Raw genomic sequence first — 144179 nt, 5'->3', positions numbered from 1 at the left:
TCAGATAGTCCCACTAACCTAACCTAACCTAGCCTAGCCTAGCCTAACCTAACCTAACCTAAACTACTCCGGCTGAGGATTTACATGGTTCCCTCATGCTGTTAAACAAATGTTGGAGTAATGGATAGCCCATGTCAGATAGTCCCACTAACCTAACCTAACCTAGCCTAGCCTAGCCTAACCTAACCTAACCTAAACTACTCCGGCTGAGGTTTTACATGGTTCCCTCATGCTGTCAAACAAATGTTGGAGTAATGGATAGCCCATGTCAGATAGTCCCACTAACCTAACCTAACCTAGCCTAGCCTAGCCTAACCTAACCTAACCTAAACTACTCCGGCTGAGGTTTTACATGGTTCCCTCATGCTGTCAAACAAATGTAGGAGTAATGGATAGCCCATGTCAGATAGTCCCACTAACCTAACCTAACCTAACCTAAACTACTCCGGCTGAGGTTTTACATGGTTCCCTCATGCTGTCAAACAAATGTTGGAGTAATGGATAGCCCATGTCAGATAGTCCCACTAACCTAACCTAACCTAACCTAGCCTAGCCTAGCCTAACCTAACCTAACCTAAACTACTCCGGCTGAGGTTTTACATGGTTCCCTCATGCTGTCAAACAAATGTTGGAGTAATGGATAGCCCATGTCAGATAGTCCCACTAACCTAACCTAACCTAGCCTAGCCTAGCCTAACCTAACCTAACCTAAACTACTCCGGCTGAGGTTTTACATGGTTCCCTCATGCTGTTAAACAAATGTTGGAGTAATGGATAGCCCATGTCAGATAGTCCCACTAACCTAACCTAACCTAACCTAGCCTAGCCTAGCCTAACCTAACCTAACCTAAACTACTCCGGCTGAGGTTTTACATGGTTCCCTCATGCTGTCAAACAAATGTTGGAGTAATGGATAGCCCATGTCAGATAGTCCCACTAACCTAACCTAGCCTAGCCTAGCCTAACCTAACCTAACCTAAACTACTCCGGCTGAGGTTTTACATGGTTCCCTCATGCTGTCAAACAAATGTTGGAGTAATGGATAGCCCATGTCAGATAGTCCCACTAACCTAACCTAACCTAACCTAGCCTAGCCTAGCCTAACCTAACCTAACCTAAACTACTCCGGCTGAGGTTTTACATGGTTCCCTCATGCTGTCAAACAAATGTTGGAGTAATGGATAGCCCATGTCAGATAGTCCCACTAACCTAACCTAACCTAGCCTAGCCTAGCCTAACCTAACCTAACCTAAACTACTCCGGCTGAGGTTTTACATGGTTCCCTCATGCTGTTAAACAAATGTTGGAGTAATGGATAGCCCATGTCAGATAGTCCCACTAACCTAACCTAACCTAGCCTAGCCTAGCCTAACCTAACCTAACCTAAACTACTCCGGCTGAGGTTTTACATGGTTCCCTCATGCTGTTAAACAAATGTTGGAGTAATGGATAGCCCATGTCAGATAGTCCCACTAACCTAACCTAACCTAGCCTAGCCTAGCCTAACCTAACCTAACCTAAACTACTCCGGCTGAGGTTTTACATGGTTCCCTCATGCTGTTAAACAAATGTTGGAGTAATGGATAGCCCATGTCAGATAGTCCCACTAACCTAACCTAACCTAGCCTAGCCTAGCCTAACCTAACCTAACCTAAACTACTCCGGCTGAGGTTTTACATGGTTCCCTCATGCTTTCAAACAAATGTTGGAGTAATGGATAGCCCATGTCAGATAGTCCCACTAACCTAACCTAACCTAACCTAGCCTAGCCTAGCCTAACCTAACCTAACCTAAACTACTCCGGCTGAGGTTTTACATGGTTCCCTCATGCTGTCAAACAAATGTTGGAGTAATGGATAGCCCATGTCAGATAGTCCCACTAACCTAACCTAACCTAGCCTAGCCTAGCCTAACCTAACCTAACCTAAACTACTCCGGCTGAGGTTTTACATGGTTCCCTCATGCTTTCAAACAAATGTTGGAGTAATGGATAGCCCATGTCAGATAGTCCCACTAACCTAACCTAACCTAACCTAGCCTAGCCTAGCCTAACCTAACCTAACCTAAACTACTCCGGCTGAGGTTTTACATGGTTCCCTCATGCTTTCAAACAAATGTTGCAGTAATGGATAGCCCATGTCAGATAGTCCCACTAACCAAACCTAACCTAGCCTAGCCTAGCCTAACCTAACCTAACCTAAACTACTCCGGCTGAGGTTTTACATGGTTCCCTCATGCTTTCAAACAAATGTTGCAGTAATGGATAGCCCATGTCAGATAGTCCCACTAACCTAACCTAACCTAGCCTAGCCTAGCCTAACCTAACCTAACCTAAACTACTCCGGCTGAGGTTTTACATGGTTCCCTCATGCTTTCAAACAAATGTTGGAGTAATGGATAGCCCATGTCAGATAGTCCCACTAACCTAACCTAACCTAACCTAGCCTAGCCTAGCCTAATCTAACCTAACCTAAACTACTCCGGCTGAGGTTTTACATGGTTCCCTCATGCTTTCAAACAAATGTTGCAGTAATGGATAGCCCATGTCAGATAGTCCCACTAACCTAACCTAACCTAGCCTAGCCTAGCCTAACTAACCTAACCTAAACTACTCCGGCTGAGGTTTTACATGGTTCCCTCATGCTTTCAAACAAATGTTGGAGTAATGGATAGCCCATGTCAGATAGTCCCACTAACCTAACCTAACCTAACCTAGCCTAGCCTAGCCTAACCTAACCTAACCTAAACTACTCCGGCTGAGGTTTTACATGGTTCCCTCATGCTTTCAAACAAATGTTGCAGTAATGGATAGCCCATGTCAGATAGTCCCACTAACCTAACCTAACCTAGCCTAGCCTAGCCTAACCTAACCTAACCTAAACTACTCCGGCTGAGGTTTTACATGGTTCCCTCATGCTTTCAAACAAATGTTGCAGTAATGGAAAGCCCATGTCAGATAGTCCCACTAACCTAACCTAACCTAGCCTAGCCTAGCCTAACCTAACCTAACCTAAACTACTCCGGCTGAGGTTTTACATGGTTCCCTCATGCTTTCAAACAAATGTTGGAGTAATGGATAGCCCATGTCAGATAGTCCCACTAACCTAACCTAACCTAGCCTAGCCTAGCCTAACCTAACCTAACCTAAACTACTCCGGCTGAGGTTTTACATGGTTCCCTCATGCTTTCAAACAAATGTTGCAGTAATGGATAGCCCATGTCAGATAGTCCCACTAACCTAACCTAACCTAGCCTAGCCTAGCCTAACCTAACCTAACCTAAACTACTCCGGCTGAGGTTTTACATGGTTCCCTCATGCTTTCAAACAAATGTTGGAGTAATGGATAGCCCATGTCAGATAGTCCCACTAACCTAACCTAACCTAACCTAGCCTAGCCTAGCCTAACCTAACCTAACCTAAACTACTCCGGCTGAGGTTTTACATGGTTCCCTCATGCTTTCAAACAAATGTTGCAGTAATGGATAGCCCATGTCAGATAGTCCCACTAACCTAACCTTACCTAGCCTAGCCTAGCCTAACCTAACCTAACCTAAACTACTCCGGCTGAGGTTTTACATGGTTCCCTCATGCTTTCAAACAAATGTTGCAGTAATGGATAGCCCATGTCAGATAGTCCCACTAACCTAACCTAACCTAGCCTAGCCTAGCCTAACCTAACCTAACCTAAACTACTCCGGCTGAGGTTTTACATGGTTCCCTCATGCTTTCAAACAAATGTTGCAGTAATGGATAACCCATGTCAGATAGTCCCACTAACCTAACCTAACCTAGCCTAGCCTAGCCTAACCTAACCTAACCTAAACTACTCCGGCTGAGGTTTTACATGGTTCCCTCATGCTTTCAAACAAATGTTGCAGTAATGGAAAGCCCATGTCAGATAGTCCCACTAACCTAACCTAACCTAGCCTAGCCTAGCCTAACCTAACCTAACCTAAACTACTCCGGCTGAGGTTTTACATGGTTCCCTCATGCTTTCAAACAAATGTTGGAGTAATGGATAGCCCATGTCAGATAGTCCCACTAACCTAACCTAACCTAACCTAGCCTAGCCTAGCCTAACCTAACCTAACCTAAACTACTCCGGCTGAGGTTTTACATGGTTCCCTCATGCTGTCAAACAAATGTTGGAGTAATGGATAGCCCATGTCAGATAGTCCCACTAACCTAACCTAACCTAGCCTAGCCTAGCCTAACCTAACCTAACCTAAACTACTCCGGCTGAGGTTTTACATGGTTCCCTCATGCTTTCAAACAAATGTTGGAGTAATGGATAGCCCATGTCAGATAGTCCCACTAACCTAACCTAACCTAACCTAGCCTAGCCTAGCCTAACCTAACCTAACCTAAACTACTCCGGCTGAGGTTTTACATGGTTCCCTCATGCTTTCAAACAAATGTTGCAGTAATGGATAGCCCATGTCAGATAGTCCCACTAACCAAACCTAACCTAGCCTAGCCTAGCCTAACCTAACCTAACCTAAACTACTCCGGCTGAGGTTTTACATGGTTCCCTCATGCTTTCAAACAAATGTTGGAGTAATGGATAGCCCATGTCAGATAGTCCCACTAACCTAACCTAACCTAACCTAGCCTAGCCTAGCCTAACCTAACCTAACCTAAACTACTCCGGCTGAGGTTTTACATGGTTCCCTCATGCTGTCAAACAAATGTTGGAGTAATGGATAGCCCATGTCAGATAGTCCCACTAACCTAACCTAACCTAGCCTAGCCTAGCCTAACCTAACCTAACCTAAACTACTCCGGCTGAGGTTTTACATGGTTCCCTCATGCTGTCAAACAAATGTTGGAGTAATGGATAGCCCATGTCAGATAGTCCCACTAACCTAACCTAACCTAACCTAAACTACTCCGGCTGAGGTTTTACATGGTTCCCTCATGCTGTCAAACAAATGTTGGAGTAATGGATAGCCCATGTCAGATAGTCCCACTAACCTAACCTAACCTAGCCTAGCCTAGCCTAACCTAACCTAACCTAAACTACTCCGGCTGAGGTTTTACATGGTTCCCTCATGCTTTCAAACAAATGTTGGAGTAATGGATAGCCCATGTCAGATAGTCCCACTAACCTAACCTAACCTAACCTAGCCTAGCCTAGCCTAACCTAACCTAACCTAAACTACTCCGGCTGAGGTTTTACATGGTTCCCTCATGCTTTCAAACAAATGTTGCAGTAATGGATAGCCCATGTCAGATAGTCCCACTAACCAAACCTAACCTAGCCTAGCCTAGCCTAACCTAACCTAACCTAAACTACTCCGGCTGAGGTTTTACATGGTTCCCTCATGCTTTCAAACAAATGTTGGAGTAATGGATAGCCCATGTCAGATAGTCCCACTAACCTAACCTAACCTAACCTAGCCTAGCCTAGCCTAACCTAACCTAACCTAAACTACTCCGGCTGAGGTTTTACATGGTTCCCTCATGCTGTCAAACAAATGTTGGAGTAATGGATAGCCCATGTCAGATAGTCCCACTAACCTAACCTAACCTAGCCTAGCCTAGCCTAACCTAACCTAACCTAAACTACTCCGGCTGAGGTTTTACATGGTTCCCTCATGCTGTTAAACAAATGTTGGAGTAATGGATAGCCCATGTCAGATAGTCCCACTAACCTAACCTAACCTAACCTAGCCTAGCCTAGCCTAACCTAACCTAACCTAAACTACTCCGGCTGAGGTTTTACATGGTTCCCTCATGCTGTCAAACAAATGTTGGAGTAATGGATAGCCCATGTCAGATAGTCCCACTAACCTAACCTAGCCTAGCCTAGCCTAACCTAACCTAACCTAAACTACTCCGGCTGAGGTTTTACATGGTTCCCTCATGCTGTCAAACAAATGTTGGAGTAATGGATAGCCCATGTCAGATAGTCCCACTAACCTAACCTAACCTAACCTAGCCTAGCCTAGCCTAACCTAACCTAACCTAAACTACTCCGGCTGAGGTTTTACATGGTTCCCTCATGCTGTCAAACAAATGTTGGAGTAATGGATAGCCCATGTCAGATAGTCCCACTAACCTAACCTAGCCTAGCCTAGCCTAACCTAACCTAACCTAAACTACTCCGGCTGAGGTTTTACATGGTTCCCTCATGCTGTCAAACAAATGTTGGAGTAATGGATAGCCCATGTCAGATAGTCCCACTAACCTAACCTAACCTAGCCTAGCCTAGCCTAACCTAACCTAACCTAAACTACTCCGGATGAGGTTTTACATGGTTCCCTCATGCTGTTAAACAAATGTTGGAGTAATGGATAGCCCATGTCAGATAGTCCCACTAACCTAACCTAACCTAACCTAGCCTAGCCTAGCCTAACCTAACCTAACCTAAACTACTCCGGCTGAGGTTTTACATGGTTCCCTCATGCTGTCAAACAAATGTTGGAGTAATGGATAGCCCATGTCAGATAGTCCCACTAACCTAACCTAGCCTAGCCTAGCCTAACCTAACCTAACCTAAACTACTCCGGCTGAGGTTTTACATGGTTCCCTCATGCTGTCAAACAAATGTTGGAGTAATGGATAGCCCATGTCAGATAGTCCCACTAACCTAACCTAACCTAACCTAGCCTAGCCTAGCCTAACCTAACCTAACCTAAACTACTCCGGCTGAGGTTTTACATGGTTCCCTCATGCTGTCAAACAAATGTTGGAGTAATGGATAGCCCATGTCAGATAGTCCCACTAACCTTACCTAACCTAGCCTAGCCTAGCCTAACCTAACCTAACCTAAACTACTCCGGCTGAGGTTTTACATGGTTCCCTCATGCTTTCAAACAAATGTTGCAGTAATGGATAGCCCATGTCAGATAGTCCCACTAACCTAACCTAACCTAACCTAGCCTAGCCTAGCCTAACCTAACCTAACCTAAACTACTCCGGCTGAGGTTTTACATGGTTCCCTCATGCTTTCAAACAAATGTTGCAGTAATGGATAGCCCATGTCAGATAGTCCCACTAACCTAACCTAACCTAGCCTAGCCTAGCCTAGCCTAACCTAACCTAACCTAAACTACTCCGGCTGAGGTTTTACATGGTTCCCTCATGCTTTCAAACAAATGTTGCAGTAATGGATAGCCCATGTCAGATAGTCCCACTAACCTAACCTAACCTAGCCTAGCCTAGCCTAACCTAACCTAACCTAAACTACTCCGGCTGAGGTTTTACATGGTTCCCTCATGCTTTCAAACAAATTTTGGAGTAATGGATAGCCCATGTCAAATAGTCCCACTAACCTAACCTTACCTAACCTAGCCTAGCCTAGCCTAACCTAACCTAACCTAAACTACTCCGGCTGAGGTTTTACATGGTTCCCTCATGCTTTCAAACAAATGTTGCAGTAATGGATAGCCCATGTCAGATAGTCCCACTAACCTAACCTAACCTAGCCTAGCCTAGCCTAACCTAACCTAACCTAAACTACTCCGGCTGAGGTTTTACATGGTTCCCTCATGCTTTCAAACAAATGTTGCAGTAATGGATAGCCCATGTCAGATAGTCCCACTAACCTAACCTAACCTAACCTAGCCTAGCCTAGCCTAACCTAACCTAACCTAAACTACTCCGGCTGAGGTTTTACATGGTTCCCTCATGCTTTCAAACAAATGTTGCAGTAATGGATAGCCCATGTCAGATAGTCCCACTAACCTAACCTAACCTAGCCTAGCCTAGCCTAGCCTAACCTAACCTAACCTAAACTACTCCGGCTGAGGTTTTACATGGTTCCCTCATGCTTTCAAACAAATGTTGCAGTAATGGATAGCCCATGTCAGATAGTCCCACTAACCTAACCTAACCTAGCCTAGCCTAGCCTAACCTAACCTAACCTAAACTACTCCGGCTGAGGTTTTACATGGTTCCCTCATGCTTTCAAACAAATGTTGCAGTAATGGATAGCCCATGTCAGATAGTCCCACTAACCTAACCTAACCTAACCTAGCCTAGCCTAGCCTAACCTAACCTAACCTAAACTACTCCGGCTGAGGTTTTACATGGTTCCCTCATGCTTTCAAACAAATGTTGCAGTAATGGATAGCCCATGTCAGATAGTCCCACTAACCTAACCTAACCTAACCTAGCCTAGCCTAGCCTAACCTAACCTAACCTAAACTACTCCGGCTGAGGTTTTACATGGTTCCCTCATGCTTTCAAACAAATGTTGCAGTAATGGATAGCCCATGTCAGATAGTCCCACTAACCTAACCTAACCTAGCCTAGCCTAGCCTAACCTAACCTAACCTAAACTACTCCGGCTGAGGTTTTACATGGTTCCCTCATGCTTTCAAACAAATGTTGGAGTAATGGATAGCCCATGTCAGATAGTCCCACTAACCTAACCTAACCTAACCTAGCCTAGCCTAGCCTAACCTAACCTAACCTAAACTACTCCGGCTGAGGTTTTACATGGTTCCCTCATGCTTTCAAACAAATGTTGCAGTAATGGATAGCCCATGTCAGATAGTCCCACTAACCTAACCTAACCTAGCCTAGCCTAGCCTAACCTAACCTAACCTAAACTACTCCGGCTGAGGTTTTACATGGTTCCCTCATGCTTTCAAACAAATGTTGGAGTAATGGATAGCCCATGTCAGATAGTCCCACTAACCTAACCTAACCTAACCTAGCCTAGCCTAGCCTAACCTAACCTAACCTAAACTACTCCGGCTGAGGTTTTACATGGTTCCCTCATGCTTTCAAACAAATGTTGCAGTAATGGATAGCCCATGTCAGATAGTCCCACTAACCTAACCTAACCTAGCCTAGCCTAGCCTAACCTAACCTAACCTAAACTACTCCGGCTGAGGTTTCACATGGTTCCCTCATGCTTTCAAACAAATGTTGCAGTAATGGATAGCCCATGTCAGATAGTCCCACTAACCTAACCTAACCTAGCCTAGCCTAGCCTAACCTAACCTAACCTAAACTACTCCGGCTGAGATTTTACATGGTTCCCTCATGCTTTCAAACAAATGTTGCAGTAATGGATAGCCCATGTCAGATAGTCCCACTAACCTAACCTAACCTAGCCTAGCCTGGCCTAACCTAACCTAACCTAAACTACTCCGGCTGAGGTTTTACATGGTTCCCTCATGCTTTCAAACAAATGTTGCAGTAATGGATAGCCCATGTCAGATAGTCCCACTAACCCAACTAACCTCTCTAAAAATAACATGAACCCTTACCTATCCCAACATACATGAAAAAATTAAACTCAATAGCTCATTAAAAAATCAAATAGTTTAAAGAAACCTTGATAAATAATAAATAAGGTAAAAAACAGAGAACACCCAAAAAAAAACCTAACCTAACCTACCTATTTAAAAATGACGATATTAAATGTTTGATTTAGCCCACAGGTCCGCCGTAAGCGTGCGAACAGGGCATGCACTGCACACGGGCGGCACTTTCAGGGGGCGGCAAATACACTGAACTCGGAATGTTCTAACTCGTTATCATTCATCATTCCAGCATAAAGAATGTCATTGGGTTTATTGCATGCATTGTTTAGCAAACCATTTTTCCATAATTATCATTGAAATTGGCAACAAAGAAGTTTTATTTTCGGTAGATACCGACTTTTTACCGTAATGTAGCTATATCAACGAACCTAATATTTTTTGGGTGAACACTCAATACACCCCTCCGAACTGCTTTCTCGGAGATAACTGTCTCAAAGAAACACTATTCTAGTCGCACAGAAATATGGAGGTATTTTTTGAAACAAGCTTAAAATTATTTTTATTTGGCATTTGGCATATATTTTATTAGGCTTGTATGACCGAGACAATCTAGGCATTTGATTAAAATATGCAGTGTTATTGATAAACATTCGGTCAAAAAACATGTTTATTTTGGACCGAATACAAAAATGTTTTTATTTATGCTTTTCGTGGATATGGGCCTGGTATATAACCCCGGCTTCTCGTGGATATGGGCCTGATATAAAACTTGATATGTTAGGGCTTCTCGTTGATATGGGCCTGGTGTGTAACTTTTTTTTTTTTTTTTAATGTTCTTTATTCAGTAAAGTTTATACATTACAGTAAACGGGTAAATTTTTGGCCACCACACTAGGCACATGCCCGTGTTGTAGTGGTCAATTTTATGTTAAGTATAATAATACAAATTAAAAATAAGTTGAATGAAAACAAAATAATGTAAAAATTAAATAAAATAATTTATACATCTAAAACAAGTATGAAGTATAAAGGAATTAAAAAAAATGCAAAATATCTACATAAGTTTAAGATATATGAATATAAAAAATAGGTGTGGAAAACAGAAAAATTTAAAATAATATAAAAAAGTATATCAAAGAAAATACGTATTATTGAATTAAAAATAATACAAGGAGCATGTATCAAAAAAAAGAAAAAATACAAGTACATTTGTGTAATTAAAATAGAATTAAAAGTGTAGTAAAAATACAAGTACATTAAGTACAAGATAACTTGATTTGACTGACTAAATTACTATCTCCATGATTATAATCACTTTTATATAACAGAGAACATTTATATTTCTTCGTTTTTCTCTCTCTTATTTGATACATTATGTAAGTCTATGTGGGTAATTGTCAAGTAGGTGGTGGACACTTGACCTATAAGATTAAATCTGCGAAATATTTATTTGAAGAGATTCCCTAGATTACTCTAGATATATATTTACATAATACAATGCTGATTACAGACTATTGTATACAAAACACTAGGATTTCCGTAAATTGAAATTAAATATAAAGCTGAGAATGGTTTAGTTGATCTCACAATCTAACCGAATAATTTATTTGAATTTTTCACAAACGTTATTTACTGTTGAATATTATTCCTTTATATAAATAGAGTTTTTTTGGTGTTTTAAGAATGATAACTTTTCACTTAGCTACATACAATTTCATTTCGTTATCAATACGATAAGGTGATAAGTCTTATCGTTAGAGTACACAAACTTCTTTAGATTTAATTGCAATATTAAATTTGAGGTTGAAAAATTCTACAGAAGTATGGACTTTAGTAAAAAATATAAAAGTAAGGGTCCAAGGTACGATCCTTGTGGTACGCCCTACATAACGTGTGACTAACTAGCCAGTTTTTTTTTTCAAAGAGTGATTATGACTAACTTTGTCGAAGGCTTTACTGAAATCGGTGTACACGGCATCTAATGCAACTTACATCTAATGACGGCCGGCATAGTCCAGTGGTAACGCATTGGACTGCCATTCCGAAGGTCGCGGGTTCAAACCCGGCGTGCGCAAATAAATTTTATTTGATTGATTTGTGTTATTTCACAATTAATTAATTAAAATAATATATAGTATATTTGCGGCACGTTCCAGAGTGGAAGATACTACCAGTATCGCCCTGGTGTAAGACCACCATTCAGAATTGAAACGTTGCTCCAAATGGCTTAAGCCGTGTTTAGTGACTAGATCTGAATAGCCAGGTACTTACCCACCTTACTCTTTCCCTTCCCCACTTACCTTCAGCCTCACAACATCCCCCGATCGGGGATGCCATAGTCTCACTGGCTCCAGACGGGAGCAGTTGGGACTCTTGTGAGGTATTCACTATAAAAAAAAAAAAAAAAACTTACGTTGATTGTTCACGGTTATAATATGCGATTTATTCAAGTAATTTTTGCAACTAGTTCCTCTGAATCATAAATGTAATCAGTGAGTATTAGATTATTAATTATTTACGGTGAAAACTCTTAAAGTTGGTAAGTAAAGTACGGATGAGGGGTGGGGGCGGCATTGACGGATATGTACACGGGCGTTCGAGCGGCTAGCGGCGGCCCTGATTGTAAGTAAAGTACGGATGGGGGGTGGGGGCGGCATTGACGGATATGTACACGGGCGTTTGAGCGGCTAGTGGCGGCCCTGATTGTAAGTAAAGTACGGATGGGGGGTGGGGGGCGGCATTGACGGATATGTACACGGGCGTTCGAGCGGCTAGCGGCGGCCCTGATTGTAAGTAAAGTACGGATGGGGGGTGGGGGCGGCATTGACGGATATGTACACGGGCGTTTGAGCGGCTAGTGGCGGCCCTGATTGTAAGTAAAGTACGGATGGGGGGTGGGGGGCGGCATTGACGGATATGTACACGGGCGTTCGAGCGGCTAGCGGCGGCCCTGATTGTAAGTAAAGTACGGATGGGGGGTGGGGGCGGCATTGACGGATATGTACACGGGCGTTTGAGCGGCTAGTGGCGGCCCTGATTGTAAGTAAAGTACGGATGGGGGGTGGGGGGCGGCATTGACGGATATGTACACGGGCGTTCGAGCGGCTAGCGGCGGCCCTGATTGTAAGTAAAGTACGGATGGGGGGTGGGGGCGGCATTGACGGATATGTACACGGGCGTTCGAGCGGCTAGCGGCGGCCCTGATTGTAAGTAAAGTACGGATGGGGGGTGGGGGCGGCATTGACGGATATGTACACGGGCGTTTGAGCGGCTAGCGGCGGCCCTGATTGTAAGTAAAGTACGGATGGGGGGTGGGGGCGGCATTGACGGATATGTACACGGGCGTTTGAGCGGCTAGTGGCGGCCCTGATTGTAAGTAAAGTACGGATGGGGGGTGGGGGGCGGCATTGACGGATATGTACACGGGCGTTCGAGCGGCTAGCGGCGGCCCTGATTGTAAGTAAAGTACGGATGGGGGGTGGGGGCGGCATTGACGGATATGTACACGGGCGTTCGAGCGGCTAGCGGCGGCCCTGATTGTAAGTAAAGTACGGATGGGGGGTGGGGGCGGCATTGACGGATATGTACACGGGCGTTCGAGCGGCTAGCGGCGGCCCTGATTGTAAGTAAAGTACGGATGGGGGGTGGGGGCGGCATTGACGGATATGTACACGGGCGTTCGAGCGGCTAGCGGCGGCCCTGATTGTAAGTAAAGTACGGATGGGGGGTGGGGGCGGCATTGACGGATATGTACACGGGCGTTCGAGCGGCTAGCGGCGGCCCTGATTGTAAGTAAAGTACGGATGGGGGGTGGGGGTGGCATTGACGGATATGTACACGGGCGTTCGAGCGGCTAGCGGCGGCCCTGATTGTAAGTAAAGTACGGATGGGGGGTGGGGGCGGCATTGACGGATATGTACACGGGCGTTCGAGCGGCTAGCGGCGGCCCTGATTGTAAGTAAAGTACGGATGGGGGGTGGGGGCGGCATTGACGGATATGTACACGGGCGTTCGAGCGGCTAGCGGCGGCCCTGATTGTAAGTAAAGTACGGATGGGGGGTGGGGGGCGGCATTGACGGATATGTACACGGGCGTTCGAGCGGCTAGCGGCGGCCCTGATTGCCCAGCATTATTCATAATTATAATTAAATTTAGTAAAATCATGTTAACAGTATAATAACTGGACAAATTACAATAACAGGAAGTCAATGCGATAAAAACAGACATTCTATTTTTAAACACATTTATTTGAATTTCACATTTGCTTTCGAGAGTGAATCAAATTCATCGAATTTGGAGCAAATATTGGAAACACACATAAACCCACTTCCTGACATCCAATCGAGCTGAAACTCGTCAGACGACTCGTTGTCGATGACAATGCACTCAATGCAACTTTTGGTGGCAAACACTTCCACAAAAGCATTTCTCTGAAATTAGATGACATTACAGCAGTAAATACACGAAGTAAATATCGGTCCTACCCGATCGGCATTTGGCAAGGTTGTTAGCGCGGCTGACTCCAGTCCCTGGGAAATAAAATACAGTCCTCAGACAAACCAAAATACCGTTTTTTTTTTAAATTTTATTAGGTATATAAAAAAAACTTTCTTTTGAACGGGTTGATTTTTAGTATTTGTGGCGTTCAACAACCCTGTTGATGTTTGAGGTAAGTACGTACATAACTAATTAAATGTATTCTGAAAATTGCAACAATGATTTGGCTGGTAAGGCCGGCATTTGTGCGAGACGTACACCAATACAAGCGCACTCTTCCCACTCATACACGCACATTCCCCACGACTAGACTTCAACAATAAATCTTTGGTATAGCAAATTTTTTGAATTTACTTTAATTATTTCATAATATGTATAGATCTTTGTTTATAATACAGGTGGCAGATACGACCGAATCTTTTTATGATTTTTCTATTTTACATTTTCGTTTAGGAGTCACTAATCTTACCTTCAAAGGTTAAAAAATAAACAATTATTTGTTAACTGATAACAAACAGGACTGAAAATATAATTGTTGGGTTTTTTGGTAAAACTGCTGTCGGTCAGCATTTGCCTTTGGGTCGGAAGACAATATGTTTGATTCTTTCCCAACGATATAATACTTGCGCAGAGCCGTCATAGCCATATAGGCGCTATTGCGTGCTAATATCTCGTTGAAACGTGCTCCATTATTATCGCGCGAGTAGCAGTGCGCGAGGACCGGATGCGGCACTTTCTGGTCATTAAGGATAATAAATATAATTGAATACACGATATTCAGTCGGAATTCAAGACATATCAGTTCCGATTTTTAAATAGCCTCTTAAACAATTTTCTGTTATACACACACTTTACACGGCAACACGATAAAATACATAAAAAAAAAAATAAAAAAATTATAGGTAGGTACTTTATCGCTATTCCGAAGTCGACAACAAACATTTCAGATGTTTAAAATGAAGATCTAATTCAAAGAAAAAGTTCTTGAGTTCATTGAACTGGATTTACAGGCTGGAAGAAAACTTAAATTAGTATTTATTATTTTATTACCTAGCACAGACCAGAGAAGAATCCCGGGCTATTATAATTTCAATTTTGAAAAGAGAACAAATTAAAATAATTTTCTGTTCAAATATTATGTTTTCAGTAGGTACCTACTTTATCGCTTGTAAGAATTTTTTGTCAAAATCAGTACAAAGTTTTAAAATAAGGCCTTAATTCAATGCGAAATTTCTAGAGTTCATTGAACCGTAGTAACAGACAAAAAAAATAGTGTTTGTAAAAAAAATTTCAGTTCAGAAAGCAAATATATTAGAGATTGGCTAAGAAATCAAGGTAAAGTGAAAAAAGCAAATTCATTAGGGATAGGCTGATGAATGAAGGTGAACATCAGATAAAATAAGAACAGGCTAAGTAATCAAGGTAAAGTGAAGAAAGCAGGTAAATTAGGGATGGGCTAAGTAATCAAGGTAAAGTGAAGAAAGCAGGTAAATTAGGGATAGGCTAAGTAATCAAGGTAAAGTGAAGAAAGCAGGTAAATTAGGGATAGGCTAAGTAATCAAGGTAAAGTGAAGAAAGCAGGTAAATTAGGGATGGGCTAAGTAATCAAGGTAAAGTGAAGAAAGCAGGTAAATTAGGGATAGGCTAAGTAATCAAGGTAAAGTGAAGAAAGCAGGTAAATTAGGGATAGGCTAAGTAATCAAGGTAAAGTGAAGAAAGCAGGTAAATTAGGGATAGGCTAAGTAATCAAGGTAAAGTGAAGAAAGCAGGTAAATTAGGGATGGGCTAAGTAATCAAGGTAAAGTGAAGAAAGCAGGTAAATTAGGGATAGGCTAAGTAATCAAGGTAAAGTGAAGAAAGCAGGTAAATTAGGGATAGGCACTGTAAAATATGAGTTTGGTGTAGATGATTATGTAGCTCCAACTTTTCTTCGTTATAAATACTTGTACATTTATTTTAATGAATACAGAGATTATAGAGTCTTTACAAGATGACAGTTGGGTAGCGAGGAAGTTACACTAGGAATTTTAGATGTCAAGGAAATTGGTTATGGGTTCCGCGGGTTTATTTATCACATTATTTATGGGCTGCAAATTGAATTTATTTAGTATTTGTTGGCGGTGTTTTGCGATTTCTAATTTGTATTTTGACAATTATGTTTAAAAAAATTAAAATTAAAAAAAAAAGTGAGGTTGTTTTCCCTCCTATGTGTATTTTTTCAAGATGTCAAAAAATGTCGACAGATTAGTAGTAACACATTAAATATTCTCGATTACTCAAAACGTGGATTGAACCATAAAAATTTAATGGTTAATTCGGCAAAACTGTTTTAATTCCATGTAGCATTCTGTGTTCAAGTTGATGTTATAAATCATCGTCATCTTGATGTTCAAAACATTGTTTTAAGTGACACCTCACAAGAGCTCCCCTGTCTGTACACTGTAAAGGTAGGGGAGGTATGTCACTACCCGGTTGGGCAGCCTCGTGAGGCGGGTTAAGTCGGGGCTGTAGGAAAGGATTTATTAATGCTGGTCTCGGAGAGGCTCGGATTATACGAAGGAGGAAAAACCGAATTTTAAAAACAGTTTCAGACAAAATATCGTATGTGGCATATTTATTTAAAAAAAATTATGTCTATAATTATTTAATGTAAAATAAAAAAAAATAGTTTCACATTAAATTCATAAAAAAATGCAAGAGAGAAAACCAAGGCGCACAACTCATGCCGCTAGAAGGCGCTAGTGTCGCAGGTTGCCACCAGAATATATGGGAAACGTCCGAAGTTGGAGGCATTATTAATATTATAGGATATTTTGCGATATTCACTTTAAAAAAAAAAACCATTTTAGGTATAAAATTTTAATCGTTCGTATGGAAAAAATAATATTCCTCTATGGAAAAATATTTTAGTATGGGAAAAAACAACGGAATTAAAAAGAAAGTTGTTCATATTTTTTACTTTAATCAACATGTAGAATCACCTCCTAAAGTTAGTGCACTTTACCTCCAGACATCCTGTATTTGTCAATTCACTAAATCAGTTAACGACACCGGCGAGGAAGGGTTAAAACGTACGGGGCTAAACAATAAAGAATTGTTAACATTATTAATTTCATATAACGAAATGTGCTTTGTGCATGACAAGCAAGAAAAATATTCTTCCAACGTTGCCATGTTCACGGTTAATACACAAAATGCCAACATTTTGGGCAGGATAAATATGAACAAACATTTCAACGCTGGAAGAATGTTTTCTTGCTTGTCATGCACAAAGCAGGATATTCGTTTTCGACTATAACTATGTCAAAGGACTAGTTTTCGACATAGTTATACTCAAAAACTAGTCCTTCAAGGTTAAAATCGCCAAAAAAATGAAGAAAGATAGTAAATGTCGAGGTTTGTTGGATTTTTGATAATGTTGCGTTTGACGCTCGAAGTCGGAAACTTGGATTATTCATTGGACCAACATCATAAACAGTTCCGGATCTGTCTGATGTACATGGTTACTGGACTGTAAGTGCTTACCGATAATCAAATAATACAATCCTGTTTTAACTCGACCGTCTGTCTGTAACTTTGTTTGTACAGTACGTTTTCGTTTCGTAGTACAGTTTTGTAAAGCTCTCTGACCTCTCTGACCTCTGGGCCTGAGATAATAGTCACGAGCTTATAGTCATATTTAAATAACAAACAATCAAATATTTATATTCTAAAAGTAGACGATCAGGAAAAATAATATGTTTATTTCGTAACTGCTGCCTTTATCAGTAATGTGTTTGTACAGAGCAAGTTGCGGGAAAACCAAAGATATATAATATCTTTGGGGAAAACCAACGCTTTGTTATTTACGTAACCGCTGCCTTTATCAGTAATGTGTTTGTACAGAGCAAGTTGCGCGAAAACCAACGCTTTTTTATTTACGATATGAGTAAACAAGATAAATTAAAATACGTGGAAATATCCGTAAATAAATGAATTGCTGACGATGTATTGGCACTCTGTAGTGCAGGGGTGAGGAAACTGCGGCCAGCGAGCACTTTTGGTGCGACCCGCGAGCACTTTTGGTGCGTGCATCGGGTCGTGCTGAAACAAACCGCGAAGCAAACACAAAAAACATTCCCATTCCCTGTAATGTATGGAGTATTGTATCGGGTGAAAGTCGTACACAATAATGATACGTCATCTATGTACTGGTATTTATTAGGGAGCTGTTTGTAACAAAAGAGGACAATCCTTGTATGAATCGCCTTATATAGCATCTCGTATCTCGCTCGCACTTTCACACATTCATACAGACATCACACCCCCACACTTAAACAATGACTACATAATAACACTGTTTTTTGTTATACACTTTCACTTTGGGTAGCGTGGACGTATCTGGAACGCAATCTCCCTTCCCATGGTTTCGGAGATCTGCAAAGAACAGGGGAATTAGCATTGGTTCTGTCCACGTCTGCCAAAGTCCAACAAATGGGAAGGGAGATTGCGTTCCAGTCTCCCTTCCCATTTGTTGGACTTTGGCTGAGGTCTGGAACGCAATCTCCCTTCCCATGGTTTTGGATATCTGCAAAGAACAGGGGAATTATCACTGGTTCTGTCCACGTCTGCCAAAGTCCAACAAGAGTTGTCACTCTCCCCCACCTAACCTTTCTATCAGAAAGCTGATCCTATCATCCTAGTATCCTTACCATGTAAGTCCTACTCCCTAATTTTTTAATAATTGTTCCTAAAATACAGTTTTTCTTTTTATTCCTAAAATCTTTAGTTAAAACTTTTGATCCTATGTCAAAGAATTTTAAAATTTTTCTACCCCGGTAATATTTCTTTTGGCAAGGTATTTTGACTAGCTAACATTTTGTTTTTAATTGCTCAGATAATTAACGATGTTAGATAAAATTAAATCCTTCTCCGAACAAAGTTTAAATATTTCCGGATTTATTTCCGTCTCAACAGAAATAATGTTTAAATGTTCTATTTCCATACTATCAATATTCGTATCGTTAATTATATCCAAGAAATAATTGTTACCCACTTTATCGTCAATAGATTTATTGCATTCCATAGGTAACCTGGATAAGAAATCTGCTTTATTGTCTTCCGACTTAATATGCTCTATACTATATATTCAAACCTTTGTAAAATTAAAGCATAACTGATTAGCGGCAAGGTTAGCGGTACTTGCTTATTCGTAAAATGGTTTATTATCAAATGCTAAAGTAAATTTGTTTCCATACAAAAATTGAAAAAATCTTTTAAAACCAAAAATAATTGCACACGCCTCTTTATCCAGAATTGAATATTTCCGCTCTGTATCCGATAAAGTTCTGCTTGCAAATGCAATCGAGCGTTCTATCCCGTTGTCATAAACATGGCATAGAATGGCTGAAATACCAATGTCGCTTGCGTCCGTAATGAGTTTAATCGGTATACTAGGATTAAAATGAACTAGAATTCTTTCTGACATCAGTTGTTTCTTTACCAATTTTCAATCAGTTTCCTCACACAGTCTTCGGGAAAGGGTGGGTCCCCTCCAATGTTTCTTTACCATATCAAAAGCACTATTACATTCTTCCGACCACAAAAATACGGTTCCCTTTTTGAGTAAATTAATATTCCGTAAAAACATTCTATAATAGGATACGACTCCCAGCAAACTCCTAAGTTCTGTCACATTTTTCGGAATCGCCATATATTCTTAATTGCTTCAATTTTACTTTCCAGCGGCATAATTCCTTCCTGAGAAATTTGAAAGCCAAGGTATTCGATTTCCGATACGTGAAAATAACATTTTTGATCGTTTACGGTCAAACCATAATCTTATAATTTTTTAACTTCCGCCTCACATGCTAAATTTAACTCCGCTTCCGAATTTCCGAATAAAATTATATCATCTAAAAATACCCGCACATTTTTCAAGCTACCGACAATAAATGTTATTGCTTGCATAAAAATAGCTGGACTGGAAATAGCCCAAACGGTAAAACGCAAACAAACCAATGTGAGTTGAAATGACACATAATTTTTTTGAACTTTCGTTCAATTCAATCTGACTAAATGCGTTTTTTAAATCTATCTTAGCAAAATGTTTCGCTCCATTTAAAGATGAGATTAAATCTTCTACTCTAGGTAAAGGGTATTTTAAAGGTACGAGCATTGCATTCAAAGTATTTTTGAAATCCGTACAAATTCTAATCGCACCGTCCTTTTTCTTCACAACAACAATCGGACTCCCCATTTCGTATTTTCAACTTTCTCGATAATATCATCTTTTACCATTTTTAATAATTCAACTTCTACTTTGTCCCGCAAACAATAAGGAATTGGTCTAGGATTGACGAACTTCGGTTTGAAGACCGACTTAACCTCAATATTAGCCTTGTAGTTTTTCAACCGTCCCGGTTTATCCGAAAAAACCCTAAGATATTATATAACACACTAGTCCTAAGTGTACTTGAATCAAACTCGATCATCTGGGCTCCACACGAATTAACATACACTTTACGCATTGAAAGAGTCCATAATTTTTTTTTATGGTTTTTATTCTCGCGGCTCTATGGACGTTACCCTTGGCTTTACCCATCGATTTATATATATTAGGCATGACCAATTACCACTCCCTATAGACACGTAGAGGTATTGCTTTGCTTACATATTTTTTCCAACTAATAAACGGTCACTTATCTAATACTTAATGAGATACTGGTCGAATAAAATTTTTTTGTACCAGAGTCTCACTCTCGAGGACGTCATCACAATCTTCTATATAGTAGAGCGAGCCGCACTAATTTATTAATGAACTCACCTGTGGGGAGAGCTACGTGCTTTTTGAATGCGGTAGATAAAAAAATAGATTTATTTTTTGTGTCCTATAGCGCATTTGCGAGATTTTTGGCATTGCAAATACACTGCATAAATGGTACAATTATAACGTCTTAGGCTATATTACCTGTAATTGTTATAAATAAATGTACAAATTATATATAAATAAATTTTAATACATCACGAATATTTTCATCCGTAACACGATTGTTCAATAGATTAATTCCGTTTAACGTAATATCAAAACACTTTAGAAAATTTCTACCCACGACAGTAGAGCTACCGTTTTCAATTATAATAAATTTAGTTGGGACACATTTATTTTTGAATTCTACGTTACACATAATTTTTCCCAAAACATTTAAGACCCGAAATATTTTTTATCGCATACGAGTAATTCCTTTTGCTTAAAGTAATAATTAAACACATCGAATGGGATTGCATTCACACTGGTACCCTTATCTACTAATACTTTCAGCACGATATCGTCTACACGTAAATTTAAATATTATACAATCTTTGAACTCATAAACTGCGCGAAAAGAACTAATACGTTCCTTATTAGGAGAACGATCCGTTTTGTGATAATACTTATTTTTACAAGTCGAGCTGATATGGCCTACCTTCTTACATATTTTACATTGTTGGTTTTTACGCCAACAATCCTTCTGTAGATGATTATTTTTTCCACAAATAAAACATGATTTATAATTATTTATCTTATGGGGTGACTTACTACACTCTTTACTGTGATTCATACGGCTACTCTTTTATTTATTTATTTATTTATACATTTTAGGAAAAGTTGACAGCAAATCTTTAATTATACAATGATACAATAATAATATAGTTAATTATGCCAATTATGAACTTTCCACTGATGAATAGTTAATGGTAAGGTGTACAATGTCATAGAGATGCTCTCTTAAATTAATTTCTTCTTTAGTTAGAAAATATTAAAATAAAGGAGGGTGAGGGGTGAGGAGGAGGAAATATAGGATAAGGATTAAGGACGGGAATATATAGGAATTGAACTTCTAGTTTGAGTTTTGTTGATTATTGAGTTTTTGTTTTATGTCGCGTAAAGTAGAGTTAAAAATGTCAATATGGTAATAATTTAAGTTGAATGAATGTGTGGATCTGTAGATAAATGAGTTTTGTTTGGAATTGGTCTTACAGTGAGGGAGATTAAAAGTAAGCGACTGTCTGCTGTTGCGATTGGGAACATGGAATAATATGCGTTGAAGAAGATCAGGACTATCGATTAAATTGTGTGTAATTTTAAATAACATTACCGAATCTGCTATATTTCTTCGGAAAGTTAACGTCTGCATATTGAAGAACTTTGCAGAGTCTTCATTACTAATATGAGATCGAAAAGAGCGGAAATTAAGGTATCTTAGAAATCTATTTTGAACACTTTCAATTCTATTTTTATGTATTGCATAGCCTGGGTTCCACACTTGTGATGCGTATTCAAGGATACTACGAACGTATGAGAAATACAGTGTTTTGAAGGTAGTTATATCTTTGAATTGTTTACAGGAACGGATTATGAAACCCAGCATAGAAGATGCGTTAGTGACTACGTGGTCAATATGTTTATTGAAATTCAGTTTACTATCAAGTACAACCCCAAGGTCCTTAATTTCTGATTTGGTAGATAAAGGTTGATGATTAATTGAGTATTCGTGTATAAATATGTTTTTGTTTCTAGTAAAGCGTACGATGAAGCATTTGGATATATTTAATTCCAGAGAATGGGCATTAACATACGCGTTTAAACGTTGTAAGTCCTTTTGCAGCTTGTGACAGTCTTCGATTGAGTTTATAGGTGAGAAGATTTTCATGTCATCTGCATATAGAATGGTCTGCGAGTATAAAAAGCAATGGCCTATATCATTGATATAGATATTAAATAGTAATGGTCCTAACAGGCTGCCTTGAGGAACTCCCGATGTAACAGCAACAGAGTCGGATTTAAATCCAGCAACCACTACTATTTGACTACGGTTGGAGATATAAGAAGAGAGCCAACGATAAAGATTACCGTGAATACCAATCTTTAAAAGCTTGTTCAACAAGGTTGAGTGATCGACCTTGTCAAACGCCTTACTATAGTCGGTATAGACAGTGTCCACTTGTATTCTGTTATCCAAATTATCCTGCAGGTACTCTGTGAAGGTTAAAAGATTTGTGGTTGTGGATTTACCACTAATGAAACCGTGTTGGGTCGTATTCAGGCTGGGCTTAAGAGCAGAATATAGTTGGTCATAGACTATTTTTTCAAAAATTTTGTTAAATATACAAAGTTTGGAGATTGGCCTGTAGTTTTTAACGTCTGTTTTTTTACCATTTTTGAAGATAGGAGACACATAAGCAGATTTCCATATAACAGGGACAGTGCAATCGGTTAGGGAACGATTGAAAATTAATGAAAGGGGTAAGGCTAGATTGTGTGCACATTGTTTGATAAATATTGAAGGTATTTCGTCAGGACCGGCACCTTTGCGAGTATCAATTTCCTTAAGGTATTTTAAGACAATTAAGGTTAGCCTAGGTTTAGCAAAATTATTAACTACATTTAAATTCGAACTGGAACTTTCTATACCTAAAACGTGTTCCCAAGTGGATGCTAAATTTACGCATTCCCCAAATGACATGCTTAAACCTTTGTGTTTTATTTTCTCGTTAAAAATACCAATGATATCTGACGGCCGGCATAGTCCAGTGGTAACGCATTGGACTGCCATTCCGAAGGTCGCGGGTTCGAACCCGGCGTGCGCAAATAAATTTTATTTGATTAATTTGTGTTATTTCACAATTAATTAATTAAAATAATATATAGTATATTTGCGGCACGTTCCAGAGTGGAAGATACTACCAGTATCGCCCTGGTGTAAGACCACCATTCAGAATTGAAACGTTGCTCCAAATGGCTTTAGCCGTGTTTAGTGACTAGATCTGAATAGCCAGGTACTTCCCCACCTTCCTCTTTCCCTTCCCCACTTACCTTCAGCCTCACAACATCCCCCAATTGGGGATGCCATAGTCTCACTGGCTCCAGACGGGAGCAGTTGGGACTCTTGTGAGGTATTCACTATAAAAAAAATATAAAAAAATATCCTTCAAACATGATTCCAATTTCTCTTCAAAGTTACACGACAAACTAATATTTTTCAACCGAGCGGCGAATTCCTTGACGGATTTAACCGCCGATTGTTTGCATTAATAAAATATTTCTCTGTATTCAAATACATTATGGACAGGTCTACAATGGGAATCTAATAATTTACACAAATCCTCAATGAGGTTCCCGACACTTTGTTTGGAAAACATAGATCATTAGTAAAGAAAAGGTTTTTTCAGTGAGGTTACTTAATAAGAACGCTCTTTTACGTTCAGGTGACAATATCATATAAAATGAGTGCCTGGTCCAGTCTCTCTTTGAAAAGAGACCAGCTTTCTGTCTTATGACAGAATGCCCCCAGAGCTTATCTCAGCGCTTCGTCTCCAGCCGCCCCTTTCGACTGCTGATCCTGATCGAGTCCGTGTTCCTGCAGCTACAGAATCCAGCCCTTTGTCCGCTTCTCTTCTCGTCACCTACTTCCTCTTCTTTCCTCTTCCTGAGGCGTGCATGTGCTCGCGTGCCTACGCCAATGTCTTCGGATTAAAGACGTGGCGCTTCCTTCCATGCAACAATTTGTAACATTAAGTTAAGTTACGCCTTCACTGCTCCGTGGCTGTGCGTAAAAGTATTGCGTTACTCCAAATGTGGTTCTTCACTTCTTTCCGTAGCTGCGCCAAATGTAATGTATGGAGTATTGTATCGGGTGAAAGTCGTACACAATAATGATACTTGATCTATGTACTGGTATTTATTAGGGAGCTGCTTGTAACAAAATAGGACAATCCTTGTATGCATCGCCTTATATAGCATCTCGCAAGCATGCTATCTCGCTCGCACTTACACACATTCATACAGACATCACATTCCCACCATAGGAAGGCATTCCCACTATACTAAGGCATTCCCACTATAGTAAGGCATTCCCACTATACTAAGGCATTCCCACTATAGAACGGCATTCCAACTATAGTAAGGCATTCCCACTATAGTAAAGCATTTCCACTATAGTAAGGCATTCCCACTATACTAAGGCATTCCCATTATAGAACGGCATTCCAACTATAGTAAGGCATTCCCACTATAGTAAGGCATTTCCACTATACTAAGGGATTCCCACTATAGTAAGGCATTCCCACTATAGAACGGCATTCCAACTATAGTAAGGCATTCCCACTATAGTAAGGCATTCCCACTATAGTAAGGCATTCCCACTATAGTAAGGCATTCCCACTATACTAAGGGATTCCCACTATAGTAAGGCATTCCCACTATAGAACGGCATTCCAACTATAGTAAGGCATTCCCACTATAGTAAGGCATTCCCACTATACTAAGGGATTCCCACTATAGTAAGGCATTCCCACTATAGAACGGCATTCCAACTATAGTAAGGCATTCCCACTATAGTAAGGCATTCCCACTATAGTAAGGCATTCCCACTATACTAAGGGATTCCCACTATAGTAAGGCATTCCCACTATAGAACGGCATTCCAACTATAGTAAGGCGTGCCCACTATAGTAAGGAATTCCCACTATAGTAAGGCATTCCCACTATAGTAAGGCATTCCCACTATAGTAAGGCATTCCCACTATAGTAAGGCATTCCCACTATAGTAAGGCATTCCCACTATAGTAAGGCATTCCCACTATAGTAAGGCATTCCCACTATAGTAAGGCATTCCCACTATAGTAAGGCATTCCCTAAATAAATGTATAAAACACCATGCCTTAATGCTGCCAGTAACCAAATAATTGGAAAATCAGCTGTGAAACACCACATAGCAAGGTAGTTCGGAAAATCCATTTAATTGTTACAAAACCAATGTTTACCATTCCTTTGAACCCCAAAGAAATAATTGTACCAGTCTAAAGATGGCTATAATAAGTTTAAGCCGGTAACGGTCAGAAATAGTCATTATAATGGAATTCCACCACGAATTGTCAGTATTTGAAATAGAAAAATGGAAAAGCACATATTATCGAATTGCAAATGCGCAGATTCCAAAATATTACAAGGCCGTATTAAGGATGTATTCTTTTTTATTTATTTTCAGTTTTAACATGTGGACACACAAAATAAAAGCAATTATGGATTTCCTCCTTGTCAGTGTAAAATATTGGTCGTGAAAAGTAATAAAAATCTTTATTTAATGGAGCTTATTCTGGTGTAATTGAAGTTGCTATATACTAGCTATATTACCCGGTGTACTACATGTAGACAGTGATCTACCTCTTGTTTTGATAGTCAAGTGTACATAATTTCATCAATCTCGAAATAAAACTGTTGATTTGTATAAAAAACGAATCCACTTCCTTACATAAATAATAGCTAGATTATCTACAATCTAATGAATCTACACTAAGTAAAGCGATAAGGGAACGTTTGCAATATGACGTGTGTCAAAATGTAACTTCTCTTTTGAAATTATTAATACTTTACCTCTTCTTAGATAATTATATTTTAGAAATTACCATTCTAAATTTAAAAACATTAGACAATCAATTCAAACAGTGCTCGACACATGTAACTTTGCAGGCTGTTGTAGAAATGAGATCCCTGAGGCGTATGTGTCAAAAAAAATCAAAAATCCACACTCCGTCACTGTCATTGGAATTGTTTCTCGCGTTCAACAGCTGTTATTAGCAAGTGTGTCAAAAAGTGTCCTCCGTCTTTCGTACACACTAAATCATAATAGTTAAAAATGAGACGAATGGTGCCATGCCATTTCGTTGTGATTGCGAAAGCGCGCCAACGTAGGTACGTACGTACATTATTCAACGAAACTCGAACAAAATATTGCCAGATGGGTTTTATATATTATTATATAAATATTCCCGGATAAAACATTGGTGACATGTGGTGAAAATATGAATAGTAAATTTTTTATTAAAAAAAAATGTTACCGGACAGCGAAGTGCCATAACATTTTTTACTCCAAATGTGCTAATGCGAATAGCTGGTTAAAGTTTGTCGGGTACGTGCCGATACATCCTGTATTATTTATTTTCATGTTTCACGGAGGTAGAAAGCTCTAATTTTCGTTTTGATTTTTGAATAATATGTCTCATTTTTAATGTCTTCAGGTAATGCGTTAAATAATTCCGGAATTTTATGACTTTTTGTTCTATCTTCGTATACATTTTGCGTTATTTTAATAATAAACATTTGTGCTTCTCTATGCCTAGTAGGGTAGTTATGGTATACAGATTTTTTGAATTCTGTGTTCCAGAATTCATCTAGCGTTAGTTGGTAATCTATCCTACTATGTATAGAGAGCACATTACACAAAGAAAACATTTTTTTATAATCGCCTTCACATAATTGTATTTTTTTTTCCTGATATCAATTTTAGGAAACGGATTTGTAATTAATTGTTCTATTTTATTTAAGTACGTTTTATACGTTAATCCGTAACTATTTACTCCGTATCCTATAATTGATTCCGCTAATGCATTATATATAATATGTTATAATATATTTTTACTAACAAAGTTTTTTAGGTGATAAAATTTCCCTAATATGGATCTTAATCTATTACATACATTTGCAATGTGATTTGACCAGTTAAAATTAACATCTATTGTAAAACCAAGGTATGTATATTGGTAAACTTTTTCTATGTTTGGGCATTTACATGGCAGAGATTGTTTTTTTGTGTGTAAACAATCGTATGAATGACTTTTTATATGCAGTTCTTTATCCTGACAACTTGCATATGGAGATTGTATAAGCATATATTTTGTTTTTTTGCGTTAATAATAATTCCATTGTCGTGGGACCATTTAATTATGTTATTTAGGTCTGTTTGTAAAAATTCTTCATTTTTCTGTAGATTTCTGTCAGCACATATGATGCAAGTATCATCTGCAAACATGTAACATTTACAACGTTTTATTACGTTAGGTAAACTGTTTACTTGCATTATATAACACGTAGGTCCCGATATCGACCCTGTTGCTACTCCAGTGTTTGTTAACATTTCATCACTGAAAATTCCGTCAATTTTAAATTTAATTTTTCTATTTAACAGATAATTTTTAAACATATTATTTAAAGGACCTCTAATACCACATTCTTCCATTGCCTTTAGTAATGTTTGATGGTGCAATGTGTCAAAAGCCTTTTTAAAGTCTATAAAAATTATACCAACGTAATATTTTTCATTTAAATGACAATTTATATGGTCAGTGAAATTAGAAAGTAATTGTGTAGTACTTTTTTCTTTTTAAAATCCGTACTGTATGGGATTTATGATTCTGTTTTTTTCTATAAAAAATTGTATTTGGTTAAAGATAGCTCTTTCAATAATTTTATCAATACACGAGAGAATCGCAATTGGTCGATAATTTGTGAAATCTTTGTGATTTCCTGATTTATAAATAGGTCTGATGATGGATGTTTTAAGTTCGTCAGGCATGATGCTTTTATTTACACAAAGGTTAATTAATTTAGTAAGGACTGGAATTATATTATCAGCAATTAACTTCAGGTCTTTAATTCTTATTTGGCGTTGCCTTCTGACTTTTTAACATCCATATCATTAATTATTTTTTTATATCTTTTTCTGTTACAGGTCTAAATTTCATTGACATAATAGCAGGAGTTGTATACATGTTACGATCTAAGAATTTTGTAGTACAATTGTGTCTTATGTCTTTTATTTCATTGACGAATGTTGTAGCAAATTTATCGCATAAAAACTTTGTGTCTCCTTGATTTCCCATATGTTGAAGGATTATTTTATCTAGATTTTGTTTAGGTTTTCCTATTAGGTTGTTTATTTCGTCCCAGAGTTTCCTCGGGTTTCCGTTTAAGCTATTTACCAAGTAATTTGAATCAGATGAGGTCATTTGTAATATTTGCTTTAGTTCCTTCAGATATATATTCTTGTTGCTGCTCGGCGGACGATATACTGCAAGTATTATTAATATTATTTATTGGATAATTTGTATAGCGCCGCTTTTGTGAGATATCACCTCAGGGGCGATTTACAGTTGATGCAGGTATTACAAAAAATATAAATATTACAAAAATTGAGTGAAGTTAAGTTAAGTAAAATGAAGTATAGTAACAGGTGACACGAAGATAGAAGATGGAGACTCTGCAGCAAGAATCCTAGGTGGTGAAGAAACTGGTCCAGCTGCTGCAGCGAAAGAGTCCACCAACAGTGCCAGCACGAGGTTCGTCATCCGTTCAGGCATGTGTCTGCTGCTAATAAAGCGCTGACACACTATCCTCTCACAGATACCAGACCTTGGCAGCACCGCTGTGACGTTCTACGAAGATAAAAGATGGAGACTTTGCAGCAAGAATCCCAGGTGGTGAAGGAACTGGACCAGCTGCTGCAGCAAGATAGTCCACCGCGTCCAACAACAGCGTCCAGGTATGTATCTGCTGCTAATAATAAAGCGCTGACACCTCACATGGATAAGAGACCCTGGCAGCACCGCTGTGAAGTTCGGCAAGTCCATCATTTATCTCCATGTAATCCTGTTCCTGGTAATTGTTGAAGTGGTGCATTCTGCCCGCAATAAAAATCGACAGTTAATAAATTAACCTGGGCTTAGAAAAAAAAAAAAAAAACTTGCCACGGTCCAAACTTCCCCAGTTTCCGAGAATTACATTGAAAACATCTGGAGTGCATTTACCGATCGCCGTTCGTTTCGAATGTCCAATATTTTTGAGCAAATGTCCGATTATTCACTTTTACAACACTGCACTCAAATCACATATTATAAAGTTCTAATAAGTTCAAATGTTGATTGATTGATTTTACAAATAATTTCAAAGGGATGTTGCCTCATTTCCCATGAAAATACTAAAAAAATACAAAGCGGTTGTAGGACGCGTTAGGACGCGTCCTGCTGCCACGGAGGGCGCTATACTACTAAGTATGTTTATGATATCTTGACAAACGGTGGTTATTTCTCCGCAGATTGTCTCGCAGTTTTTAAAAGAAATGTTTGTTTCCTTAAAAGTATGATGGTTTTTTAAGTACATGATAAGTCCTCCTCCTCTTCTTTTTCTCGAGTATTTGTAATCGCGATGAAGTTTGGAATATTGAACATAGATATTGTTTCGTTTTTAGTATTTATTTCCGTTAGAAAGATTACGTCAATAAACTGCAGTACGTCATTAATTTGTGCAATAAATTAATAAAAATTCTGTTTTAGTGATCTTATATTTAGGTGAATAGCCACAAACCTCATTTTGATCTTTGTATCATTTATCCAGTTATCCAAATTGTAGCATTTGATAAATTTGTGAGTTAAATAGTGTTGAATCTTCCATGACGTGAATTCATAACTGATAAAATAAGTGTTCCGAGTCAAAAGGTGTTTTTATTTTATTGTTAAATATATCTGTTTATATCACTCTCATTTTTGATGTGGATGATTTTGCCTTCACCTTCACTTCTTACTAATATTTTTGCATTTTGAACCCATATATATTTAAATTTTGTTTTCATTTTTTGTTTTGTGATGTACAGGAGGTCTTTTTTTTCTTTAGTGAGATTTTCGTTGACGTAAATTCGGCCATTATTTCCATTTTCGTATATATTATTGTTTGTCAGTATGATTTTCTTTTTTTGTAACCGCTCGTCTCGGTATTTTTGACGTACAAACTTCACTATTACATTAGCCGGTTTGGAGTCTGTTCTATTTGGAAGTCTCCAAATTTTTTCAATGTTGTCGCAATTGGTGTTTAGTTTTTCCGCAATTTTTTTGATGGGAATTTCGATGTTTTCATTTTTTTTCATTTCCAGACAAAACAATTCAATATTACAGTTTTTTTCTGCTTGTTCAATCTCTTGAATCCTATATTCCAGTGCTTTGTTACATTTTTTTAGGTATATATTTTTGTAAATAACTTCATTAAGTTTGTTCTCGTTTTTTTTTAGTTTTTTACCCAATTCCAAGTGCAGCGATATTAGCTCGTCATATTTTTTGGATAGAAATTCAGAAGACTGTGTGAAGGTCTCCATATCTTTTTTCATACTGTACATAATGCTAATTTTTTGATTTATTTCATTCAGAATATTCTTCATTTCTGGGATATTTTCTTGGTTTGAACTTTGTGACCCGCTGCCCTCGGCTCGTATGTTCACGGATGCGTTATAACCTGCGTTCACGTTTATCGCTCGTTGTGTTTCACAGATTTCGCAAATAAATTCCTTACCGAAACTGGCGTTGTTTGAATTTGTACATAATTTATGGAATGTTCCACTACAGAGGTTGCACTTGATTGATTCACTGTCTTTAGCGAGATATTTTTTGCATTTTTTGAATAGCATCATTTTTTGAAATGCATCATTTTTGATTACTTTGAGCGCTACCCGTTTATTTATTTTACTTTTACAAGTTTTATTGTTCGGACTAACATTTTTTCAGGCTCTATGGTGTCAATCGTGCTAAAATTTTGGAAACATGATGAAATGCACGGTCTCAAGCGAAATCAGTTATGAATTCTGGAAAAAGTTGCATTTGAGAAAAAATCATCACAAAAATACACTATTTCCATACTTGGGTTCGATCATTAGGAGGCATTTTTTTAGGCTCTATGGTGTCAATCGTGCTGAAATTTTGGGCTTTTGATGAAAATCACGGTCTTAAGCGAAATCAGTTGTGAATTCTGGAAAAAGATGCATTTGAGAACAAATCATCACAAAAATACACTATTTTTGTAATTGGGTTCGATCGTTAAGGCCCATTTTTTCAGGTTCTATGACGCCAATGGTGCTGAAATTTTTCAAACATGATGAAAATAACGGTCTTAAGCGAAATCAATTATTTTATCTAGGAAAAGTTGCATTTTTGAAAAAATCATCACAAAAATACACTATTTCGATACATGGGTTGGATCATAAAGAGTCGTTTTTTCAGGTTTTATGGTGTCAATCGTGCTGAAATTTTGGACACTCTATGAAAATCACTGTCTCTTGCGAAATCAGTTATGAATTCTAAAAAAAAGTTGCATTTGAGAACAAATCATCACAAAAATACACTATTTCGGTACTTGGGTTCGATCATTAAAAGTAATTTTTTCAGGCTCTATGGTGTCAATCGTGCTAAGATTTTGGACACATGATGAAAATAATGGTCTGAAGCGAAATAAAATATTTTAACTGGATAAAATTGCATTTAAGAAAAAATTATCACAAAAATACACTATTTTGGTAATTGGGTTCGATTGTTAAGGGCCATTTTTTCAGGTTCTATGAGGCCAACCGTGTTGAAATTTTTGACACATGATGAAAATAACGGTCTTAAGCGAAATCAATTATTTTATCTAGAAAAAGTTGCATTTTTGAAAAAATCATCACAAAAATACACTATTTCGATACATGGGTTGGATCATTAAGGGTCGTTTGTTCAGGTTCTATGGTTTCAATCGTGCTGAAATTTTGGACACTCTAAGAAAATCTCGGTCTTAGCGAAATCAGTTATGAATTCTGGAGAACGTAGCATTTGAGAAAAAATCATCACAAAAATACACTATTTCGATACTTGGGTTCGATCATTAAGAGTCGTTTTTTAAGGTTCTATGGTGTCAATCGTGCTGAAATTTTGGACAATGAAAATCACGGTCTAAGCGAAATCAGTTATGAATTCTGGAGAACGTAGCATTTGAGAAAAAATCATCACAAAAATACACTATTTTGGTAATTGGGTTCGATCGTTAAGGCCCATTTTTTAAGGTTCTATGGGGCCAATCGTGCTGAAATTTTGAACACTCTATGAAAATCACGGTCTCAAGCGAAATCAGTTATGAATTCTGAAAAAAATTTGCATTTGAGAAAAAATCATCACAAAAATACTTTATTTCGGGACTTGGGTTCGATCTTTAAGGGCAATTTTTTCAGGTTTTATGACGCCAATTTTTTCAGGTTCAATGCGGCCAATCGTGCTGAAATTTTTGACACATGATGAAAATAACGGTTTTAAGCGAAATAAAATATTTTAACTGAATAAAATGCATTTTTGAAAAAATCATCACAAAAATACAGTATTTCGGGACTTGGGTTCGATCTTAAAGGTACATTTTTTCAGGTTCTATGACGCCAATCGTGCTGAAATTTTTGACACATGATGAAAATAAAGTCTTAAGTGAAATCAATTATTTTATCTAGGAAAAGTTGCATTTTTGAAAAAATCATCACAAAAATACACTATTTCGATACATGGGTTGGATCATTAAGAGTCGTTTTTTTCAGGTGGTGTTAATCGTGCTGAAATTTTGAACACTCTATGAAAATCACGGACTTAAGCAAAATCAGTTATGAATTCTGGAATAAGTTCCATTTGAGAAAAAATCATCACAAAAATACACTATTTCGGTACTTGGGTTCGATCATTAAAAGTAGATTTTTCAGGCTCTATGGTGTCAATCGTGCTGAAATTTTAGACTTTTGATGAAAATCACGGTCTTAAGAGAAATCAGTTATGAATTCTGAAAAAAGATGCATTTGAGAAAAAATCATCACAAAAACACACTATTTTGGAACTTGGGTTCGATGGTTAAGGCCCATTTTTTTTGGTTCTATGGGGCCAATCATGCTGAAATTTTGGAAACTCTATGAAAATCACGGTCTTAGCGAAATCAGTTATGAATTCTGAAAAAAAGTTGCATTTGAGAAAAAATCATCACAAAAATACACTATTTTGGTAATTGGGTTCGATCGTTAAGGCCCATTTTTTCAGGTTCTATGGGGCCAATCGTGCAAAAATTTTGGAAACATGATGAAATGCACGGTCTTAAGCGAAATCAGTTGAAAATTCTGGAAAAAGTTGTATTTGAAGAAATCATCACAAAAATACACTATTTCGATACTTGGGTTCGATCTTTAAGGGCCATTTTTTCAGGTTCTATGGTGCTAATCGTGCTGAAATTTTGGACATTGAAAATCACGGTCTTAAGCGAAATCAGTTATGAATTCTGGAGAAAGTTGCATTTGAGAAAAAATCATCACAAAAATACACTATTTTTGTAATTGGGTTCGATCGTTAAGGCCCATTTTTTTAGGTTCTATGGTATCAATCGTGCTGAAATTTTGAAGACTCTATGAAAATCACGATCTCAAGCGAAATCAGTTATGAATTCTGAAAAAAATTTGCAATTGAGAAAAAATCATCACAAAAATACACTATTTCGGTACTTGGTTTCGATCATTAAAAGTATTTTTTTCAGGCTCTATGGTGTCAATCGTGCTGAAATCTTCGACACTTGATGAAAATAACGGTCTCAAGCGGAATAAATTATTTTATCTAGAAAAAGTTGCATTTTTGAAAAAATCACACAAAAATACACTATTTCGATACATGGGTTGGATCATTAAGAGTCGTTTATTCAGGTTCTATGGTGTCAATCGTGCTGAAATTTTGGAAACTCTATGAAAATCACGGTCTTAGCGAAATCAGTTATGTATTCTGAAAAAAAGTTACATTTGAGAAAAAAAGATCACAAAAATACACTATTTTGGTAATTGGGTTCGATCGTTAAGGGCCATTTTTTCAGGTTCTATGGGGCCAACCGTGCTGAAATTTTGGACACTCTATGAAAATCACGGTCTTAGCGAAATCAGTTATGAATTCTGAAAGAAAAATGCATTTGAGAACAAATCATCACAAAAATACACTATTTTGGTAATTGGGTTCGATCGTTAAGGGCCATTTTTTTAGGTTCTATGGGGCCAACCGTGCTGAAATTTTTGACACATGATGAAAATAACGGTCTTAAGCGAAATCAATTATTTTATCTAGAAAAAGTTGCATTTTTGAAAAAATCATCACAAAAATACACTATTTCGATACATGGGTTGGATCATTAAAAGTCGTTTATTCAGGTTCTATGGTGTCAATCGTGCTGAAATTTTGGACACTCTATGAAAATCACGGTCTTAGCGAAATCAGTTATGAATTCTGAAAGAAAAATGCATTTGAGAACAAATCATCACAAAAATACACTATTTCGATACATGGGTTAGATCATTAAGAGTCGTTTATTCAGGTTCTATGGTGTCAATCGTGCTGAAATTTTGGACACTCTATGAAAATCACGGTCTTAAGCGAAATCAGTTTTGAATTCTGAAAAAAAGTTGCATTTGAGAACAAATCATCACAAAACCACACTATTTCGGTACTTGGGTTCGATCATTAAAAGTAATTTTTTCAGGCTCTATGGTGTCAATCGTGCTAAGATTTTCTACACATGATGAAAATAAAGGTCTTAAGCGAAATAAAACATTTTTACTGGATAAATCTGCATTTTTGAAAAAATCATCACAAAAATACACTATTTCGGTACTTGGGTTCGATCTTTAAGGGCCATTTTTTCAGGTTCTATGACGCCAATCGTGCTGAAATTTTGGACACCCTATGAAAATCACGGTCTTAACCGAAATCATTTATGAATTCTGGAGAAAGTTGCATTTGAGAAAAAATCATCACAAGAATACACTATTTCGGGACTTGGGTTCGATCATTAAAAGTAATTTTTTCAGGCTCTATGGTGTCAATCGTTCTTAGATTTTCTACACATGATGAAAATAATGGTCTTAAGCGAAATAAAATATTTTAACTGGATAAAATTGCATTTTTGAAAAAATCATCACAAAAATACACTATTTCGGGACTTGGGTTCGATCTTTAAGGGCCATTTTTTTAAGGTTCTATGACGTCAATCGTGCTGAAGTTTTTGAAACATGATGAAAATAACGGTCTTAAGCCAAATCAATTATTTTTTGTAGAAAAAATTGCATTTTTGAAAAAATCACACAAAAATACACTATTTCGATACATTAAGAGTCGTTTATTCAGGTTCTATGGTGTCAATCGTGCTGAAATTTTGGACACTCTATGAAAATCAAGGTCTAAGCGAAATCAGTTATGAATTCTGAAAAAAAGTTGCATTTGAGAAAAAATCATCACAAAAATACAATATTTTGGTAATTGGGTTCGATCGATAAGGCCCATTTTTTCAGGTTCTATGGGGCCAATCGTGCTGAAATTTTGAACACTCTTTGAAAATCACGGTCTTAACCGAAATGAGTTATGAAATCTGGAGAAAAATGCATTTGAGAAAAAATTTTCACTTAAATACACTATTTCGATACATGGGTTGGATCATTAAGAGTCGTCTATTCAGGTTCTATGGGGCCAATCGTGCTGAAATTTTGAACACTCTATGAAAATCACGGTGTTAAGCGAAATCAGCTATGAATTCGGAAAAAAAGTTGCATTTGAGAACAAATCATCACAAAAATACACTATTTTGGTAATTGGGTTCGATCGTTAAGGGCCATTTTTTTAGGTTCTATGGGGCCAACCGTGCTGAAATTTTTGACACATGATGAAAATAACGGTCTTAAGCGAAATCAATTATTTTATCTAGAAAAAGTTGCATTTTTGAAAAAATCATCACAAAAATACACTATTTCGATACATGGGTTGGATCATTAAGAGTCGTTTATTCAGGTTCTATGGTGTCAATCGTGCTGAAATTTTGGACACTCTATGAAAATCACGGTCTTAGCGAAATCAGTTATGAATTCTGAAAGAAAAATGCATTTGAGAACAAATCATCACAAAAATACACTATTTCGATACATGGGTTAGATCATTAAGAGTCGTTTATTCAGGTTCTATGGTGTCAATCGTGCTGAAATTTTGGACACTCTATGAAAATCACGGTCTTAAGCGAAATCAGTTTTGAATTCTGAAAAAAAGTTGCATTTGAGAACAAATCATCACAAAACCACACTATTTCGGTACTTGGGTTCGATCATTAAAAGTAATTTTTTCAGGCTCTATGGTGTCAATCGTGCTAAGATTTTCTACACATGATGAAAATAAAGGTCTTAAGCGAAATAAAACATTTTTACTGGATAAATCTGCATTTTTGAAAAAATCATCACAAAAATACACTATTTCGGTACTTGGGTTCGATCTTTAAGGGCCATTTTTTCAGGTTCTATGACGCCAATCGTGCTGAAATTTTGGACACCCTATGAAAACCACGGTCTTAACCGAAATCATTTATGAATTCTGGAGAAAGTTGCATTTGAGAAAAAATCATCACAAGAATACACTATTTCGGGACTTGGGTTCGATCATTAAAAGTAATTTTTTCAGGCTCTATGGTGTCAATCGTTCTTAGATTTTCTACACATGATGAAAATAATGGTCTTAAGCGAAATAAAATATTTTAACTGGATAAAATTGCATTTTTGGAAAAATCATCACAAAAATACACTATTTCGGGACTTGGGTTCGATCTTTAAGGGCCATTTTTTTAAGGTTCTATGACGTCAATCGTGCTGAAGTTTTTGAAACATGATGAAAATAACGGTCTTAAGCCAAATCAATTATTTTTTGTAGAAAAAGTTGCATTTTTGAAAAAATCACACAAAAATACACTATTTCGATACATGGGTTGGATCATTAAGAGTCGTTTTTCAGGTTCTATGGTGTCAATCGTGCTGAAATTTTGGACACTCTATGAAAATCACGGTCTTAAGCGAAATCAGTTATGAATTTTGAAAAAAAGTTGCATTTGAGAACAAATCATCACAAAAATACACTATTTTGGTAATTGGGTTCGATCGTTAAGGCCCATTTTTTCAGGTTCTATGGGGCCAATCGTGCTGAAATTTTGAACACATGATGAAAATACCGGTCTTAAGCCAAATCAATTATTTTATGTAGAAAAAGTTGCATTTTTGAAAAAATCACACAAAAATACACTATTTCGATACATGGGTTAGATCATTAAGAGTCGTTTATTCATGTTCTATAGTGTCAATCGTGCTGAAATTTTGGAAACTCTTTGAAAATCACGGTCTTAACCGAAATCAGTTATGAATTCTGGAGAAAGTTGCATTTGAGAAAAAATCATCAAAAAAATAAACTATTTCGATACATGGGTTGGATCATCAAGAGTCGTTTTTTCAGTTTCTATGGTGTCAATCGTTCTGAAATTTTGGACACTCTATGAAAATCACGGTCTTAAGCGAAATTAGCTATGAATTCGGAAAAAAATGCATTTGAGAAAAAATCATCACAAAAATACACTATTTTGGTAATTTGGTTCGATCGTTAAGGGCCATTTTTTTAGGATCTATGGGGCAAACCGTGCTGAAATTTTTGACACATGATGAAAATAACGGTCTTAAGCGAAATCAATTATTTTATCTAGTAAAAATTGCATTTTTGAAAAAATCATCACAAAAATACACTATTTCGATACATGGGTTGGATCATTAAAAGTAGTTTTTTCAGGTTCTATGGTGTCAATCGTGCTGAAATTTTGGACACTCTATGAAAATCACGGTCTTAAGCGAAATCAGTCATGAATTCTGAAAAAAAACTCATTTGAGAACAAATCATCACAAAAATACACTATTTCGGTACTTGGGTTCGATCATTAAAAGTTATTTTTTCAGGCTCTATGGTGTCAATCGTGCTAAGATTTTGGACACATGATGAAAATAATGGTCTGATGCGAAATAAAATATTTTAACTGGATAAAATTGCAATTTTGAAAAAATCATCACAAAAATACACTATTTCGGTACTTGGGTTCGATCTTTAAGGGCCATTTTTTCAGGTTCTATGACGCCAATCGTACTGAACTTTTGGACACTCTATGAAAATCACGGTCTTAACCGAAATCAGTTGTGAATTCTGGAGAAAGTTGCATTTGAGAAAAAATCATCACAAAAATACACTATTTTGGTAAATGGGTTCGATCGTTAAGGCCCATTTTTTCAGGTTCTATGGGGCCAATCGTGCTGAAATTTTGGACACATGATGCAAATAACGGTCTAAAGAAAAATCAGTTATCAATTCTTGAAAAAGGGGTATTTAAGGAAAAATCATCACAAAAATACACTATTTCGGTACTTGGGTTCGATCGTTAAGGGCCATTTTTTCAGGTTCTATGACGCCAATCGTGCTGAAATTTTGGACACTTGATGAAAATCAAGGTCTTAAGCGAAATTCATTATGAATTCTGGAAAATGCTGCATAAGAACTCAAAAAAGAATTAACGATCGAACCCAAGTACCGAAATAGTGTATTTTTGTGATGATTTTTCCTCAAATACCCCTTTTTCAAGAATTGATAACTGATTTCGCTTTAGACCGTTATTTGCATCATGTGTCCAAAATTTCAGCAGGATTGGCCACATAGAACCTAAAAATATGGCCCTTAACGCTCGAACCCAAGTACCGAAATAGTGTATTTTTTTGACGATTTTTTCTCAAATGCATCTTTTTCCAGAATTCATAACTGATTTCGCATAAGACCGTGAATTTCATCCAAAGTCCAAAATTTCAGCACGGTTGACACCATAGAGCCTGAAAAAATGACTTTTAATGATCGAACCCAAGTACCGAAATAGTGTATTTTTTCTCAATTCCAACTTTTCCAGATTTCATTACTGATTTCGCTTAAGACTATGATTTTCATCAAGTTTCCAAAATATCAGCACGATTAACAGCATAGAGCCTGATAAAATTTCTTTTAATGATCGAACCCAAGTATCGAAAATAAATACACACCACACACGGACAAAGACACTTTCAATACTACGCCACCAAACTTTATAACAGTATGCCCATTACTTTGAAACAATTATTGACTACAAACACATCTACAAATTTTCTCAAAAAACATATCGTAGCCTGGATAAAAAATCAAGATATTCACTTTATTCAAAAGATTATAATTCCAAACCAAACATAACCAAAATATAATAAGTAAAATTAAATATTATACACGTTCTTCAAGAATTATCCAAAAATACATACACGCACATATAAATTTGTGTTTTCATGTTTCAATATATGTCTGTGGAAAAATAAATAAATAACTTTCTACTACAACACATAAATACCTGTCACACTTAATCACAAACACGTTCACGTAACATACAATATCACACACACACAGTTTTACCTAAATCAACCTATGTTCTTCATTTTTATACCTTTTTTCTCTGTACTGCAATATAAACCACTGTAATAATTTGTAAAACATGTATTCAAGAATAGACATAAATAAATAAACTATTTCCAGACTTGGGTTCGTACTTTAAGAGCCATTTTTTCGGGTTCTATTGTGCCAATCTTACCGAAATTATGAACTCATGATGAAAATCAAGGTCTTAAGCGATATCAGTGATAAAATCTGTAAAAAGTTGCATTTGTGAAAAAATCGTCAAATTAAAGGTCACCAATGTAAGACTTTGGTTCGAACTTTAAGAGCTAGTTTTTCAGGTTCTGTTGTGCCAATCGGGCTGAAATTTTGGAATCGTGATAGAAATAATTTTTTTAAGCGAAAGCAGTTATTTAATCTGGAAAAAATTGCATTTGTGAAATAATCATCACACTAATAGAAATTTTGAATTTAAGCTATTCCTGAGAATCACAAGAGGTCATTTTGTAACAAAAGAAATCATCTTCTTTCATAATTTATTTCATTATAGCTGTGGACCATGACTTTTGACTCCGCGTGCTTATTTGTTCCGTTTTGGAAATAAACAGCTATTACCCGTAGATTTAATTTGTTTGCTTTTTGGAACAGGTCATACGGTCTCTTAAAAATGGTTGTCTCTCTCCCTATCGAAATTCAGAATTAAAAATAATATTTATTGCACAAAAATATAGATTAAAAAGGGTATAGTTTATAGGTTACATCCTATTTCTTCCAGCTAACCCAACAAATACACATTATATTACATAACCCAACAATTGTTATTAATTGTTTAAAAATGTATTTAAATAAAAAATAAAATAAAACAGAGGTATTTAATTTATGTAAGGTATTCATTTAAAGTGTAGTGAGATTTGTTTAAAAGAAATGTTTTTAGTGATGATTTATATTGGAGTTTGTCGGTTATTTGTTTGATGCTACGTGGAAGGTTGTTATATACTTTAATGGCCATGTAGTGTGGTCCTTTTTGAAAAGTTTTGTTTGCTTTTGGGATTAATAAGTTTTCTGTGAACCTTGTAGCGTGTTTATGTGTTGAGTTTTTTTGTGGGAACTTTTCTGGAGATGATCGTACTAACAGGCATAACTCCATTATATATATGTCCGTCACTGTCAGAAGTTTGAGATTTTTAAAAATTGGTCTATCATGTGAGAAATATGAACTAAACAGTGTTAAAAAGAGAAAATATAAAGCTTTATTATAATCAAAGATAGAAGTTAACTATTGAAAGATTAAAATGTGTTCCTCTATGAAACCGAGGAAAGAAAAAAAAATGATTAAAATAAATTTGTGTAGTAAAATTTTTAGTTTAGACGAAAAAACGTAAGATGAGGCATTTTCAAAAAAAATTATGTTTGATTTCAAAATTTTAATACTTTATAAAATACATGTTTATTTTTATTAATAAAATTTGAAAGCGTAATTTATCACCTTTGAAAAACTGTTTTTATTTTTTGGATTAGTTCGAAAATATCGTATTTATTTCGATTTTATTGAGAATCGGAAATACACACAAATTCTTTGAGTTTCTGACAGCATCTTTAATAAATAGAAAGATCAATATTTATTTATTTATTTATTACACGCCCTAGTGGGCTTTTATTTAAAAAAAACTACAAGCATTTTGTATCAGAGTAAACACTTAAAAACTAATACAATAAAGAAGAATTTAAACATAATGGGAAAAATGAATCCTCACGCATATAATTGAATTTAAAAGATTCAACAAAACACAATAGTAGAAGCGGAGAAGTTATATGGGTACATAGGTCTATTTGTGTCTAGAAGAATAAAAGTGATAGAATATACAACATTTATACTGATTAGTTTTCAAATGAAATATATCACCCAGATCAGAATATTTGTTTCCGAGATTGTGAAGTCTCGGAATCGGAGAATTTTAGTAAGCTAGTGTCCTGGTGGTATTGAAGTAAAAAGGTAAGAAATGTCAGTATGATTTTTGGCCAGAGGCTTGAAGTATTAAAGAAATTAAGATGAATGACAAAGTATAAAAATCAATAAAAAAGATAATAACACATTTACCAGTGTACTGTAAAAGTGTACAGGAATAAAAACTACGTATGTTGCTGGTTGTGTTCTCTCGTAAAAATGTCAAAAGACATATTATTTAAAGGCAGAATTGCACTAGGGAAGACGCTGTTTTATCAAGTAGTTTTAATATTGAATTATTCAGTTATTTTCATTCTGCTTTTGGGTGGAAGTGTCCTGTTCTTTCTTCGCCTTGTGGCCGCGTCGCTTCTTGCAGTAGCAGCAGATGGCTAGGAGCACCAGCAACGGGGGCAGAAGAACTACTGCTGCAACGTCCAGCAGTAATAAGGAACACAGGCTGACTTTAGGTGGGGACAGGTGTGCTGCTCCACCAGTACGGATCACGTGCTCCACGCTGAAGGTCAGAAGGTCGCGAGGGGAGATTGGACGGTCGTGGAAAAGACGGTAGATCTCTTGAGCTTTCTTTGTGTATCTGAAATAGTAATCCATCAATATACTTCTCTGTGTTCAGTACAATCTTATTTCCCTTCTACAAATCATAAACTATGCTATTTGAGTTACTGCTACAATTTCCTAATCATCAAACTTATTCGTTCGCGGACATAAAGGGTCAGCTAAGAATGCAGAACAATAGAGTGCTTGTACCTACCCTAATGTATAGATGTGAAGCATGAGAAAGTAGACCGAATTGTTGAAATGAGATCTCTGAGACGTATGTATGGTAAAACCATGTATAATCATGTGCGAAATGTGGAGATTCCTAAAAAGTACAAGATATACTTAAATGTTTGGGGCATGTAGAGCAAATGAGCGAAGAAAGGAATGTAAGGAGAACATATGATGCGAATGCTCATGGTATCAGAAGTCGGGAACGCCCGAGGAAGAGATGAATCAGATACTCGAGCCGGGCCTTGTCAAGAGTCATAATAGAATAATTATGTAGAATAATAAGTAAGAAGAGTATGTATGAGACGATGTATGAATGAGAATGAGGCAAGGAGTGTGTGCCAAGACTGAGTTGTTTGGCGGTCCGTCCTGTCTGCCCACCTCTGCGGGGAAACCGCAGAGGTTAGTAAGTTAGTTAGTTAAAAAAGGAAGAGATCGAAAAAAAAAGGAGAATAACAAATCGTATCATGTTGTATGAGAGTGGTTTAACGGACTAGCAGAGAAAAAGAACCACACTACTAGAAGCATCTGAGCCAGCTGGAAGAAAAGCTCATATCCCAATACTGGAAGGAATAAAAGAAAGCAGCTGGAGCAAGAACATGCATAAAACTCCAAACCCTAAACCCTACTCAGGAGAATCATACAGCTGTTCGAAGTTGAAAGCAACAAAGGCTGTAGTAAATAGTAAAGAAGAGGATAAAGAATAAACCCGATTTCCGCCTTGATGGAAAGATAGCTCAGATGAAATCAAATGTTTCTTAAATGGTTCAATCCCTAAACAAACTATTCAGTTAGATAGAAATTCAGTCAAAAGGGGAGAGAGTGGAGAAATACCCGTTCTTTTAAAGTAAGAATACTTTGCCTTGGGAATAACGCAATATGGCTCAAACACATATCAGAAGTCACGGCTAAACATGCAGTGTCTACCCTCATGAACTTCATTAAAGAGACTGGGCTGCTGTTCAGAGAGCTCAATGGGCATGGCCTTAGTGCTATCGGTAGTTAACTATTTTAAATAATTTGTTTCTGTCTTTTGCTACCCACTTTTCATTGGTCAGTAATTCGTTGAGCGTGGCGGTCAAAGTAGCCTCCGTGAGATTACTGTACTGCAGCGCGAGACCATGCCCCCTCTCTTGTGTGGCCTTGGCGTTATTGTGCTGATCCCCGAAGATGGGTATGGCCAGCAAAGGTACTCCGGCACCTGCGGCCTCAATGCAGCTCAATTTGCCTGCGTGAGAGATGAACAGGCGGACGTTCTTGTGCGCTAGAATTCAAGGAAATCAGCGAGGGACTATTAATAAGGCATGCCGAGGAAGAAATTGATTGACTGCGTGGAACAGGATTGGAGCAGGACGGGGTGGAGTGAGATCTGGAGAATGGTGGCAGACCATCGTAGAGAATTTGTGGAAGAGGTTTATATAATATATGAGACTCACCTAATATGGCCGCCTGTGGCAGCCAGTCCCTGATGACCACGTTGTCAGGCTTGCCAGGAAGGTCAGACTCGAACTTCCAGAGGACGGTCTGTTTTAACTTGGACAGCGACCTGAGGATGGCTTCCCTGTTTTCTGTCGGTAGCAGTTGGCTCTTGAGGTTACTTCCCATGCTGAAGAAGATGACACCATTCTTAGCGTTATCAAGGATCTCTTGAAAGTCCTTGTGGATAAGAAAACAGGACATTAATCGACTTTGTTTAGTGAAAACTGACGTTTGAGAAATGAAATAATTTTAAAAAAGCGTCCAAAACATTTGATTAAAATTAACACAAATTTACTTCACTTGATAGAGTGTCAAAGACAGCAGTCTGTAGTATGTTATTAGACTAGCACAGCCGGAAGAATTGGAATCTGCCCTTTGATGTTGATTGTTCTTTCTGTGTCTTTTCTCCACAGCTGATCCACAGGGATCTTGGAAACCTTGACAGTTGGTAAATATTGGTACCCCAATTATTAATGTTTAAGTCAGTTTTGACATCGACCAAAAACTCACTCTAGGCAGTGTCTTAGTGGGTCCGACGTGATAGCCTCCAATCTCGATAGCATTAGGCAGCAGGGGGCGAGGTGTCCTGATGGAGGAATGCGTGTTGATGAGGACAGCGGCCACACGAGTTCTCAGTTCAGAGTACGGTAACCTGGCCGCTTCAGCAGGGAAATACTTTTTGTACAGAGGTTCTTGGTAGGGTGTGAACAGGAGCCTAAAATAAATTCACAGAATTGGATAATTCACCAAATTATCAATAAGACCATTGCATTGAGAGTTTCATATCACACATTTTTTTAAAAATCGTTTATATTACTTTTAACAGTTCGTCTATTGTAGAAGTAATTTATCTAACAAGTGGATAATTTTATTGGGTATCATCATCCATACAAAACATTGTACCTTTATTGTCATTTATTACAATAGAACACAACGCTGGTCCCAAGTGCGAGCCCTATGGAACTCCCTTGGAAAATTAAAACTAGTTTAAATATTTTTTCTTATCTTAAACAGATGATTTTAAAACCGTCTAGGATAAGTTTCAGACATTCCTAGGTTTTCTAAAAAAATATGTACAAGTCGACACACTTATCTTCACTGGAAGCTAAAGGAGAAACCAACGAACAGTTGACCTTTTTAAAAATCATAATTTTTATCAAAACAATCTTTCACTCAATGAAAAATAAGCACTTATGTCGATCTGTATAAGAGTTTTTACATGAATGCTTACAAGAAGGACAATGACGTTTAGATGGTTTCATATATGATCTTACTTGTTTATCAGCTCCATCACAACAGCCATGCCAGTGTTGGCGACACGCTGCATGAGGGTCATCTCGCCCGTGGAACTGAGGAGCACGTTGGGGATGGTGGCGGGCGAAACCGGGTTGCCCGTGTCCCTCGCCAGCTGTGTGTCATCGAACTGGGAGATAGAAGCACTAGAGGGCAGTTGAATTTAACTACGAAACTGGAAAGGTATATTAACATTATTTATTTTAATGCTCGTAATAATATGTTTGCGGTAAATAATAATACACTACTACAATTTGATGACACCATCGCGTTTTCATAGACTTGTAAAGATTTTTTTTTTTTACATTAGCCGCACACAGGAGGCCCTCAGGAAAATAATTTCTCACGGGGCCTATGTCATCTTTTGGCATGCTGTGTGTAGGGTCTTTTATAAGGAAAGGAAGGAGAGAAAGTTCTGGGAAGGAAAAAGGTATGAGGGTTGGATAGGAATCTAGTTATCAGTGTGTCCAGGAGTGACAAACATATGAATATATCCCTCCTACTAAGGCGAAAGGCGATGGGTCGAGAGGCCAGTTGGAGAGGTCAAAGATTCTCCCCAAACCAGACTCTCCCGATCGAACACACCTCACCTGATGAACCCGAGCACCCTGTCAAATCACCAAACCTAGCGAACTTCTTGGGGTGACCTATAACAGAGGTGTTGTTTATCCAATAAATGGATCCCGGGGCGGCGGTACCCAAACCCGCCACCAAAATTACACAAATATCACCTCCCACTAACATTTGTTTCTGCATTTTCTCTACCAACCTCTTGCGCCATTATCTGTGCTTTTCTGACAGGGTGGAGTACTTACATCAGCGACAGTTGCAACAATTTACTTCTTCCACTCTGTTTAAAATCCCTGTGCAGAGTACAAGTTAAGTGTACAGAGTCTGTTTATAAAATCCCTGTGCAGAGTACACGTTAAGTGTACAGAGTCTGTTTATAAAATCCCTGTGCAGAGTACACGCTAAGTGTACAGAGTCTGTTTATAAAATCCCTGTGCAGAGTACACGTTAAGTGTACAGAGTCTGTTTATAAAATCCCTGTGCAGAGTACACGCTAAGTGTACAGAGTCTGTTTATAAAATCCCTGTGCAGAGTACACGTTAAGTGTACAGAGTCTGTTTATAAAATCCCTGTGCAGAGTACACGTTTAGTGTGCAGACTCTGTTTATAAAATCCCTGTGCAGAGTACACGTTAAGTGTACAGAGTCTGTTTATAAAATCCCTGTGCAGAGTACACGTTAAGTGTATAGAGTCTGTTTGTAAAAAGTTGAAGAAGTTGATTACAGTCTTTCACAAACTGATTTAAAAACAATTTGCGAACACATCAACGAAATTGGCAAAGTTTTTTTTAATCAGTTAAAAAAATTCTTTAATGGCATATATTTTATAATTTAAAATTAAGAAAAATGAACGAGGGATCTGTAGGAATCTAGGGATCAGTCACATGTGAGTCTATCCGTCCCGCTGCTGCGCTATGCAATGGATCAAGAGAGACCCGTTGTAGAGGTCAATGGGTCTTCCCAAATCAGCCTCTCCCGATCTGGCACCTCGCTGGTGAGCAGGCGCATCCTGAACACGCCTCACTCCATGAAACCGGGCATCACTGCTAAATCACCAAGGGTAGCAAACCACTTGGGGTAACATATGGCAGATTGTTTGTTATCCAATAAATGAATTAAAATAAATACATTGTCTTACGCGTGAAACACCTCGGTCATGAAGTGATCAGTCACGACCAGGTCGAACTTCTCCGTTGGGTCCTGAAGCAACTTCTGTACTTCCTTGTTCTGCATCGTCGTTTCCACTATCAGCGGAATCATTGTGGCAAGATCTTGAATATATTGGTATTGGTTGCCTTGTCACTCTCAAAGCCCATCATGCTATCATCTGCAAATAATATTTATAACATTTTAAGAAAAACAAACATCCACGTGTTACGAATAAGTTGACAATAACAACTCTTCTTATTTATTTATTAACGGACATTGTCCAAATTACAAAATAATAACACAAATAAAGTAAAAAGATAAATACAGGAGTAGATAAAGGTACATGAAAGCAAAGACAGGTAAGGTAGATATAATATAAGAAAATAAAGTGACAAGTCAAATCAAGTCAAGACTACGTCGTGGGTCAGGACCACAGGACACTTAAATATTCCGTCACTTGTTTAGCGACCGGCAAAAATCATTCAGACTTATCGCAAAAAAGTTAAGGTTTTGACTTGAGTTGACCAGTCTACACATTCTGGACAATGGTGAATAATATCCATAATTTGTCGAATGATGGTTGAGGAAGAGAAGTTCATTATTTCTGAGTCTGTGCGAGGGGATATTGAAGGGAATGAGTTGTAGTAGAGTAGGTGAATCAATAATACCATTTATAATTTTGAAGAAGCAAATGAGGTCATTTGGTTAAATTTTTTTTTTAGTCATTTGTCATTTCATGTCATTTGTCATTTCATTTTCTTATATCGATAGTAAAGACTAGCTGTTTGTATTTGTCAACTGGGTTCATTTTAAAAGTGGAAATACCATTGTACTATTAATAAGTATTTGATTCCATATCATCTTCGGGAGTCTGTGACCTCTTCAACCGTTCACTTCCAATTGTCATCACACCTCTAACTTTGTTCATCACTTTCGCCTGGTTACCAAAAATAACTATTTGATTCGAGTTTTTTTGTATAATTTACTTCGTGTAATATCATTTAATCCGAATTTTTACTGTTAAAAAACTATATTATATCAACTTTTATTCGACCCTGTATCTCATTCCAGTGCAAGGAAAATGTGTTTAATCTTCCCCGGCTTCCCCAACTCTTATTCTATTATTAAAAAAATCGAATGGTAGATGTATACCCAAAGACATTAGTAATAGCGAAGCATTACGGGTTCCACTAGTAAGTCTATATAATTGTAGCGATGCTACGAGATTTATCTAGAACGCTCGTCAATACAAAATGCATCATAACGGGAACACTCCAGACGCAATGCGAAGCGATCGGCGTTCCTACGTTACTACCTACCGAAGTCATCTCCCATGCTGCATCCTGACTCAACAATAATAACAGTGTGACCTTTACAACCACATTCATTGTGTCTCCTAATCTAATTGTGATCTCCGACTAATTAAAAAGGCAATGTTCGTACGTGCATGACCCATAGACTCAAAATCAGTGGCGGCTCGTGACTTTTGGGTTTACTAAAGTGCTAATATTACAAATATGGGATTATTGATGTTGTTGTTACTGAAAATAATTTTTTACATGGTCAAACAGAAATATCTTGAAAATGTTCATACGATAAATTGAATTTTCGAAATAAAAAACATCTTATTCGGCTACAACAACATCTATGATGCCATTTTTGAAATATTAGCATTACCGATTTTACTGAAAATTTCAAACTTTGTTCAAATTAGAGCTAGGTATGTTCAGAGAATGATTTGAAAATTAGAAGTCAGGTACGCGAGAGAAAACCATGGCAAGATCAAGTGAATTAAATACTTATGTACGTTGAAATGTTGTGATGAACGAAAATATGGGTGTGAGAGAATGAATGACTTGGAAGTTAATGGCAGAAGAAGTTGAAAGTTCTCGAGAAAGGCATGGCACGATCAAGTGAAACAATTACATTTTCAATTCTTAACAATTATATTATTTTCATCTTTTAACTACATCCAGTTTTATTTTATTTTTAATTAATTAAAATCCAATTTAATAGTATAATTGTTAAGTTCTGCAAATTTTTTTAGTTTTTGTTATTGTTACAGCTATTTTGGCTTTCAAGGCCATTTTTAAACTGTGGTTATAACCACGTTTAGACGACTTATTTATATGATTTCATTTTACTCCCTCCCAATTTAAAATGATTTATTACCGGTTAAACCGATTTACTGATAACATGATTGTATTTGTAATTGATAAATATTACCTTGGCATAATCGTAGACAATAAATTTAAATGGGACAAAAGTGTGATCAAAATTTGTAACCAGCTCCGATGTTTGGCAAGTAATTTTTATAAATTAAAATTTGTATTGCCTCGATGTACTCTCAAACTTATATATCATTCTATGGTCGAATCAATACTTAGATATGGAATTCGAACTTGGGGACACTCGAGTAATATTAATATTAAATACATTCAAAATCTACAAACTGCTATAATTAAAAAAATTGTTAAACCTAGCATTTACAAACAAAGAAACAACTTAAAATTACTGTATGGCTCTGAGGGCCTACTCCCCATTAAAGGGCTTCTCTGGTTTATTATAATTATGGATAATGCGGGAGAAAATGCGTACAAAAAGCCATTGGTGCATAGTCACAAAACAAGATTTACTGAAAAAAAGGCCTAAAAATTCCACTAATATCAAATAAGTATGGTAGCAGAACACTTGACTATTTGATACCTGTGATTTATAACAAATTAAACGAAAACTTTAACTTGAAAAATAATGAGGAACCCTGCCCTAAACTGACAAAAAAGTGGTTAATAAATGAACAAAACGTTTATCTATCCTAAACATTATATTTGGTATTAATATTTAAACTTAAGCTAATGTGTATTATGTTATAACATTAAATGGTAGAACCTACAGACAAGCTGATTGTCACAGCTTTGTGGGACTACCCATATCTTATATTGTATTAAATGTAATTATATTAAATTTTATAAAAAAAATAAAAAAAAATAAAAATAATTGTTCAGACTTTAGCCAAGAATCAAACCAACATGCCACATGTATCTGTATTGAGTAATTGAAATATCCGACAGATGTCTCCCCTAAATAATTGGGCAATAATTGTGATTATATATACACCAATACATTCAAATGAATTAGTTTATAAATAGGTTTGCAAGCCCATTCTCTTCCTTTTCTCTCTCTAAATAACGGATCAATAACAACCATGAAATAATTAAGGAATTCGAGGGTCGTTGTTTTGTTACCAGTGATGTGTGTTTTAAAGAATAAAACTTATCAATTATATTTCTTGGCATCATTAATTTAACCAGGCCATTACTGTATCATATGGTCCAATCGAGCCGCATCGTGCACCAGAAAGCCGAAATATGAACCAGCAAAAAACCAAGAAGATGCAGATCATCATCAGATAAGTATCTCAACGCCATCCTATCAAAACTGTGACCGAATCCCGAATCCTTCCTATTTCAAATTATCCCAAATGAAATATTTAAATATGCAACAAAGATTAAAAAAAAATTATTGTTGTTTCTGATTTTTCAGTTGCATAAAATTTTAATAGCTACCTACATTGCAAATTGATACGATTATTGTTAAATGAGCATCTCAATTGTAAGAGTTTTGTCATTGGATTTATTTAATTAAAAATAATTCACGCGAATATTCAAAATTACCGGGTAAAATCTCGCTACAAAATAATTTCAGCGAATTTCTGATTTAAAAAGTTGTCAGTGGTGAGTGGTTCAGTGGTTGTTCTGATTTAAAAGGTTGTCAGCCCTGGCACTAACAAGCATTTTTTGCTAACATCGCCGTGTTTTCATTCGTAAACTGTCAGTTGTTTGAGGTTAAAAGTTAAATTGTTTATTATTTGCCATTAAAGATGGAAAAGTTAAAGCCGTTAATCAACAAGCGTGGAATTTTGAAAGCGAAATTGACAAGGTTTAATGATATTTTAAAGACACTCGATAAAACGGAACTAGAATTACGTTATCAAAAGGTCGAAAAATTGTTAGATGACTTTGAAAAAATTCAATCTCAAATCGAAGAACTTTCGGATGACGAGGCAGAACACGTAAGTCAACGTGAATCCTTTGAAAATCAATATTTCTCTGTACTTGCATTAGCAAAAGGTTTATTGAATTCAGTAAATCATGAAAAATGTGAAATTAAATTACCAACTTTGAAACTTATTGAATTTCATCGTGAAATTACTGAGTATGCTAAATTCGCTGAGACTTTTAAAGCATTGGTTCATCAAAATAATATGTTAAACAATTCTCAAAAATTCTTTTATTTACAATCGTGCCTTAAAAAAGACGCAGCTAAATTGATTGCCTCCTTGACCATATCGCACGACAATTACGAATCTGCGTGGCAGATACTGCAGGAACGTTACGCGAATAAAAAAATAATAGTTCATAGGCATGTTGCATCTTTATTTCAGTTAAAAGATATGAAACAAGAATGTCCAGTCGCGTTAAGGCATATTATTGATCAGGCTAATATAAATTTAGAAGCGTTAAAAAATCTAGGATTACATGTTGATTCCTGGGACGCGATTATGATTTATTTAATATCTAATAAATTGGATGGATCAACTCGTAGATTTTGGGAAGAGCAGCCAATAGATGGTGCACTCCCAACGTTGAAAGAATTTATTACATGTCTAACCAAACGTGTTGAGGTACTGGAGTTCACAAATTTGCAAGAAAAAGGGCCTACCTACAAGAATGTTACAACACGTGATGATCGCAAGAAAGATTTGTCTGTCTCATTGATAGCAACCAAACACGGATGCATCCTATGTAAAGAAAATCATCCAGTGTATTATTGTAAAAAATTTCTCAAATTAAATATCCAGGGAAGATTAGAATTTTTAAGAAAGGCCCGAGCCTGTTTCAAATGTTTGAGGGTAGGACATTTTACACAAGATTGCAAAAATAAATTCAAATGTAAAATCTGTGCAAGTGATCAACATAATACTTTGATACATGTTAATGAATTAAATAGTGAAAACACAAATGAAGAGGCGCACAGCTCGACATCAGTGGCAAATCATACGGTGTTAAATAAAAATGAAAAGATAATTTTATTATCTACAGCGATCGTGAATATCGTAGGTAGCGACAACCGTTTACACAAAGCGAGGGTATTATTGGATTCAGGCGCCCAATCGAATTTCATAAGAGAGAGTTTTGCAAAAAAATTAAAATTAAAAACAGAAAAAATAAATATGCCGGTGTCTGGAATACAAAATCGCATCACACATATCAATCGAAGAGTTACAATTGACATGTTAGCAGTGAATAGTGATTATAATAAGAAAATTTCTTGTTTAGTATTGCAGGCTATAACAACCGACCTACCCCAAATGACCTTCAGGAAACAAGAGTTGAAGATCCCACCTGGCTTGCAACTAGCAGATAAGGATTTCAATGTCACGTCTCCAATTGACATCCTGTTGGGTGCGGAAGTTTTTTGGGAAATAATGAATAATGATCGAATACGCTTAACGGAGGGCGGGCCAACTATTCAAAGGACTGAACTCGGTTGGATTGTTTCCGGAGCGATCGACATCATCACTAAAACAAGGCCAGTATCAATTAATTGTAATCTAGCCATTAATAAAATAGGTAACCAGATGGAAAGATTCTGGAAACTAGAAGAGGTGGATGCCATGAAACCTCAGAATTTTGAAGAAAAGGCTTGCGAAGTCAACTTTACAGAGTGTCATAGTAGAGACACGGAGGGCAGATTTACGGTAGCCTTACCAACCCGCCCTTGTATAGACCAACTAGGGAGTTCTTTGTCAATGGCTGAAAAAAGGTTTCATACATTGGAAAGAAAATTTTCCACCAATAAAGAATTGAAATGTCAATATAGCATGTTTATGAGAGAATATTTACAATTGGGTCATATGGAAGAGTGCCAAAAATCCGAATGCGATGCGAGATCATATTTTTTACCACATCATGCGGTGATGAAGGAGTCAAGCACCACTACTAAAGTTCGCGTGGTGTTCGATGGATCGGCAAAAACATCTTCTGGTATTTCCCTTAATGATGCTCTGATGGTCGGACCTAACATACAAAAGGATTTAAATATGCAAATTTTACATTTCAGAAAACATCCTGTAGTCATAACTGCGGACATAGAGAAAATGTACCGTCAGATAAACGTGCAGGAAAGCGACCGCAATCTACAGAAAATTGTTTGGCGCTTTTCACAGGATGAGGATTTGAAGCATTACAAGCTAAGGACAGTGACTTATGGATTAGGACCGTCATCTTTCCTGGCGACAAGATGCCTGAAGCAAATAGGTATTGAAAATAGACTTTCATTTCCTATAGCAAGCAATGTCATTGAAAATGACTTTTACATGGACGACCTATTAACGGGAGGAAATGACGTTGAATCGTGCCACCTTCTAAAACAACAGATAATCAGTTTACTAAAATCTGCAGGGATGAATCTAAGAAAATGGAGATCGAACGTGGCAGAATTATCTTCCGAACCACTTCAGGATATGCAAGGATTGATATCTAAAGAACCCCAAGAAGAAAAAATACTAGGATTAATCTGGAACAGTGAGTTTGATTACTTTTCATATGTAGTGAAAAAACCAGTATGTACCGTACAAAGCAAACGGCGGATATTGTCAAGTATCGCCTCAACGTTCGATCCTTTAGGACTGCTAGGACCAGTAACGGTTGTAGCAAAACTAATTATGCAGAGATTATGGATATCTAAGACTTCCTGGGACGAAGAAATACCCGAGGGAATATTAAAAGATTGGGAAAATTACATGAAAAATTTATCTCAAATAAACCTGTTGAAAATAAAGAGAAGAATCTTGTGGGGTCAAAACAGCCTACAAATCCATGGTTTTTGCGACGCATCAGAAAAGGCCTACGGAGCCTGTGCGTATCTAGTATCCAGGGACGCCGAGGGTAAGATGCACTCTCAGTTAATATCTTCCAGGTCCAGGATAGCGCCATTAAAAAACATATCCCTGCCAAAATTGGAACTTTGTGGTGCGGTGCTGTTAACGAAATTATTAAAAAACATCAAAGAAGCGCTCAACATGGTTGAGGTGGATACATACTACTGGTGTGACTCTACCATCGCACTATGCTGGATAAGAGGACAGCCAGCTAGATGGAATACCTTTGTGGCCAACAGGGTTGCCGAGATACAAGAGGCCGGCGATCCCGCCCATTGGCGACATGTTTCATCGCAGGAAAACGCCGCTGATATTTTATCAAGAGGAGTTACAGCAAACAAACTATTACAAGCAGATATTTGGTGGAAGGGTCCGGATTGGCTAATAAGAGAGGCCGATCACTGGCCGAAGCCAGAAAATTCCTGTATAAATCCTCCAGAGATAAAAACCAAGGCGGTATGCGTGTCTACTAATGTCACGGAGTGGGACATCTTTTCAAAATTTTCCTCTCTCAACAAGCTAAAGAGAGTAACTGCATATATATTGCGTTTCTTTAATAATTGTAACACAAAAAACTGTAAATTAACCGGGAGGTTAAGCGTGCCGGAGCTGGACAATACATTGCATCGTCTAATAGCAATAATTCAACGCTACCATTTTAAGGATGAGTTCAGGGCTTTGAGTAATAAATGTTCACTGGATAAACGTAGCGTTATTTTGTCGCTTAATCCATTTATAAATAATGGATTAATTTGTGTCGGGGGCAGGCTAACAAAGGCGAAACATTTATCATACCAGCAACGACACCCAATAATTTTACCAAAAAATAATAAGTTAACAGAATTAATTATTCGACATCTTCATTATGTACATTTACATGCAGGGACACAAACTTTGTTATCTCTAGTGAGATTACAGTTCTGGCCGATTGCCGGAAAAACCACTGTTAAGCAAATATTACATAAATGTATAGTATGTTTCAGAAAAAATCCAGTAACCAGTCAAGTTATCATGGGTGACTTGCCGGAAAACAGAATAACACCTAGCAGGCCGTTCGAGGTTACCGGGATTGATTACGCAGGTCCTATCATGATGAAAAGCGGTATCACCAGGAAGGCTCCATTGGTGAAATCTTATTTATGCATTTTTGTTTGTTTCTCAACGAAAGCTGTGCATTTGGAACTGGTAACGGACCTCACCACTGACAACTTTTTAAATTGTTTAAAACGTTTCATTGCGCGGAGGGGCAAACCCTTTAAAATATATTCAGATAATGCGACCAATTTTAAGGGAGCATATAATCAACTGAGAGAATTGTATGATAAGTTAAAGAAATCTGATGACAAGATTCAAAAATATTTAGCTGATTTGTCAATAGTGTGGGGATTTATTCCACCACGGTCACCGAATTTCGCTGGACTCTGGGAAGCAGCAGTGAAATCCGCCAAATATCATTTAAAAAGAATAACCGATAATTCAAGTTTAACCTTTGAACAATTATATACTTTATTGTGTCAGGTAGAATGCTGTTTAAATTCACGTCCGCTCACTCCTCTGTCCAACGATCCGACTGACCTGAATCCTTTGACTCCAAATCATTTCCTGATTGGCGGAGGGATAGCTTCTATCTCTGAGAAGGATGTTCGGGAGATACAATATAATCGATTGAATCAATATCAAAAATTAAATGCACTGATTCAAACATTTTGGTGCAGGTGGAAACTGGAATATCTTGCAGAATTACAAAGACGTACCAAATGGAAGGAAGACAAGGGCCTCAGGACTGTTGAAAGGGACGACATGGTCATACTAAAGGAGGACAACCTGCCGCCTAATATGTGGAAACTAGCCAGGATCCTAGCTACTCACCCTGGAGCTGACGGGAAAGTGCGGGTGGTTACCCTCAAAACCGCACAAGGAACATTTAAGAGACCTATCAGCAAAATATGTTTATTACCCATGGAAAGGGATTCAAGCATTGCTACAGGGACGCCCGATGTACCCCCCGGACTGAATAAATAAGTTCCTGCAGTCATAAACAGGAGAAAAATCAACAACCTACCTGAAGGATGACCTTGGACCATCAAATTTTTGCTAGCAGTCATAAAAAGGAGAAGAATTAGCAACCTACCTGAAGGATGACCTTGGACCATCAAAATTTTGCTAGCAGTCATAAGACGGAGAAGAATTAGCAACCTACCTGAAGGATGACCTAGGAACATCGAATTAACTTGTTCATATTATGATTCTCTTATTTTAGAACTTTTTGTTCATATTCATCTCATGATTGTTTTTCAAATTAATTTGTCCATATTTATATTATGTTTATTTTTCAAATTATTTTTGTTTATATTATGGTATTTTTAAAAAATTATTTTTTGTTTATGTGTAAAAAAAAATAAATTCTTCCGTCCCCTGGCAGCATGTTCAGACTTTAGCCAAGAATCAAACCAACATGCCACATGTATCTGTATTGAGTAATTGAAATATCCGACAGATGTCTCCCCTAAATAATTGGGCAATAATTGTGATTATATATACACCAATACATTCAAATGAATTAGTTTATAAATAGGTTTGCAAGCCCATTCTCTTCCTCTTCTCTCTCTAAATAACGGATCAATAACAACCATGAAATAATTAAGGAATTCGAGGGTCGTTGTTTTTTGTTACCAGTGATGTGTGTTTTTAAAGAATAAAACTTATCAATTATATTTCTTGGTATCATTAATTTAACGAGGCCATTACTGTAACAATAATTAAAAAAAAATAAAAAAAACAATCGATTTCAAATTCAGTGGGGGTATTTTGAAGTCTGTTTTCTCAATTGTTTAATAATGATGTAGCTGCTATTAATTTATTTAAATTCGTTATATTGTTTAGGTTTGGTGAACATACTTAGAAGCGGGGTATAAATAATTTTCCTTTCTTTATTAATTAATGTTATATTAGGGCCATTGGTTCTTTTATTGATTTCTAATTTTTCAAGTAAATTTAAGCAGGGGGTAAAATAGAATCATATAAATAAGTCGTCTCAAAACCACAGTTTTAAAATAGCCTTGAAAGCCAAAAAGCTGTAACAATAACAAAAACAATTATATTTTTTTTTTTGATTTTAATTAAATTTAACAAAAAAATAAATGGAGTTACACGAATTAAACGCAAACACAATAAATACCCAGTTTTCAGTTACACTACCTCCTTCTTTATCCAACGTTTCGGACACTATTGCAGTATCCATCATCAGGGCAGATGTGTAATTTACACATCAATCAAAAATGATGCAATGCTGTACGAAACGTTGGCTAAAGAAAGAGGTAGCACAACACGGCATAATACCCCAAAAACAAATCACTATAATACTTTTGGCCTTGAAAATCATCAAATCATACCATACCACCACATACTTTGAGTACATCATCATTTTAACCACTGTTGAATTTGGCGGCCGCCTCTAGTCTGAAAAAATAAACTTTTGGGAATGGAATAGTATTGCATTTGGGAAACTCATGGGACCCCTCCAATGCCCATCTCTCTTGTTTCTATTATCTGTGGTTTGTTTTCATACCTGCCTTAATTCGAGTATTATTATTAAATGTTTTACCTTTTAGTTCTAAAAGCTCTGGAAGTCCAATTTCTCTATAGGGTGTTTTGGCAGATGGATAACAACTCACGAAAGTTATCTGGAAATGATAATTATTGTTTTAGTTACAAATTATGTTCAAGCAAGATTTTCAGTCAAATCTTAAAATAAGTGAAAATTTAACTTTTTCATTTATTTGGGATTTTATTGCAAAGCGGAAATTCTTCGACCTTCTGACAGAATACGCCAGAGACACGAACATAATTGATTGGTTATACCTCTTGCCCTTTTTCGTGCAGAGTGTCAGCGACTCCTTTGCCCAAGTTGTAGTGACTCTTGGCGAATAATGGCACCAGCACCAGGATCTTGTATGAGAGGGTGCAGCCCCAACATGCCATCAGCAGTGCTGCGACCAGCAGTGCTCTGGAGGATGTCATACTTCTTGTTTATCTGAAATTAACCTCGTTGTATTTCATTTACCCATAAGAGCTACTCATTCTAAAACATGGTACATGTTCCGTCACGCCGATTGCTTTTGACAGGCCGTGTGCTAACCAATAGTATCGTCAGAATTTAAACTGTTCAGTTTAAATTTCGCACACGTCAGCTACAACCACGGAGTGCCGTGAGCCGTTCAGTCGCACTAAAACCGTTCGTCCTGTCAAAACACCATCGCCGGTTCTTTATTGGAATACTCACTTAGTACGTATTTTATCCCAATTTAATTTAAAATAACGAGTGTTAATGAACCACGATCACCGTCCCAGTGCTAACAGATGAGTCTCACCATGCAGATTCCATCCGCCACCCGGTAAGTTGATTGTGAATTAACGTTACGCATTGTGTTTTAGCATTCGCCTGTCACAAGCTATAGAATTCATTTATGATTTATCTGTGTGGAATAGCCCTTTAGTACGGCTATTTCAACCCTTGTTCGTTCCTCGAACAGTACCCATCAACAATTCCCTGGTTATTTAAATGTAAGCTCTTCATATATCACATTTTATTCAAATCATTCTCTAATCTCTTGTGCCAAAAATATGGTCTAGTGGTTTGCTTCCAGCACATCGAAATGATACCCAGATTTCATTTAAGGTAAGTCTATTAAATTAGATGACTATGGCCTTAACTTTTATCACTTATCTGCAAATTTACCTATTTTTTAAGTGAAAGCAAAGTGTCACCAGAGACCAACAACTTTTCCATCCATTTCGTAAGAATCAACACAAAAAAAATTGAAAATCGCATCGACGAATGACCTCACACGAAATTGAGAATCGCATCGACGAATGACCTTACACAAAATTGAGAACCGCCTCGATGAATGACCTTACACAAAATTGAGAACCGCCTCGATGAATGACCTTGCACAAAATTGAGAATCGCATTGACGAATGACCTTACACAAAATTGAGAACCGCCTCGATGAATGACTTTGCACAAAATTGAGAACCGCATCGACGGATGACATTGCACAAAATAAAATAAATGACAGAAATAATTATTTAGCTTGTTATAATAATAAACATGATAGATATCGCAGTGATAAAACTCGAGATTAATTACAGAATGGTAAAAGAAATATGATTATATTAAAGTTATTAATATTACGACGATTCTCGTAGATTTGACGATAATTATTTAGTAAACGTTGTTTTACCATCTACGATACGCGTGTCTGGGGGTAAAGTGCACTAACTTCGGGAGGTGATTCTTCATTTTTCGAAACAAACAATTCAACTTTTCGGCACTGAGAGAACTTACTGATAAACGTATTGGTAATTTATTAAGAATTTCTTCAAATTATTGATAATCCGGTTATAAACAGGATTTATTTATTTATTTATTTATTTATTTATTTATTTATTTAATATCAACGGTATAAATATACCATAAACAATGATAAAATGTAACAGTTAAAATATTTTTAAAAAAGAATTACAAATATATGTGGCATTTGATTGTGAAATGACATTAGAGAGTAAGTAGGTAAGTAAGTAAACAAGAGATACAAGTACATAAGTTTGTATAGTGCAAATAAGGCAGAATTAGATTAAATTAATATTGATTGAAAAGATTTGATAGCATAGCCCTCTTGTACCTACCTTGCGTGCAGTTAAATAGATCTGCCACATCTGCGTATCTATTACTAACTTCATGCAACCTAGGTACAAGCGAGTGTTTGGAATACTCAGTCCTGATATTGTTGCATTTAAACAAAATTTTAGAACGAGTAGCTCTCGTGGGTATATGAAATTCAATGAGGTTAATTAAATCAGGACTGTCTATACTACCATTTACAATTTTGAACATAAATATTAAGTCGGATATAATTCTTCGATCTGAGAGTTTTAATAAATTTAGATTTTTCATCAAGTAATTATAATTTATATTTTCAATGGGAATACCGAGTTTAAAATTAATGTGTCTTAGGAATTTATGTTGAATTTTTTCGATTGAATCTGAATGTAATTTGTAGTGGGGGGACCAGATCGAGGAGTTATATTCGACTTGACTACGAACCAGGGATGTATACAAAATTTTTAATGTTGAAATATTCTTGAAACCTCTGGAATTTCGAAGAATGAAGCCTAGCATTTTCATTCCTTTATTATTAATATTATTTATATGCGATATGAAGTTTAATTTAGAGTCGAAAGTTATCCCCAGGTCATTAATTTCTTCGACAGAGGTAAGGATTGAGTTATTGAGTTTATATGAATGAATAATTGGTTGATTTATTCTGTAAAATTTAATTGAATAACACTTATTTATGTTCAGATGAAGTTTGTTAAGAGAACACCAATTAATTAACCTGTTCAAATTATTTTGTAGACAGATACAATCTTCAGCACTTTTGATTATTTTAAATATTTTTAAATCATCTGCGAAAAGTAATGTATTAATATCTTCATCAAATATATTTACAATATCATTTATGAACAGTAAAAATAATATTGGGCCTAAATGAGACCCCTGTGGTACACCACTGGTAGCTATAAATTGATTGGAAATGAACAAATTGATTTTTACAAGTAAAACTCTATTAGTTAGATAGCTAGCAAACCATTCTAAAAGTTTTCTGCCAATACCGAGCTTACGTAGTTTGATCAGGAGAATTTTATGGCATACTTTGTCAAAGGCCTTGATAAAGTCCGTATATATGGAATCGACTTGAGTTCTGTTAGCTAATGCGTTTGATATATAGTTTTCATATAACGAGAGATTTGTCAGAGTTGATCTACCTGACAAAAATCCGTGTTGATTCGGAACAATGAGATGGTTAATACATGGTGAAATTTTATCAAGTAATAGTTTTTCAAAAAGTTTAGGAATTACAGATAGCTTACATATTGGTCTATAGTTAGTAACATCACTTTTATTACCCTTTTTAAATATAGGAGTTAGATAACAACGTTTCCAAATATCAGGGAAGCACCCTGTGTCAAGGGATTGATTAAACAATAGAAAAATCGGCTCAGCCAGTGAAGTAATGCAATTTATCAGGATATTGGGATGTACATTATCAGGTCCAGCCTTTTTGTTTTTGTCTAAGGATTTGATTTTACTTATAACATCGTTTATGTTGATGTGTATGGCAGGGATATGTATGCTCTCGCTAAGCGACGAAGGTGGTGTATAATTGTCTGGGATATCTTCGTCATAGACGCTTTTAAAATAATCAGCAAAATAGTTAACTTTTACATTCATGTCAGTACTACTCTTTTCTTTGAAGTGCATTGAAAGGGGTAAACCTTGTTTGTTTTTTCTAAGAGAGTTAACGTGAGTGAAAAAGTTTTGTATATTAGAAGGTATAGAGTTTTCGATTCCATTTATATAATTGAAATATGAAGTTCTTGATAGTTTTTTACATTGAGTTCTATAGTTGTGAAATATCTTATAGTCGATAAGAGAGTTCGATTCTTTAAAGTTTTTGTGTGCAATTTTTTTACAGATAACTAGGTTTATTAGCTCGCCACCGAACCATTTTGGGAACTTCGCTTCCTTGAAGTGTGAAAGTGGTACAAAGCTTTCAATGGCCTTATTAATAATTTTGTAAAATAATTCAAGATTATAGTTAATAGTATTATTATGGTGAAGAAATGACCAGTCTTCATTTGCAAGATATTGATTCATGTTAGAATAGTCAGCTTTGGAGAAATTATAAGTTAGGTTAGGAAGAACAGTTGTGTCATCTGGTGAGTTATTAGTAGTGATGGTTATGCTTAGGGCGGGGTGGTGGCAGTCTAGGGGGAGAAGCTCGTCAACTGATTTAGCAATATGGACTGAGGTATCACTGCAGAATACTAAATCCAGCAGTCGATTATTGGTATTGTAGACTTGATTGACTTGATGTAGAGAGAGTAAGTTCGTCATATCTATTATTTCGCGGGCATTTTCTGGTAGGCTTAAGTTGTGATAAGAGTCCTTATTCATCCAATCAATGCAAGGGGTATTATAGTCACCAAATAAAATTGTTCTGGCATCAGGGTATTTATTTTTAAAGGTTTCGAGGTCATCTATGTGGTTTCTGTAGACTGTGATATTGGATCCAGGAGGAATGTAGACACATCCCAGTAGAATTTTGCCTGATTTAGTTTTTAGTAAAACGAATACCTGTTCCACGTCCAGATGTTTACAAATTAATCGAGTGGATGGCAGTAATTTTGTAACGGATATAAGAACTCCTCCTCCTCTGGTTTTAGTACTAGTGGCTGGATTTCTGTCAAGGCGGTAGGTGTTGTAAGATGAAAATCCAAGTTCCTCGGTGTGAATATCAGGATCAAGCCAAGTTTCGGTAAGAAGAAAAACTTCAATGTGTTGGAGTAGTGGAAGAGTAGTTTGTAGCTCTATGAGTTTGGTACGGCAGCCTCGGATATTTTGGCCGTATCCGATGATGTGTTTGAGTTTTTTGAAGTTGACCTTATTATTGTGGGCTTGTTATTCATATATTTTATTGTTAACCCAACTTCTCCTCCCTTTATCCGAGTTTCCAATTCTTTGCGGAGGTCCGACAAGAATTTTCGTTGGTTCGGTGTTTGGTCGGAAAAGATTTTAACAGTGGAGTTGGTCAGATAAAAGTTCTTTCTCCTGAGGATATTTATTGCTTCAGTGGAGTTCTTTAGAATAACCTTAACGGGCCTAGGTTTATCCGGCCTCACTGCTCCAAGGCGTAATGTGTTGATAGAGTTAATTTCAATGTTACTATCAATCTTATTCAAGATATTTGTAATTTGTATTTTGTCATCTTGTATTTTTTCTATTTGGTTGAGCTTAGAGCTTTCAGGAATATTTATGATTATTAGATTATTTGCTCTTTTTTTTCTTTCTTCGAGTTCGTCGGCTGCTTCACAAGTAGATACTACTGAGTTAGGTTTATTGGATAATGCTTTAAAAGCTGACAGCTCACCCTCGAGTGCTGCCATTTTGGCAGCCATTTGAGCAATGGTTCCGAGAATAGCATTTGTTTTTGGTACCATTTTTGCAATTTGATCTTTGTTTAATTTGCTTGTTGGGTCAATTATTAATTCAGTGAGGGCCTCAACCGCGTTTCTCGCCAGATTGATGAATCCTTGGGAATCCATTTTATTAACTTAAAAAAATTTTTTTTTTTTTTGGATTGCAGACCCTTAACGAATTAATTGATAGGTTTTCTGATAAGCTTTTAGTAAAATGTTTTGTCAAGATGTAGGAACAGGTAAAACTGTTCATAAACATCCCAACGTTCTTGCATTTCGTCATAATATATTATTAAAACAAATGCAGGTGCATGAAAATATTATTAATAATTTACTAAAAGTTTATCAGAAAGCTGCCTGCAGTCCCATTTTAACCGGATTACCAATAATTTGAAGAGATTATTTATTAAATCGGCAAAAATTGAAATACACAGATAACCATGCCATTTTCCAGATAAAATAATATTATTTCATTTTTGGTAATTAGACAAGTTCAAATTAAATTTGATTTAAAGAAAATATTATAAAAATTGAGTTTATTTTCTTTGTAACTAACTAACCATCACGCCGTTTCCCCGCGGGGTAGGCAGAGAGGACGGACCGCAAAACAACTCGGTCTTGGCACACACTTCTTGCCTCAATCACATTCATACATCGTCTCGTTAATGCATTTGTTAAGGCCTGCAATCCTATTTTTACTATTTTACCTAATTACGAATAATTTGAAGAGATTCCTAACAAAATGGGAATACCCATTTTTCTACGTGCACGGAATATAAAATTGACAAAAAAAAGTAGCTTATGAGGCAACTTTTTTTACCATTACACTACCAACTGTTGCAACAACGTCAGCATAAATGCAGTTTGATTATATTACATCCTGAAAATATGAGAATATGTAATGTATTTTTGATTTTGAGATATCGTTTTAAGAGAATATATCATATCTTATATACAAGACTGAAATTATCCTAATTATCTAATAATTATTAATTATTTATTAAAAGATTACGTACTTATTTGTTTACACTTGTACCAGTCCTTATGATAAAACTTTCCAACAAGCAATAAACAACAACTAGACTCTCTTTCGCATTATAAATTATGTAATATCTCATATTTCAGGAGACCTTATCAAAATTGCGTAAAAGCAGATATGATAGCATATCCGATCCAATGTCAAAATATAGCTCCGTCATTGTTAACGCACAGAAGTGGGCATCGCAAAACGCATTAGACAAGTGCGAGCAAGTATCAGGCAATTATTGAACGTTAATCAAAAGACCTGAAACATTATGACGGTCCCAATTGATTTTGTTTGCCCTTTCGACTGCTAAAAAATATTTTTCGGTTGGCACTGCCTCAAACGATAAAAGCGGGATGTGTGAACAGGGCTAATGACATTAAGAAACAAAAAAAAACAAAAGTAGGCCTCAATGGGACCCTTGGGGTATGCCATTGAATTTGTAACTGTGAGTTATAAAAAAATGAAATATTAACAAAGGTGAATAATCAGATCTGGATACTATCGAGTCAGTAGTTGGTATCCGCTGGATGGGTGATCTTCATTTTATTTATATTTGTTTTATTTATTTAATAAGAATAATAATAATAATATTTGGATGATTAGTTTTTTGTGCAAAATCACCTCGAAGGCGCTGTATAAACACATTTCTAAAATGATCTATATTATTGCTAATGTAAGTATTATATAGAGAATACTTACCTGGTAGGTCACTTAAGATTAATACTAAATTAACATTAACTAATTGTTTATTAGCGAAATTTTCATACAGGATTTAGGACATATATGGATATAACTGGACTTTCTCTTAGGAATGGTATATTTAATTTAAGGGTATGACAGCTTAAAATGGTAAGTTCTTAGTTTAGACCTGAATTCTGTTGGACTTGTTATGGTTGTTAGTTCCAGAGGGAGTTTATTCCAAGCCTTCAGCACAGAATCACTGGTTAGTAAGTAATCAGGGACGTCTAATTAACTAACTAACTAACAATCACGCCGTTTCCCCACAGCGGTAGGCAGAGAGGACGGACAGAAAACAACTCGGTCTTGGCACACACTTCTTGCCTCATTCACAATCATAAACCGTCTCATACATACTCTTATATTATTCTGACGCTTGACATGTCTGATCGTGCCATGTCTTCCTCGGGCGTCCCCGACTTCTGCTACCATTCGCATTCGCATTATATATACTCCTTACACTCCTTTCTTCGCTCATTCGTTCTACATGCCCAAACCATCTAAGCGACCCTTTCTTAATCTTACTAATTACGCTTACATCAGCCTTACACTCTTTGCGGATCTCAAAGTTTCTCACACGATCATACATGGTTTTACCACACAAACACCTCAGGGATCTCATTACTATGTACAACATTCAGTCTAATTTCATCCTCTCTCTGCCAGTTCCATGCCTCATTTCCGTACATCAGTTTAGGTACCAGCACTTCATTGTGGACTGCTATCTTCACTTCTTTGGACAATTTTTATCTGCATTTCCCCTTGTTTCAATATCTCTGTCAGCCTTCCCATTTCTCTAGAACATACTTCCTAAACACACAAACTCATCCACCTGCTCCAAGTATTCCTCATTCATGGTCCATCGACCAAATACCGATGGGTACGTCTCTTAATATTCTGTATAAATATGATTAAATAAATAAATAAATATTACGCGACTACAAATTTGTATTCAAAATCATAACTACAAAAGAATACCTTCATGAAATACTACATTCATTTCCACTTTCCTGTACAAAACACGATGAAACCATTTTATCCCCATATTCCACACTCAACAACAACATTAACTACACGCAACATATATTTGTTTAATCTTCTGTGATAATATAATAAAAAACAACAAAAAATAAAACATTATAAAAACGCGTTTCCTTTGGTAGAAATTTTAATTTATTTGCGACAAATTTTGAATCTGTCATTTGTAATATGAATTTACGCCCATCAAAATGCATGTTTTAAATTTTTTTTATTTATTTTAAATGTCAATATATTTTTATAATAAATCCTTATATTGCTTGTATTTATATTATTGGCTGTATATATAAATATGTAATTATTCCGACTTTATGTCCGGATTAAATCTTCCCCGTAGGAAAAACTCAACCCTTCCACACACTTTTCCACAAATGATAATCTATTTGAACTCACCAGAGATCAAATGGGAAAATAATTCACCGATTCCAGATATTTTCATATCAGAGGGTTCGGCTCGGTAGAACTCCTAACAGGACCCATAAATCCTACTGATCCCTCAATATAAATATTTAAAAATTCTTTCGTAATCCTACATGTATTGAAAATAACTGAATTTCGCATTTTTATGTATAAATTATTTGACAGATCTAATACGCCTAAGATTTTTGAATATAACAGGAATTTGGAATAGCGACATCAATGATATAAGTTATTTTTTTAATTTTGTCATTTAAAACTACATCGGGTCTATTATGACTAATCATTCGGTCTGTTAGAATAGTTTTATCATAATATATTTTATAAAATTCATTTTCTTAAAATGAATTTGATTCGTATTGATAATATGGTATTATATTACGGCAGTCAATCAAGTTATGTTTAGTTACCAAACTTTACTATGCCATTATTTTTAAAACTTGATTGTGCCTAAATGTATACTCGGACGGTGCTAATATAGAACATCCCGATATAATATGTTCTATAGTTTCCGGAAAAGCCAAACATTTTCTACACAAATCATCAATTTGATTTGTATCTTTGATTATATGCTTCCTATAATTTTTAGTATTAATGACTCTATCCTGAATGGCAAGCATAGATCCTTCTATTTCTGCGCTCAACTCTCCAATACTCAACCATTTGTTTGACGAAATTTTGTCAACATACGTTTGGTTGAGATAATTGAAGTGTTTTGCGTGAATAATTTTATTTGACCATGAATCCAATAATTCCTGGTTGGAATTTATAAAAATGTTGACATTATCGTCGTATAAATTTAAAGGTGTAATGTGTCTATCTGCCTTGCAAATTATTTCGTGCATTTCTGAGCTTTCCTATGGAAAAAAAGTTCTTAGCATTTCTACCTGATTATGTTTCGAAGAAGTTATTTTGAGTGGAAATGAGCAAAATTATGTTCGTAAATAATTAAAGATATATTATTATTACATAAAATATTGAACTCTATAAAAACATATTTTAAGGAAATCATTAATAAAAAACTGCTTCCCCTAGTTTCACTTGAAAACCTCACAAATTATCCTACTATACTCTATTTATCCTCTACAATATTTTTTTCTTCTTTCCAAATACAACAATTTGTATGGATTTTAATTTCGTAATTATTTTTTACTTTGTAACCATAAACGTAACATAAATCTTTAATTTAAAAAATGTTAATTATTTCAGCAAATAATGCTTTATTTAACTATACCATTATTTTTTCGCAAATGTACACTCCTCTTCCATCCACAAGCAAATGCTATTAATTTAAGAGTAGTATAAATAGAAAACAGACGATATGTAAAACCTGAATTGTAATAATATGTTCAAAAATATAATTAATAATAAAATAATTAATAAAATAAAAAAATCATTAACTCACACATAATTGCGAAAATTACAACTAATGTTAAGAAATGAATTCATTAATTCCTATATTTTATAATCTAAAACGTAATTAATAAAGTATCACATATCCTTACTTGTTGCTATATATCTTTTGATTAAATAATTATTATGTGGTTTGGTTAGATATTTTGGGCTCAAATACAAATTTAAGTTTTGTTTTAAAAAGGCCGCGCAGCACTTAAGCGGGAATTTCAATTTTATCGCCAATGCCACATGTCGAAGTTGATCGCCTTAACAAGAAGTATTGAAGTCATCTCTCGTGAAATTGACATATGTAGATCACTCTTCTGGGATTTTCTGTTGAGGCAGTATGTAAAATATTGGAGTGAATAAAAGTCATTTTAATAAGTCATTCAATTTTAAAATTCCCCCAAATTATGTTTTATGTATTTGATGAATATCATTTTTTACAAATAACTTTATATAATACTGAGTTTTTATTTATTGTTTTTGTGTTTAATTCGTAGAACTCCATTTAATTTTTTTATAAATTTAATTTAGATTAAATTTGATAATATTATTATTAAGTTCTGCAAGTGTTTTAGTTTTTTATTATTGTGACAGCTGTTTCGGCTTACAAGGCCATTTTCAAACTGTGGTTAGTCCACATTGAGACGACGTTTTTATACTATTTCAAATGTAAATTTTGAAGGTGCATACATTGATTTATTACTGGTTACGCCGATGACATGATCTATTGTTGGTTAAACCAATCTGTCCGAAGACGTTGTCGAAACGTCCATCATCAGGGAAAATGTATTAATTGATCATATAATCGACACCGTAAGGCTGTCTGAAACGATGTTCGAAGATATTGATCAACAATTCATCAGGACAGATGCATTGAAAAACTGTGCGAAACGTTGGCAAAAAGCGGAGGAAGAGCATCACGGCAAAATACCTCTAAAATCAATCACTTTAATGCATTTGGTGGTAAATTGATCAGTTATTCTTCTTTTCATTTAGTGTGGATTTATCTTGGGTTTTCTTCGCTTTGCAGCAGCGCCTCTTCTTGCAGTAGCAGTATATGGATAAAAGCACCAGCAGCGGGGACAGAAGGACTAATGCTGCAACGTCCAGCAGTAACAGGGAATACAGACTGATTCTTGGTGGAGCCAGATGAGGGGCTCCGCCAGTACGGATCACGTGCTCCGCGTAGAAGGACACCAGCTCGCGGGGGCCCACCGGCCTGTCGTGGAAGAGGCGATAGATCTCTTGCGCCTTCTTGGTGTACCTGAAATTGTTAAATACAAAAATTAATTCCCGTCCGCTCACAAGACATTCATTTATAGCGGTCAAAAAGCTAAAACGGTAAAAAATAAAATAGGAAAGGTCCAAAGCTGGAATCTTGTGGGACTCCAAAATAAAATTTACGTTGGAAGCTGACCACTGATCAACCTGTACCTTTTGAATTTAGCTTATGGCGTCATTCATCGTACAAATTATTCTCTTCACCTCTATTTTGCAGCCTAGACGAGCAAAGTTTTTAAAAACATTTCACTCTTAGAAACCATGTTCATACTGACGTCTTTCTATTGATCACCGTGTTTTGTTTCTAGTTTGTTAAACAGCAGGACTGGATTAACCGCTTTTACTAGATAATGGTAAGAAATAAGTTCACTCACTTGTCATTTGACAGCATCTCGTCGAGTGTGGCGGTCAGGGTATCCTCAGTGAGGTTACTGTACTGCAGCGCGAGGCCATGGCCTCTCTGCTGTGTGGCCTTGGCGTTATAGTGCTGATCCCCGAAGATGGGTATGGCCAACAGTGGTACTCCAGCACCAGCAGCTTCAATGCAGCTCAGCAGACCTCCGTGAGAGATGAAGAGGCGGACGTTTTTGTGCGCTGGAATTCAGATAGTAAGGAACTTTTATGACTGTGTCGGTGCCCAGTGGAAGCGACCAAGATGAGGATTAACTACGTGGAAGGGGATTGAAAAATCACTGAGGTTTGGAGATGGCGAGAAACCGTCGTCCAGCATTTGTGGAAGATGTCAAAGACCCTGACTCACCTAGTATGGCCGTCTGAGGCAGCCAGTCCCTGATGATGACGTTGTCAGGCTTGCTGGGCAGATCAGTCTCGAACTTCCAGAGTACGGTCTGCTTCACCTTGGACAATGATCTGATGATTGCATCCCTGGTCTTCATGGGAAGATTTTTGCTCTTGAGGTTACTTCCCATGCTGAAGAAGATGACTCCATGCTTAGCATCATCGAGGATCTCTTGCAGGTCCTTATGGATTTAAAGAAGATATTTTAATTCACAAACATTTTGTATTCGCAGATGATATGGCATTGATCATATCACATAAAGATCTAATAATTGCAATTGAACTCATGCAAATTGACTTTAATCAACTTTGTAAATGGTCACATGATGCAGGACTATTAATAAATGCAAAAAAAAAACAAATTTATGCATATAAGATCACCTAATGCGAAATTTCAATTTAATCCTTATATTATTTCTCATAATTTTAATTGCATCCATAAAAACATCCCGACTAATTGTAAATGTGAAAGCTTAGAATTAGTTACGGAATATGTTTATCTTGGTGTTACAGTAGATTGCTTTTTCAAATGGGACAAACATATTTAAAAAAAACCTCTAAAAGACTCGGATCAATTGCTGGCAGAATGTACACATTACATTTTTTCCTATCAATTGAAACACTTAAAATAATTTATATATCAATGGCAGAATCTATTATAAGATTTGGATTAACCATATGGGGAAATACTACTATAACCAATCTGAAACAAGTCCAAGTTGTACAAAACGCAATTGTAAAATTACTAGTCGTCCCTAATATTTTTAAGCAGAGACATAATATACCGTTGCTGTTTCAGAGTGCCAAAATTTTACCTGTTAAAGCAATTCTATGGCAAAAAATCATAATTCAGTATGTATTTAACCCGCAGCATAAAGAAAAATTAGAACATAAATACAGTACTAGATTCACGCGCAATGACGGGTTAATAGTTCCGAAATTTAATAATAAATACGGACAGAGAAAGTTTGAATACAACAAACCGAAAATATTTAATTTATTACCTGACACTATAAAGCAATGTAAATCTATGAATAAGGTGTATAAAAATAGGTGTAGAAAAATTGGCTATCGGAATTTTTTTTTTTACTTTAATATATATAAAAAAATTGTATTAAAAAATGTTGATTCTGTAGATATAAGATGTAAATTATAACTTATAAAAATGTATATGTAAATAAACTTTAAGCACCTGTTGACAAGCCAATTCAATTGGCTTAGCAGAACTTGTTTTTTTTTATTTTATTTTTTTTTTATATTTACTCCACACAGGAGGCCCTGAAGAAAATAATTTCCCTCAGGGCCTATGTCATCTTTGGGGATGCTGTGTGGAGGGTCTTTTTGTGGAGAGGAAGGAGTGAACATGGGTCTTGAAGAGTCCCATGTTGTAGGAGGGAGGAAACACAGAGGCCGGCAGTTCGTTCCACAGCCGAGCTGTTGAACTTAAGAACGAATCATAGAAGCGACCCGTTCTCATGTGACAAGTGTCAACTGTGTACAAATGTTGGGCGCGCGTTTGGCGTGTATCCCGACTACGCACCGGTGCCGAAGGGATCAATGACGCTAGTTCCTCAGAGCATCTTCCATTGTAATACCGATAGAACAAGGACAGCATACCTACCTGACGCCTGTGCTCTAAAGATTGCAGTCCGTTTGTTAAGATTGGGGAATCTATCAAACGGACCGCCCGTTTCTGCACAGAGTCAAGGGTTTTTTTCAGGTATTTTGGGGCTCCAGACCAGAGATGGCTGCCAAATTCGACAGTAGGGCGCACTTGCGATTTGTTCAGGGTGAGCAGTTGTGTACTATTAAAGTATCTGCGGGCCCTGTACAGTACGCCCAGCTTTTGAGAGGCCAACTTTACTCTAGCTTCGATGGAGCCCCCGTACCTGAGCTGGTCACTTATAGTTACACCAAGCATATCAATGGAAGGCCTGTTCGGAAGATTGCTTCCGTTGAAGGAGACTAGATTATCATTTGGATCCCTTTTAGACGTAATCAGACAGGATTGGGCCTTTGAAACATTAAATTCGACGAGATTATTTTTACCCCAGGAGGAAATACTCTCGAGATAACCGTCCATTCTCTGCTTCAAAGCCCTCCGAGCCGTTGGAGTTTGTGTGCCCTTTGGGGGCTTGTCAAACAAAAAGCTATCATGAACTGTACTGTCATCCGCGTAACAATGAATCGGTGCACATGTCAAAAGGTCATTGATGTGCAACAAAAACAAAGTCGGAGACAGAACCGATCCCTGTGGGACGCCAGCATTTATGGAGTGCGAGGAAGAGGTGAAACCGTCAGCAACCGCCTGAATCGACCTATCCCTTAAAAAGTCAGCAATCCACGTACACAGGGATGCGGGAAGTCCGTAAGAATGCAATTTGTTGACAAGTCCTCGGTGCCAGACCCGGTCAAAGGCCTTGGATATGTCTAGTGCGACCGTTTGGGTCTCACCGTGACGTTCCAGGCACCGCCCCCAAACATGCGTCACATACGCGAGAAGATCACCGCACGAGCGGTTCCGCCGGAATCCGTATTGACGGTCGTTGATAATTTTGTTCTTCTCGAGGTATGTGAGCAGTTTGTCGTTGATCACACGTTCCATCACTTTGGACAGAACTGATGTGATCGCTATGGGGCGGTAGTTGGCCGGGTTGGAGCGGTCACCTTTCTTGAGAATAGGGTGAATTACCGCTTTTTTCCAACCAGAGGGCACAGTGCCACACTACAGGGACATTTTGAAGAGCTTTGTCAAAACTGGAACTATTTCCGCAGCACACCTCTGCAATACCAGGGCAGGTATTCCATCAGGTCCACTAGCTTTGTTAACATCGAGCCCCCGTATGACGTGGAGTACATCCCGATGCCGGATCCTCATCTTTTTCATATAGAAGCCGCAGTGAGGAACCGACGGCGGAACAGCACCCCCGTCGTCGAGGGTCGAGTTTTCCGCAAACATTTTCCCTAAAAGGTTTGCCTTTTCGGTGGCGGTGTTTGCTAGTGAGCCGTCAGGTCTGGTAAGAGGTGGCAAACTGGGTTTGCAAAAATTTCGACCTATTGAGCCCGCAAGCGACCAGAATGCTCTGCTGCCATGCGGGCAGGCAGCCAGCTTTTTGCTGATCTGCAGGTCGTGTTCGAATTTTGACCTATTGATGATTCTCTTGCATTCCTTTGCCGATTTGTTGTATGCTGATCTGCTTTCGGGCGTTCGAGATGTGTTGTAGGCTCGGTAAGCCGCGTTTTTTCGTCGAACTGCTTCGGAGCATTGTCGACTGAACCACGGCTTTGAGCCCACACCAGTTTCTTTAGTAGTCGATTGTATGAAGCCATCCATCGCCGAATTGATGACTTCACCAATTTTCTGGGCACATCTTGAAGGGTCCGAAGTCCGAAAACAAACAGCTGACCACGGAAAAGCATTGAAATGGGCCCGCATACCGAACCAATCTGCTGACCTATAGTGCCACACTTTTCTTCTCAGCCTCTCATTGGTTGGTCTGAGGCTAACGGGGATTGATGTCGTCACTAGGCAGTGGTCAGATGATCCCAGAGGCGCTGTGACGTCAATCTTATAACCGTGTGGCACAGTAGTTAAGAATAGGTCTAACAGATTGGAGCGGTGAGTCTGGACATCAGGAACCCTTGTAGGCTCCTGAACCTTACAGCTTACAGCATGCTAGGATTTGTCATCAGAAACAGCCGTGAATTTCGAAAACCTGAAACATATCTTCTTCTTTACCACACTCTGGTCCGTTCTCAACTTGAATACTGCACCTCCATATGGAATCCACTTTACGATATCTATAAAGAAAATATTGAAAGTATTCAAAAGAAATTTCTGCGTTGCCTCAATTACAGAATGAGCGCACCCAAACGCGGGTACATAAATATGCTCTCGAGTTATAAAGTCTCCACTCTATCTAACCGGCGAACATACCTTGATCTCATGACTCTGTATAAAATCTGTAACAACGTTATTGACTGTCCCGACTTACTGAAATTAATAAACTTCAAAGTACCACCCAGAGTAACAAGGCTTAACGACTTATTCCACATTAGCAGGACGCGTACAAATGCTGGTGTCAGGGATCCAATCAGAAGAATGTGCGAATCACTTAATCAGAACCAAAACCTCAAGGACTCTGACTTATTCTTTGATACACGCACTACTTTTAGTAGAAAAATGAAGACTGTTTTCCTACAAAGTTCACAGTAAAAAACTTAGACATACTTGTTTAAATATGTATATATTTTTTAATTTCTGTTTAACATTGTTTATCTATTTATATATATATATATATATTTTTTTTTTTTTGTTTTACTCTCTAAATTTTTTCAAAAATAATTTGTAAATTCTTATAAGGATATTGCGCATTTCTTTCATATCTCTATTTGTAAAATAATATTCTTATGTATATATTTTTCCCCTATTTATAAGTCAAAATATTTGTAAATGTTTTTAACTGCTGTTTAAGTTAATTCGTGAGAAATAGTTTGGATGCAGGTAAATTCTCTAGTTGATGTTTTGTATATTCTTGTCAATTGATATCTGTATCTGTTTTTTCTCCTAAATAAAAAAAAAAAAAATAAAAAACCAATTGCTCTAATCCGTAGCAAATGGCAAAGGATTCCGCCTGTCGGCCAGCCGAGTCCGTTGGGCCTGAGAACTTCAACCATGGTTCGTTATGAACGTTTGAAGTCCCCCAGAACAACAAACTCGGCCGAAGGGTAGCGGGGCAAGAGATCATCAATAGTATCGCTCAAATGTTTGAAGAGCTCGGAAGTGTCTGATTCGCTATGGTTCGGTGAGCGGTATAGACATGCGTAGAATCTTGCCGTACTGGCAAGATTGACGCGCACCCACATTACGTCGAATCTGGAGTTTTCCAGACTCAATAGTCGCACACAGTTGACGTCAGCTCGACTATAGAGGCAGACTCCTCCTTTCAGTCGGAATTTGCTTGCGAGGGTAAAGCCCGGGCAGTCCAGATAGGAGGAGTCTGGCGGCTCGGCTATCTGAGTTTCGGATAGGAAAAGAAGGTTGGGACGTTGGGACAAAAGATGGTGATGATATGTATTAACTATTTATTCAATAAATAAAAATAAGAAAATGGTGACTTTAGCCAAAAATACTCTTGAACTTTTTTTAAGGTAGCTTTTAAGAATTATCTATTTTGAACAACTTTTAAAGTTTTCAGACCAAAATCAGATCACCGTTTGTGCCTGGGGTAACGCCAACTTATTCGACCAGAGTGTTTCTAAAATTCAACGGTGCTTGATCTCAGCAAAAGGGTACAACATTGAGCCGCCCCTACATAAAATAATGAAAGAATATATGTATTGAATCTTTTTTTCACAATTGTTAAGTACTGCACGTTAGTAAAATTGCAAAAACGGACTGCGCCTTGCGAGGATAAAATAGTTTTAGCTATGCTTATGTGGTGACGGTATTTATGGTAACACAACTCACTTTAGGCAGTGGCTTGATTGCACCGATGTGGTAGCCCCCTATCTCGATGGCATTGGGTTGCAGAGGGCGAACGGCCCCGATGGAGGGATGCGTGTTGATCAGGATGGCCCCAACCTTATTCCGTAACTCCGGGAAGGGCACTTTGGCCGCCTCGGCAGGGAAATACTTTTTATATAGGGCTTCTTGTGAGGCATCAAACGAAAATCTACTAAATAAGAACATGGCTTATATAATTTATAGATTGACACAATAATAGGTGTAGTCTTCTTGCAATTACTACAACTGCATTATTATTTCACATGTAATTACTGTAATCATTTAGCAAAAATGTTACTTAATTTTTATTTATTTATCAATTTACGAACTGGCTGGCTTATGGAGCCCGCTAGTTCGTGAATAGATAATTGTATGAATTAATAAATATATACACTAGCTTTTATGTGTCGCATAGATATTATATTAATACAAATACTACCTAGTATGTACATATATATAAACTTAAGGCGATGCACTACGTCGTTTAATATTTTAAATTGAGCCGCTATCAATAACAACCCTTAAGTAGATGGCGATAAGGTTTAAATTCCCGCTTAACACCATCCGCCTGTTTTGATTTATGCAGGAAAAAAACATGGCCAAAAAGTACCTTTTATTTTATTTTCTGGATGTTCAAGCACAAATATTTAAATTTTTTTCGATCATTTTATAAATAACTTAATTTGCCACATTATACAATAAAACCATAACCGAAAATTATTTTTTTCTGGGCTTATAAAAAGACTTATCTAAAAAATACTCGATTATTTCAAAGGCCAGGATGTATTCTACTCGCAGTATTTAATTAAAGCATCTGAAACATTTCTAGGCGACCAAATTTTCAAACCAAAAACACATGATTTTAAATTACTACGTTTTGCATCGCCTTAACATTTTTATAAACAATTTTTGTCTTTATACCTTAGAAATAGGCATATTCTCATTTTCTTACAACAGGCTTATACCTACAAACTATCATGTTTACATTTGCTTTTTGCTTGGTTTTAAATGTCAAATTGTGAAGGTTTATATTATTGCTTTAAATATTTATAATCTTCACAATATTTTTATATAAACTATGTAAAGTATGTATGTAAAATGGCAGACCAAACGCCCTCGATTTAATAGGCCACGACAACCTGTCAAACGCTCTATATTTCTTAACAATACTGCCAATAATTATTTCGTTAACTTTCTAATTCAAAGGCCTCATACACTGTGTGTCGTATGGTATCATGTTACTGCTTCCAGCTCATGTTATTGCTGGGAGGGATAAATTCATATGTCCTTCACTCCTAAACAGAGATGTGCTTTATTTCAAATAAATCCATTTCAAATGGAAATGCAAAATGCAAAATGGGTATTTTCCATTTTGCATTTTAAATGCTTTTCGCAATGCATTTTCCATTTTAAATGCTTTTCGCAACATTCTTCCTACTATCTCCACTCATCTTTTTTTCATATTCGGTCAAATAGTCGGTCCTCAACCTCGCTATGAGAGATAATTTACATTTGTCAAATTGCAAAAAATTACAAAATTACAAAAAAAACTTTTTTTAAATAAAATAAACACTTTTTTTTTAACCACGAATATTTTTTATTTTACACATCGACCGGTTTCGCTTTAAGCAAGCTTCAACAGGATATAATAATAACTTATGATGAAGCTTGGTTAAAGCGAAACCGGTCGGTGTGTAAAATAATAAATATTTGTGGTTAAATACAAAGTGTTTATTTTATTTAAAAAAATATAATGTCAAACCACAAAGTAATTGCTTCTTATGAAAAAACAAAAAATAATGATTCAAATACTGAACATGGGGCCATGCCGCTGTAATATGAAATGTTAGATAGAAGTTTCTATGTTTTTACGTTGGCAACATTATTCCCGCGCAAATTTTTTGTGGTTTCATAATCTGTAGACGTGGTGCTTTTAGATTTACCATCAAGTAATATGTTTGTTCTACATTGATGATTATTAAATGAAAAAATTCTATAATTATTTTAAATGTTTGACCTGAGAAACCATTTTGCATTTTCAATGCATTTTGAAAATAGGTATTTTGCATTTTGCATTTGAAATGCTTTTCTAAAAACCATTTTGCAATTTGCATTTTCAAATGGAAAAGTTTTGACCCATTTCCATTTGCATTTCAAATGGTTTTGGGTACCCATTTTGCACATCTCTGCTCCTAAACAAACTGACCCCCAGATAAAACTCACCCATAATACATTTCATTCCTAGAACTTCCACTATTTTCTCTTATTTAAAAAGTCCTCTACACAAAATCCAATAAGCTACTGACTTAAGTACTAATAAGTCAATTAATTGGGTCATGACAATGCTATTCGAAAGGATTTTCATCTGACCTGTCCAAAAGTTCCGTGACCACCGCCACGGCTGTATTGGCCGCTCGCTGTAGCAACGTCATGTCGTCGCTGAAGCTCAGCAAGAGGTTAGGGATGTTGGCTGGCGAAACCGGGTTGCCCGTGTAGCGCGCCAGCGAGTGTGTCAGGGTCATGGGCGACAGCAGCACCACGGGACAGTTGTACTTCACACCGAGACTGCAAAGAATACAACAGATATAAACTTAGAGTATCACAAGGGACAGCTTTGGGTCCATTCTTGTTTTATTTATTAATCTATTTACAGTAATTTTAACATTAGGGAAGAAAAATAATATTTTAAACCGTTATTGAAATAGTAATTAATGGTAACGTATTAATTTATTACAGTTTTGAAGATAAATATAAAATAATGAAATAAAAATATAAAAGAGATGTATAATATTTTCTTAGTTTTCTTCACTAAGATATTCTGTGCTGATAGGAACTTGGTTTAGGATAGAGACTTTTCACAGACTTATGGTACAGCTTCATGGTTCATTCATTTCTCATATATTTATGGTAATATTTTGATGAAGCTAAATTGACACATTAACAGTATTTTGTCGGATGAAAGAACAAAATTATTTCGGATCTTTTATATCTTGTACCTACATACTTTGTGGATCAAATTCAATAATATTTTTCTTTATATTTATTTTGGTGCTTTAAACAGTCATTTCCTCCACTATTTACTAGTATAATTTTGTAAATATTGTTATATATATGTAAAAGCCTCAATAGGCGTAGAATAAATAAATAAATAAAATATTTCAATCGTTTGTGTGGGGTATTTTCCAGCAGCTTCCTTATGTGTTATGTTTTAATTTATTTAAAATACTAGTAAGTTCTTGTTTCTCGCAATTTCTCAAGCCATGATTTGATGTATTTATTTATTTTTTTAATTTGTTTAATATTGGACGGGAGTAGGATTTCATCTGCCATGTGTTAAAACTACGGTGATTGATAATTTAACCAATGAATTTATTCATTATTACTGAGACCTAATTTTGATCTGGAATGACTGAGAATGAAATTTTCTATCTAACATTACAAAATAATAACACGAATACAGTAAAATGAAAAATACAGGAGTAGACAAAGGTACATGAAAGCAAAGACATAAGGTAGATATAATATAAGAAAATAAAGTGAAAAGTCGAATCAAGTCAAGACTACGCCGTGGGTCAGGACCACAGGACACTTATAATATTCCGTCACTTGTTTAGCGACTGGCAAAAATCATTCAGACTTATCCCAAAAAAGTTAAGGTTTTGACTTGAGTTGACCAGTCTACACATTCTGGACAATGGTGAATAATATCCATAATTTGTCGAATGATGGTTGAGGAAGAGCAGTTCATTATTTTTGAGTCTGTGCGAGGGGATATTAAAGGGAATGAGTTGCAATAGAGAAGGTCGAATCAATAATACCATTCATAATTTTGAAGAAGTAAATGAGGTCATTTCTTTCCTGACGGACTTTCAAGGGAGAGAGGTTTAGAGTTAGTTCAATTTCATCATATGAGTATTTTCCTTTTTCTAATCCTAGCCTCCTAGAAATCCCTCTTAAGAACCGATGTTGAACAGATTCAATGCGTCAAATGAAGGAAATATTAATTACCCATCTTCATAAACAAGGGAGATGGGTCATTAATCATTATAATTATTGCACCGCGCAAACCGCTAGTATCACTGCTTGATTCTGCTTTTCTGTCACAACACCAAAAAATCTACAATACTATTCAATTATGAAATAGACCATATACAACTTGGGATATTAACTTAAGTAGACCCCGGTGAGTTATATTTCATAAAACACTAGAATTTGTGCACCACAAACAATTAAAATAACACAGGTTTGGTGGTCTGCACCGCCTCATATTCACACATCACTGACTCTTTAAAGCCCCACCCTTATCCTTGAGACATGTGGCTATAGTTCGTGTTCTTAAATATTAATAAACTACGACTCAATTTGGTTGGAGCGGTTTATTATAATGTATGCATCCAAAAATAAACGTAGAAACACAAGCAGAACATTTTACAAGGGAAATTTAGAGATAAAATTTCACGCGCGTAACGTAGGCAATCAACTCGGTATCGGTGTCAAGGTTGCTGGTACTGTACTAGTCGTTTTAAATAACTCGTCTGACGACGGTGGAAGGTTCGCGAGACTACCGGTAAATTGACGAACCCCCGCGTAATCCAGATTGTTCGGCGGCGTTGTAATAAAGCCTAAGCGATAGACTAGATCATTCTGGTGAACGCCGCCGAATCCAAACACACGCAAAGTACTAGCGTAGGTACTTCAAGTAGGTAAGCAGGTAGGTATTTTACGACACATTGTTATACATTGGGCAAAACACATATACGTGCCTATAGATATGGTATTAGCGGCCACCACAGACCTTATCCTATTGGTGGCGGACTAGAGTTTACGAGGCAGTGAGAATCCAGACTGTCTCTCAGTGGGGTCGTGCACGAGATGGGCAATTCTCACATCGGCCGATTGCCACTCAAGTTTCCACCCATCTTCTGGAGTGAGCGGTAATCGGAGGGGCCTCTGTCCTTCCATTCAGAAGGTTTTTCAGAACTTCTAGCTATTTTTTTTTTATATTACAGACTGTGTGTCCATTTACAATACACATGAAAGATTAACTACATATGGATGATACGAAACAAATAAAGAAAAAAGAATAGAGATAATAAGTTATAAATAGTGATTTTTGGCATTTACATGCCTCTTGAATTCTTCAAGGCTTTTTAAAAATATCGATAGTCTTGGAGGCGTTGTTTAACAGCGCCATACCTCGTGTCATACTATGCCGAGCCAGCATGTCCGTTCTGCCACGTGGGATACATAGCAGATCATGGTACCGTCCCTGGCTGTAGTTGTTCGGTACGAACAACTTATAGCATTCCAGAAGGTAGGGGCTATCTATTAAATTAGGACAAATGGCATACCACAAATCATGAACCTAAAAGACGAGTCAGGCACCGGTGCTCATCAAGTGTGCCAACTGTTCTGTAAACACTTCCAATCTACTTACGTAAGCGATGAGGGCACGGATGATCCCAGTAATATAGATAATTCCACCTGCGTTAATAATGTTAACCCGATCGGGGACGTACAAATAAACAACTCATTGGTCAATAAATACTTGAATGAATTGGATGTTACAAAGGGTGCGGGCAGTGATGGTATCTCGCCATATTTTATCTCAAAATGTGCCAAAAATCTTGCATTTCCTTTAACTAACTTATTTAACATGTCTTTAAAAAAAGGAATATTTCCTACAAAATTCAAAGAAGCCATTATAATCCCCATCCATAAAACTGGCTCAAAAAGTAACATTGCAAACTATCGCCCAATCTCAATACTCACAGTATTTAGTAAACTCTTTGAGCGCATTGTGTACGATCAAATTTATATATCTATTGTCCGCAGCATACAAAATCAACAACATGGCTTTTTACAAAAAAGGTCAGTAATAACAAACTTAGTCAACTTTACTGAATACTTAACAAGCAATATGGATAATGGACACCAAGTAGATGTTATCTACACAGATTACTCGAAAGCTTTCGATAAAGTTAACCACTCTATCCTCATTAAAAAATTACACCAATTAGGAATCCATGGCGACTTACTTCGGTGGCTAACTTCATATCTGCAGAAAAGACTACAGTGCGTATCAGTTGAGGGAACTAAGTCTAGTTTCTTAACTGTGCCCTCTGGCGTACCGCAGGGTTCCCATCTGGGACCATTACTGTTTAATGTATATATATTTGATATTTATAAATGTTTTTTACATGCTAACTACCTTGCATATGCAGATGACAAAAAAATATACTTAGTAATCAAATCTATCAATGACTGCATAAAACTTCAAGAAGACCTAAATCGTCTTTTTGCATACTGTAAATTAAACAAATTAATCATAAACATTTCTAAGTGCAACAAATTATCTTTTACGCGCAACAAAAATAAAATTTATTTTAATTATAACTTTCATGATACACATATCAATGAAATAGAATCAATCCGTGACCTTGGGGTAGTACTGGATGTAAAACTAAATTTTATCAAACACATTAACGAAGTAATCAACAAAGCCAATAAAATGTTGGGATTTATAATTCGCATATCTAAACCTTTTCGCAACATTAAAACCATGTATTCCCTTTACACCACGTATATCCGCCCCCACTTAGAATACGGCACACTAATTTGGGCACCGTTCTACCAATGCCATATTGACAGAATCGAAAGTGTGCAAAACAAATTTTTTAAACACATAAATTATAAATTTAAATTACTCTTTGCAAATAACACCGAATCCTTAAAATTTCACAACTTTACTCCACTTCAAACACGTAGATTAATATCTGATCAAATATTTTTATACAAAATTCTGAATAACGGCCTGGACTCTCCAGAACTCGTAAATTATTTAAGAATTCGCATACCAACAAGGCCAACCAGACAAAACCATTTTTTTCATTTGCCCGCGTGCAGAACCAACCTTAGAAAAAATTCTCCAATCCCCCGTATATGCGCGCAATATAACACGCAATTTAACAATATCGATATTCTTAATAATACTCTTGTGAAATACCGAAACGAAGTCAAGCGCACGACCACAAATATTAATTAAATTAATGTACAGTAATAGAAAAGGTACAACATGAGCGTCTCCTGTCCCCATCCCATCTTCCTCTGCCTCTTGCCCTTTCCTATTCCTTCTTCCTTCTAATATATTTATATGATTTTTTTGTTAATTTCATTTTCAGTTAATGGTTATAACCAATTACAATTTTGTATTATATCACATTAACCAACATTAGCATAAGAAACTATTTTGGCTTACCTCATATTTAACCTCTTGTATAAATTATCCTGTATAAAATTGCTGTTTGTTTCTTACAATAAATAAATAAATAAATAAATAAATAAATAAATTATTAAGAATTTTGTACGCCGTTACTGCAAGGGCCTCACTCCTCCTCGAGTGGAGACTTTGGTAGCGCGTTTCGGCAAGCAAATCTTCGTGATGCATGAATCGGGGGTACTCTCCGTGCATTCTCAAATACATGTATCTCAAAAACTTTTTTTGAATCTGTTCTAATTTTTCAGTGTATTTTTGTTGGTATGGGGCCCATACAGCAGAGGCGTATTCAATTTTAGACCTTATAAATGCAGTTGTACAAAGTCATCATTGCCTCGGGATTGGAAAATTGTTTGCAGATTCTTATGACAAATCCGAGAAGCTTGTAGCATGATGTCGTCAACTGCAATATATGGTCCGAAAACGTAAGTTTGGGATCAAAGACTACTCCAAGGTCCTTGATGGATTTTACTTTTGACAATATATCATTTTTGATGCAATAATCGAATTTGATAGGGTTTCTCGAACATGTACCTATACAACATAGCGACACATTTTTTTGTATTAAAAAAATAATTTATTTTCATCAGCCCATGATGAAATTGAATATAAATCAGTTTGCAATTTGACACAATCTTGACCATCACAAGTTTTCTTAAGTAATTTTAGATCGTCAGCAAAACATGTAAGGTGAGAGACGATATTATCGTTTTTGCAGCGCCTTCTTGTATTGAATAAGTATTAATACTCCATGCAGTTTGGTCGTACGGCAGCGACAGCCGTAAAAAAAGTAATTAATTAAATGAACTTTGTTGAAAATATATTTTAATTCCAAGAAAAGGTAGACTCACGCGTTGAATACCTCGTTCATGAAGTGGTCCACGACGATGAGGTCAAACTTCTCTCTATCGTCGTTGAGCAGTCTCTGCAGACTGACTCCCTTCAGCACCGTTTCGGCCATTTGCGGGATGTAGGTTCCCAACATCCAGACGAGGCTTAGCTTTGAGGTCTTGTCCAAGTCGAAGTTCAGCTTGCCACCATCTGCAGTCATAAAAACATTCTTTAACTACGTTTTTATACTACTAAAAAACACTTCTTTGTACGCCTTTAGATATATTTTTAATACTGTTTTATGTGCACCTTTTATCGATTTATTAATTTAGCTATGTCCTGTAAAACATCCAATAAGTGTAAATACCGCACAAGCGTCTTAAGTGATCCTAACCATTTGGATCCAGTGAGACTATGGCATCTCCAATTCGGGTATATTGTGAGGCTGAAGGTAGTGAAGAAGCAAAGGAGATGGACAAGACGAAGGTGGTGAATTCAAAGTGAATTGTGGTATTACACCAGTATACCATAATTCGTACAATTATTGAACTTGCTGAAAGTAAGACAAAGGTTTGCAGCGTAGTTGATTGTGGGACTTTTTTACGCAGGATCTGAATGTTCGTTTTTAAGCAAACCTCCTGGCGAAGCGACGCTAAAAAATAGCGAAATGTGTATTTTTGTAAAAGTTTCTAACTAAAAATTGAACTTAAAAATAATTAACTCGAAAATAAGCCCAAACTGTTTGTTGTACCCGATTTGGGATTTGTAGTTTTTTTACGCAGCCTGCAATTTTGCGCGCCACTGTAAAAAGAACAAGTAATTCTTAAGCAGATTATATTTTCAAGTACTGAATAGTGATATTCCAATGCGAGTTGCCTGTATCCTGCAGATTAATTTATTAATAAATCAAAGAAAGGGAGACGGCCACACCGCCTTCCCCGCTCCGCGCACTTGGCTTTTTACCCTTCTATGATTGTCTGATCTATCTGTTTAGAGTGTCTATCAAATTGTTCTATATTAATGTGAATACAATTTACTCTTATAGTGAAATATGATTTAAGATTTTCACGGCCAAAAGTATTCTTGTTATTTCTTTTTGGGGTGTTATGCCATGTTGCGCTACCTTCTTCCTTAGCCGACGTTTCGGACAGCATTGCAGTGTCCATCATCAGCGCAGATGTGTAATCTAAGGTTGTGGTGAAGTGTGTGTTTATGTATGAAGATGCGATACCGTGTTGCCAGCTCCAACCCTCTAAGAGCTGACATTAATATTTTTTTTTTTCAGTTTTCCGTTTTTTGCTCTCTTTTTATATCTTATAATCTTATATTTCTTATTTCGCACTTTCATTGCTAATTTTATAACTATATCATGTAAATACTGTCTCTCAAAGGATTGGTCAGTAAGATCTTCGGTAGGTGCAAACAATGATATGAACAATGTAGCACTAAGGATTGCGAAATTAACAAAAATGAATAAGTTTTACCTTTTAAAGCCAAAAGCTCTGGAATACCAAACTCTCTGAATCCAGATTTGGCAGATGGGAAACAACTGATGAAGGTAATCTGAAATCAAACAAAACACAATCATCTTTAATCACAAAGCAGATTGTTTTAATTTTTATAGTTCAGAACGAGCATATTCAGAAGTTGTATTTTTCTATCTAACATTATTAAATGAAGTTAATTCTTCTTCTGCATTTAATCGTATCCACTTTTGATGTTCCTCAGGGCTCGCACCTAGGGCCACTCTTTTTTTAACTATTGCGTATGTTGTTAAATGAACGATACAGATATAGAAGGATTGATAGAAACATGGAACTTATCCTGATGCACTTTTTTACAAATGGGATGCCCCAAGGTTTACACGTAGGGATACTCTTATTAACTATTTCTTCTTTTGTTTTAAAAACTTTATAGAGTAGGCAACAGATGTGATGATGTGATATGGTTCTCAAACCCTTTTCGTGCACAATATCTGCCACCTCCATTCATAGCCATGAAAGAGATTCTCCAAGCCACATCTCTAGTACCACACCTGTTTATTTTTTTTTAAATTTTATATTGTCATTGCAGAGTGGACATTGACAGGTGGGTGATCTTACCTCGTGTCCCTTTTCATGTAGGATTTCAGCAACCCCCCTGCCCAGGTTGTGGTGACTCCTGGCGAACATTGGCACCAGGATTAGGGTCCTGTATGAAAGAGCGCAACCCCAGCAGGCTGCCAGCAAGGCTGCTACCAGCAAAACTCTGGAATATGCCATGTTTTAGCTGTTATCTGAAAGGTTAAATAATTTCATTAATATATTAAATGACATCTTTTTGATGTAAATACCGCACGAGAGACCAAATAATCTGAAACCAGTGGGTCTACGGCATCCACAAGTTGGGCTGAAGGGTGAGGGAAAGAGAAGAATACACAGTATATGACTATTCAGATCTGGTCGCCAAACACGTTTAAAGCCATCTCAAGCAACGTGGTCTTTCTTTTTTTTCTTCTTTTTTTTTATGTGACACCTCACAAGAGCGTCCCTGCCTGTGCAGTGTACAGACAGGGAACTATGTCACCACCCGGTTGGGCGGCGTTGTGAGGCGGAATAAGGTAGAGGCTGTAGGAAGGGATTTGTTAATGCGTGCTTTGAAGAGGCTTGGATTATAGGAGGGAGGAAAAACAGATGCCGGTAGCTCGTTCCACATACGAGCCGACTTACACAAAAACGAGTCGTAAAAACGGCCAGTTCTCATGAAGCCAACGTCAACCGTGAACGGGTGTTCAGTTCTTGTCCGTTGAGTATCACGCACGTGCACCGGTGCATCAGGAATCAATGCTGCTAGCTCCTTGGAGCAGGCTCCATTGAAATACCTGTAGAACAGACACAGCATGCCTACATTGCGTCTATGCATTAGAGAAGGCAATCGGTCTGTTAACAACGGATTGTCAATCAGACGGATCGCTCTCCTTTGCACAGATTCAAGCAGGTTAATGATTAACTCATTAGAGCGAAAGTGGGAACACTCGAGATGGGAACAAAAATTATCATTATTTTAATTATCTATCATTCTAGCCACCATAAATAATATAGTTACCAACATATTTTAAATTTCTTTGAGTTAATTTACATTTTTAATCCTTTCTAAAGCAAGATAGAAAACAACTGCGCCTGATGTAATTATAATCCAATGACTGTTGTAAAAAAATGTATTTAATAGATAATAACAACTAAAGTAGTGTGGCATGTTAGCGTGCTGACTGTCGCTATAGTGCGACCAAACTGCACGGACCACAAAGCAGTCTTGCGAAGGCGCCGCGTGGCATAGATTGATTTGCTGAAGTGTAATTAAATTTAATAAATCGTAAATATTATACGTAACATTTTTTTAATTTATTAGCTCAATCACAATTTTTTTACAAACCACAATATTGATTATTCCGATTTGAGAGAAATAGGAACCACGATCACGCGAACTCTTATGTGGTGCTGGCCTCCGTGGTCGAAGGGTAACGCCCTCGAATAGCAAGCCGGAGGTCGCGGGTTCAAATTCCTGCATATTATTGAAGTGAAACTTCTTTAAGCGCGTTATGCATTTTCGAGGACCGGAGTAAAACTGACTCATGACCGTCACAAAAAACCGTGATCATTTCGCTATAGGAGCCTAGCTAATATTATATACCTAGTTTAGGTCACTCTCCAAACTCAGCTTCGCGGTCTAGAGGCAGAGCGCCCGACTGTCGTCGTGAAGAACCGAGGTTCGATCCCCGCTTTAACTTTTTTTTTTTCTTTTTGTGATTTTTTAAATAATTTTATGCTTTTTAAAACTATAATGTACAGCAGTCTGAATAATAATAATATGAAATGAAAAGAGAGAGAAAAGAATACTAAAATTTTCACTTCCGTCGTGCGTAGGCTTGCCACACACTGTAATTATTATAATAATCAGTGTTTTATAAAATTTAGAAAAATTCAATTTACTTTCTTACTTTGTTCAACCTGGTATCCTAAATATTTACAGCTGCCATTCCATCGGCTGAAAAGTTATGCGTGTCAATCTGCACCTAGTTTTCGTGACATTGGTGTTACAATAATTTCAGCAATACTACTGACCTACTGTCAAATTTGGCAGCCATCTCTGGTCCGGAGCCCCTAAATAAATGAAAAAAACCCTTGACTCTCGGTCCGTTTGATAGATTACCCAATCTTAACAAACGGACTGCAATCTTTAGAGCACAGGCGTCAGGTAGGTATGCTGTCCTTGTTCTATCGGTATTACAATGGAAGATGCTCTGAGGAACTAGCGTCATTGATCCCTTCGGCACCGGTGCGTAGTCGGGATACACGCCAAACGCGCGCCCAACAGTTGTACACGGTTGACATTTGTCACATGAGAACGGGTCGCTTCTACGATTCGTTCTTAAGTTCAACAGCTCGGCTGTGGAACGAACTGCCGGCCTCTGTGTTTCCTCCCTCCTACAACATGGGACTCTTCAAGACCCATGTTCACTCCTTCCTCTTCACAAAAAGACCCTCCACACAGCATCCCCAAAGATGACGTAGGCCCTGAACGAAATTATTTTCTTCAGGGCCTCCTGTGTGGAGTTAATATTTAAAAAAAAAAGCAATCAAAATCAATCATCACAACATGACAACGACACGTAAATAGTTTCCTACAGAGTTGGCTGCAGAATGCACTTGAGTCTATGTTACACTTGAACACTGAAGGGCCCGCATCTTAACACGTAAGGTGTATTGAATGGGACTAAAGTCGAATTTGCCCTATCAAATTGATCTTTCTGCAGGGAATATTTAAATAAATTCTGATAAATGTATTACTAAAATTTCGAACATTTGGCAATTAAATTTGTTGTTTTGTGACTACGAGACATGGAGCTGGCAGAGGAGGGATGAAAGTAGACTGAATGCTAAATAAATGGGATTCCTGAGGCATAGGTGTGTCAAAACCACGGAGAACCCTTAAGAATACAAATATGATGTAAGCGTAATCAACAAGATTAAGAAAGAGAATCGGATGGTTCGGTAATTTGAAGCGGGTGAATAGAGAAAGAAATTCATTAAGTGAATGTTAGGTAGAAGATGTTGGGAAACCCGAGGAGGATAAATATCTGCCTACCCCTGCGGAATGGTGTGGTGGTTGAGTTGGGTTAATTATATATGTTTAGATAACAATAAAAATCTATTAAAACCGAACGAACACCGTCGAATAAAATAATTAACAAATCTTTACGAAATATGAATTGAATAAATTTACAACAAATTCATGGCAAATCATAATATTTGTAAGGAGAACTTAAATACCCACATACTGAAACAGCAACAGACTTAAATACCCACCTACTGAAACAGCAACATAAGACTTAAATACCCACCTACTAAAACAGCAACATAAGATTTGTTAGTTGACTTCCACCTACTAAAATACCAACATAAGATTTGTAAGTAGTACCCAAATACCCAACTACTGAAACAGCAACATAAGATTTGTAAGTAGGACTTAAATACCCACCTACTGAAACAGCAACATAAGACTTAAATACCCACCTACTAAAACAGCAACATAAGAATTGTAAGTAGGACTTAAATACCCACCTACTAAAACAGCAACATAAGATTCGTAAGTAGGCTGTGATTTCTGTACGAATGTGGATAAGTGCAAGCGAGATGGAATGCTTGCAAGATCTTATAAAAGGCGATGCACGTTAGTTGTGTCCTCTCTTTTGTTTCAAGCAGCTCCCCAATAAATAACAGTACAAGATCACGTATCATTATTGAGTACCTACGACCTTCACCCGCTATAATAAAAACTCATTTTCTGCACCACATTGGCACCAGCTACATTTGGCATACATTACATAGGCTTAAATACCCACCTACTAAAACTGCAACATCTCAATGACAATTATTATTTTTTTTAACTTTCTTCACGCAGGTACGTATCATAATGCCGGGATCACACAACAACAATACAGAAGAAAATACAATAGTGTCCTATTCCTATTCCGTGAACAGCATAGATCGCGCAGGGCAGGACAATGGGACAAGGCAATAATTCTACCAAAGTTCATACGCACGACGCTGTCAAAATGAATACATGACGACGCGCGTAACGTGCGCGTTCGCGAAAAATATTATCTTTCTGTCGGTCTTGTATATCAAGATGTATTGTTTCATTAAGGCGACATAACCTTTCCCTTACTGTGCTAAAAAAACTCCACGCGTTCCGATGATGTGTAGTCAATACACATCTCAAAATAAGCAATTTAATATCGGAAAAATATAAATATTCACAGCTAATCGCTTATGTTTATTATATTTTATATCGGAAGTGATGATAATTGTAATTTAATTGCTGAAAACAAGAAAAAACCATCGGCAGATGCTAAAAAAACGTGTGAGGGGTCCACATCTAACAACGGTCCGCGACCGACTGGCTGGCGGCTGGCACACAGCTATGCGGTCGTAGGTATCGATGGTCTAAATCAAAATACAACTGCGGACGTATTGATTTCTTATGTTCCCGCATATCGAACTAAAGCGGGACATCAATAGCATGTCATTTCCTCGCACACTCTTTGCGTAACAGCGTCACACGGTTGATTGTATTGGTGTATTTGTTCCCGATTTTTAACAAAACATTAATTGAATTTGAAAACTATGTGAAATATTATTTTTTAATTCAGTGCATAAATGTATAACGGAGGAATACATAAAATCTGAACCCAGAATTTATTATATTTATAGATTTATTAAAGTTATTAGAAGCAATGTGTATTAAATATACACCACAGATAAGGAAAGGTTAAACGGAAATACGATATTTCCAATTACGTCCTAAATCCTGTATCTTAATTTCGCTAATAAACAATTAGTTATTGTGAATTGTGTTAATCTCAAGTGACCTACCAGGTAAGTATTGTACTATATAATATCTGCATATATAGTTAGTAATAACATAGATCATTGTAGAAATGTATTATATATTTTTACAGCGCCCTTGAGGTGATTTTTCACAAAAACGGCGATTTACAAATCATCCAAATATTATTATTATTATAGAAACGCCGGGAACCGAGATACGTACTAGATATTGTTCTGCTGTCTTTGTCAAAACGCGTTTACACTCGCTACTACTCGATTTTGTTCGTTGTCCTGTCTTCCAAACTATTAGTCACACTAGGACAATGGGTCCGTAGCTGCGACAAAACAATATCGTATTGTCCTCGTGTGATCGCTGCATAAATGTTTTAAAAAAATACGAATGAGAAAAGTCAAATAAACAGGATTATTCAGTATTATTTTTAAATGATAAACTAACGTTTATAAGACAAGGTTTAATGCATAGCATAAAGGATAACAAATAATTATAAGCAATAATTAGTCATCCGAAATACTAATACAAATTGAAAATATCTCCCGAGTAAAAATAAATGCCGCCAAAGGGAATTGAACCCGCGCCTTCTGATGTCCGGTCAGGTGCTCTGTAACCACTGAGCTATGTCGGTGAATAATATGAAATATTTCACCAATAAATGAAGATATAATATGTCTCGACGCCATCTAGTGGGAAATTTAGCACTAACAAAGCCTTTCCTACAAAAATAAAGTTGGTTGTTTACAGGTGAAAAAAAAATAATAAGCAGTAATTGTTGATTGAGGTACTAGTACATATTGAATCATTTGGCGGGTAGGAAATAAGCCGACATAGCTCAGTGGATACAAAGCACCTGACCAGACATCAGAAGGCGAGGGTTCAATTCCCGTTGGCGGCATTTATTTTTACTCGGGAGATATTTTCAATTTGTAATAGTATTTCGGATGACCAATTATTACTAATAATAAATATATGTTAGGATTATTCACCTTTGATAAAGTTTCTTTACTGGACCATTAAAACAACCATCATATTTAAACGGAACATTAAAGACAGACGAAATGCAAAACAATATATTAATAATATATTACATTGAAGACAAGATTACTTTATACAATGATACTGTATAATTTTATAGGTCATTAATCATTATTATTATTCGTTAAATATCGTTACTGCGTAATTTTAACCTTAGTATCAAAAAATCTATTTACGTCTTATACTAAAAACGCGACAACGATAAGCTCTGCTGACAGACAATTTTCAACGGTTATTGACTCTGTAATTTCAAGGTTAACGATATTACTTATCGCCACTGCAACATGAACTATGGAGCTTCAAAATCTCTGTTTAAAACTGGCAAAATAACACAGACAGATCTAAACTAAGAAAAAAACTAGATGAAGTCCAAATGTTCCCAACCGTCTAAAACCAGTGAGACTATTGCGTCCCCAATTGGGGTATGTTGTGTGGCTGAAGGTAGTTGGGAGGGGAAGGATATGGGAAGAGGAAGGTGGGGAAGTGTCTGGCTATTCAGATCTGGTCACCAAAGACGGCTAAAGCCGTTTCAAGCAACCTTTCAATTCTGAATAGTGGTCTTACACCAGGGCGATACTGAGAGTATATTCCACTGTGGAACATGCCGTATATACTATATATTATTTCTAATGAGTAAAATTTTGAAATAACACAAATTCTTCAAATAAAATTTACTTGCGCACGCCGCACGGAGATAAATGAGTATTGCTGATTTTTTTAAATCCCGTTAAAAATGGGATAGCATGCCATTTAATAATAAACTTTATTATCGTGATATATCGGAACACGTGTTCATGTACCCGCGTTTGTCCTGATAGTATGCGAATATGTGAAATGCGAAAATATTAGAATTTTTATGAACACGCCTCCGACATCACCATAACACATTTGAAAAACCTGTAACTTCATTCGTTAGAGCCCTGCAATCCCGCTTTTAACCGGAAAACGAACAGTTTGATGGAATTCTTAATAAATCCGCACGAGAATTTTGATAATAGGTGAAGTCACTAGTTATACACGGTGTCCGGAAACTCGTAGTACAAGCGGGAAACTGGAGAATCTACACCACATGGGGAACCCAAAAAAACATAAAGTTTTTTGATTTGAGCATTTTCAAAAAAAAAACAAAAAAACCAAAAAAAAATATTTTTCTGCTATTTTAGGGTTAAATTTTTTTCTGGTTTTTAGGGTTGAACAACAGATGTTTTAACCCTGCAGAGCAGAAATATTTTATGATTACACCGGGTTAAATGAAGGATGATTTCAAAATAATGCTACAAATCCGAGTTTCTTCATTTGTTTTACTTTCAAATAGTTTTAATTAGTTGGGTACTTTGATCTTCAGTAATAATTTATAAGAATTTGATAAAAAAAAAAAAAAAAAAAAAAAAAATCAACTTCAAACTCGATTTACTCGATAACGAAAGCTCAAATCAAAAAAATATATACTACAAAATCGACTCCAAATGTGATGTAGATTCACCAGTTTCCCGCTTGTACTACGAGTTTCCGGACACCCTGTATAGACAAAAGTCTTAGATGTAAGTCAGTTATTATAAATCCTAGTCCTAACCTAGCTGTATTTATTATTCAATACATATATTTGTACAGCGCCCTTGAGGTGATTTCACACGAAAACGGCGCTATATAAATCAGCCAAATATTATTATTACTATTATCAGTAAGCCAATGAATGTTACCTGATTTTTAAAAACATGATCGATCATCTTACTGTCAGTAAGAAATCAGTTTTTTCGATAAAGATTAAAAAATTGATTAGTTGTCCAAAAAAATAATGACTTTGCGATATGAATAAATAATAAAAACTTATTTATGAAAAATTCAATTATACAAATTGTAAAAAAAAGACAAATACTCTTTCAAGGCTGAAAATCGAATCACACTTAAATATATATTTGCATGCCATAAACCAGTGCTCCGCAACCGGTGTGCCGTGGCACACTGGTGTGCCGTAAGCTGGTTACAGGTGTGCCGTGGTCAAATTCCATGTATTTGATATTTTACAATATTTCATTATGTATTACACAATGACAAATTATTGTTCATAATTTTGTCTATTTTTCAAAATGTAGTATAGAATTTTTGTTATATTCTGTGCTGAAATGGGAGCCGAATACGAATCCCTATTGTTTTATACTGAAATTCGTTGGCTATCCCGAGGCAAAGTTTTGGCTAGATTGTTTGAGCTTCGTCATGAGATGCGTGAGTTTCTTTTAAATCAAAATATGCACGAACTATATCAGCGCCTCGATGATGATTACCGATTGATTAAACTTGCATACATGGCTGATATATTTGAACATTTGAATGAACTTAAACCAAAGGACCAACCTGTAGCAGTCTCGCCCGTTAAGTACCTACCACACCGACAGTCAGCATTCTCAAGTTGCCGTCTTGTTTGGCGATCGAGTCTGAAGTGCGCTGCGCAGCATTTGGATTTGGTTCTGTCAGTTGTGGCTCGAGTCTCGGCAGGGGCATTTAACTAAGCTTTGGCCTCGAAACTCATTTGAAACCGCCACGCCCACCTCAAAATTCTTATAGAAAACGAATAATATGGCTAAAAGCTCAGATCTCATTGGTGAGAACAGAAGGATTGGTTTGATCTCTCGCTCTCTACCATAATGATTCGTGTAACAGAAAGAGATGACGGAATTTTGACGTTAACAGTTTTAAATCATTCAAACAAAATGACAGTGGTTTATTTATACACGCGGGTTGTCATTTTCTGCCGAAATACTATCATTTCCGTCGAAAATATTGCGTGTTAAAGTTGTTCGTGATAAAAATACAATATAAGCCAGTATAGTGTTAGCGAGTTACAAACATATTATATTCAACCTACCTACGTAAGTTCAAGTTTAAAGTGAATTAACAGTTTTAGGTTATTCGTTCGGTTTTTTGAACAATGCTTCATACTTGACATTATGTCTTCCTCCACAACGTGTAAATGTTATTTATTATATCGATAAACTTATTCATGTTATTGATTAGTGTTATCCTGTATTATCTTATTGTTTTGGTGAAATTAAAGATTTTTAAACATATGTAACCATGAGTTCATGAGGCTGAAAAATGTCGGAATTCTTCGTCATACTGTCGGACAATCATGTTTTGGAAATTTTCTTCAGTGTTTTTGCAAATTTCTTGTCATTTTGGGTTTCTTCTTCTCAGATTTACAAGTTTCATCTCAAGGAAATGCACTGTAAAAGTTTATTTTCTTAGTCAGATGAACCTTGCCCTTGGAAAACATTTCGACATTTTTCTGCTTCAAGGACATTTTTATTTTTAAAATATTTTTTTTGGGCTAGTGAATGAATGGAGTAGGCCGAGAGCAATTATATTGTCTATGGTTGCATCTTACTTTTAGATGACCTTGAGTTTTTTCTATCTTGTCTACTGCCCTTTTCCGCACGGTAGGTACTGCTTGTATATCTGTGGTTAAGTACTGTATAATTCTGTTGTATACAAAAAGCCCGAAGATATCGATCTAGAGAGTGGTATATTTATGAGTCTCGGTGGCACGGAACGTTCTGAAAGACTTGCGCTGAGAATGTTATGAATGCTATATTCAGACTTTGGCGGACCCTGAATATACGTAAGAGGCCCTTTAAATTGAGATTAATATACTTTAGTTTCTAAGGGATTACACTGATAATATATAAATTTGTTCAGAATTATCTAATTCTGAGCTGGCGCCCATCTTCTTATAGCATCATTTATTCTTTCGTAAATTTTCAACTGACATGACATGCATTTTTAACTATCGAGATTTCTATCTTGACACGCCTTGAGATATAACCGTTTAAATTGAGTCTCTTGCTTCATTTATTAACTTCCTAGAGCTATGTGTTTTGTAACCGCATTTTATATAATAAATAATTTATTTGTTATAAGAATTTTTATTAATTGGGTGCAAGCATTTAATCTACCCACATGTATCCTCGAGTTCCTTTTATGGAAGTATTAAATACAGGTAAGATTATTTGTTACAAACCATAGTATAATTGAAAACAAACAATTAATTGTGGATCTGGCCCAACAACATTTTTGTGTGCTTCAGCACAAATTTTATCAGTATTTTTATTCCATTAATACGGAACAATACGATTGAATTCGAAATCCTTTTGAAACTAATGCAATAAATTTAACGGAAACACTGCCTCTATATAATTCGAGAGGAATTTACAGATTTATATAATGACATGACTTTAAAACTTCACTTCTCCAAAGTTCCATTAGATTTTTTCTAGATTTATGTTATCCTTTATTTACGTTATCCTAGACGAATATTCTCGCATTTTCGACAAAGCAATCTTAACACTACTTCCATTTTCAACGACGTATTTATGTGAGTAAAGTTTTTCAACGTTTGTATTAATTAAAAGTGATAAGCGGTCATGCTTAAAAGTCGTGCTGTCAAAAATCGAGCCGAATATAAAACTTTTGTGTTCATTGAAACAAGCGCAGTTATCATATTAATTTAATATTATTTTATAATAATTATCAGATAATTCATAAATATGTTAGTTATATGTATGTATACTTTTCAAATAAAAAAAACAAAAAAATTGTGTATCAATTTAATACCTATATATTTTAGCTTTTGTTGTGCCGCGGAATTCTAGGGAGAATTTTAGTGTGTCTTAGGTGAGAAAAGGTTGCGGAGCACTGCCATAAACTACACACTTCTTTTGCCCAGCACCATTATACCCACCAAGGAAAACATTTCTTTAAGACAATGTAGTGACGTAGTAATGCATAATCATGTGTTTTTGGTTTGAAAATTTGGTTGCCTAGAAATGTTTCAGATGCTTTAATTAAATACTGCGAGTAGAATACATCTTGGCCTTTGAAATAATCGAGTATTTTTTATATAAGTATTTTTATAAGCCCAGAAAAAAATTATGTATAAGGCCTATAAAAACTGTTTTAAAGTTCAAAATCTCCTACTGATGAACCCATTTTCGGTTATGGTTTATTGAATAATGTGTCAAATTATGTTGTTTATAAAATGATCGGAAAAAAATTAAATATTTATGCGTTTTATCCACAAAATAAAATAAAAGGCACTTTTTGGCCATATTTTTTTCTTGCATAAATCAAAACAGGCGGATGGTGTTAAGCAGGAATTTAAACCTTATCGCCATCTACGTAAGGGCTGTTATTGATAGAGGCTCGATTTAAAATGTTACACGACGTAGTGCATCGCCTTAATAAATTACCAGAAGAAATTAGAAGCATTAATGATAAAAAACAAATATTGAACCATATAAAAAAATATTTTAGTGAAATCGTTACCAAAAATCTGATCCCCCTAGTTTCACATGAAAATCTCACAAATTATCCCACTATACTCTATTATTTATCCTCCATAATATATATTTTTTCTTCATTCCAAATACAATAATTTGTATGGATTTTAATTTTGCAATTTTTTCTTACTTTGTAACTTAGTTATATTATTTGTTCGCAAATGTACACTCCTCTTCCATCCACAAGCAAATGATTTTAATTGAAGCGTAGTGTAAATTAAAACAGTATGACGTGTAAACATTGTATATTTATTGTAAAAAACACAAATAATAAACAACAACAAAAAAATATTAATAAATGGACTATTTCGTTACGGAAATCTTTACGAAATATTTTATTCTCATTACTTAGACTGGTAACTTTATATAAAGCCCTTTGAACCAAAGGTGTCCACTATGTGATAAGAGTGTGTGCTGAAGTAGAAATTTTCATAATTTATAGAGATTCAGAAAAAACAGATTGGATGTTGTGAATCAATATCTCCGAAACTCGAATTCCTTGTTGTGACACGATTTCACCGAAGCTCGAATTTCTTGCTGTGACATGATGTCACCGAAACACAGACCAATTGTTGTGACGCAATATTATTGAAACTCGAATTCTCTGTGAATGTTTGTCCCGAAAAATAAATTGGTTTGTTTAACATTGTTTTGTTAAAATTTTTCAACGAATCGCCTGATATATTTTTAACATTAAATCATATAATTAATAATGCTTGGCTTCCTTTGCAGAACTTTAACTGATTTTAAGTCCTTGGATTGTATGAGAACCCTCTATATTTCATTAGTCAGAAGTCAATTGGAGTATAATTCACCTATTTGGTTCCAATTATATAAAGTTCATTCTAACAAAATAGAATACTTAAATTTAAGTTCGAAATTACAATTGAATACATTAATTATGCCAGTTTGATGAATCAATTGCATCTAAAACACTGTCTGACAGGAGAATTATGTCAGACCTGTTTGTGTTACACAGAGTCATTAACAACTTAATTGACAGTCCTGCCATTGTTACCACTATTAAATTCCATGTGCCGAGTAGGAACACAAGACAAAATGTAACATTCTTCTGCAATAAAACTATCAGAAACACTCACTAAGCAATAGGATGCATGATCTAGGCAACAAGTTTGACGTTACTATATACATATTAACTAAGTCCATTTATAGAACTAAGCGTAATCTATACCAGCACTTCAATAAACATAATATTTTGATGATTTATATTGCGATGTTTACAAATATATAATACACTTCAACAATGATCTACTAACTATATATTGAGATAATATACAGGGTTTTCCAATAAGAGGTGTTATTTTGATATTCAATCGTTAAAGATCAATGGTTTCGTTGCTTGTGTGGCACGTAGCGCCGTCTTGTTGAAAGTAAACGTCATCCAAATTAATAAAATCCAATTCCAGCCATAAAAAATCATTAATCATCTCTCGATAGCGCAACCCTTTCACCGTAACTGTTGCTCCAGCCTCATTTTCAAAAAAGTAAGGTCCATTGACTCCGCTGGACCATAAACCGCATCAAACAGTCACACGTTGAGGATAGAGAGGCTTTTCAACAATAACTCTTGAATTTTCCGAGCCCCAGATGCGACGATTTTGCTTGTTGACGAAGCCACCGAGGTGGAAATGGGCCTCATCACTCAACATGATTTGCATTTGATTCACTCAAGTGAATTTTAATAATTTCAATGCATTTTTATCAATGGCGTAGTTTTTACTTGTCAAATGTCAAAAAATGACAGCTTCAAAAGTAACATCTACCGAAATAGCAGGCTATTCAAAATAACACCTCTTATTGGAAAACCCTTTATAGTACCATACTTACCTGGTAGATCACTTGAGATTAACACTTAATTAACATTAACTAATTATTTATTAGCGAAATTTAGATACACGATTTAGGACTTAATTGGATATAATTGGACTTCTTCTCAGGAATGGTACCTATATTTAATTTAAAGGTATGACAGCTTAAAAGGCTAAGTTTTTAGTTAAGACCTGAATTCTACAAATTATTTATCATTTTTAATATAGTTTTAGTAAAACCAAATAAAAGACAATAAAAAATAATTGATTTTAGGTACCTATTTATTTGTATGGATAAATCAGCTGGATAGAATGATGACTTCGTCACCAAGAAACAATGTAAATCTACGAGTGTTTTAAATTGGCATTTCATTTGGTACGCTATCATGACATCAGACAGATAACAGATTCGTTAAAAAATAAGTTCTTGTCCGACACATCATCAAGTCGATTAAAATGAATGCATGGTCACTGCTGATTGAAAAACAGTGGCGTATTGGATCGGAGACAAACAACTGGAACTGCAACACAATTACATAATAGTAACACAATTACATAATAGTAAAACAATCACATAATTCAAAAATCTGTTAATGAAAAAATAAGAAAATACACAGATTTAGGAAATGAAATAAAAACAATTTGGCATTTTCAGACTATAAAAATATTACCATTCGTTATTTCGGCTACTGGCATTATACCTAGCTCTCTCATTCAAAATTTAGGCGTATTAGATCTATCAAAAAAATTATATATAAAGATGCAAAAGTCGGTCATTTTGAATACATGTAGGATTACGAAAGATTTTTTAAATATTTATATTGAGGGATCAGTAGGATTTATAGTCCCTGTTAGAAGTTCTACCGAGCCGAACCCTCTGATATGAAAATATCTGGAGTCGGTGAATTATTTTCCCATTTGATCTCTGGTGAGTTGACGTGTTGTTCTTGTATTGTTTTGTTTTTATTTTGCTTATATAATGCACTTGCATAATGTTGATTGACTAGATGATCATTTGTGGAAAAGTGTGTGGAAGGGTTTAGTTTTTCCCACGGGGAAGATTTAACCCGGACATAAAATCGGAAGTTATGAAAGTAATAGTAACACAATTTCATAATAAAAACACAGTTACGTAATAGAAATACAATTACATAATAGAAACACAATTACATAATAGTAACATAATTACATAATAGTAACACAATTAAATACATAAAAAATTATTTGGCCCACTTTACTATTTAAAAAATTAATTAAAAATTAGTATCAAAAATAAAAAAAACAAAAACGCACATATTTTATCAGACAAATGTATTGAAAATATTGTTATTGACACCTCACTTTTTGACCTTATCGCATGATACAACCCCAAAAACGTTGACTCATCTCCAATTGGGGTTGTTTTGTGAGGCTGAAAGTTATGGGAAGGGGATAGAGATGGAGAAGAAGAATGTGGGTAAGTACCTGGCTATTCAGATCTTGTCACTAAACACGGCTAGAGCCATTTCAAGCAACGTTTCAATTCCAAATGGTGGTCTTACACTAGGACGATTTTGAGAGCATATTTCACTCTGTAACGTTCCGCAAATATAATATATATTATTTTTAATGAATAAATTGTGAAATAACACAACGGCAGGATTTGAACCTGCAACCTCCAGATTGCTAGTCGAGAACCTCAAGGAGAATGGTTTTACCACAAACACGCCTCAGAGATATCAATTCTAGAGCATTCTCTCTGATTCCATCTGTCAGTTGCCATGGTTTACTGGCATACGTCAGGGTTGGTATCAGCACGCCATTGTTGACTGCCAGCTCCAATTCGGGTCCGTTTTTACAAGGCAATGTAAATGTATTCAATTCTATTATAGTTTTAACAATAACGAAGATAATAAGTTGTTTGTAACGGACAATGGGGTGACCACATTTGAAATGGATGTTTTTTTATATATTTATTTTTTGTTAATCTCAAATCGACCGTTGAAGGGTTTTTTGTTTTCAAATCTAGAGATTAGAATTCAGCGAGGTAAGAGGCTCTCGACTAGTAAGCCGGAGGTCGCGGGTTCAAATCCCGGCGTGTGTAAGTAAATTATTTAATAATTTATTTATTTAGAAAAGATACATTACATTATTTGGAAGGAAGTTTTTGTCTGTCCAAATAGGAAGGTTTCCCGTTTAAGGACAGTGACATTAAAAGGTTTCAAATTATCATACATGTACACTATTACAATTACATAACAGTTACATTACAAAATACAAAGTAGTAAAACAAGTACATAAGAGTAACACAGTTACATAATAGTAACACAATTACATAAGAGTAACACAATTACATAATAGTAACACAATTACCTAATAGTAACACAATTACACATAATAGTAACACCATTACATAATAGTAGCACTATCTTGTTGAATAATTTGACAAGCAAATTGGGTAGGTAACACACTAATGGCGAATATAAGAAAAATAAAAAATTGGGTAAAATTTAAAATTTGAGAGAAAATAAGTATTTAAAAGCGGAGATGCAAATACAATAATTATCAGATTACATTTTTAGTAATATTTCAGAATCAGTGAATCAGACCGAAGGATGACAATTCACATAGTTTCAGCTGTGAAGAGATTTTGTTATATATATTAGGAGCGAGATACGAGAATAGTTTTTGATAAGCCGCTCTGTTGCTTGTTTGAACGGAAAGGTAATTTCTTCCCTTACTTCTGGTTTTATGTTTGTATTTGGCTTATTATTTGTATTTAATTATATATAATGTATAATAGTGTAACCGCGGAAAGTTCCAGAGTGAAATATACTCTCAGTATAGCCCTGGTGTTAAACCACCGTCGGCTTCGGCCGTCTTTGGTGAGCAGATCCAAACAGCCAGGTACTTTTCTATCAAACTCGCAACATACACCAATTAGGAATGCCATAGTCTCTCTGGCTCCAGACGGTTAGGAGCAGTTAGAACCCTTGTGCGGTAAAATATTTAAAAAAAAAAACTTTTTTCATGTAATAATAAAAATATAAATGTTCGTTAGTTCAAAATCTTAAATCACCAAAAGTTCTTCACCGATTGCTTTGAAATTTTGACACAACTTTGCATTTAAAAGTTGGATAAGAAACTTTTTTCTATAATTTAAGCTATCTGTTTCTAAATAACTAAAATACCACATGTCTTTCTGTAAATTAACGATTAATTTCTGTAAATCAAAGAAATATACATGCATCTATGTTTTGTGTGTGTGTGTATGTGGGTGTGTGTGTGTGTGTGTGTGTAAGGGTGTGTGTGTGTGTGTGTATATATATATTTGTAAATTAAAAAAAAAAAAATAGAAACTTCTGTAAAAAAAAACCAATCACATTGATCTCTATAGATACTTTTTACAAGTTTAAAAAATATATATATATATTAAACACCACTGTTTTATCCTTACACTATAATACCCACGCTCAGGCTTCGCCTTTGTGGGATTTTTTTGTTACTCTTTCATTCTATATTACTATGTATGTACCTGAATTGCATATGTATCAAAAAAAAATTTAATAAAAAAAAATTAAAAAAATACGCGTGTGTTTTTGTCTATACTTATAACATATAGATGTCACCTGTGACAGGTAAAAACAAGTTATTTTTTAAAACAGTGCCATCTGTTGGATGTAAAAGCAACACGCGCTAACGTTTCTCTATCTGCACAGACAATGCGTGGTGGGGTACAGTTAGTAAAAACATAAAAATTAATAAACCAAAAAATCTTCACACTTTCTTTAACTGTGTGATAATTTTTAAATTCTAGAATCGTGGTCACCCGACAATAATCGCATTATTTTAAAATTTGTTCAATCTTGATAAAAATGAATAGCAGACTTGTGTGAATTGATGTGAATTACTTTCAGTCCATTTGTTAGTCGGTTATCAAAAACATCTGCAGTGTATTTCTCGAATAGGTATGTCAAATATATAAATTAAAGGTATCGAAAATAGTACACAAACTTGTAGTCAAACTGATAAACTGAATATGAAACAATATTAGTTAAACATGTAAGAGTAACATACAATAATATAGAAACTAGAACAATACTACATACAAGACAAATCACTAAAAATACATAACTAATGCTACTCTAATTTGTAGGATTCAACAAAGTACTGGTATAGATTACGCTTAATTCTATATATGGAATAAGTAAATATACCCCAATCAATAGTACCACAAACTTGTTGCCGAAATCATGCATCCTTTTGGTTAGTGAGTATGTCTTATAGTTGGTTGTGTATTGTGTATGCATTGCAGAATAATCCAATTTAATAGTGGAAACGATGGCAGAGCTATTTATGTAGTTGTTACGTTATTAGATGCAATTGATTTAACAAACTGACATAATTAATGTAATTTTAAGTTTAAAATTTACGTACCTAAGAAATTTAAAAAGAAATAGATACAATATTTAGTAACATAAAGATATAAAGTGATGTAGTTTGTTCTCAGTCCTCCTCACTAGGTATTCCTGTTCCGAGGCGGACTGTAGTTTGTTGTGTGTGTTGATCATGACTTCCTCATCTTCTAATTTGTTGGTTCCCACAAAATATAAAATAAATTAAGCAAAAAGTATTTATGTTTGTTATCTGTAGGTTGCGTTGGGGTTACTTCATAAATTTAATGATTTCCTCATCTTCATGTTTGGTTATACCATAATTTGATGTATTTTTTAAACATTTCTATATCCATAGTGTTTATAATTTCAATAAGAAGTGCATTACACAGGGTTTTCCAATAAGAGGTGTTATTTTGAATAGCCCGCTATTTCGGTAGATGCTAATTTTGAAGCTGTCATTTTTTAACATTTGACAAGTAGAAACTAAGCCATTAATCAAAATGGAACGATACACGCTTCAACAACGCATTGAAATTATTAAAATTCACTTGAGTGAATCAAATGCAAATCATCTTGAGTGATGAGGCCTATTTCCACCTCAGTGGCTTCGTCAACAAGCAAAATTGTCGCATCTGGGGCTCGGAAAACCCAAGAGTTATTGTTGAAAAGCCTCTTTATCCTCAACGTGTGACTGTTTGGTGCGGTTTATGGTCCGGCGGAGTCATTGGACCTTACTTTTTCGAAAATGAGGCTGGAGCAACAGTTACGGTGAATGGATTGCGCTATCGAGAGATGATTAATGATTTTTTATGGCTGGAATTGGATTGTATTGATCTGGACAACGTTTACTTTCAACAAGACGGCGCTGCGTGCCACACAAGCAACGAAACCATTGTTCTTTTACGATTGAATATCAAAATAACACCTCTCTTTGGAAAACCCTGTATAATTTTATAGCATGGAAATAGTGTTTTTTCTGGCCGAAAGATGTATTTAATTTTGGAATGTTTAGTAGATTTGAGGATTTCGTCCTTGTAGTGTAGGTGTGTTGTTCAGCAAGGTACTTTTTTTTTAAATTGAGTAGTGCACTTTTTGAGTACAGTTTTATAATGCAGAACACGTTAATTTTTTTAAAATTTCTTTTGATGGAGTTCTTATGGGTACTTTCAGGATTATTTTAACTATTACTTTTTGTGTTTTTACGAGCTGCTTCATGTGAGTTAGTTATTTCATTCATTTGATCGTGCCATACTTTCCTCTAGCATCCTCGACTTTTTTTACTATTCACATTGTACATCCATCCTGAATGTCCAAAGCATCAAAACGTCAATTTCTTAATCTTATCTATTATTCTTACATCAGCCTTGCAGCTTAATGTGATATATTCGATGAATCTTTACTACGAATCGGTTTCGATTACGAATACCAAAAAAAAAACCTTTCACTTGAATAGAATTAAAATAAAATTCTTAGTAACTTTATTAAAAATTATACCGTAAACTATTGAAAAATGCATTTTTTCAATGGAAATGTATGAACGCATATTGGAAACAACTTAATTGATTAACTTTTTTCGTTCTTTTGAAATCGTTCACAAAATAAATTAAAACCACATTTTCGCTAAAATCGACCGTTTCTAAATTACATTTGCCAAGCGATTTTTATGCCTTTTACCTAGATTCGTGTTGATATATAAGGCACACTAAAAATGTACACGTTTTTGGCTTGTATATTCCTCCTAATGTCGGTGATTTATTCGGTTTTGTGACATCTATTACCTGTGGGTTCAATTTTTTTGCCTTTCAGAACTGTTCATACAATTTTCATATATCTAGAAGTTAAATACAGAAGAATTAAAACGTGCATGAGACTTTGTTACTGTAATATTTGTATTGTCTAGTAAAATTATTTGATCAGTAATTTTTGTTCTAACTAATGGACTAACATCCAATATATTACAAAGCGACACGAGATTTGGGACAATGTACAATGCAAGAGTAAAGGATGGTATGTAAAAGCAGAGACAAACAGTGAAAACATAAGAAAATAGAAATGAAATAGAAGTGTCAAGTCAAGTCAAGACCTTGCTAAAACTAAAGTGATAAATATCCTCAATTGCATAGTGAGCGACAAAAAACATTCTGACTTATACCAAAAAAATCAAGGTCTTGACGTAAGTTGACCATTCTACATAAGAAGAACGTGAAGTGAGCTATTTTTAAAACGTTTTCAAAGTTTGATTTCAAAATTAGAACGTTTAAAAAAACATGTGTTTATTTTTACTAATTAAATTTGAAAGCGTATTTAATCACCTTACTACGACAGTTTTTAGTTTTTGGATATGTTCATAAATATTCCATTTATTAGGATATTATTGTGATGAAAAAATACCTAACAGCATCTTTAAGGCGAAGCTTAATGCTTAATCACTATTTTGATTAATCTTTATAACGAATTGGTGTACATTATGAATACAAAAAAATGTGCTTTAGATAAATTGAAGGTTTTTCTATCGTTTCACTTGAGTAGAATACAAATAAATATATAAATTACTCAATAAAAAATATAAATGCAAAGTACCAAATAAAATATTTTGTCAATAGAAATATATGAACTATCTGTGACAGTTTCACTTGATAAAATTTTTTGCTTTCTTATAAAATTATTTGCAAATAAATAAAAACCAGATTTGTGCTTGAAATTGAACGTTTCTAGACTCCGTTTATCAAGCGATTATAATGCCTATTACCTACGATATAAGGTATACCAAGAATATACACATTTTCGGCTTGTAGCTTCCTCTTAACACATATAACGGTCAATATGCCAGGGGCTTGAGAGGTTAATACACACTAGCAAATAAAAACCCGCTGCAGCGAATTGAAAACTTCGACAGTTTTTTTTTTAAATAACAGATGGCGCTTCAGTTTACAACAATCCTAAACTGTACAGCCATTGATATAAAAATACTGTCATACTATAGATTTATTCAGAGATTAATGAAAGTTCGTGCACTGTCTACATCTGATTTCGAAAATCTCCGAGTAAATATGTAATAATAATAATGTATAATAATAATAATAATAATATATAACAGAGTATACATTTAGGCATTTAGGTAAAAAAGTACTGGTAATCCAGTTAAAAACAAGATTGCATGCCCTTAACAAACGCATTAATAGGTTTGCTGATAAAATACGAATTCATTATGACGATGTCACAAAACGTTTTCATAAAAATCCTATTATTTTTGCATTTCGTCGTTGTATATTATGATGACAATTGAAGTTTCATGAACACGTGTTCTGATACATTAGGAATTTACTAAAATTTTATCATAGTATTAATAAATTAGAAATTTTTTAATTTATTTAAGAGAATATTAATAAATTATAAATACTCATTTTCCTCTGTGCATATTGAATCAATGCTGCTAGCTCCTTAGAGCAGGCTCCATTGAAATACCTACAGAACAGGCTCAGTATGTTCATTCTACGACTGTGCATTAGAGATGGCAATTGGTCTGTTAATAACGGATTGTCAATCAGACGAACTTCCCTCTTTTGCACAGCCTCATGTGGGTTTTTTGGGAACCTCTTCAGATATCTGGTGGCTACCAAATGCAATTATTAGACGTAGGTACTTTTTTGCAGAGTTAGCAGTTGTTATTGAAGAATCTACTAGGACTATACAAGACTACAAGAGTATGGAGTTGACATTTCAGACACATGGCGTTTTCAAGAATCCTGCTGGTGGCAGTACTACTGGCGGTCTGCTGTGGCCAAGTTCTCTCATACAAGATACTGGTCCTCGTCACTATGCCTGCCAGGAGTCACTACAACTTGGGAAGAGGAGTTGCAGACATCCTGCATGAGAAAGGACACGAGGTAAGGATGACCTCTCCAACATGATCCTACCGACCAATCTCTAGCAACGTAGTGGGAGTGTGAATTAAAACTTCCGAAACTCCTGGTCACACTGACCCCCAGATACCTACACAAACTTTCTATCCTGTATTTCATTTAAAATAACCATCTACACAGCATCCCTAAAGATGGAAAATATTTTCCCCGCTGCCTCCCGTGTGAAACTAATGAAAAAAAAATATGAATTCAATATAAAAATTTGATTGTTTTATTTCAGATAACTTTCGTTAGTTACTTGCCCGCTACTAAGCCAATATACAGAGAGATCCATGTTCCAGAACTCGCGACGGTTCAAGGTAAGAAGAAACGAAGATATAATATTTATTATAACTCTGATTCGGCATAAAGATATTGCAGAATCCTTGGCAATTCTAGGATTATCGATCCTCATCGTTAACTTCGTAAACTACTTCATTCCCCTATTTGACATTCTTTCCATCCTCAAAGAGAGATCCTGCAATGTTTGGTTAGAGTATTGGCACATTGCTTAGCAATCCAAGGGAGACTGCTATGCATCAATCCGATACTTGCCCAGCTATTAAAAGTAGAATTAATTATTTTTTATTTATTTAACGTCCAGAGGGCTTTTACATGGTTGGTAGTATAATTTTAATTTGACAGACACTTTGAAACATAAAAAAATAAGAATAAAATTACATTTGATAAAAGCTATGCAACAAGTCATACAAACACAAGAAACAAAAACAGAAAATTACAGCTATTTGTAGGTTTACATGATGTGTTTAGGAGTATTGTTGAAATAAATATTTTAAATGATCCACAAAACTTGCCAAGTTGGTATTGAATATGTCAACATCACCCAAGTAATGATTTCCCATGGTGTGAAGTCGTTGTATCGGAGAGTGGGCAATGTAGTTACGCTTATGTGTGCTGCTGTAGAATATTGTATTTTGTCGTGTTGTTACTGTGGGTGTATGTATGTTTATAAGTTGCAGGAGTTCACAACAGTCGAATTTAGAGTTAAGTATTTTGAATAAGAACGTTAAATCGTTTATTTTACGTCTATCTTCTAATGTACCTATGTATTTTTAGAGTATTTAATAAGAAATTGTATTTCTTCGACAGGGATATTTAATTTTGAAGGTAACAATAATCTCACTACTAATTACTCTATTATAATATTGCATATATTATAAAATGCTTGGTTTCCTGCTACGTGTAAGTAAAATATTCAGAAATCCGGTACAATTGTAATGTTATATTTTGCATTAGTCAGAAGTACACTGGAATATGCATCGCCAATTTGGAATCCACAATATAACGTATAGAACGTATCCAAAACAAATATATAAAATATATTACATACAAATTCAACAATAACTTTGAGTGTACAATTGAAACTTTGCAGCGAAGACGAGCAGTAGCTGACTCAATGTTTATACAAAGAATTTTAAACAATGAGTTTGACTGTACTGAACTTCTGTCCCTTATTAACTTTAACATACCTTTGAGACGTACACGACATACAGTGCTATTCCACACGCTAAATTATAAAACAAATGCACCATCTAATTCTACAATTAACCGAGCTCTTCATACTCTAAATAATATTGGTCTTAACTCTAACATTGACATTTTTTCGGATTCACTGCCCAAATTCAAACTTGGAATCATGTCAATAATTTAAAATATTCAATGGGCATACATACAGACACACACAAACAAACATACATTACACACGTCACACACACACCTATAAACTACACAAGTCACCTGGTAATTAAGGAATAAACATACCACTTAGCAGACATTACAAGGAAACATATCATTGGTATCCAACATGAAATATCTTATTCCTGTATATTGTTTCATCTCTGTAAATCACGTACTGTTTGTTTCTATAATATAAAATAAAAATAAAATATTTTGCTAGACTACATGTTAACAAGTCACTTTTTTATATGCATATTAATATTATGTTAAAATAAAATATTTTCTGTTATTATAACATTCTATACCTTCTTAGAATTTATTTTATATTAATTACTATTCATTATCATAAACACTTCATACCTCGATTTATATCAGGTCTTATACAAACCTAGTATTCATTCAACTATTACTACACTGGTAGATATTTCTTTTAAGTGTGTATTGTTTAACTGCACATCTATTAACAACTGTATCACTTGCAATAATATGTTTGGGTACACATTACTTGTTCAGTAATTTATTACTAATGTTCTCCCGTGTACCATGTGTATGCTTATAACGATGTATCACTCTATTGTAAAAGCCATTTTATGGCGTTTAAATAAATAAATAAATACAAAGGACTATGGCACAAAAACTGTAGTTTGAACAATTCCCCAATAATTTCAAAACATAAATTATTCAAAACATATATTATGCGTCCCAGAAAACACTGGTCTGAGGCAGTCAACTCTTAGATCAGCAACATCAGCAGCTGTAGGCAGACTGATGGAACCTAAGCGCAAGCCAAATACTAAGTTTGGTGATCGCGCTTTCGGAGTATCTGGGCCGAAGGCTTGGAATAAACTCCCTCCGGAACTAAGATCCATAACAAGTCCAACAGAATTCAGGTCTAAACTAAAACTTACCTTTTTAAGCTGTTAAAAGCTCAGGCTAGCTAAGCTGCTAAGCCTTAAATTAAATATACCATTCCTGAGAGAAAGTCCAGTTATATCCAATTATGTCCTAAATCCTGTATCTAAATTTCGCTAATAAACAATTAGTTAATGTTAATTAAATGTTAATCTCAAGTGACCTACCAGGTAAGTATTGTAGTGTATATTATCTCCATAAATAGTTAGTAATAACATAGATCACTGTAGAAATGTATTATAAATTTGTACAGCGCCCTTGAGGTGATTTTGCACAAAAACGGCGCTATACAAGTCATCCAATTATTATTATTTTCATTAAAATGTATGAATATCAATAATAACAAATTAGAAGTTTGTGATCTTCGATGTATAAATGGCTAAAATAAGATAGTAAAAAACTTTTCTATTATTCTGATTCGTGGGCCCGATTCAAGTGTTGCTCTCGAATTTTGTCCCATTTTACCTGGAGATCGTAATAGAATCAACACATGAGCCATAGACTGCGTTGCGTTGTGTGTAAAATTTTACACCGTTGATTCTGACATTATAAATTAAATTATATTATCTCACATGAAATATATTATTATCATATCATATTGAAATATATTATTATCTCACATGAAATATATTATTATCTTAATATATTATTGTAAATATATTTTCTCTTTCATGAAAATTTGTGTAAATAGCGTTGAGCTTTAGCAGCGTCGAGCCTTTATTTCAACAAGCCAGATACTTGATATAGGTAGAAACTTTGGGTATCAATGTATACAAGGAACAGCTTTGGGTCCTTTCTTATTTTGAGTTCAGGATTTGCAATTACTTAATAGATTTGGATACAGTTACTGGAAAATTACATCCAACCCATGACAAAAAATGATAGCGAAAATGCAATTGATTACAACAGAAGGTAGTTACTTTAGAGAAAGACGCTAAGGTTCAATTCTGGAGGCAGGTATTGGTACCGCTGGCACGCTGCCCCGGGAATCATTAATTATGTAACCAACACATCCGTCATAAGTCACCCCAAGTAGCTTGATACGTTTGATGATTTAAGAGGGTTGTCCGGGTTCATGGGGGGTGAGATCTGTCCATCAGCTGCTTGGCAGCTCGAAAAAGGAGAGCCCAGTTGTGGGAGACCTTTTGACCTCTTCAGCCAGTCTATCTCTCGACCCATCGTCTTGCACCGAAGTGAAAGGGATGGATGCATACTCCTGTCACTCCTAGACACACTGACTCCCAGTTTCCTAACCACTCTCACATCCTTTTCCTTCCCAGAACTCCCTCCCAGGATGTTCGAGCTCAACTTCTCGGTGTTTTTTTAATGTTATTCTGTTAACTTTATTTTCATGGCTTTGTTTTGCAACAGTGATTTGCAACAGTGACAGAGTCGTCTTCTTGAGCCCTTCTCTTCTAATTCCAGATGAGCGTATGATGAACTTTGATTTGGACGCAAAGTCCAAATTTTGGATGATGCTTGAGTTGAAGCCGCACATGCAGAAGTTAATGGAGGCCACCCTCAACAGCACAAACTTCCGTGAGCTGCTAGACGATGAAACGGAGAAGTTTGACCTGGTAGTCGTGGAGTATGTCATCAACGAGGTATTCCAAGGGTAATAATAATTGCACTCACATTCTATTAATCCTCTAATCGGGGTGGGGGTCACGATCCTCAGATTACTGAGGATCGTGACCCCCACCCCGATTTCCATGGTGAACAAGGTTCCTCCGCTCCTCGCGGGGTACCTACTGCAGATACCAACCTACCGGACGCCAGTGCAGTGATGGTATATCTGGAGAAAAGTCCCCCATATCTGAGGGATTTTGAGTTTCAAAGGTAGAAAGTTAGTTTCTTTTAAAGTAAGTTATCTGGGGGATGATGATGTTGTGTTATCATGCATTTTGTTCACTGAGCGATGTGTTAAAGGCTTATAAAAATACTAGGAAATAAAACATCATTTATAACAGTAAAAAATACCCCACCCCTCACTCGTCAATAGCTATTTCACCTATTTTAAATTCAAGTTTGTATGAAATCTGGAGAGTTTTGGCGAAAAACCTGGGAGTTTTATTTTTTTCTGCATACCATCACTGCGCCAGTGTTACTCGGTCACTCCAGCTGTTGGTAACCTTCCTGCCAGTGACCACGACTTTCTCCAAGTTGGAGTCCTAAGTTTGGCTAGAAACGTGTCCAAAAAATCTTAATTTTTTGCACCAAATTTTGAAACGCGAGAATAGTTTCCCCTGAGTTGCACATGGTGGGAAAGTAAAATTTAAACTCCACTCAAAACATGCGAACGGTTTCCTTCAACTGGAAATTAAACTAAAAAAAAACGAATTGCTTTTAACTTAAATCTTTTATTGAATTGAAACGAGAATGTGCGAGTTCACGGCTTTGATTAAACTACATCCAGCACATAAAAATGGTTTCCTCTGATTTTTGCAGCACAGTCTGTGACTAGAATGTTATAACTGCACTTCAAACACGAGAAAGGTTTTCTACGCAATGCGTCCGCAGATGCATCCACAACTGTAATTTTACATTCCATGTTGGATACCTTATTTATTTAGTTGTGTCTTAACTGCTTTCTTATAACGTGGGTGCGTACCTCAGGTACCTGGCAGCTATGTTATACCTTTCTCTGGGTTTTGTATAATGTCTTAAAAATGAATCTGAAACACCGTGAAAGAAAACTGTTGTCGCGTTCTGAAAATATTTTCATTTTATGCTTCTACTGAGAGTATTTTTATAACCGTCACGTGTCAACTAACTGGCTACTAGACTCATTCTATTGCTTTTGAGACAAAAGCCTATTACTCATTATTTGAACGAATCTAAGGAAATCCATAGATGGCACTAGATGTTGGTCTATTAGGTAAGGTTAGTTTCATCTAAAGATTATTGATCACTGGTTTGGATAAGGGCCGCCAAAATTTTACATGCGTCAGTGCTGGCCCTGCATAGAAGTGTGCGTTTTAAATATTCTGTGGCTTACTTTTAGATTTGAATATAAAACTTGGTGTTTTCGCTTTTTAACACCATTTAGATCACATTTCTAATGGTGGCAGTAAGGGAAACACAACGATGTCTATTTTCTATGAGAGAAGTCAAATCTCAGGATAATGAATAGTTATTTGTCTTTCTTCCAGGCTTGGAGTGAAGTACAACTGCCCAGTGATGCTTCTATCTCCAATAACCCTGATGCATTCCTTGGCTAGGGACTCTGGCAACCCAGTTTCGCCTGCCACCATCCCCAACGTGTTGCTCAGCTTCACCGGCGAGATGTCTCTCGGAGAGAGGGTCGTCAACACGGCAATAGCCATTTTACAGGAGATTGTTGACAGGTATATATATCTCATCTTCTCTCTCCCCTGTAACCTATTTTCAGAGGCCTTTTTTCATTATTTGTCATCTTTTGCAAGGAAAGTTCTGGAGCGACAGATGTATATAGAAAGGTAGGATTAACGTTTAACGTAATCACAACCGTTGAATGAATTATTGTGAATATAATTTAATATTCATATTTCGAGTGCATCCAGAATCTGGCAAACTGGCCCCAACTGCAACTGAGTTACTTTTTATCCTATAATCCAATCTGGGTTATTCTTATGTTCCAGAAGACCAAGTTTAAACATTGAGGAATACTATCTATCAAGCATAGCGGATGCATTAAATAATAATAACAAACCATTTATATCGCGCAGTTTAATGTCATTTCATTTCAAATGCGCTTTACTATAACAAACTTAAAAACGGTTATTAAGTATTAGTGATCTTTTAAACTTATTCTCGCCTTTCCAATACAAATGTGCATTTCGCAACCTTATTTAACACCTGCATCAACAAGTGTTCAGATATATTCTGAATGATTAATATTTTATTAGAAAATCGTCATGCAGTCACATTTCACAAAGCCGTACTCCTCCGTGTAGGTTAGGTTAGATTTACAATGTTCTGTTCATTCTAGATTCGTGTTCAAGCCAATGCACGAGGAACTCTACAATAAATACTTCCCAGCCGAAGCTGCTCGTGTTCCATACTCCAGCGTCAATGCGAAGGTGGCTGTCACACTTATCAACACTCACTCGTCCATCGGAACGCCGCGTCCTCTGTTGCCTAATGCCGTGGAGATCGGAGGCTACCACGTCGGACCCACCAAACCCTTACCTAAAGTGAGAATACAACTAAATTACTAACCAACCATGACGCTGTTTCCCGCAGGAGTAGCCACACAACACAGTATTGGCACATAATAATTCAATCACATTCATACATAAAGATTTTTGTAGCTCATTTACGGGCAGATATTGTACGCTTGTTAATGTAAAGGATTCATGCAGTACAGGAAACAATATGAAGCGTACTACAGGGCTCTGTTCTTGGGCCTTTATTATTCCCAATTAACTAACAACCATGACGCTTTTTAAGCAGGTGTAGGCAGAGTTTAAGGTCCACCACACAACATAGTATTGTCACACACTCCTTGTTTCAGTTACATTCATACACCCTTTCATACATACTCATCAAATGTGATTCGGAGTGAAATTAAAAAAAACCAACATTAAGCTTTTTGTAGCTACATTACGGGCAGATATTGTACGCTTGTTACTGTAAAGGATTTAAGCAATACAGGAAACATAATATGAAGCGTACTACAGGGCTCTGTTCTTGGTCCTTTATTATTCCCAACCAACTAACAACTATGACGCCGTTTCCGCTGGGGTAGGCAGATAAGACGGACCGCCAAAAAACTTAGTATTGGCTTTGCTTCAGTCGCATTAATATATAATATTCTGTTATTCTGACTTTTTACATGACTTGACTCAAGTATTTTGGTTCTCTTGATCGTTTCATGTCTTCCTCGGGCGCCCTGACTTTTTGTATCATTCAAATTCATCGTATATATTTTTATTTATTTTATTATTATTTATTAAACTTAAAATAGAGACACTTGACGTGGTCTAACATAAACACAGGAACATTTTTACATTTTAATTTACACTTCTAATACTTATATTACATACATGTGTTTTTTTTTAAATATGCTTATGTTTTATGTTATATTGTGGGTTTGAGAATATCAGGACATAGATTTCCAAGTGATCTGAAAAATGTGAAAATTGTTATTGTTTCGTTGAAAATAGCAAAACTTGCATGTTTCATCTTATTCGGTCAAAATTATATGTAGATAAATACGTTCATGGGAAAATCAACCTTTTTATATACACCGCAATTGCAAACTGAAATTTCCTGAAAATCTTCTCACAAAAAACCGAATTTTCAAAAAAAATTGTTAAACCACATCAATAATGGCGAATTTCTCAAACTTAATTTTTTTTTGCTCCTAACAGTCCGGAGCCAGTGAGAGATGGCATCCCCAACTGGGGTATGTTATGAGGCTGAAGGGTAGTGTGGAGGGAAGGAGATGGGGAAGAAAAAGCTGGGGAAGTATCTGGCTATTCACACCTGGTCACCAAACCGACTTTCAATTTTGATTGGTGATCTTAAACCAACGCGTTACTCAAAGTATCTTACACTTTGGAACGTGCCGCAAATATACTACATAATATTTTTAATTAATTAGTTGCGAAATAACACAAATTGATCAAATTAAATTTACAAGCGCAAGACGAGATTTGAACCCGCGACCTTCGGATCGCTAGTCGAGTGCTTTACCCCTCGACCACGGAGACTGCCTGAAATAGGTTAAATCATCATATTTCTGAAATAATTTTTTTAATAACTTCTTAAGACTCCAACTATGTGTCAAAAATGGCTTTAAATACTTAAAATGTTATCTTTTAAACCATACTACACAGCTGTCATATCATGACATGAAAATGACATCCAACCTCACCAGCACCAACTGCTTCAAACTTTCAACATTAACAGTCTGTAGGGTAAATTATAGATGGTTTATATCTCCCGAAAATAATAACAACATTACTTTTACCTACATTCATGTGAGACTGGTATCACTGTAAGCCTGCGCGCGATACCTCGCGCTGCAAATAATTAATTCTCTCTCCAGTGGTCTAGCCACCGATTTAGCCCTAAATCTCCTCTAACGCACGCGATCTGTTTTGTTCATAAAATTATTGTAACGTGAGTTATGTTGAAATAAAAACTAAATTGAAAATATCAGAATGCTCATTTTTACTCACCGATAGTAATCACGCAACCTTGGATTCTGCGAATTGGAGAACCACAGAATCATTCAGCCAACATCCCAAGCGATAATCATGTTCCTCCAAGAGTCATTAATAATTATCTGTATATTAACAGGATTTGCAAGAGATCCTCGACAACGCCAACAACGGAGTGGTATTCTTCAGTATGGGAAGCAACCTCAGGAGCAAGGAACTGCCTGATGCCACCAGGGAAGCCATCCTCAGGTCGCTGTCCAAGTTGAAGCAGACCGTCCTCTGGAAGTTTGAGACAGATCTGCCTGGCAAGCCAGACAATGTCATCATCAGGGATTGGCTGCCGCAGGCGTCCATATTGGGTAAGCATCAAGTTCATGTGGTGTGTATTTACTACACATTGCTTCTAATAACTTTAATAACTCTATAAATATAATAAATTCTGCATTCAGATTTTCGGTATTCCTCTGTTATACATTTATGCACTGAATTAAAAAAAAAAAATATTTTACATAGTTTTCAAATTCAATTAAAAATCAGAGTGTTTTGTTATAAATCGGGAACAAATACACCAATATAATCAACCATGGGATACTGCTACGCGAAGAGTGTGCGAGGAAATGACAAGCTATTGATGTCCCGCTTTAGTTCGCTATGCGGGAACATGAGAAATCCACACGTTTGCAGTTGTATTTTGATTTAGACCATCGATACCTACGACCGCATAGCTGTGTGTGTGCCAGTCGCCAGCCATTCGGTCGCGGACTGTAGTTAGATGTGGACTCCTCGCACGTTTGTTTAGAATCTGCCGATGGTTTTTTCATGTTTTCAGCAATTAAATTACAATTATTATCACTTTTGATATAAAATATAATAAATATAAGCAATTTTTTTTATTTTATTTTATTTTTTTATTTAGTTACTTTTTTAAATAATTAAGTACATTTTTGTATGGCACATGAAATAAAATATATAGGTATATAAAATTAAAACAGATCATTGAAGTCCTCCTCACTAGGAGATCCTGTGCTGAGGGGGACTATATATGTTAGTATACGTTTTCAGCAACTAAGATGCTGTTTTAAATATACATATTAGCTAGTTCTTCTTCCGATATTTCCTTAAGCCAAGATTTGATGTTTTCCTTTGTTTGATGTTGAGAGGGAGTTTATTATATAATTTAATTGCTAAAAATTCAGAGTTTCTTTGTCCAAAGGTAGAATTACATTTAGGAATATTTAGCATATCTGTTTGCTTGGCTCTGGTTTTATGATCGTGAGAGGGGTTTGCCTCTGATTTATTTTTTGAGTGATGAACTAGAATATTTTTAGCATAGATTTTTTGTAAACTTGGAACATCAAACAGATTAAAAATATCAGTAGTTGGCGTCCTTACGGGGAGCTTTAATATGGTCTTTATGATCCAATTTTGAGTTTTCTTTAGTAGTTTAATATGGTTTGATGATGCTGAGCCCCATCCTATTATTCCATATTCCAGTAGAGAGTGGCATAGAGCATAATATACTCTCTTTAGATCTGTAGTTGACAAGATATTTCGTAATTTTTTGAAGAAATAGATGAGTTTTGTTAGCTTTTTTGAGGTTCCTTCGATGTGTGCATCCCAATGAAGTTTGTCGTCAATTACGATCCCAAGATATTTAATTGTTTTAGTTTGGACTATATGCGGGCAAGAACATTGCGGATATTTGTTTAGACATTCATGTAATTTGAGTGTATGCTCATTCGTTGGTTGACCTCTTTTGGTTTTAGAGAAAGTTAGATATTTAGTTTTACTCACATTTAATGTAAGGGAGTTTGCTTTTAACCAGTTTTGTAGTACAGTCAGACCTTGCTCCGCTTTTTTATGTGTGCTTGTCCAATTTTGTTCATAGAATATAATGACAGTGTCATCTGCAAAGCTCATTATGCCTCCTTCAATGGGAAGACTCATAAGGTCATTAATATAAATGAGAAATAGTATTGGTCCCAATACGCTTCCTTGGGGGACACCGTACTTGATTGATAGAGTTTTTCTACTTTTATTACCAATTTTTACATACTGCTCTCTTCCAGTTAAGTAACTTTTAATTAGATTTAGAGTTGTTTGTGTTATTCCATTTTTTTTTAATTTAAAAAATAGTATTTCATGGTCAATTGTATCAAAAGCTTTTTTAAGGTCAATAAAAACTGCCAAGCATTTTTTACCTTCATCCAGTTTTTTTATAATTGTATTTGTTACTTTAGCTATAGCATCACCAGTACCCAGGTTTTCCCTAAAACCGTATTGCGTCGTTGATAATATTTTATTTTCATCCAAAAATTTAACCATTTGTTTTTTTATTACTTTTTCCAATATTTTCGATAGTGTAGGTAATAGACTAATTGGTCGATAGTTAGATATATCATTTTTGGGACCGCTTTTGTATATTGGAATAATCGTAGCAACTTTAAGACGTGTGGGAAAAATACCTTTTCTTATTGAAAGATTTACAAGGTACGTCAGTGGGTAGATTAGCTCATTTAGTAGATATTTAATTGCTCTGTTTGATATCAGTTCATTTCCCGATGAGATATTTGTGTTTAGGGAGGCTATGGTATTTCTTATATCTTCACTTGTTATCTTGACTATGTTAAGGGAGTTTAATTAACTGTGAATATTCATATTTTTCCGATATTAAATCGCTTATTTTGAGATGTGTATTAACTACACAGTACCGGAACGCGTGGATTTTTTTAGAACAGTAAGGGAAAGGTTTAGATAGCCCATACCTCCTGGAGTGCTACAAGTTATTCGTACCAAACAACTACGGCTAGGTACGGCACCATGATCTAATATGATCGAGGATGAGTGGTAGCCTATACCTCCTGGAATGCTAATAGTTATTCGTACCCAACAACTACAGCTAGGGACGGCACCATGATCCAATAGGTATCCAACATAGCAGAACGGACGTACTGGCTCCCCCTTGTAATGATCTGCCCTTTTCATCAAACTACTTTTCCTTCTCTTCTTTCTACGATAATTTTTCTTTAAGTCCCATAGGTAACTTTTCCATAAGGCTTTGGTTGTGTATACATCCGGGGTAGGAATAGCCTCCCGGCCGTCTTTCAAGCCTTTGCCCCTCTCTTTATTACACACCCCTTCAAGTGTGTACATCCTAGTTTGTCTACGTGACGTACGACCTTGAACGTACTCATTTCACGTGACGGTTCAGTATAAAAAGGCTTCACCGAACGTTGTGTTGGTTTTTTGTTTCTCGGTTTAGAAACCTAGTTATCTATGTATGTGTGGTATCCCTCGGTTCTTTTGAGATAGAGTGAGTTGAATCTATTACCGCTGTGTTTTAAAGCCATTTCATAAACCTTATCTTCTAAGTCGCCTGCTCCCCCAACTAGCTACGCGATTCTATCTATCGTAGGGTAATGTGAACATAATAAAGTGTTAGATTTTATATATGTGATATACATACGATAAATTTATGGTGTTGGTTGTCGGCGCCATCCATGTATATATTTTGGGAGGGGAAGGAGAGGAAAGGAAATGAATTTTTTTCAAGTTAAGATTGGCTCCTCCTCTTTACCAAACAAAACCGATGGATGATAATTTGAGCAAGGCGATCGATATCTGCGTGTCTGGATATCACAACCGGCCGGGTCTCCCCTTGTTCCAAATCGGCAACCGTCACGCCAGAATAAAGAAAACCAGGTCTCATCACCAATTTCAGAATTGCCCCAATCTCATACACCTCCAGGAAAAATCTACTTTACTGAGTGTAGAAGGGGAAAACCATGACATCCCTTGTCACGAATCTAGTCGCGGAAATGTGACACGTAAGGTCCTAAGTTACGTGCCACGTCTAGAAAACGTTGTAACTCCCTCGTCGTCGGGGATTTACATCCCTTTCTAGGTCAATAACATAGATAACACACGACGATCTTGTCGTCATTTAGCCTGCTTTTTAGCGATAGGTTGTGTGCCTACCCATTCAGCCAATTATCATGTGAGATATATGTAAGGTCTACTCGAAATGCCAAATTTAGGATGAGGACTGTCTGTATTTTAATATTCGGTTCTAGTAATTATTTTATGAGGTTACTAGCATCCTCGTGTATTAGGTATGGGTAACTTCTACTGAATACCTATCCTCTCAGGTAAGGTATAAACGGATAATTGGTTTGATTTTTGCATTTAATTTAAAGAGGCTGCCTACCTCTCGAAAGGTACCTGTTGAGAAAAGTTGTTCGGTTGGTAGTTTTATTTCAGAGATTACCATCTCCCTCTTTTGACAATAGATTTGTTTTTGTGCATCCCAATTCGTAACTTAGAAATTCAAACAATTTATGAAAAGTATTAAATTAGAAAGTCAAATAACAGAAGAAAAGTATTCATTCTGTTTTGTCTGGTTGCATCCGATCGCTTTCTATTTGGGCGGTCATACGCTAGCAAAACTTCCCCTTTGACTGACTGTACCTGCGTCTTGTCCTATATATGAAAAGGTCGTTGACTCGTCTCTCACTCACAGCTGATTGACAGTTCACCTAGCACATCCCTTTTAATGATAATATTATTTGGGCGGCAGGTGTCGTAAACTTAGTTCCTGTACTTCGGTTGTATCCGTCTTTTAAAAGGGTCCTCTGAAATTTAATAAATAATATTTTAAAAAAACTCACCCAGTTAGTCATCTCTCATTCTCAGCGTGAAGCTTACCTGGTTACACTATATAGCTAAATCACTTTAATTTTTGATCTCCCCCCTATCGGCTTCTTTCCTCATTTTAGCAAAATCCTTGCAATCTGTTCAATTTTGGTCCCCTCCCTACGCTTAAAAAAGGGTAATTAAATAATTCTGTAAATACAATTGTACCTCCCTAATCTCTGTTGGGATTCGAACCCGAGTTTATGATTTTTTTTAATTCTCTGGATTTCGGTCTCCGCGGATAGAATGCCATCTCGTCAAATCAATTCCTCCCTAGCCCGATTAAAACACTTCCTGCCTTTAAATACGTTCACTCTATTTTACAACGCAATCATTATTATTATTATTTTCATGTTCTTAAAACAAGTAATTTAGTTTGAACTACATATTTACGAAATCACGTTTAATTTAACACATTTTATATTATAATCGCGATCGCCCAACCCTTAGCGCCCCTGGGGTGATCTTTCACAAAACGGCGCTCTACAAATTATCCAATTATTATTATTGTCATTATTATTAATTGTATTCTCACTGAGTCGAACCACTTTCACTTCACACAAACTCCGGTTCAATAATAATTCACTTTAATTCAATATTCCACAATATTCTCTAATACCATTTGAATCCAATAATTAACTGTAATTTCACATATCACTTCTGACTTGTATTGATTTCTCGGAGCTGTCAACGTACTCAAGTTCAAAGACTGACTGCCCGTATTTTATCCCTTCCTGTGGGAATGTGTTTATTTAAGGCCTCTAATCTATCCCATGTTGCTAGTCTAGACAAAAATTTTTTAGAGCACGTTCGTTTATTATTTATCGTTTATTTATGTGGATATTCAAAACATCACACCCTGTCATACTACGCTGAACAGTTTATTTATTGCATCTCACTGTACATAAATCATGTTTTTCTCATAAAAATCTACCTTACTAGGACCAAGCCTGTAAGATTCAAAGGACGTACAACATTACCCATAATTATATGTTTCTTCTTATTTAGTATGTAGTTTAAGTTGTATGTGAGTTGTTAATCAACACACAGTCTGTTAGGCACAAAAACTGATTGGAGTGACGCCCGCATAATGCAGTTAACTGCTCCCAACTTAAATACTTAAATTAAGCACTAAAAAAAGCGTACGAAATCAACTGTGACTAAAATAGTGTTGTCGGGAATTCCATTTCAGCCCGTATGATTTTTATTTTTTATTATTTAATAAATGTTTACATGTTATATTTTTGATATTTTTTAACTACCATACTAGGCTAATGCTCGTGTTGCGATAGTTATACATGAAATAATAATAAAAATAACATAAAAGAACAAAAAAATACTATTTTATAGAAACATAAGAAAGAAGTAAAGAAAAAAAAACAAATTTATTGATAAATAAAACTAAAAACAAATATATAAAAATTAATAGTAAACTGAAAAATAAAGCAAAAGTATATTATGTATATTTAAAAAGATACAAATAAAAATTAAAAATATTAAACATTACGATTAAAATAAAAACATAATTAATATAGATTGTTTAATGCATATAATTGTTTGTGTGCATGTTTATTTATCGTAGGTATAAACTATAAGACAACATGTTTATGTTCAACACTTAATTTTAATTTTTGTGATATGAGACAAGTTGGACATTGATTGCATCACTGTTTCCAATGATATATGTAAATATATTTTTTACATTATTTTTTAGGGAGTCTATGTTTTCTTCGAGGATACTGTGAGAAGGGTTTTTTTATGAAAAGAAGGAGAAGAAGTAGGTGATGGGAAGGAATCTAGGGATTAGTATGTCCAGGAGTAGCGGACTTATGAACCCATCCCTCTCACTGAGGTGCAAGATGATCGAGGAGAAAAGGTTTTCCACAACCGGCCTCTTCCGACTCAACCCCCACACCGCTTGTGGACAATCGCATCCGCCACCAAAACCTCGACACCTCAAACCTCACCCCATGAAGCCAGGTACTCCTTCTAAGTCACTTGGGATGACCCAAGGCAGATGTGTTGGCTGTCCAATAAATGGTATAGGACTCTGTATAATATGGTTTGATTATCTGAATTCCAGCACACAAGAACGTCCGCCTTTTCATCTCTCACGGAGGCCTGCTGAGCTTGATCGAAGCCGCTGGAGCCGGAGTGCCTCTGCTGGCCATACCCATCTTCGGGGATCAGCACTATAACGCCAAGGCCACGCAGCAGAGGGGGCATGGCCTCGAACTGCAGTACAGCAACCTCACTGAAGATACCTTGACCGCCTCGCTCAACGAACTGCTCAACAATGACAAGTAAGTTGGTCCTGCCGTTTGAAAATCATTTGCTTTGGGTACAGCAGTTAAAATTTTTAAGAGTCGATCATTTCTAGTAGCGGAATGTTTGTAACTTCGTTGAGTTAGTTATGTTAAGAGATAAAACAATCTATGCTGTCGGAGATTGTCAATTTATTATTTATTTATTATTATTTTAATATTACATTTAATTACAATATTGACCTATTGCCCATTTCACTATGTGTGTAACGCCTGTGTTGAGATGGCAATTTACAGAGAAAGCTTAATGCCAAATTACTATTTTGATTAATCTTTATAATGAATTGGTTTACATTATGAAAACCAAAAAAAATGCTCGAGCGCTTTGCGAAAATTTTTTGCAAGTATGCGCAATATCTTAGTAGTACCTCTAGGTACATCCTAGAGTACTTATTGAGTCTAAACATATGGAATGAACTGTGAAATCTAGGTGGATTCACTGGCTATAAACCGCAGTAATCATTTCATATTGTTTCTTTACTAATATTTTGAGGAATGATGTTAATTGTATCGAATGGCTGAATTGATTGCGCAACACGAAGCGCTCCAGTAGTTAGATAAATTGAAGGTTTTTCTATAATTTCGCTTGAGTAGAATACAAATAAAAAAATAAATTACTCAAAAAAAATATAAATGCAAACTACTACAAAAAATATTTTTTCAATAGAAATGTATGAACGCGTAAAGGAAACTACTTTAAAAAAATACAGTTTTACAGCTAAGATTATCTGTGACAGTTTCACTTGATTAACTTTTTTGCTTTCTTATAAAATTATTTACAAAATAAATAAAAACCAGTTTTTTGCTTGAAATCGAACGTTTCTAGACTCCGTTTGTCAAGCGATTTTAATGCCTATCACCCACGATGGCCACGATATAAGGTATACCAAGAATATACACATTTTGACTTGTAGCTTCCTCATTATGAATTTTATTTTATATTTTTAAATTATACAATTCAAGAATGAATGTAGAAGATGAAAACGAAGCGAGAATAATTTTAAGTAAAGTAATTAATTAACAAAATTACAGTTATACCAAAATGCATAGTATACATATATATAAAGTAGGCACAATTTTTTAATAAGTTATGAAATACTTCTAATGTATATTTTTATTGGAGATTAATTTTAAAGAAAGTTTTAGTTAGTGTGTTCATAATATCAAGAGGTCGAGAATTGAATAGCTTAATAGCATTGTATTTAAAGCTTTTTTGTCTATAGGAGGTTTGACAAACTGGGATGTTAAAGGATTTTGCATAGGAATGTCTCAAGGCTCTAGTCACTAGAGCCTTGAGACATCTAGTGCTTATTCGTTCTTCATACATATGGGTATTTTTAAATTGATGAAGCAGGATATTTTTTCATATAATTTTTTCTGGTTAGGAACATTTATTTATTTATACTGGCTTTTTGCAGAGGATCTCACTTACGTGAGAACAATCCAGTTATAAAAACTCAGTTAACATACAAAGACACATTAATTTTTACATACCTAAATAAAGATTAAAATATAAAACAAATAAAAATTACAAATATTACAGAAAAGTAAGAGACGCAAGTAATACAAAATATAATCAGTGCAACATATTATTTAACAATAGCAGAATGTTTTTTCTGAATCCATATAAATTATCAACAAAAATATCTACTTCAGCACACTCAATCTTATTATACAGTCGACACATTTAGGTCAGAGGGCTAAAATAGGCGATATTATTTTTGAAAATATTCAGGTAAAAATGCTATGGTGTCTTAAACAATGGGAATTGGGGACATTTATTTCAATATTGCTAAGACATAATGAGGTATCAAGATGGCCGTGGATAATTTTATGCAAACATATTAGTCAGTCAGTCAATTGCCTTCTTATTTTAAGTGTATTAATCTTAAAGTATTCACGACGTGCGTCGTATGATCTAAGATGGTCATGTAGTCCACATTTGAAAGATAATAGTCTAAGCATATTTTTTTGAACCGATTCTATAATGTTTTCATACTTACCCATCATTTTAAGTGATTTGGACATAATGTCATTAATGTGTAAATCAAATATGAATTTAGAATCAAGTGTAATTCCTAGATCTCTGACAGAGAAGATACTTTCTTAAGAATATTCTTACTAATGAAATAGAAAAAAATATTTATAACCGTATTTCGAGTACAGTTTAGAATGTAACATTTTTCAACATTTAAGTGCATATCATTGACAGTACACCCGTTATTTAGTGTATCGAGATCCTTTTGAAGCACTATATGATCGGTAACAGACTTAATTTTAAGACAAATTTTAAGATCATCGGCGAAAAAAGCATAATCACAGTTTAGTTTCGAGCCAAGGTCATTTATGAATATAAGCAAAAAGCAGGGGGCTAAGATTTGACCCCTGTGGTACTCCAGAAGTTACAACTATAGGGGATGATTTGTATCCGTTAATAAGCACTAGTTGTGTTCTATTATATTTAGTGTCTTAAAAATAAAATCAGTACTCGTTCTTAAAAGGGAATTTTAGAATAACCTTCAGAATTATTTTTTTAATCTTTGCTAAAGACTCCAGGCAAGTATGTGTGGCACTCTCTCTCTTCTTTTTAACTTTTTCGTAGCCGTTTGACGTTTAGAAATGTTAATTCATCGACAGATGGGTCAGTGAGGCTATGGTATTATATTTCGTGTCAATATCGGTTCGGGTATCGACGGCGTAACCGTACTTGGCAAATTGAAGGTTAAGTTTAACATATTCTGTTGAATTCGGTATCCAATTCTGGTCTGGAGCCCCAAGATACTTGAAAAAAGCAATTGCATTGTGCTGAAACGGGCACAACTGGCGTTTGATTGATTCCCCTCTATTAACAAACGGATTGCAATTATAAAAGTACAGGCGTCAGGTAGGTATTCTCTCCGTATTCTATCGGTATTACAATGAAAGATACTCCGAAGAACTAGCGTCATTGATTCCTCCGTTACCGGTGCATAGTCGGGAAACACGCAAAACTCTCGTTCAACATACGGTTGACATTTGTCACATGAGAACAGGTTTCTTCTACGACTCGTTCTTGAGTTCAACAGCTCGGCTGCGAACGATTTGCCAGCCTCTTTGTCTCCTCCCTCCTACTGTCTTGAAGAGACCCATTTTCATCCTTTCCTCTCCTCAAAAAAACCATACACACACCATCCCCAAAGATGACAAAGTTTTCAATTTGATTGTGCTAGTCATCTTTGGGCGCCATCTCGCCTATTTTAGCAGAAACAAAATACAAAGAACACTGAGAAATGCTTACCTCAGGTCGTGTACCCAAGGTACGGGCTATGTGGGAGTGAAGTTATAATAAAAAACAAACATGTTACACTCAGAACACCCTAAATCCTAATTCTGTAACTTTACCAAGGGGGGTTGTTCTTGTCACTTGTAGCAGGATCGGTCCAACAATCCTTCGAGATCCAATCGATTCTTCTCGATTGTTACATGGTCACGAACATGTGGTGATGCAACAGTCATTATTCCAGGCTTTTAACATATCACCTTGGCGATGTTCGATCCAAGATCAATGCGGAGAAACGACCTTGGTTCATGCCAGAATATCCATACAGGAATGCTGCACGTCCCAAAGCAGCATGGAATTCTAGAAATCCCACTTTTACAAAGAAAATGAAAATACGACCTTTGTATTATGAATTGATGATTATCCAATCATGTCGGGTAGAATTTACCTCGCCAGGCTATAAAATACTCTGATTACTTCGGATTATATTTTTACTTTCAAAATTACATCTCGTACTGGATTGATCCGTCAGCAACACACTAGCCAGCTGGCTCCGTTTCTTTTTTTATTTCTCACTAACATCTCTTAGATAAACTTGTGATACCAGTGCGTAAAAACACAAAGACAATTTACTGCCTGTGCATGTAGGAACCTCTACATGGTTGCATAATTTATATGTAACAGGCTAACAGATGTAGAAGTAGAAAACCCGGTGTACGGAGTGATAATGTGGTCGTTTGGATGGTTTCAGATATACGAAGAAGGCGCAAGAGATCTACCGCCAGTTCCATGACAGGCCGGTGGGCCCCCGTGAGCTGGTGTCCTTCTATGCAGAGCACGTGATCCGTACTGGTGGAGCAGCTCACCTGTCCCCGCCTAAAGTCAGCCTGTGTTCCTTATTACTGCTGGACGTTGCGGCAGTAATCCTTCTGCCCCCGCTGCTGGTGCTCCTAGCCATCTGCTGCTACTGCAAGAAGAGGCGATGCTGCAAGGCCAAGAAAGCTCAAGACAAATCCACACTAAATCAAAAGAAAGATAATTGATCGATATTATGTGATTTTCACTGCCAAAAGTATTATTCTGGTTAATTTTTAGGGTTTTAAAACCGTGTTGTGCTTCCTACACAGTCCTCTCAGTCTTTCGTACAGTTTTACAATGTCCAGCATGCGATCAATGCATCTGTCCTGATAAATTGATGCTGGATGTTTAGACAATGTCTCTGTACACAGTTTCAGACAACCTTACAGTGTCCATCATCGAATCAACACATCTGCCCTGATGATGGACGTTCCGACAACGTCTTCAAAAACGTTTCAGAAAACCTTACAGTGTCCATCATATGATCAACGTTTCTGTCAGTGTAATCAATTTAATATCTACCCTGATGATTGACACTGTAAGGCTATCTGAACCATTGGCTAAAGGAGGACACGAAACACGGCATAAAAACCTAAAAATCTATCGTATAATGTACATATTGTATTTGTTATATTTATTCATAAAATAAAATATTATAAAACATTAATTAAACGATTTTTAATTTATTTTTATCACTGACTTTTTATTTTACAATCTCAGTAAAAGTATAATCACAGAAGCATAAGATGTGAAACTCTTTCGATTCAGCACAAAAATATGCAACGTTCGCCCCCCGTTGTATTGGACAAACTTGTGGTTAAATTTGACCTAGCAAACCTCTGAAATAAAGTGGGAAGCTTAACGACATAAGTAATGGAGTTGTGTAAAAACAAAAAACAGTCGCATAACCTGGCCTAACGGACGGAACTACGGTCGAATTTGGCCTAGCAGGCCTAGAAAATCAATCTTTCCAATTCTCAATTAGTATAGCGCCTTTCGTGGCAGCAGGACGCGTCCTACAACCGCTTTGTGTTTATTTTAGTATTTTCAAGGGAAATGAGGCAACATCACTTTGAAATTATTTTTAAAATCAATCAATCAACATTTGAACTTAAATAAAAAAAAAACTTAATAATTATTAGAACTTTATAATATGTGATTTGAGAGCAGTGTTTTAAAAGTGAATACTCGGAAATTTGCCCAAAAATACTGGACATTCGAAACGAACGGCGATCGGTAAATGCACCCCAGATGTTTTCAAAGTAATTGTAGCAGATACATACCTGGACGCTGTTATTGGACGCGGTGGACTCTCTTACTGGAGCAGCTGGTCCAGTTCCTTCACCACCTAGGATTCTTGCTGCAGAGTCTCCATATTCTATCTTCGTAGAACGTCACAGCGTTGCTGCCAAGGTCTGGTATCTGTGAGAGGATAGTGTATCAGCACTTTATTAGCAGCAGACATACCTGGATGGATGACGAACCTAGTGCTAGCACTGTTGGTGGACTCTTTCGCTGCAGCAGCTGGTCCAGTTTCTTCAGCACCTAGGATTCTTGCTGCAGAGTCTCCATCTTTTATCTTCGTGTCACCTGTTCCTATACTTCATTTTACTTAACTTAACTTCACTCTATTTCCTTATTTTCTGTAATACCTGCATCAACTGTAAAGCGCCCCTGAGGTGATATCTCACAAAAGCGGCGCTATACAAATTATCCAATAAATAATAATAATAATTATAATAATAGGCCCACTTGTGTTTGTTATTATTTTTGAATGTCATTGGCTTTGATAAAACTTGTCCTTGGTTGAAAAATGATAACTTATCTGTTATTAATGTAATCTTGATAAAATTATTTGAACTTGGACGACTAATATTTAATAATATAAGTTATAGTCAGTTGTATTTTTTTATTGCTTGAGGTTGAATTTTCTCATCGGGAGCATTAAAAACGTAAATTACATCATAACGGTAAGCTTTTACAAAATAATTACCAATTGATATATTACACAGAGAGTCAGCGAGTGTTTGTATTCTTGCGTTATTCGACAGAATGTTCAGTGAGATTAAATCCAAATCCCAAAACGATTATTGCGTGGCTGAAGGTGACACAAGATACAAGATCCCCGAGGCGTTTACGTGTTACAATCATGCGTGTCAGTGAGGGTAGAAAAGTACCAATCTCTAACACATTTTCGAAAATATCACGGTTTATGGGCACATAACATTACTATGATCGTTCTTTCTCTCTTACCAGAATTTGGCTGAATTTAAACGAGCTTTAAAAACATTTTTTTTTTTAAATCTTGCCATTCATAAATCTTAACTTCTTTTCAATATTTTATAATAAGCCATATTCTAAAACATCCGGTAATTGTTGGTTTCGGTTTCCTCCTTATTGTACCTTTTCAAAATGTCTGCACAGAAGATTCTCATTTCTGAGCAGAAACTGCTTCCTGTTTTATATTATGTTTTTAGTTTTAATGTTCTTGTTTTGTCCTGTCCTGCTGTTATTGTTATTCTAAGTTTTGTCATCACTTTGTACAGTATATTTAGTGTTATAATATTAGATCTGTATTGGGTAAGGCACACTGTAGGAATAATTTTAATAACATGACCACTAATGTTAAATTACCTTTTTTAAGTTTTTTTAGTAAACCGTACTTGAAGTGAAATGACACTAAACTGCGCTATATATATGCCATGTTATTATTATTATTAAAAAATAGAAATGTAGATCATTTTTCTTCAAAAAACTAGAAACCGATTTTCAAACTATTTTTTTGGTGAAATGATTTGTTTTTTGTGCGTAAAATATCCAATATTTTTTGACAAAAAGCCAATCAAATTAATTATTTATTTTGCTAAACATATAATGTTGATATGATCGACAAATGTGGCAGTGTCAATGTAATTTTTTTCCCTTATTTTCTGTGGAAATTGGCAAACTTTTTCATGTACGTAAAAAAATCTTTCTTGAATAGAAAACCAATATCATTGGCCTGTCTGAAGTTGAAGATAAAGGTCTTATGTATTGGCGACAACAGTTGTCTTTCAAATCAGTTGATAACAGTTCTACGAATATTATCTTCAATGCATATTACATAATACTAAATTTGATAATATTAGTTGTTCAATGACTAAACATTTTTTATCGTATTATCATTGTTGTGAAGACGTAATTTATTGACTATTATCTGATTTATGTTTTTCGCATCTTATTAAATCACTAGCGCATAATAATTGTAGGATTTGTAAAACTGCAAGCATGAGAGAGTACGAACACAGTGTGTAATATATAAGGTTTTCCAATAAGAGTTGTTATTTTGATATTCAATCGTAAAAGATCAATAGTTTCGTTGCTTGTGTGGCACGTAGCGCCGTCTTGTTGAAAGTAAACATTGTCCAGATCAATACCATCCAATTCGGGCCATAAAAAATCATTAATCATCTCTCTATAGCGCAATCTATTCACCGTAACTGTTGCTCCAGCCTCATTGCGTCAAATGACTCCGCCGGACTATAAACCGCACCAAACAGTCACACGTTGAAGATAAAGAGGCTTTTCAACAATAATTCTTGGGTTTTCCGAGCCCCAGATGCAACAATTTTGCTTGTTGACGAAGCCACCGAGGTGGAAATGGGCCTCATCACTCAAGATGATTTGCATTTGATTCACTCAAGTGAATTTTAATTATTTCAATGCTTTGTTGAAGCGTGTATCGTTCCATTTTTATTAATGGCGTAGTTTCTACTTGTCAAATGTTAAAAAATGACAGCTTCAAACGTAACATCTACCGAAATAGCGGGCTATTTAAAATAACACCTCTTATTGGAAAACCCTATAGTTGTTGCTGAGGAATACTTGGAGCAGGTGGATGAGTTTGTGTATTTAGGAAGTATGTTCTAGAGCAGGGGTCTCCAAACTTTTCAGCCGGAGGGCCACATTGACTACTCCAGTGAGTTCGGAGGGCCAAAACCGTTTTAATTTCTAGACACCCATATTTTCTGTCCTAGGGAGGGGGGGGGGGGGGGGGGGTAGACAATAGAGTTTTCAGGGATGAAAATATAGCTTTAGATAACGTAGCTTTGAAGATAATTTTTGATACTCGTTTCTCAGACCTTGATATCATTGCGAATTAAATAAAGATTTTTCAAAAAAATCCTCTTGATATATTCGCGCGATACTTGTGGACGCAATGTATCGGTGCCAAGTACCTCGCCAACGAGCAGGAGTTTTCGCCCCTTCTGAGCAAGGTCTTAGCCATTAGCTGTCGCGGGTCCTTGGTGACACTGGTCATAAGATGTCGCGGGCCGGATAGAAGGCACTGGCGGGCCGGATACGGCCCGCGGGCCGTAGTTTGGAGACCCCTGTTCTAGAGAGATGGGAAGGCTGACAGAGATATTGAAACAAGGGGAAATGCAGGTAACTCCATTCATGGAGGACTGAACGCAGTTGGCGCTAACAAAACATTGTCCAAAGAAGCGAAGCTAGCAGTCCACAATGGAGTGCTGGTACCTACCCTAACGGATGGAAGTTAGGAATGGAACTGGCAGAGAAAGGATGAAAGTAGACTGAATGCTGTAGAAATGAGATCTCTGAGAAAATGTGGAGATCCGCAAAGAGTGCAAGGCTGATTTAAGCGTAATGAGTAAGATCAAGAAAGGGACGCTTAGTTTGGGCATGTAGATCGAATGAGCGAAGAAAGGAGTGTAAGGAGAATATACGATGCAAATGTGAATGATAGCAGAAGTCGGGGACGCCCGAGGAATACATGGCACGACCAAGTGAATCAGACACTCGAGTCGAGCCATGACAAGAGTCAGAATAATAGAAGAGTATGTTGTTTGGCGGTCCGTCCTCTCCTCTCTGCCTATCCCTGCGGAGACACGGCTTTGAAGGTTAGTTAGTTAGTTAGTTAAGCATTTATAAAATATTTGCCTCGGGATCATTGCCCTTCAAAAACAAATAATACTGTCAATTTCAAAGACGATCAGAAATTTAAATTTCGAATGAACACCGTTACTAAACTTGAAAAATAAGAAATCTGTCAAAAAAAAAAAAAAAAACACATTGGAAATGTACAATTTTTTTGGTTGGTACCTACTTTGACGCTTGTCTGAATTCACAAAATCAGATCCAAATTTGAAAATTTCAAAACGAATATGATTTCGTTGAACGTGAATAATTTTACGAAGGAATTCTTCACATCACGCACCGACAGACGAAACTAGTATTTTTGAATCTACATATTTTATTATATATCTATTTGTTTTTTGTTTGTACCCTTTAGACTAAAAAACTACAGGAACGATTTTGCTGAAGATTGTTCTTATTAGTGCCAGGATTGTTTATAGAGTGGTTTTAATGGTAGAAAAAGTTGGGGACGCCCGAGGAAGACTTAAATCCAGTGGAGGTCGAATAAAAATCTATATCATCTATATAAAAATCTATATCATCTATATAAAAATCTATATCATCTATATAAAAATCTATATCATCTATATAAAAATCTATATCATTATATAAAAATCTATATGATCTATATAAAAATCTATATCATCTATATAAAAATCTATATCATCTATATAAAAATCTACCTATATCATCTATATAAAAATCTATATAAAAATCTATATCATCTATATAAAAATCTATATCATCTATATAAAAATCTATAATGTGGTGTACTGTAGTGAATGGTCCCCTGAGGAAGACTTCAAAGCACGATTCGAATATATCGAATATTTAATGGGCTCTCTATATATAAAAATGAATGTGTCCTTGTTTGTCCTGTACGCTTTCCATGCCATTCATACGATTTTATATTTGTTCTTATTGGTGGCAGGAGTGTTTAGAGAAAGACAATTTCTCTGCATTGCAATGAGATACACAGTCGAATAAAAGTCTATGTAATGTAGTTTTTTTTAATATTAAGGCGAAGCTTAGTACAAAATCACTATATTGATTAATCTTTATAACGAATTGGTGTACATTATGAATACCAAAAAATATGCTTTAGATAAATTGAAGGTTTCAAACTACTAAAATAAATATTTCTTCAATAGAAATGTATGAACGCATAAAGAAAACAACTTTAAAAAAATACAGTATTATAGCTAAGATTATCTGTGACAGTTTCACTTGATTAACTTTTTTGCTTTCTTATTAAATTATTTAGAAAATAAATAAAAAACAGTTTTTTGTTTGAAATTGAACGTTTCTAGACTCCGTTTGTCAAGCGATTTTAATGCCAATTACCTACGATATAAGGTAACTAACTAACTAACTAACTAACCATCACGCCGTTTCCCCGCAGGGGTAGGCAGAGAGGACGGACCGCCAAACAACTCGGTCTTGGCACACACTTCTTGCCTCATTCACATTCATACATCGTCTCATACATACTCTTCTATTATTCTGACTCTTGACATGGCCCGACTCTAGTATCTGATTCACTTGATCGTGCCATGTCTTCAGGTATACCATGAATATACACATTATTGGCTTGTAGCTTCCTCTTAACAATGTGAGATACAGTTGTGAATGGTGTAAGTCGGGAACGCCTGAGAACGACATGGCACGATCAAGTAAAACAAAAACTTAAAAGTAAGTTTAAAATAATATTATCTCCACCATAGATCCAAAATAGACCCAGTTTTCAGGTAGGAACACTAGAATTTACAATATAATTCATAACCCCGAGCAACCCCGGGAACTTGTCAGCCAGTTTGTTATAAATATGTTTTTTTCTTTATTTTTAATTTTATAATATTTACCGTTGCTTCTACGTATTTCTTAATGTTCCTATCAGCTTTTCGGTCACTCGTGAACATAGTCCCAGTACACAAAAGTGAATGTCCTTATCAGCTTTTCAGTAACTCGTGAACATAATCCCCGTACACAATGGTCAATGTCCTTATCAGCTTTTTGGTCACTCGTGAACATAGTCCCAGTACACAATGGTCAATGTCCTTATCAGCTTTTTGGTCACTCGTGAACATAGTCCCAGTACACAATGGTCAATGTCCTTATCAGCTTTTCGGTCACTCGTGAACATAGTCCCAGTACACAATGGTAAATGTCCTTATCAGCTTTTCAGTAACTCGTGAACACAGTTCCAGTACACAGTGGTCAATGTTCCTATCAGCTTTTCGGTCACTCGTGAACATAGTCCCAGTACACAATGGTCAATGTCCTTATCAGCTTTTCGGTCACTCGTGAACATAGTCCCAGTACACAATGGTAAATGTCCCTATTAGCTTTTATATGTATTACACTTATTATAATTTTGTTAACCTTTTAGGTAAAGCAGAAATATGGCGTTCTCCAAAGCAGTGCTGGTGGCAGCCTTGCTGGCGTCCTGTTGGGGCTTCACCCTTTCATACAAGATCCTGGTGCTGGTGCCCATATTTGCCAGGAGCCACTACAACCTTGGGAAGGGAGTGGCTGACACTTTGCATGAAAGGGGGCATGAGGTATTGTATTATTATAAATATTATATCCTTAATCAGTATTTTCTTTGTCCTTCTGTCTGACAATTTCTTATAGAAATACCAAGTCAGTGCAGATCCTTCTGTCTTACAATTTAAGCATTTTTTTTTTGATTATGATATGTGTTGTTGTAACTGAAATAATTGTGTCTTTCTAGATCACGTTTGTGAGTTGTTATCCCTCCGCCAAGACACCTTACAGAGAAATTGGAGTTCCAGAACTTTTGGAACTCAAAGGTAAAACATTCATTCGTAATCATATTTAGAATTCAGGCAGGCAAATCCTCTAAGGAACTAGCGTCATCATGTTTCGTAGTTGGGAAACAAACAAACCCAACAGACAGTTGACATTTGTCACATGAAATGGACGTTTCTACGAATGGTTCTTAAGTTCAACGGCTCGGCTGTGGAACGATTTGCCAGCCTCTCTGTTTCCTCCCTCCTACAATATGGGTATCTTGTGAGTGAAAGTTTGGTTATATCTAGAATAAAATGAGGTGATTATAAATAAGGGTGCTTACGTTTCTACACCGAAGCGCAAGAATAAAATAAAACGCAAGTTTAAAAAAAAATCTTTCATTGTTCAAATGGAAGATATTTCAGAATATAGTTCAACTCCAATACATTTGTTTTTTACAGAGGTTATATTATATAAGCAATAATATACGCGTTTTATAAGGTTTCTCGTTCAGCTGAATTCTTAGTTTTCTAGAGTTCCACAAGGATCTGTTCTGAGACCGCTGTTATTCTTTTTGTTTACTAATTATGTTGGCTCAATCGTCAATTCTTCTTATTTATTGTTTGCTCATGACATAAAACTCTGCTATATAATCATTAATCTTATCGATTATGTGCTTTTGCAATTTGACACATAAAAAACACACAGTCTAAGCTTCAGTGAACTAAAGCGCAATGTTTTCTTATACACAAGAGCGAATCAGCCGATTATTTTTAAATATATAAATATTGGTTAACCTAAAATTAAACTGTAAAGCAAAAGGGCTTGCTTAGGGTAATATATGGTGTGATACCAGCTAAAATGTAGTTGATGAACAGCATGTAGCAATGAAATTCGCCTGAACAGTGTTGTCCAAGATAGAAAGATGATTTTCGATTCATTTGACTAAATCTCTCGGTTGTCGTACAAAGAATGAACTCTTCCCTGGCTCTCTCCTAGTTCGCAGATTTGGAAACCGCAGTGTATCAATAAATACTTTGTCAGCAATATGGCCACTACTCAGTTGTCAATTTAATAATTACTGGAGATGCCACAGACGAAACCATAGACATAAATCGATCCGAAGGAGCCACACACCTTGTTGCCAATACCTTATGAAACACATTTTCTACTTTTCAGATGACAGCATGTTAAGTTTCGACAGGGGCATCTCAACCAACATCAAAATGTTCTCGACCATGTCGACACTGTTCCCGAAGATGTTGGAGATGACACTGCTGAACAAGGGTGTGCAGAAGTTACTAAATGATGAGACGGAGAAGTTCGACGTGGTGGTATCAGAACACTTCATGACTGAAGTGTTCCACGCGTAAGGATTATGCACATTCCATTCATAATTACAAGTTGAACGTAGTCTCTAGGCTTAATTCTTGTTTCTAAATGTGTGTTTGATGTACACATCAACGATGTTAAGAGTTTTTGGTTCCTAGTATTGTTACTTATACCTTTCCTACGCCAGGTATGATTTGAGATTTTCACGGCCAAAAGTATTATAGTGATTTGTTTTTGGGGTATTATGTCGTTTTGCGCTACCTCCTTCTTTAGCCAATGTTTCGGACAGCATTGCAGTGTCCATCATCAGGGCAGATGTGTAATCTTATACATCTACACATCTGCCATGATTAGAGCCCTGATTAGATTGCACATCTGCCCTGATGATGGACACTGCTATGCTGTCCGAAATGTTGGCTAAATAAGGAGGTAACGAAACACGGCAAGATACCCCAAAAACTAATCACTACAATACTTTCCTATGCAGACCACAATCAACCGATGTTAGAACCCTATCTAACGAAAAACTAAATCGCAAATGCAAATGGTTAAATACTTTACTATCTGCAAAATAAATGGAATCAATCAATGAAATTTTGTTACACAGTGAAATTTTCGACACACTCTTGTCCACTTTTGTTTATCGTGTTAGTACATAATATGTTCCTTTGCAGTTTCGCTGTGAAGTTCAACTGCCCCCTAGTGCTGGTATCTCCCACTACACTGGCGCACGTGCTGGCAAGGGACACGGGAAACCCCGTTTGGCCCGCCACCATCCCCAACGTATTACTCAGTTCCACAAGCGAGATGACCCTCATGCAGCGTGTCGCCAACACTGGCATGGCTGTTTTGATGGAACTGATTAACAAGTAAGATCATCTATCAAACCACTTTCATAATCTCGTTCCTTGAGCTTCCCTACTGATTTTACAGGCGCATCCTCCAAAAATCTAATGCTTATAAAAAAACCCTTAATGAAGATCGTTGTATATCAGGTATGGTTTAAAAATTGTCCATTAAAAAAAAAAAAAACAATTCAATACCCATATTTTAATCACATTCTCATACTCGTATTTTTTAAACGGCGTTCCACAAGGCCCGTATTTGGGAACAGCGTTATTTTCTGTTTTAATAAATAATGACATTAAGGGTGTAATGTTTTACATGGAGTCAAGATGTTTATGTTTACAGATGATTTTTAACAAAATTATCCATTTGCTCTAATGATTCTCAGCTGTAATATAAGAATTGTTAAAAATAATTTATCCGATTTAAAAACTATGTAGAGATATCTTAGCAATTTACATTGATTCACTGGGTGTACAAAGGCGTCGAACAGATGCAAAAGTCGTTGTTGATTGAAAAAAATATTCAATTCGATAAATTCTAGGTTCATGTTTGCACCTCCTCAAGAAGTTCTGTACAAGAAGTATTTCCCTGCCGAAGCAGCCAAGATACCGTTCTCTGAATTGAGGACTCGGGTGTCTGCCGTTCTCATAAACACGCACTCTTCCATCGGGATACCTCGCCCTCTACTGCCAAATGCCATCGAGATCGGAGGCTATCACATCGGACCCATCAAGCCACTGCCTAAAGTGAGTTTCTTCCATGTTGTCAAAACTGATTTAAATACCAAAAATAATCCAACATCCTTGGGGAAAAATGACCGGCTGCGCTTGTGTAATATCCTATAGTTTGCTTTGACACTATATTTTAAGTTGTCCCATCTTCTAAGTTACTTCTCGTGATACAAACGCAATCCTGTTTTCTCATCCACAAGGACCTGCAAGACATCCTCGATAACGCCAAGAATGGCGTCATCTTCTTCAGCATGGGAAGTAATCTCAAGAGCAAAAACCTTCCCGTGGAGACTAGGGATGCCATCATCAAGTCGCTGTCTAAGTTGAAGCAGACTGTCCTCTGGAAGTTCGAGACCGACCTGCCCGGCAAGCCTGACAACGTTGTCATCAGAGACTGGCTGCCGCAGACGGCCATATTAGGTAAGTCTCACATGTTACATCCCAGAAGGACGTTTATTCTTTACCCCAAATACCGCCACTTGTCTTCTTTGGCCATTCTTCTCCAGACCTCAGTGCATCCTGCCATGCTCCTATCCTTTTCCACGCAGTCAATCCACCTTTCCTCGATCTACCTCTTGATAATTCCGATTGAATTGATTGAATTCCAGCGCACAAGAACGTCCGTCTCTTCATCTCTCACGGAGGTCTGCTGAGCTGCATTGAAGCCGCTGGTGCCGGAGTGCCTCTGCTGGCGATACCCATCTTTGGAGATCAGCCTTATAACGCCAAGGCCACACAGCAGAGGGGGCATGGCCTCGCGCTGCAGTACAGTAACCTCACGGAGGCTACTTTGACCGCCACGCTCAACGAATTACTCACCAATGACAAGTGAGTAACCGAATAAATGCACACAATATTTAAAATTTACATTTCATTATTTTTTATAATAAACTAATGTTTATAAGACAAGGTTTTTATGCATAGCACAAAAGATAACAAATTATTATAAGCATTAATTACTCGCCTGAAATATCCATATAAATTGAAAATATCTCCCGAGTAAAAATAAATGCCGCCGACGGGAATTGAACCCGCACCTTCTGATGTCCGGTCAGGCGTCAAATATTGTTATTTTTTTATGATAAACTAAAGTAGCATTAAAAATATCTTGTTCTTCAATAAATTCTTTTTCCTTCCATTATTGGTATTTGATCGGCCCTGCATTTGACCTTTGTAGTGGTTTAGTTCTTTGTGCAATCCCGTTGTCCACGATACCTTCGTGTCCTCAACCAGATTAGCCTGATTCTGTTCTTTCCAGTATTGGTATTTGAGCGGCCCTCTATTTGTCCCTTGTAGAGGTTTAGTTCTTGCATTGCTGTCCCGTTGTCCACGATACCTTTGTATCCTCAACAAGATCAGCCTGATTCTGTTCCTTCCAGTATTGATATTTGATCGACCCTCCATTTGATCTTTGTGGTGGTTTATTCCTTGCATTGCTATCCTGATATTCATTGTCCATGATACCTTTTGTGTCCTCAGTCAGATCAGCCTGACTCCGTTCAAGTTAAGAAAACATGGCTTTTAGCAATTTCCAAATGCATAGCGTGGATTTTGGGAAGTGAAATGGGAGTCTAGCGTACACAAAGAGAATAATAATTATTTTTTTAACTATTTCAGATATACCAAGAAAGCTCAAGAGATCTACAGACTCTTCCATGATCGTCCAATCTCCCCTCGCGACCTTCTGAACTTCAACGTGGAGCACGTGATCCGCACTGGTGGAGCAGCACACCTGTCCCCACCTAAAGTCAGCCTGTGTTCCTTATTACTGCTGGACGTTGCAGCAGTAGTCCTTTTGCCCCCGCTGTTGGTGCTCCTAGCCATCTGCTGCTACTGCAAGAAGCGACGCTGCTGCAAGGCCAAGAAAGAAGAGGACAAATCTACCCAAAAGCAGAAAAAGAAAAACTGAATAAGTCAATATTGAAAGCACACGCTTGGAACGTCAGTCCCCGTCGAACGCCGGCTGTTACTATTTTCTCAATAACTTACTTGTTTTTTGCAAAATTACGTTTTCGTAAATTGTACCGTGTTGTCACCAAGTATCTTTAAACAGATTTATAATCGTCTAGTGATTATTTTTCCCTGGGAAATATTTTTTTCTCTCTAATTTAATAAAAAATATATTTAATAAAGAAAAACAAAAATATTCTTGTTTTTTTCCATAAAGCTAAATTATTTTTTATATTGTGAATAACGCAGAAGAGTCCCAACTGCTCACAAACGTCTGGAACCATTGATTTTATAATATCTTGAATTGGAGTACGTTTTGAGGTTGAAGGTAGTGGGGAGGGGAAGAAGATGGGGGAGAGGAAGGTGGGTGAGTACCTGGCTATTCAGATCTGGTCACCAAACACAGCTAAAGCTATTTCAATCGACGTTTCAATTCTGAATGACGATATTGACATTTGAGTAGCTACACCATTATGAGATCTTAGGGTATAGGGTGGTTCATATTAACCTTGCTCAAAAATATATTAATTTATTTAATAGTACCAATTTCAAACAATGAGTTTGAATTGCATCAATTTTAAATATCATTATATTTATAATATTCAGGCGAAGTTTATGCAGTAGCAAGAGGTTATATATTCCCGACTTTTTCATAAGTAATCTCATTATAACTTCTTCATAGCCGCTTTGGTTGACATCGTCGTCGCACAGTGGGCTGAAAATTGCCTTTCATAGACATAGAGACTTGAATTTTCAAGGGTATTTTTTTTTGCTAGAAATGGATTCTGCTGATCATTACTATGCTATAAAATTTCGTACGAAGCAATTGCGTGTACAAATGAAGGAGTCATCATTTTTTTAAGAAAAATTTGTATGGCACTGACATTAAAAATCTCTGGAATCATAAGGTTGACCATTATATCCTTACACACTGATATACTACTATTTATTTGTATTTTTTTGACATACTTCGTATTGTGGCGCAACTTGCGATTTTTTTTTAAAATCCTGAAAGTTGAAAAAAACACTTTTAAATGTTGATGATTCATTTTAATGCTTAAATGCTTTACATATGCAGTGTAAATAAAATATTGTAAACTAGACAAAGTCTACTCATATGTAAAGCATTTAAGCATTAAAATGAATCATCAACATTTAAAAGTGTTTTTTTCAACTTCGAGGATTTAAAAAAAAAAATCACAAGTTGCGCCACAATACGAAGTATGTCAAAAAAATACAAATAAATAGTAGTATATCTGTGTGTAAGGATAGAACGGCCAACCTTATGATTCCAGAGATAGCCTCATTTTTAATGTCAGTGCCATACAAATTTTTCTTAAAAAAATGATAACTCCTTCATTTGTACACGCAATTGCTTCGTACGAAATTTTATAGCATAGTAATTAATGATCAGCAGAATCCATTTCTAGCCAAAAAAAATACCCTTGAAAATTCAAGTCTCTATGTCAATGAAAGGCAATTTTCAGCCCACTGTGCGACGACGATGTCAACCAAAGCGGCTATGAAGAAGTTATAATGAGATTACTTATGAAAAAGTCGGGAACATATGAGTCGTGTAATTTCTATACCCGCTATATCAACTTTCATTGATTTGGAGAAAACCGCAAAAAACTGTCACATCTCTAGCGTACATAAGTAAATGCATTACAATTTTTTATATAATGAATTGGAGTAATAAAATTTCGAAAAGCATTTATTTTTCTATATTTTTCTAGCAATAATTAAGTAATTTCGATAAATAAAATGGATATAGCGGATTTTGATACTCACTTCGTGATTTTGAAAGTCAACTGAGCCGACATGGCGGGTTTAGAAACTCACGCGTAGATCATTTTGACACACGAGCGTGGCGTCAGAGCGGCGGCCATATTGTATTTTGGCAAAATAACTGCTTGTGATTCGTTGAATCCGATATAGCGGATTTTGATAGTAACTTTCTGTATGATATAGCGGATTTGGTTTCTCACTCGCAGTTTTAACATGGTTTTTGGTCGTGATAAGGAGGGTTTTGAAACTCAATTTTAGGCTCCTCTTGTTGCTCGCAAAAATGTGAACAAGATGTCATACTCAGATCATTTTGTCAAAAAATCGGATATAGCGGGTATAGAAATTATAGGATTCATATAACCTCTTGCTACTGCATAAACTTCGCCTGAATATTATAAATATAATGATATTTAAAATTGATGCAATTCAAACTCATTGTTTGAAATTGGTACTATTAAATAAATTAATATATTTTTGCGATATATTTAAGGCGATTTTCAGTCCACTGTGCGTCGGTGCTGTTTTGTATAGTTTGCAAGATTTTCTGTGTATTTCAAAAGCGCTTTATACATCTCATTTACTGTTTAACAAATACTGTTTTGGAAACTACATAAAATTACCTATCCGGTGTATGCATTCAAAATAAATATTACTATTTCTAAATAATAAAATTTTGATATCAAACGTAAAAAAATTGAGAGAACTCAATATTTTGAAAACCCGTTCGTTTTTTTGGGAAATTTCTAAGAAAACTGTTCCTCAACGTACAGGGACTATGACAAGATAATTTTGAACGGCCAGTGGCTGAGTTGACATCGCGTTTGGGTCCCACTCAGGCGTAGTGTGTTCAATTCCTCGGCTGGCTAAATAATTCCTCCATCACAACACAAGCAACATTTTCAGCTTAACGTGGTGGTAGTAGGAGATTTTCAAATATTGTCACGTTATTCGTAACGCGGGAATGTTTGTCTATCTTTAATTTTAATTTTTTTTAAAGAAAGACAAACATTCCCGGGTTACGAATAACCTGACAATATTTTAAAATCTCCTACTACCACCACGTTAAGCTGAAAATATTGCTTGTATTGTGATGAAGGACTGAGCCAGCCGAGGAATTGAACACAATACGCCTGGGTGGGACCCAAACGCGATATCAACTCAGCCACCGACCGGTCAAAAAAACAAATATATATATGTATAATAATATATTAGGTTAGTATGGGTTTGTTTGATTTAGGGTGGGTTAGGTTAGGTTAAGTTAGAATGGATTATGCGAGGTCAGGTTAGGTTAAGTAGAATCAGCTCCCTTGAGATGAATTTCTCGAAAAATGGAGCTATATAATTTATTCATGTTATCCGGAAACTTGAAGTACAAGCGGAAGACTTGTACATCTACATTACACTTGGAGTCGAGTAATCGAGTTCAGAGTTAAATTTTTTAAACCCAACCATGTCCCAACGATATCGTGAATTTTCTTGGAATTTCGGAACGCTTCCTATATAATTCTTTAAAGTTCTAATTATTATAAGAAATAATATTTTTAAAACTAGATCTTTGAAATATTTGCATTAAAAAAACGTGGATTTTTCTTAAAAAATATTGTTTTAATATAAAACATGTTAGCAAAAAAATATTACCTTTTGTGTAGGTAATGAGTAATAAAATTATCACTTCACTTTTTATACCGTTAATACAATAAAAAGATTAAATAAAAATTTAACTTTCAACTGTCAATAAAAAAATACCGAATTTGTAATTCAAAATTAAAATACAAATTCAAAAAAACATTTATTGCACAAGAATACAGAGTACAAACGGTATAACTTATAGGTTACATCCTATTTCTTCCAGCTAACCCAACAAATACACATTATATTACAAAACCCAACAATTACATGTTAACAAATGTATGTAAATAAAAAAATAAAAAAACAGAGGTATTTAATTAATTTAACGTATTCATTTAAAATGAAGTGACATTTGTTTAAAAGAAATGTTTTTAGTGATGATTTAAATTTGAGTTTGTTATTTGTTTGATGCTACGTGGAAGGTTTTTATATACTTTAATGGCCATGTAGTGTGGTCCTTTTTGAAATATAGTTTTGTTTGCTTTTGGGATTAATAAGTGTTCTGTGAACCTTGTAGCGTGTTTATGTGTTGAGTTTTTTTAAACTTTTCTGGAGATGATCGAACTAACAGGATAATCATGCACTTTGACAATTTTTAAAGTAATAATATAACATATCTACGCATTATAGAAAAAAAGGTAAAAATACTTTTGTAATGTATTTACGCCCCGGTCAGATTTGTCCTTCGGAGGCTATAATGGAATATGATGTTTGTGGCTAGTAATGTCCTTCCGAGGTCGGAAAGGTTAAGGCGAAGCTTAATGCTAAATCACTATTTTCATTAATCTTTATAACGAATTGGTGTTCATTATGAATACCAAAAATATGCTTTAGATTAATTGAAGGTTTTTCTATCGCTTCGCTTGAGTAGAATACAAATAAAAAATAAATTACTCAATAAACAATATAAATGTAAACTACTAAAAAAAATATTTTTCAATAGAAATGTATGAACGCGTAAAGGAAACAACTTATAAAAAATACAGTATTATAGGTAAGATTATCTGTGACAGTTTCACTTGATTAACTTTTTAAGTTGTCTTATAAAATTATTTACAAAATAAATAAAAACCAGTTTTGTGCTTGAAATCGAACGTTTTTAGACTCCGTTTGACAAGCGATTTTAATGCCTGTTACCTGCAATATAAGGTATACTAAGAATATACAATTTTTTTCCTTGTAGCTTCCGATTAAGTTAAAAAAATTAATGTCATATATTAAAGGAAAGCTAAGAAAAAAACAAGTTTTTCTGTAGACGATGTAAATTTCCTGTGTTGGTAATGTAATAACTTGTCGAGGACAAATCAATTCTCACGCCGCGGTGACCATGCAATAAACAAGTCTTATAGAAATGGAACTTCATAAAATAACACATTTGTTGCCTACCGGTTTCGCTTAAACTTATTTTTGTCAGTGTACTATAATTAGCACAGAAGAAACAAACTGAAATAATTATAGTTTTGGCGCGGTCGTATTATTATTTTTTTTGAAGTGAAACTTCTTTACGCGCGTCATGCAATTTCGAGGACCGGAGTAAGACCGACTCATGACCGTCACGAAAAACCGTGATCATTTCGCTATAGGAGCCTAGCTAATATTATATACCTAGTTTAGGTCACCCTCCAAACTCAGCTTCGCGGCCTAGAGGCAGAGCGTCCGACTCTCGTCGTGAAGAACCGAGGTTCGATCCCCGCTCAAACTATTTTTTTTTTCTTTTTGTGATTTTTTTAATACGAGGAAAAGTGATAAAATGCTCTCGTGCTGCGACTTTTAGATATTTTGACTATATGATATTTTGGTCGAATACGTAATAACCGTGGTCTAGAGACAGAGCGTTCGACATTCGTTA

At 36.0% G+C, this 144179-nt stretch overlaps 5 protein-coding genes across 10 annotated transcripts; 3 read left to right on the top strand and 2 right to left on the bottom strand.

Annotated features, from left to right (window-relative positions):
- Window positions 1-41854: 41854 nt before the first annotated feature.
- LOC149414032 (UDP-glycosyltransferase UGT5-like) lies at window positions 41855-46941 on the bottom strand. The gene is made up of 6 exons (XM_089644095.1): window positions 46820-46941; window positions 45094-45258; window positions 44330-44534; window positions 43777-43996; window positions 43385-43604; window positions 41855-42146 (listed from the first exon to the last, which is right to left on the bottom strand). The coding sequence occupies exons 1-6, from the start codon at window positions 46939-46941 to the stop codon at window positions 41855-41857; spliced, it is 1224 nt and encodes a 407-aa protein (XP_089500221.1).
- Window positions 46942-50378: 3437 nt separating this feature from the next.
- Window positions 50379-56525, top strand: LOC149414031 (uncharacterized). Of its 5 annotated transcripts, none has more exons than XR_016304033.1 (3): window positions 50379-50902; window positions 52170-52422; window positions 52954-56525. XR_016304033.1 is itself a non-coding variant. In XM_089643837.1 (2 exons), the coding sequence occupies exons 1-2, from the start codon at window positions 50844-50846 to the stop codon at window positions 55793-55795; spliced, it is 366 nt and encodes a 121-aa protein (XP_089499963.1). In that variant the 5' UTR covers window positions 50379-50843; the 3' UTR covers window positions 55796-56525. The 5 variants fall into 5 exon arrangements, 1 of the variants encoding a protein (XP_089499963.1); XR_016304032.1 differs by having other exon boundaries at window positions 52170-54898; window positions 55489-56525; XR_016304034.1 differs by lacking the exon at window positions 52170-52422 and having other exon boundaries at window positions 54747-56525.
- Window positions 56526-67926: 11401 nt separating this feature from the next.
- Window positions 67927-98539, bottom strand: LOC149414030 (UDP-glycosyltransferase UGT5-like). Of its 2 annotated transcripts, none has more exons than XM_089643661.1 (9): window positions 98489-98539; window positions 85231-85403; window positions 84613-84691; window positions 83149-83338; window positions 77392-77586; window positions 74986-75193; window positions 69478-69697; window positions 69092-69311; window positions 67927-68700 (listed from the first exon to the last, which is right to left on the bottom strand). In XM_089643661.1, exons 2-9 carry the CDS (start codon window positions 85387-85389, stop codon window positions 68409-68411), a joined length of 1563 nt encoding a protein of 520 aa, XP_089499787.1. In that variant the 5' UTR covers window positions 85390-85403; window positions 98489-98539; the 3' UTR covers window positions 67927-68408. The 2 variants fall into 2 exon arrangements, with proteins under 2 accessions (XP_089499787.1, XP_089499789.1); XM_089643663.1 differs by having other exon boundaries at window positions 74986-75190.
- Window positions 98540-102099: 3560 nt separating this feature from the next.
- On the top strand, window positions 102100-126982 carry LOC149414029 (UDP-glycosyltransferase UGT5-like). Its single transcript, XM_089644094.1, has 9 exons — window positions 102100-102157; window positions 106311-106473; window positions 106730-106808; window positions 110524-110713; window positions 112251-112445; window positions 113069-113273; window positions 115387-115606; window positions 122023-122242; window positions 126274-126982. The coding sequence occupies exons 2-9, from the start codon at window positions 106315-106317 to the stop codon at window positions 126563-126565; spliced, it is 1560 nt and encodes a 519-aa protein (XP_089500220.1). The 5' UTR covers window positions 102100-102157; window positions 106311-106314; the 3' UTR covers window positions 126566-126982.
- A 1305-nt stretch (window positions 126983-128287) lies between these two features.
- Window positions 128288-138921, top strand: LOC149414028 (UDP-glycosyltransferase UGT5-like). The gene is made up of 9 exons (XM_089644093.1): window positions 128288-128350; window positions 133687-133858; window positions 134032-134110; window positions 135231-135420; window positions 136058-136252; window positions 136774-136978; window positions 137164-137383; window positions 137572-137791; window positions 138581-138921. The coding sequence occupies exons 2-9, from the start codon at window positions 133700-133702 to the stop codon at window positions 138870-138872; spliced, it is 1560 nt and encodes a 519-aa protein (XP_089500219.1). The 5' UTR covers window positions 128288-128350; window positions 133687-133699; the 3' UTR covers window positions 138873-138921.
- Window positions 138922-144179: the final 5258 nt, after the last annotated feature.

The sequence above is a fragment of the Hesperophylax consimilis genome, chromosome 20 (assembly GCF_061612785.1).
Source record: "Hesperophylax consimilis isolate HC1 chromosome 20, BYU_Hcon_1.0, whole genome shotgun sequence".
Classification (NCBI taxonomy): Eukaryota; Metazoa; Arthropoda; class Insecta; order Trichoptera; family Limnephilidae; genus Hesperophylax; species Hesperophylax consimilis.
The sequence above is the reverse complement of the archived record's forward strand: the minus strand, read 5'-3'. Positions and strand labels throughout refer to the sequence as shown.

Bases quoted from the DNA above. Each gene is read 5' to 3' on its own strand.
- LOC149414032 (XM_089644095.1), bottom strand. From the start codon at position 46,941: ATGATTCCGCTGATAGTGGAAACGACGATGCAGAACAAGGAAGTACAG. The intron at 44,535-45,093 runs GTAAGATCATAT...AATTTATTTTAG, and splicing joins GTGATGGAGCTGATAAACAA to GCTCCTGTTCACACCCTACC. The intron at 42,147-43,384 runs GTGGGTAGCAAA...TTACTATTTCAG, and splicing joins GAATTACTGACCAATGAAAA to ATACACAAAGAAAGCTCAAG.
- LOC149414031 (XM_089643837.1), top strand. From the start codon at position 50,844: ATGACTTTGAAAAAATTCAATCTCAAATCGAAGAACTTTCGGATGACG. The intron at 50,903-55,488 runs GTAAGTCAACGT...ATTTTGGTGCAG, and splicing joins CGGATGACGAGGCAGAACAC to GTGGAAACTGGAATATCTTG.
- LOC149414030 (XM_089643661.1), bottom strand. From the start codon at position 85,389: ATGGCATATTCCAGAGTTTTGCTGGTAGCAGCCTTGCTGGCAGCCTGC. The intron at 75,194-77,391 runs GTCAGATGAAAA...GTTCTTATTTAG, and splicing joins GTCACGGAACTTTTGGACAG to TAGATTTTCGTTTGATGCCT. The intron at 68,701-69,091 runs GTGAGTGAACTT...TAACAATTTCAG, and splicing joins GAGATGCTGTCAAATGACAA to GTACACCAAGAAGGCGCAAG.
- LOC149414029 (XM_089644094.1), top strand. From the start codon at position 106,315: ATGGCGTTTTCAAGAATCCTGCTGGTGGCAGTACTACTGGCGGTCTGC. The intron at 106,474-106,729 runs GTAAGGATGACC...GTTTTATTTCAG, and splicing joins TGCATGAGAAAGGACACGAG to ATAACTTTCGTTAGTTACTT. The intron at 106,809-110,523 runs GTAAGAAGAAAC...TTCTAATTCCAG, and splicing joins AGAACTCGCGACGGTTCAAG to ATGAGCGTATGATGAACTTT.
- LOC149414028 (XM_089644093.1), top strand. From the start codon at position 133,700: ATGGCGTTCTCCAAAGCAGTGCTGGTGGCAGCCTTGCTGGCGTCCTGT. The intron at 133,859-134,031 runs GTATTGTATTAT...GTGTCTTTCTAG, and splicing joins TGCATGAAAGGGGGCATGAG to ATCACGTTTGTGAGTTGTTA. The intron at 136,979-137,163 runs GTGAGTTTCTTC...CTCATCCACAAG, and splicing joins CCATCAAGCCACTGCCTAAA to GACCTGCAAGACATCCTCGA.